Below are 144,179 nucleotides of genomic sequence, written 5' to 3'. Positions count from 1 at the left end.
GCAAGATGTGTGGTTGCCCAGAGGCCCAAGGACCCATTACTGTTCTGTTCAAAGAACATTAAAACCAACTTAGCATAAATATGTGAGCAGTGAGCCATCAATCATTTACCTCCCTGCACAGTTCCAACTGTCTCACACGTTCCAGGTTTGTGTTTGAATTATCGTCAACCTTTTTCTTATGGACTCCATCAGAGCTTGTGGCAGCACCAGTGCGGATGTAGGGTGCAGCAGTGATGAAACAGAAAACGGGGTGAAGACGTTTCTCATCGCTGAAGAGAGACGGACCAGCACGTGTCTGGGGATTGTCGGTTTTCCTGGCAGCCAACCAGAGATGAAGGCTTGGGATGGGGCAAGCTGGACAAAATGGGTCGTACTTCTGCCCCCCCCCCCCCCATATGCTGCCTCTCTCTGTGCTTGGACGTTGATGGACAACTGCCCAGATCTAAGTTGTTTCTAAGAATTGAGGGGGGGGTGTAAGAGTGCCTACTTTTTTCTGAAGAGCACCGAGAGCAATCATAAAACACGCACCTCTTGTCGAGCCGGGCACTGAAATGCATGAAACCCTGATCATTACTTGTATGAAATCATTGAGCTGTGTCACACTCCGGTTCGCAGACCTTTTTGTCAGCTCTCTCGCTCTCTCTCTCGCGCTACTTGAGAAGCCACCGGCACCTGTCAGCAGCTACTTAGTTCCTTTGGATGGGCAGCAGATTCATAACACACCTGCCTCCTCCTCAGTATTGCCCGCTTGACTCCCGAGATGAGAACTACGCGCAGGAGTCATTTGGCGGAAAACCAGAGAAAGGTACTGCGGTGGCAGAGATGTTCCATTGAGGTGGCTGGTAATTGATGCGTGGCTTCAGCCATGTTAGGGCTGTGTAGTGGTGAAGAGGGAAGCAATTTGTGACTCGGCTAGGGGCCCTCTCAGCAGCTTCAGTAAGCACTCCAATTTCCCTTTCATTCTGCCCAGGCCTTTGTCTGAGGATAAACGACAAGCTGTGAATTTCCACTGATCACATGGGCTCTCCGTTACTCACACACACTCAGGGATGGATGGGCGTCTTGGATGGGCTGGCATCTTTAAAAGAATGTTTTCAAGGCAGAGTGAATTTGAGCGGATTCCTTACTTCTGATGTGCGAGCGTCAGACAGTTAACACAGCCGAGGAAGAAAAGGGTCTGTTTGGATTTTTAGCAGAGAACTGATTGAGGGTCTGTTTGGGCCGACGGAAGAAGGGAGGAGAATTGTTTGGTTGCATTTTTTGGGCGATTTTCAGCTGCACAGTGAAGTGTTCCCATGTGTTCCTCTAAATAAATATTCATCTTTCTCAGTGTTCTGCGTCAACAGCTGATACACTTTCATCTATCTGCATTTGCAGTTTCAAAAAATAGATCAGTCTAGCCGGATTGACTTTGTAAGGATCAAGTTTGAAGTCGTTATTATGCATTCGAGGACTCAGACACATGCAACTATCTGTGGGAAGAAAATCTACGGATGACAAGTTTTAATGTGTAACTAGGGCTATGTTTTAGCACTTGCGGGCCCGAGCACCCGCACGTTGAAGCCTGTTGCGGTCGGTGGATAGAGCGATATATGACCAAGCATGCGTCTCTGCGTTGCATGCGTTTTGCGCACTGCGGCAAGGATAAACGCTTCACTTCCTGCGTCTGTCACGCGATTATGATCCTTGCCTGCTTATTGCTCATTACGGTCCACGCTCTGATGTAGCATGAGCAATTTTGTGTCAAGTGGACAATGTAAACACAATTTAATTTTCACACTGATCAGTAGGTGGCGCTATGACCCTGAACTAATATTAATTTATGGAGCTGTTAAGATCACGATTGTGACCATAGGTCAGTAGTTTGGAGCCGGTTAGATAATGCAGAGTGGATTAACAAAGTACTTTCTGTGTCATGGCGAATCAGTAGGTGGCGCCATGACACTGAGGAAATATTGACACATAGAGCTGTTCGGGCTTGTACTCTTATCATGTGACAGAAGGTTGGTAGTGATAGGACAATGCACAGTGGAGTTATGACAACATCCTGTCCTTTGGCGAAGGAAAATCCTTCGCCGCACATCTATGTTTACACGGTTTGAGGAAACGTCACAATTCTGACCTTGATCCAATGACTTGATTGAGCTCATTTGAGCTGTATATCGTAAAGCAGCCAGGAGCAGTTCATCAAAGTATAAAACATGTCACTTCCTGTAGCCACCAGGGGGTGCGGTGATTTCAAGTCAAAATTTCTGTGTCGATGTCATCAGGCCGGGACTCTTTTCTTACATGTCTAGTTTGGACTCGATTGGACAATGTAAGTCCGAGATACAGAACCTCGTGTTTTGATGGAGTTTAATCAAACTTTGACCCTATGCCCCGGTCACACGGTGTGACGAAAAATCAATCTCTAAATCAGTTTTTATCTCCATCTTGTTGTGATGACATTGATCTTAATTTGAAGTTAATCTGATGAAAGCCCTGAGACAAGTACAGCAAAGTAAAAATGTGGAATATGGCCAAAATGGCCACTAAATCCAAAATGGCAGGGTTCCTGTTTGGTATAGCATATCTATCCAAGAGACCTATTTGTTTGTTATGAAAAGACAAATGCCCCAATCTATAAAAATCGTTGATATTCATGTATGTAGGTAGTCAGGGAGGTCCTGAACACAGGCATATCAGTCTCTCTCTGAACTTATTGAGCAAAGTGTTTTGACAGTACTCTGAGGTATCCTGAAATGATCAATTCCGCAGTGAAAATGTTGGACTTCTCACCATTCGGTGCTCGGGCCCTAATGATGTGTTTGCTGTACAGGAAATAAACATTCTTCAATATCATTCAACAGACAGTTCTACGAAAATGCAGTTTTGTTTCTCACACACAGTCTGTGCACATAACGTGTGACAACATTCAAGTTGGAATAAGAATTCAGTCGCTTCATTTTTTTTATCTTCATTTAATATATCTTAAAATGCAGCCAAATAGAGCCCTAAATGAAATTGAAATGTCTGCTCGTGCTTTTAGCTGCTTATTTTGCAGCCAGGGACTCTCTCGGAGGTTAATGCAACAGGACCAGTTTGCCTTGAGGTGACAAATTAGTATAATAGGTTTGGTGGGGATGGTGGAGGAACACTTTAAAGTCTCCCTGCAGGAGTGCAGCTTTTCCACATATTGGTCCACATGTTGGAATCAAGCTCGGTGGGAAGTGACTGACTGAGGATTGTTTGACAAAAAAAAGAGAAACGTAAACAAATATTATATAATCATGACATATATATAATAATAAAACATTTGTTGTTACATACATATAAACGCATAAGCTAGTTCAACATTTTATATTTCATATTTAATGTTAATTTATACATATTTATTCTACACATGCAGAGAATTCAACCAGAGAGAGTTTCATGACCATCCAACATACAGGCTAATGTTTTAACTGGATGTGATGTCTCATCATAAGCACTTACTATTGATGAGTAGCCTTGTCGGTGTTCATATACTACATTCAATTTTCAGTTATTGCAGGGGAAATTAAACACGCCTGTCAGATTCTGTTTCCAATGAGCTCCATCATGTTATAACAAACAGGGTGGGACATTTTTCTTTCCCCTGCTCGGTGTTCTCTCTGTGTATCTCTCTCACACACACATACAAACAACCACAGTCCTACACACACAAACATGCAGTATATTCCAGTCTCTGCTGCTCCTGCCTTTACATAAATCATTCTTTGTCTTATGCGTGTCAAAAAGAGATTATTATATCAAAGTAATGATCGGAAATTGAATCACTGAAATATTCCAAAACATGACTAGAACTCAACTTTCTGCAATTTCTTGCATATGTAATCTTCGGCATAATCATATAGATATATTTTTGCTTCTGTGGTTATTTGGGCGCCTCCCAGGTGATGGTGGTTTTCGTGGTGATGCCGCTCTTGCCTGTGTCTCAGAAATCCGTCGGCTGATGTTGAGTTTAGTAAAGAAAGGGTCCCTGGAGCCCTGGGGGGGGAGTGTGACCGCTGGCAAAACACTCCGACGGAAATGATGTGAATTATTGTAGCACATCTGAAAATTCTCTTGACGTTAATTAAACATCCCTCTGCTGAAAGTAACTCCTGATTGTCCCATAAATTAATCCATAAACCCGTATGCAAATGAATCTCCCCATGCCTTCAGTTTCTTAGCTGTTACACAGCCTTTGCAGATGGTTGAGCGAGCCTGTCGCCCTCCTCTACATCATTCATTATGCATGAGACAGACCATATCAGGCGGTGATCAAAATTCCTATTTTTCTCTTTCTTCAAGGTCCATACTTCCTTCTATCATTCTCATTTATTCTCCAAAGGAACACACACACACACACGAGCCTTCTCCTTTGGACAGATTAAATATAGCATGTGTTTTTTGAATTTTCTATTTCGAGACATTATTAGTAATTTTGTCAGTGAGCTTGCCCTTTTCAAACTCTGTTATTGTGCCAGTCTTGTATTAAATTTGACATGCACTGACAGGATATGCATTCATGAAGGACCGCAAAGATAGAAAACAGACAAGTCTCTTTCTTTACTAGATTTATGGTTTCATTGCTATTTTCTTAGCAAGAAATCACATGTTGATGCCTACTTACTATTTGAAATTAATTGTTATAATAAGGAGTCATACATTACATGCACATACATAAAAAATAATGGATGTTACCGTAATTTTGTTTAAATGTGCCTGTGTACTCTCTTTAAACATTATCTTAATTGTTTTTGTCAAATGCTACATATTTTCACATATGCAACTAATAAGTTTAGAGTTTTTGTGCAGGTTTCAAATCAGCCTTGTGCCTTTTTTTTATTGAATTTTCATGAAATGATAATGTACCTTTTTGAGACAATAAATGATTACAAACTGGTGGTTAAATGGATAACTTATCTCAAGCAAGGCTGGTGTATCTGCAGTGCATGTTGACATCAGTTTTAATGAATGGAAACCAGTGCCTGACTGCAATGAAAGTAGAGCGTGAAGAAAAATGCCCTGAAGACTTGCCAACTGCAATGTGGAGTATAACTGTAGCTAAATGGACAAAACATGTTAAAACACTGGTACGGTCCTTTTAAAAAAAAATAGTATTTATGATGTGACTCAGTTAACGGAGACTCTGAGCGATAGTTTTTTGATTTTATTTTGTAAAAGTAAATATATGCCGGATTCACATGTGAAAAGAGATGCTTCAGTTTCAAATGATGTAACCGTCACTGCCCACATACTTCAACGCGTCCTTGGAATGTTTGTTTAGCGCCACATCCACGAGAGGGCAGCGCCGAGTCGAGGGTTTCTCACAACAACAAACGTGGCGTCAGTTCGGGAGCTCCTGATAATGTAATGGGATAATTGTTGAAATTTCTTCCTCATGTCCTATGGTCATCTCGGTCGAGCTATCCGCTACACTGCCCCCAAACAATTTCTGGTGGTAGTGCTCCCTTCAGTCTGTTTGTCTGTATACATATCCAACGCTGAGCCCAGCCCCCCCAGCTCTCGCCATGTCAAAATAGAGTTGATGTCCGATTTGCCCCCCCACTGTCTGATTGCGTATGCCCCTCATTTTATTATGGGTGTTCTAAATATGCATAGGCTGTTAAGAAGACATATACCTATTGTAACCACACAGCCCAAGAGCTGCTCCGGGACTCATAAAAGACCAAGCGGGAGGAGACGCTGAATAGCAATGGATGAGCAAGTACAGAAAAGGGACCTGTGAGCTTGCCTGTGTGTGTGTGTGTTAGTGTGTGTGTGTGTGGACTATTGTGATGTGAATAATAACTCTTTCTGTTCACCAGTGGCCCTGAGTGCTCGAGAAGTCGCCGCAAATCCTCATTTTTGCAGACAAAGCACAATGCCAAGGGGGAAGAAATGAGTTTTATTTTAAAGCTTTGTCTCATTCAACAGATTACATTCCTCTCCATCTTAGGTGCCTGCACACAGCCTGGTTATCTGGCCACACTGACAATATGTGGAGACTGTCCCCCAGTTTTTTACCGTCTGACTTATAACGCAGCGTTGTTACTGTGGCAGTTTACTCAGGGTTATTGTGTCCATATTGCCTGGTGGCTCTGTGGCCTCTATTCTATCCAGATAAACTTTGAAATAGCATTGCTATTTGCCTCCATGCAATATCTTATTTCCACAACACTAAATTTCTCCCTCATGTTCTCTTCCACAAGCCAGTGCTGCTTGGAGCTGGGGCTAATTGAGATTTTCTAGGTTGCTGTTTACAATTTCAAACATGGCAGCAGTTAAAATATATATTTATATGCATGCGCAGTCTTGTTTCCCTTGCAGTTAAAGAATCATTATGGAAGGAATACTGGAGTTCATGCATTTCCTGCAGGACCGAACAGCGTTTTTCTCCCGCTGTTCAGATTTTCCCTGTAGAGAATATCTCAGTCTGTTCTTTCTCTTTACATTTCAGTAATCTCCCTTAAATCAACTTAATGTTTGGGTCTTTTTTTACGCTAAGTTTGGTTTTAATTATTTTTTTTGATAATATGAAAAAGTGGGAGTAAGTGGAGACGCATTTAGGGTCGTTAGTTGCTTTAGGAATGAGAACTTTAGGAAAAAAAAAACTGAAAATAACAAATAGCTGTGAACAGCCTCAGCAGCAGCTCAATCACAGTGGGGGGTTGTCAGGCGTTCCTGAGACGCAACTGGAGCCGCCGCACACGAGTCAGCAATTTGACTGCCGCACAATTTACAGCTCTTCTTCTCTGCTGGCCGTCACTCTCTTCCTCTCCCCTCCCTCCTCCCCCTCTATTTCTCCATGCACATGTAGGAACACCTGCTAACCAATGCACACCGACACAAACACACACACACACACACACATACAGTATGTCATGTACACAAACTTCCCGAGCACACACTCACAATTCCCATTAGAAAATTGTTTACTTTAGGTTTTATTTTTTTGTCTGTCACCAGCCTCCATAATGGCATGACTCACATCCGTAGAGAAATAAATAAACCTTCATTTTTCCCCTGCACCCTTTTAAGACAAACCTTTGTAGCAGCAGAGCTTCGTCAGCTCCGGGGAGCCAATCTTCTTTGTTGTTGCCTTTCCATCCTGTGTTTACCTTTTAGGTATGTTCGCGATATGCTCACGACAGACTGAACGGACAGCAGCTGACTTCATAGGCTTCGAATAACTTTGACAGCTCTTGTGTGAAATCCAAATTGACTCAGTTGGCTCCTTTTTTATGTGCCCACAGGTCACGAGCTGTCATTTCCGTGTTCCGCGATCAGTCATGCAATCCTGGCCCGTGCGACACACTCCAACAGTTTGGGAGTGCGTTGAAATCCCAGCCGAGTGTCCTTTTCGGTTGCTTACTTTTCTACTAGCCAGCATAAATGAGAAGTGTGCGTTTGCGCTTTCTGAATCAGAATTTAGCAGTTGAAAGTGAGTGCATATGAGATGGGAGGCCATTAATCCTGCAGTCCGGTACGATGAGGGTTGCTACCTTTTCTCGCCGAGGCTTTTGGGCGAACGGTTTATTCATTGTCTGCTCTCCTGATGTGGTGTAAAGCGAAATGAATCGATACTTGCTGTGCTTCAAAGCGAATAGTTTTGGAATAATTGAATGAGTGCCCCTCAGACTGAGACAAATGACTCATCTATGAGTGATTGGACTTGTTGCCGCCTTGCCCTTCGATGCCTTACACTCACCCCTCCCGTCTCTCTTATGGCCTTCCTCCACGGCAAATTGAAATTCAAATGAGCCTCACGGGCGCGGCGACAAACAATATTTGTTCGCCAAATCGCGGCTCCGACTCTGCTTAAACAAGTCATAACAGTTAAGATGAGATAGAACACAAGTTTACCATCACACATCCGTACCGGCTGCCGGAGGTTCCTGTTGGAGCGCTGCAGGTTGATTTCTGCATCATTATAAGTCTTAGTCCCTGTTGACATCACAGATGACGCTGGCACAAATTGCTTCAGCGAGAGTCTGGTGGTGTACAACAGAGAGAGGAATGGATTCAGAGCCCAATTATAGATATAGATGTCTTTTTTTTTCTTGTAACAGTGTACCTTGAAAACTGGATAAGTGGTTATTGCTCGAATTCATGGCCAAGAGTGTTCCTTATAGTTCTCATTCTGCACCGACAGAACTCCTTTATTTCCATTCGATATCAGTGTCTGCTCTGGTTTTATTGCCAAACAGGAGCAGCAGTGTAAGAGGTATAATTTATTGTCAGGCGTGAAGAGCATTATTTCACCGTTATTTGTATTCACTCCAGTTACATCAAGTATCTCACCAAAGCAGAATTTCAAAGTTCTGTTTCATCTATTATTCATGACAACATTTAATTAAAAGTCGAGTGTGTGTGTAGTGGTATGACCTTGCGCTTGTTTTTCTAATTACTGTCGCCACACCTCTCCCTTTCTTTCTGACGTGGTGTACTTTCTGTCTTTTATTATTTGGGCGGCAAAACGGTTTGGAGGAATGACAAAGAGAAAACTAATTAAATGTTTTTATCAGTGATATGACCATGCCAACATTTTCTGTAAGAGATTGTGTTCTGTTGGCAAGTAGCTGTGCTAAATGTTTGGACTGACCCGAGGTGCGTAAGGGAAAGGGGGCAGCTGGGAAGGTAATTAGATGTCTCCTTCTCTGGACCCTGCTACATCTGGATATATGCATGTGTGCATACCAAGAAAGTCTACGTACAGAAAGTGGGACAACACCTATTTAAAGAGGCTGTGTTAATCAAAAGTGCAGTCTATAATTAGAGATCTGGGTTTGCGGTGGTGCACTCACACGGCTGCTGCCGGATGCTGTGGTGAATTGTTATGCGAGTGGTGGAGTGCAGCTCCCGGCGCTGTGACGAGAAGCACGGGGGAAGTTCAATTAAATAAATGATGGCAAAAGTAGGAAAAGCTTCACATTAACTTCAACCTTTTCGCTGTCCTTCTGGAACAAAATGTGTTTGTAGCTGCGGATTTAGAAGTTCAGAGGAAGAAACTCGCAGCCACCCCCCCCCCCCCCCCCCCCCACGTTGACGGCCTCATCCATATGCTGTCTGGAGTCCTGAGTTATGGAAACAGGATTAGGGTCGTACAGCAATATACATTTAAGATGGCAATCTTCCTTAATGATGAATGATGATGTCCAGAGATCAAAAAACAGATTTTTCTTTCTCATCGTGCTTCATGGGAATGTTCAAGTACCTCCTTCTTTTCAGTGACGTCTGCCCCAATAATGTCACCTCTTTCTAAATAAGTGTGGGAGACGGAGTGGTGATTAAACAGCGAGCTTCACTTCATGAAGTGGCAGCCGTTGGAAAGATCTCCACCATCACGAACAAAGATCAGAACGCAGGATGACCTAAATCTCTCACTCAACGTAGCAGCTCCCCTATTCACATCCACACATTTCACTTTTGCCCATGTGTGCTCGCGTCCCACGTGGACTTGACGCTTTCTCCCATGTACATAACGTGCACGTGTATAACTTTGATAGTCGTCCCGCCTCTCGTGATTTTCTTAACACGCACACACATGAACACGCAATCTCGAGCTCCCGCGTCGGTTCAAAATGATGTAAAACGAAACTTAATGTAAATTGTGTCTTAACGGCGGCAGCAATTTAATTATGCATCTCGTGTATAACACTGTTTCATGCATGGAAGTGCAGCTGCGAGACACATGTACAGAAAACATGTGGTGTGAGCTCCTCTGCACCGCCTCCTGCTGTAGAAGCTGTCAGCCGCTGTCAGGTGCTGCGTTTTTTTGTGCGATGGAAGATTGTGGAATGAGCGGGGGACCTGCTGTGGCTGTGTATGAGTGTTCTCCACACCGGCTGTCTCTATTTGCTCTCAGAATTGCAAGCCTCCCGTTAGACGCACGGCTCTTCTCCCCCCGCCGCTGACCCCCCCCCCCCCCCCCCCCCCCCCCCCCCTTCGAAGCGGTGACCCACGGAAGGGTTGCTGCATTCGGGAAAAGAGTAGCGAGCAAATAAGGCAGTCAGTCGGAGGGCTGGCCAAGCACGGGTGAGGTTTGATGTCATGAGTCACATAGAGAGGAGGAGATGACAAGAGAGAGCAGGGAGGACTGAAGACCGGGGTGAAAGAGAGGCAGAGGAGGAAAACCTGGGCGGCATGTTTACTTCCACGGGGTTGAAGTCTGGCAATAAAGCTCCAGAGATGCTCTCCGAAGTATGTGGCTGCCTCCCATCGTCCTCGCCTGCCTCCCTCTTTCTGCGTGTTCCCCCTCAGAAGAACCAGGAACGTACAGCTTTACATAATCGCCTGGTGTCCCACATTCCTCAGAGCAGCGCTATGAGTATGTGGGGGGAACAGTGGGCCAATAGGAAAAATAACAAAAGCCAAACTTTGACCTCTGTGAGTCTGTACAGCCTCTGTACTGTGCAGTGACTGCCGGCCTTGAGCTCCCCTCTGCTCTCCCCCTGACACCGGTGTGAGAAGCTGCATTCACATGTGAGCTAAAAAAAAAAGAAGTGTCAGACGGAGAGATGGACACAGAATGTGAAAGCCGGGATAAAGGGAAAAAGTTCAGAGAAACGTCCATGCAGATTTCCACCACTAGAGGCCGTGTTTGAATCAGTATAAATAAGCAGACGCACTGTATGACTGCCTTTTGATTGCGAGTGCACATCCCGCCTTTCTCCATTTCTAAACACCCTAATCATTTCATCAGCCGCTCTTCTTCCGCTCCGCTGCTCATCACAACCCCTTTATCCCCTCTCATCTCTGACTGTGCATTTCAAGGGCCGACGAATGTGCCGCTGCGACAGAGATCGTGTTTACACTCGCCTCAGCATCTGGATTTCTTTACCGCGACTTCACTTTCTGCCGCCCACGTGTATGAGCGTCTCGTCGGAGAAAGTCACACAAACTTTTTATCTGCCAGCCACAGAATTGGCATCAGCTAACTTAGTAGATTGTTGATTAAATCTTTCGCGAATCGTACCAGACGATTCGCGAAATCTTTTATATAACTGCTGCTGTCACAACTCAGATAATCATCTCATCTGAAGGACGAGGGCAAGGATCAACTCGGGGCGAAGGGTGTGACCTCCATGCGACCATGTGCCTCCATTAAGAATTCAAGTGAGGTTGGTCTAAAATAAGAACACATCGTGACTGTTTTGGTCGAGGCCTGCAGAGGATGCACACTTTAAATCTTTTATATTGTTCCAGGTCCACAGGCGGCCCTTAGTCTCCAGTCAATTTTAGATTGCGGCTTTTGTTTACTTTGTCCTTCCTACGCCCCCCCCCCCCCCCCCGATTCATCCCATACTTTCTTTCTCTGCACCAGAGGGTAGCTCCGTGTCTTTGTCGCTATACCCTCTGTTGCAGCCGGCGTGGTGTTTAATCCACTGGGTGGCCCGTTTGTGTGTGTGTGTGTGTGTGTGTGTTTGTGTGTGTGTGCTGCTCCCTATGGCAAGCCGATTGAGTATTTATTCCATATCCTTGATATCAAGTTTCAGTCCCCTCCACTAGTTTGGTCACTGTCAGCACTAGTTGGACATTTGGTCGCACTAGTTCGGTATTTTACTGAACTAGTTGAACAAAAAATCTTACTAGTCACTCTTTTTCAGCAACTAGTGGCACTTTTGTTCAACTAGTTAAACAGAAACCTTACTAGTAACACTGTATGCCGCACTAGTAGAGCCAAAGTCTCTACTAGTGGGCTTTTTGCTGCACTAGTGGCCCTTTGGACCGAACTAGTAATGCTGAAAGTGTTACTAGCTTACTAGTGAGCTGTAAAAGCTCTGACATGTAAGCTAGTCAAACATGGATTCAGCTTACTAGTAAACTAGTGGCCTCCAATTTTCTGCACTAGTAAACTAGTGGGAGCCCAAATGCACACTAGTAAACTAGTGCAGCCAAAAAAAACACTAGTTTACTAGTAAAAAGCCTATTTTGACCTTACTAGCAAACTAGTAAGGTGCAAAATGTGTACTAGTAAACTAGTAGGGTCAAAAAAAACACTAGTTTACTAGTAAACACCTATTTTGCACCTTACTAGCAAACTAGGAGGGTGCAAAATGTTTCCTAGTAAGCTAGTGGGCTTGAAATGGGCACAAGTTTACTAGTTGCAGTGTTTTGTGACCTTACTAGCAAACTAGTCAGGCTGAAAGGGCTTACTAGTAAGCTAGTGGCAGCCAAAATGCCCCTAGCTTACTAGTGGCACTTCTGGACACACATGCTAATGAGGGGATTCAATTTGAAGCTTCCTATTGGCTCTCCAGCAAGAGCTCCAGCCAGCAAAATATTAACCCTATAAAGCCTGGTGAGGTTTCACTGCGGTGAACTGCAGCTCCTTGCTTACTATCCAAACAGAATAAACACGTACATGTGTGTGTGCATCAGATTCATTATTGTTTTTGAACAACAATGAAACAAAGGTAAAAATATTTAATCTATTAGGTGACAGGGTTTTCAGTCCGTGAATCCAATAGTGTTCCCTCCTCTCGCTGGAAAGTGAAACATCCAAGCTTCCTCCTCTTGAGAGGAGCGATAGCGTCTCAATCCCGATATGAATTACTGGCATTTCAGCAGCAGCACAAACTGCACTGAAATGATCATCACTAAACACATTAAGTGTTAGGGTTGCCACCATTGAGGGTTGAAAAACCGGGAAGCGATATCCTGGTTTCACGGAGGAATAACACATGCAGGAGTGGAAGTTTTTCACTTTATTGGGCACGCTCCAGTCATTTCATAATAAAGCATATACTTCAGTATAAGGGTACATATTAACAGAAGCCTAAAAACAGGTCTACAATATAGCCCCCTCCTCCATTAATGTTTTGATATTTTCGAGAGTTGTATAATCTCAGGACTCGGGAGCCTCGGGAGTGGCCAGTAGTCCAACCCTGTCTCTTTGAAAACCCCACATCAGTAAAGTCCATTTCAATTTTATTCTGTTACAAAAAAAAAAAAAAATGATCTGAAGGTGAAGAAATTAATTAAATACATGAATATTCCATTGTAGGCCCACTGAGGGTATTATTATATTATATTATGAACAACTAATCTGACTAATGTTTGGAGGTCAGTGTATGTTGATCTGCTGCAGAATTTACTATCGCCAGTAGATGGCAGTGCTAAATGACCTGAGAAGCTTTTCTTTACTAATTTTCAATTGAAAACTTGCCATATACAAAAGAATAAGGCAATGACTAAATTAGTTATAACATACTGCATTCACTGTTCACAGGAATTACACATCTGTTAACATCCAGAATGTTTTTTCACATATCTAAGGATTCAACCATTTACTGTATCAAAACACATGAGCACACAACATGCTTCTATTTTTTACCTATGCTCCAGAAATATGGAATTCCAAACCTATGGCCACAGGAGATGCAAGCTCTGTCAGAATTTGAAAATGGCAAATGAAAGGTTATTGATCAGCTGTCACGCTTCCTAAGCAAGCTTTCTTATCTGTTACACATTTTGTTATTCTTATGTGTTTCTACGTTCCATTTCTATCTTTTACTTATGTGAGTTTTGTTAGTATACCTGTTCTTGCTATTTGCTGCCTCTTTCGTTTATTATGAATTGTATTGCTTGGTTTTATCTTGCACTATTTGCACCCGTTTTAATAAGTCTGTTTTTATTTTTAGTTCTTTATTGTAAAATACTTTGAGCTACTAATGAACCCTAATGAATTTACATTTAATCAAATGTAACATTTTAGGCATGGCTGCTAAAATAACTCTCACATGCCATAAAAGAATGTTGCTAAAAGGTTTAGATCATCACAATTCAGAGCGGGCACTTTAAGGCTTTGAAACACAGTTTGAACCCTGACCAATCAAAATCCTTGTCCCGCCTGCCTCATTTGCTTACAGTCCAGTAGTTTACTAGTGGACATTTGCGCCCCACTAGCTTACTAGTGGCTGCATTTGCACTTTACATGTTAACTAGTGAGGCATAATTGTCCACTAGTAAACTAGTTTGGGTCTGTTTGACCTTACTAGTTAACTAGTGCGGCTTGAAAAGAGTCACTAGTTAACTAGTAAGAGCCAAAATGTCCACTAGTCACACTAGTGAGGTTGTTTTTTACCTTACTAGTAAACTAGTGAGGCTCAAAATAGCTCACTAGCTTACTAGTGGAGCCTAAAAGTCCACTAGTAAGCTAGTTTGGGTCTCTTTGGCCGTACTAGTGAGCTAGTCACAGCCACATTATTTTACTAGTAAACTAGTAAGGTCCAAAAAGAGCCACTAGTAAACTAGTGGCCCTGATATTGCCATCACTAGCTTACTAGTGGAAGACATTTTGTCTCACTAGCTCAACTCTGTATAAAACATGTAAGGACTTTGACCGAGCATGTTGAACATTTTTCTTACATGTTGGCCATTTTCTTCAACTAGTTCAGCTTTGCTCAGAACTAGTGAACGACTGTGCGCAACTAGTAAGACATTTGATCGACATGTTGGGCTTTATTTCCAGCTAGTTGGCCTTTTGGGCACACTAGTTGACGTTATCATCTTACTAGTTCGACAAAACTGCTTTCTAGTCGACATGTGCATGCAACTAGTTAGCTAGTGAAATTCTGTATTGTCCTACATGTTATCTAGTGACCTTTTATCACATCACTAGTTAACTAGTTGCGTGCGCATGTCGACTAGGAAGCAGTTTTGTCGAACTAGTAAGATGATAACGTCAACTAGTGTGCCCAAAAGGCCAACTAGCTGGAAATAAAGCCCAACATGTCGATCAAATGTCTTACTAGTTGCGCACAGTCGTTCACTAGTTCTGAGCAAAGCTGAACTAGTTGAAGAAAATGGCCAACATGTAAGAAAAATGTTCAACATGCTCGGTCAAAGTCCTTACATGTTTTATACAGAGTTGAGCTAGTGAGACAAAATGTCTTCCACTAGTAAGCTAGTGATGGCAATATCAGGGCCACTAGTTTACTAGTGGCTCTTTTTGGACCTTACTAGTTTACTAGTAAAATAATGTGGCTGTGACTAGCTCACTAGTACGGCCAAAGAGACCCAAACTAGCTTACTAGTGGACTTTTAGGCTCCACTAGTAAGCTAGTGAGCTATTTTGAGCCTCACTAGTTTACTAGTAAGGTAAAAAACAACCTCACTAGTGTGACTAGTGGACATTTTGGCTCTTACTAGTTAACTAGTGACTCTTTTCAAGCCGCACTAGTTAACTAGTAAGGTCAAACAGACCCAAACTAGTTTACTAGTGGACAATTATGCCTCACTAGTTAACATGTAAAGTGCAAATGCAGCCACTAGTAAGCTAGTGGGGCGCAAATGTCCACTAGTAAACTACTGGACTGTAAGCAAATGAGGCAGGCGGGACAAGGATTTTGATTGGTCAGGGTTCAAACTGTGTTTCAAAGCCTTAAAGTGCCCGCTCTGAATTGTGATGATCTAAACCTTTTAGCAACATTCTTTTATGGCATGTGAGAGTTATTTTAGCAGCCATGCCTAAAATGTTACATTTGATTAAATGTAAATTCATTAGGGTTCATTAGTAGCTCAAAGTATTTTACAATAAAGAACTAAAAATAAAAACAGACTTATTAAAACGGGTGCAAATAGTGCAAGATAAAACCAAGCAATACAATTCATAATAAACGAAAGAGGCAGCAAATAGCAAGAACAGGTATACTAACAAAACTCACATAAGTAAAAGATAGAAATGGAACGTAGAAACACATAAGAATAACAAAATGTGTAACAGATAAGAAAGCTTGCTTAGGAAGCGTGACAGCTGATCAATAACCTTTCATTTGCCATTTTCAAATTCTGACAGAGCTTGCATCTCCTGTGGCCATAGGTTTGGAATTCCATATTTCTGGAGCATAGGTAAAAAATAGAAGCATGTTGTGTGCTCATGTGTTTTGATACAGTAAATGGTTGAATCCTTAGATATGTGAAAAAACATTCTGGATGTTAACAGATGTGTAATTCCTGTGAACAGTGAATGCAGTATGTTATAACTAATTTAGTCATTGCCTTATTCTTTTGTATATGGCAAGTTTTCAATTGAAAATTAGTAAAGAAAAGCTTCTCAGGTCATTTAGCACTGCCATCTACTGGCGATAGTAAATTCTGCAGCAGATCAACATACACTGACCTCCAAACATTAGTCAGATTAGTTGTTCATAATATAATATAATAATACCCTCAGTGGGCCTACAATGGAATATTCATGTATTTAATTAATTTCTTCACCTTCAGATCATTTTTTTTTTTTTTTGTAACAGAATAAAATTGAAATGGACTTTACTGATGTGGGGTTTTCAAAGAGACAGGGTTGGACTACTGGCCACTCCCGAGGCTCCCGAGTCCTGAGATTATACAACTCTCGAAAATATCAAAACATTAATGGAGGAGGGGGCTATATTGTAGACCTGTTTTTAGGCTTCTGTTAATATGTACCCTTATACTGAAGTATATGCTTTATTATGAAATGACTGGAGCGTGCCCAATAAAGTGAAAAACTTCCACTCCTGCATGTGTTATTCCTCCGTGAAACCAGGATATCGCTTCCCGGTTTTTCAACCCTCAATGGTGGCAACCCTAACACTTAATGTGTTTAGTGATGATCATTTCAGTGCAGTTTGTGCTGCTGCTGAAATGCCAGTAATTCATATCGGGATTGAGACGCTATCGCTCCTCTCAAGAGGAGGAAGCTTGGATGTTTCACTTTCCAGCGAGAGGAGGGAACACTATTGGATTCACGGACTGAAAACCCTGTCACCTAATAGATTAAATATTTTTACCTTTGTTTCATTGTTGTTCAAAAACAATAATGAATCTGATGCACACACACATGTACGTGTTTATTCTGTTTGGATAGTAAGCAAGGAGCTGCAGTTCACCGCAGTGAAACCTCACCAGGCTTTATAGGGTTAATATTTTGCTGGCTGGAGCTCTTGCTGGAGAGCCAATAGGAAGCTTCAAATTGAATCCCCTCATTAGCATGTGTGTCCAGAAGTGCCACTAGTAAGCTAGGGGCATTTTGGCTGCCACTAGCTTACTAGTAAGCCCTTTCAGCCTGACTAGTTTGCTAGTAAGGTCACAAAACACTGCAACTAGTAAACTTGTGCCCATTTCAAGCCCACTAGCTTACTAGGAAACATTTTGCACCCTCCTAGTTTGCTAGTAAGGTGCAAAATAGGTGTTTACTAGTAAACTAGTGTTTTTTTTGACCCTACTAGTTTACTAGTACACATTTTGCACCTTACTAGTTTGCTAGTAAGGTCAAAATAGGCTTTTTACTAGTAAACTAGTGTTTTTTTTGGCTGCACTAGTTTACTAGTGTGCATTTGGGCTCCCACTAGTTTACTAGTGCAGAAAATTGGAGGCCACTAGTTTACTAGTAAGCTGAATCCATGTTTGACTAGCTTACATGTCAGAGCTTTTACAGCTCACTAGTAAGCTAGTAACACTTTCAGCATTACTAGTTCGGTCCAAAGGGCCACTAGTGCAGCAAAAAGCCCACTAGTAGAGACTTTGGCTCTACTAGTGCGGCATACAGTGTTACTAGTAAGGTTTCTGTTTAACTAGTTGAACAAAAGTGCCACTAGTTGCTGAAAAAGAGTGACTAGTAAGATTTTTTGTTCAACTAGTTCAGTAAAATACCGAACTAGTGCGACCAAATGTCCAACTAGTGCTGACAGTGACCAAACTAGTGGAGGGGACTGAAACTTGATATCAAGGATATGGAATAAATACTCAATCGGCTTGCCATAGCTCCCCTCTCCTCTGAAAGTCAAGCACACACTGATATGAATAATTAAAGCGCTGGGGAGAGGCTGATTCCTCTCTTTTACACAGCCCGGCATCCGCCACAGTTGGGCTGTTTGTCTGAGGGCGAAAGCGTTACTGAATCTGTTTGTGAACGGCCTCTCTGATGTTCCCCCCCTCGTTTCCTCTGGAGATCAGTTGGGGCCTAATCAGTGGTCACAATAACGATGCGCGGAAATTACGAATTTTTTTTCTGGGCCGCCGCAGTAACCTCCAAAGTTCCCAGCGCTCTCTCACTTTGCTTGCACGCCATTCCTCTGCACCTCGCGCCCGTTCTCCTCCGATGAGATTGGGGAAAAGGGCAAGAGGAGCCCGACTGTGATATGAAATGTTCTGATTGCGGTGTGGACTCCTGTGTCCTTAAGGAAATTGAATTGACCGGCGGTTATGTCTCAACACAGTGAGCTCAGTGACCTCCTCCACCTCACTCTTATCAGCCGAGCCCCAGGCTCCGGCTGACCGTGTCGCGGGGCCAGCTCGTCCCCGCTCCTATCTGCCAGTGTGGGCAGCTATACGATGGGGAAGCGGAGCCATTCGAAATTTATGCCTCCGGGGACCGAGATGCTGTATTAGAAATAAGAGTTATCACCGTGGCAGAAAAATGCATCCTCTGGGGACGTGAGAAGAGCTGTTGGCTATTTTGTTCTTCCACTTTTCCTCACTTGTGTTCACTCAGTAAAACTTACAAATCCACTTCTCTGCCATTGGAAATTTCCATCCGTTTTCCATTCTCTTCTTATCCTCTCTCAATCCTGACTTCCGACCCCCGCTCATATTCTCACCTGCTCTTTCTTTCCGCTGCTCTCCTCTCGCTCCACTTTCTCCTGCTTTTGATGTCTGCTCCTCTTCACCTCTTCACCCATCTCTCTTCAGTAAACGCCGAGCACATAATTGCTCCCCGTGGCCTCGTGATTTCCTAGATGCTCGCTGGCTTGCTAATGTCCGCCCCTCTTCAGTCTTTGCCTAAGGTCACTTCAGATACAAATACAAGCAGCCAAGTAGAACAAACAGTCCAAACAGTTCCCACGCAGCGCCCAGGAGGAAACCTTCATTCTGCCTGCCCTCCGCTCCTCTGTGTTGATTTGACTGTTGCAAGGCGTCTGTTTTGTTATTGAGGGGAGCTGATGTGATGGCTGACCGTGTGTGGATGGAGGAGCTGTGCATTTGTCAGAAGAAACAACACAATATAACAGCAGCCTGCCATTTCTATTTTCCTTTGCTGTTATGCTGTCAGTGGGGCTTCTTTTCTTGTGAGTGTGTGTGGGTGTGTGTGTGTGTGTGTGTGTTTGTGTACTTCACACTGAGCTGCAGTCTGCCCCCCCTCGCCAGCGAGCCCGATGGTTTGACAGCGCCGCTCCTCAGAGACTGCAGCATTTTGGCTGCTGTGTGACATCACCTGTTGCTCTCACTGCAACAACTTGATCATGCCACCCCTGCAAGGAGCTGTGCATGCAGCAGCAGAGGGATGACACTGGGCCAGACGAGACAGAGATCCCACTCCCCCTGTGTCCCTGGGTTGCTCCGGTGATGGACGACCCTTGCGAGGGGCTGTGACTGCAGAGCGAGGCGGCCTGCCACAGGGCTGGACGGTGCCAGCGTCCCCTGTCCCCTCCATCTCCCGCTGTGATGAATGCAAAATTGATAAAGGCTCATTAATATGCCCCGATTGAGGGGGAAAGCCATCGACTACCTCAGCAGCTCCTGCTGCTTGCTCTGTGTAAATTAATTTAATAACTGGATCAGTAAAGCGCCGTGATCACAGCCCTCGCTCCAATTTGCATATTAATGTAGCATGGAGCCTGTAGTATGCAATGTTTATGGACGGGTGGGGCTGAAGCGACTGTTTGTAATTACCTTTACTTTGTGTTACTCTGGAGGTGACAGGGGGGGGGGGGAGCTTTTGCAAAAGCAGTGGAGGCGAAGAAAAGGGAGCATTTCCCTGGTGGGAAGTCCCTAATGCCTCTGCATATTTATTATAAAGGTACTTTGGGGTCCCTACACACACAAAAGACTGACGCTGGGATTTGTCTTCCTAATGTAAGTTGAGGAAAAAATAATCACACCAATATGAATCCACCCTCATGGATTTGTTTCTTCAGCGATTTCACTTTAGGGCTTTTATTCTTTGCTACATAAATGCCTGAACCCACTCTTGAATATATATGTTTTAAATGCATGTGGGAGGTATTGTGAAATCATCTGATGGACATGATGAATATTCATTTATCATTTAAAAAGGAATATTAATCCTATAGGCGTTAATTATAAAACAGCAGCTCTATGGGAGCAATACGCACTCATCTCTCAACCTGGAGCAAAATTCACCACACACTGTGGGCGGAGAGAGACCGTAACAGTAAGTGTGGGAAAGAGGTAGAGTATTTAAAGATGCCCTCAAAAGATACCTGCGCCCACAAAAATACACTGCAGAAATGTTCATTCATTTACATTTGACTCAAAATAAAAGTTACAAGATTCAAAAAGTTATCAAAATCTTGATCTATATTTTGAGTTCAGCACCACAAGTGGCTGCAGATGCATGAATACACATTCAGTGCTGCCGAATACATTTAAAAAGAACAGAAAACGTTATTTTTATTGGGGAAAATATGCACAAGACAAATTATGCATACACCCACACGATCAATAAGTCATTCCAGAGGTCCAGAATGTTTGTAGACTGTAATAAAAAAAAAACTCAAAAAATGCCCTCCCTCCAGAACTCCCCGCAGAAAACAGAAAAGTTTGTTTGCATTACATTTGTTGGGTCAGTCCATGTCATACCAGCTAACTTTGGCGTCGCTCCCTCACAGATATTAATAAAATTTGGCATGCTAATTGGTCACAAGAGAAACCCGTGCGAATGTAATTATATGTGTCTCGAAGATTAATACGCTTTCTTTGTGTAACACTGTTCGTAATAAAAAATGCAGCTCAATGTTTTTTACATACAGTCTCTTTTAAAATGGGTCTCAGAGAAATGGGTCTCATATCAGTCCCATATTCACACAATGTAATTTATGATGTTGCAGAGATGTTATGATTAAATCTGAATTGGTATCACGTCACAAACTCCTCACAGTGGTTAGTGATCAGCCACATGCTAAATACAAATTCTATTTTGAAGATTTAAATGTCATGTTTCCATATTCCTGTACATGCTGGCTGTGAAAATATTCAACATGTCTGCAGAGAAGTGACAATCAAAAGTTTTGGTTTAAAATAACATTAAAAAGAAAGTCGGTAAAAATCGGTAAGGCGATAACTAGCTTGTTAAAACTATCCTTTGCTGTATTTCTCAGTCCCCATAATTCTAAGCCTTAATTGTGGCCTTTGAAAAATCATTGTGCTGGTTTTCTTATGTGGCTCATTAAATGCACATTAACGCCTGACAATAATGCATATTGGATAGGTCATATAGTTTTATTCTTTGTGTGTAACCTTTGTGTTACTTGATCAGCAGGCCGCTCTCAGGTGCAGTCATCCGCGATCATGTGGTGCGGCAGGTGTGAATTAGCAGCTGCAGGTTGTGTTAACAGTTTGGATTGTGTCACAGTGTGTGGATGTGCTCACACTCTCCGGTGGAGCAGCTGTCATCTTTGTCTCCGGACGTGACGGTGTCTTCGTGAACATGATAAGCTGTGAAGGTTTCGATGCAAGATAAGAATATCCACATAACCAAAACTATGTGCGGCTCACCCTCACCGGATGAGTCTGTAATTTGAAGAAGAGGAGTCCCCCGAGATGGGCTCCATTGGTCTCGGTGCAATTAGCTCTCTCTTTTAGTCCCATGGCATCTCAGCTCTGTGAAACGGATCCCTCCGGCTGACAAATCCCGTGGTCCCCTGGTGTAGTTTAACAGAGTATCTTCTTCTTCTTGAAAACCTCCTCATTTGTCGCAGAATGGAGAGAGGACAGAGGAGGAGGGATGTATCTCTCTCTTCGGAGCTGCGCCTTCATCCCTTTTGATCTCAGAGAAGAGCTGCTTGACTGAATGAGATACAGGGGAAGAGGGTCTGTGATCTGACAGTCTACTCACCTCAACCTGGATTTCACTTTGTCTGTCACTACCCGTCTCCAGCTCAACTCATCTGTTCTCTGGTCTGAACCATATGAATACGCTTGTATTCCACTGCTGCTCAGGAGCCGCTCCGCATTTCGAGTTCTTGGAATATACATCAGAATCTCAATTATTGCCAAGTTTATACAAGATTCTGCTTTGGTGCATGCTCTGTGGTTCAAGGAGAAAAACAAGGACGTATATACACAATATATGAGATGGATCCAGTTTGGAAGTCACATACACACTGCCTGAAAACATTATTCTCATCAACATTTCCAACATGGTCTATGAAGTTTGAATATTAGCCGGCTCTATTACTACAGCTCTATTCCATCAATACTGCCTGGTACAAAAGCTGCTCTATCAGCGTTTATTTAAATCCATTGTGTTTGTTGCTTTGAAGTCATTGTCCCCGTCTCTGAAGCTCCCCAATTTTCAGCAGGTTAAGCTGAGCTTAACCTCTGGGATGGAAAAGAAGAAGAATATATATAAAATATGTAAGTGATTCATCTGTTTCTAATAGTTCCCAGTTACTTTGGGTCTGTGCTGGAGCCTTAATAAGCTATTTATTTTGTTCATTTGTGCTACTCTTGGAGCCAATGTCCTCAACTGTTTAAAATGATGTCCATTGTTACATCGGACGCAGAGAGTTTCAAATTGTTGCTGCATTCTACAATTCTTTTTAAAGGCAACAGAAGATTGCACCCAAATGTTAAGCGCAAAAAACTATTTTGACCTTTTTTCTGCCATTAAAGTACCAAATGTGGACGTTCGTCTCTGTAACACCACATGCAGATGTCTTTTTTTAAGGCGATTGACTTTCCCACTCCCAGGTGATGAGTTTGCCCGTCTGTCTCGTTTCCTGATGCAGTGAGTCATGTTAGATATCCCTGTATCATTTTGCTGTCTTGCCCATGATGCATCTTGATCAACACAAAGAAAAAAAATCACTGTTGCACTCTGTTATCAAGAAAATCAATAAGTACACACACGTTCACACACTCCAACACCTGGTGGTTCAATGTGTGTAATAATGTGCCCTAAAGGATGCAGAGCCAGAGTCAAGATAGCTAAAATAATTAAGAAGTAATTAGCCTGTTCACCCGGGTGTCATGTTTTCACCACTGCTGTTCAGAGCTGGAGTCGATTTAAAAACCCACTTCAACTTTGACCCGGGAGAAAATGCAGATTGTATCCATTCTCCTTAAAAAGCCAGATGTTAGTGGGTGATAGTTCATGTTTTGACCAGTGGTAAAGAGGCTTTAGACACTCGTGCCATCACGTGTACAAATTTAGCCCTATATCTTGACAGCTTGGAAAGATGCTACGTGTCGTATGGAGTTTTAAACCACTGGGGGCACTGTAGGCTCTGGTGATATAGACTCTGCATTTGTATTTTTTCACTCTGCCCCCCTTGCGGTCTCTGGAGAGTTCATTATAATCACTCCCCAATCTCTTCATGTGCTGACTGAGTGAGTTGGCCGCTCAGGGAGTGATAAAGTCAGAGCATTGATGCCAAATATCAACTCAACTCTAATTTAATTACCCATTGCATGTAAATTGCATTGTGTTATGATATAAAATAAAGTTATTTCACAAAATATCCTGACTAAAACCCTTTCTACAGCGAGCTAATCCCAATAATGTAGGCGCAGTGTCAGCAGGCTGTATGTGCACAAATAGAAATGCTTGTAAATGATGACGTGAGCGCTCACAACCGCTTGCTGATTGGCTCTCTTTCAGTTATGACATAGCCTTCGCTGAATCATCAGGCTCCTATCACATGACCCTTTTCACCAAGAAAACAGCCGACATTAGCCTTGTTGTCTTTGCTAACAACTGTTGTGCATTTAAAATCAATCATACAACTGCTTACATGTGTAGTAGATGAGCTATTTTTCCAGCAATCTGCCACATGGCCTGTATTCAGCCTGTCTACGCTCAGTGAATATGTGGGTCATGTGATATGAGTTTGCAGGTGTGTTAGTAAGGAAGAGGATTAAAACTGAGGCCGAGCCAGATAGAGAGATCGGACAGAGGTTGTTTTTGGTTTGAAAAGGCTTTTTTTAAAGCCTCAAGGGAGGGAGACTTTGTAGAAAGAGCAGCTGAGGATCTCAGGTCAACAGACTCAACAGGCAACACTTTAGATTTGCTGTGCACGGAATGTGGATCTTCTGAGCCTTCAGGTTTGTGTTGCCAGTAACCGACTGCAGACAGGAATCTGGATGCCAAGCTGGTCTCTAGTGTCAAAGTCCAGCGTTGTTTTCTTCTTCTGACCTTCACCCCAATCACCTCCTTGTGACTCTGGTGCAGTTTTATAAATATAGCGCATCATTCACTCAGGGAAACTGACCCAGAGCTTTAAACACTCTAAGTCTACAAAAAGTTGAGCTACCTGCCGGCACTGGGAAGTTCTGCTGAACATCCATCAAATGTTCAAATCACCACAACGGTGTCACAGAGATTTAGTGGGTGCCGGGAGCAAATGAACCGCTTGTGATGAGTCCTATTCAAATAGTTTGAACTTGGGGGCGGGTGGGGGGGTAAGGGGGTGTTGAACTGTCATAACAACCTCCAATGCAGAGCTGATTCTTGAGTGTGTGCCTTTAGTAGGAGCCTGATTGTCCCCATCATCAGCATCATATCTGGCTTGTAAAATCAGCTGAAGGGGCCCGATAACAGCTCATGTCTCACACCATCTGTTTCACTCGGTATATTCAGCTTGAAATACAGACTTTCAAGGGGACAGGGCCGCTGTTTAACTTTTACAAAAAATGACTTATAGTCCAATCTGTCTATCACAACCAGGTTTTTGCTGAGTCAAGCAGCTGCCGCTTTCACTTTTAGTGAGCAGGGGTGGAGCGATATTGAAAGCAAGAAACAAACATCCACAATCTCGTACGGGGATATGGAGACAACTGAATCGTGATACAGCTGAAGGTATTTTTTATTTCACAATCACCACTTCTCGGAATCCCTAACAATAATACAATATAAAGTTAGGAAAAGCTGTTCTGAATGCATGCTTCATGTGAATATTTTGGTCCTTTCAAGCCCGTGTTAAAATTTGGGCTAGTTTAATTAGCTGTCCCTGCAGGCACGTTCAAGTCAGCCATGTTTAGAGCATTTTTTCCCCCCCTAGCCTATAAAATATTATTTTTCTTACAAAAATAAATGAGATATGAACCAAACAGTGGCTCAGAAAAACCAGGTCTGAACCGAACCGTGGTTTTGGATGATCCCTTCTCTTCATTTGGAGTTGTTGGTCGATGCCCTGCATGTTTTCAGTTATTTCTTGCTGCATGGATGGACAACCGGGATTTTAGAACATTGAAAATCTTTTGTAAAGGAATGGGGGGGTTTATGCAAATAGTGCAATTAACCCTGAAGAAAGTGATCCTTGGCTGAAATGCAGAAAGAACAAGGACAGAGGACATATCATTAAGCAGCAAGGATGGAGGAAATGTGACTGTCAACTTGAGTATTGCTCGCCTTTTATTAATTTTTTCTTGGCAAGTGAATGCTTTTAAAACGATGTGAGTCACTTCAACAGGAAACAATAAATAGAGTTTGAGTAGAAAGGATCACAGCTGCAGCCTCTTTTAGAGGAATGACTCATTTATTTGTTGTAAAATGTCCAAAATGTCCATCAACGGCTGCTCATAATTTTTCATTTTGGTCTGTAACCCCTGAATACTTAATCTTCATGAAATCTTGTAAAGAGAGCACTTCCATATGATTTACTGCCAAATAAACATCAAATGATTTACTGGTCAATATTTAACACTCTCCCTTAACCACCACATTTGTCTCTCAACACATCTGCCGCTAATGACTTATGTTTTATATTCTGTACTAATTTGTTAAGTAGAACTAGCTTTTCCTCTTTAACCCGTTGCTGTGGGAACTGTTGGGCTTCTCTGAAATACAAAATGCCTTGAGATAATGGCTGGTGCAATACTGATACAATTGAATTGAATTTTTGTATAAAACTGCTGCTCATTAACTTTGAATGGTCGATGTCATGTGTTGCAGATTTGCATTATGGTTCCATTGAATCAGTTTGCTTGCTTCGCACGCGGCCCACGTTGACCGGAGCTCACAGTTTCATGCGGCAACGCTGGAACCAGATTATAGCCAATCAAATCAAGATAATGAGAGAGAGGAGGCAGCGGCAGCTGGTGAACCTTGCGTGTGTTCATCTGGTTGTGGATTATAATTCATGTGAATTTCTCTTTAAAATCACATTATCACACGTTGGCGTGAAAGCCGGCTGTGTTGTGTGTCCCAAGCTTGCAACTGAATTTATGATGGTCACACAGGCACCAAGCCTCGGGCACAACCACCTTCATGAATAAACACAACACAAACGTGTGAGTCCACTGTTAAACACACAAGTGCAACTATACAATCACCTTTTATTCTTCTTGTTTATTTTGATTGATAGTTAAGACTGATTGCTTTTAACTCAAAAAGTCGTTAAAACCTTTATACTTTTAAAGTTACTTATTTCAGTAAGCTTTTTTACTTCCAAGTTATTTACTACATATCCATCTTGCAGCACTGTTGTTCTTTTCCTCAGTATTGTTTTTCTAAAAGCCATTCCCAGTGATACACACTTATTGAACGTATTGGACTCTTACTTCTTATATCTGCTTGTGGCTACATAGGGATGGTTATATTTACTCTTCTGGCCCCGTAAGCACCTCAGAGCTAAACCAGCAGCTACATGGCGCGGTAATTACTGACAGAGAACAGGCGTCCAGGAGAAGCTGCAGCCCAATCTTTCATGCTAAATCTTTTACTGCCTCAGTGAGGTGTGCGATGTTAGGACATCAGGGTTATAAAACGGAATCACCCATGGTTTCAGGCCAGAATGGCTCTACTTTACTGTCCTTCACATTAGGGATGCGAGTGCTGAATCCATGAAAGCTCAAAACACAATTAAAGAGACAATTAATGAGAAGGGTTCTCTGAGGAGTTAAGTGGAGTAAAATTACCTCCTGTCTCGCTTGGCCTCCCCACGCCCCGGCCTCCTCAGACCGCGTGCGAGTTCAAACATGGATATGAAAACTGTTCGAGAGACATAAGGAAACCGAGTATGGGTTCTGTTTAATCTGATCTAGTGATGGTGGTCTGTTTGTTTATTGTGAATGTGGACGAGAGGAGGTGTTGTTCCAAGTGCGGCTGAGGGTACAACGAGTGAGGACGCCGGCGCCGGTCCCATGAAAGAAACTGTGAATTGCCAGACACATGAAACCAGCGTGGGACTATTTGTGAGGCTCTCTGTCAGGGGATGAAGATAGTCGCAACCAATATCGACTATATGAGCTGCAGGGACAGAAAGTAAATGCACTCGGCTTGTACCTTGCTATTTAATCAAAGAGGAGCATCTCAGGAGCAACTGCACAGACACACAGATGATTGTGTTTCCATTGAAATGGACCCTTCCTCCCACATGATTTAAGTGGGAGCTGGGCTTCTTCTTAATTCTGGAATTGAGGTTTCTGCCTCTGTTGCTGCCCGTGAACCTCCTGCCTGTGCACTCTATCAAACCGCTGCTTTCTCTGCCGTACCTGCATTCAATCAGTTCGAGTGCATGTGAGAATGCATGCTTATAGCCACTTTAAGTTAATCAAACCGCCCGTGCTGGTGTGCGGTCTATTGTTCCTGTCGGATATGTGCTCTGCATTAATGCAGGCTGCTCATAAGGACAGTTATTTTTTCTCTTTTCCAAGATTAATACATCCTCCTCGAATAAAGTCTGCGTTGGTTATTTATTATTCAGGCCAACTTTTATTTTAAAGTTAGTTCTTTTGTGTCCTGCAGAACTCTGTTCTGGCAAAGTCACTGCTGACCCCCGCACTCGTGCTGAATTAAGCAGAGGGTCTCTCAGGGTAAAGGAGATGCAGTTTCCTTTTATGTGCGACCATGCACGACGAATAGTTCAGCTCCAGAATTTTACTTTTGTCTTTTACATGGTGTAATACAGATCTATATTATATGGACATCAGATATTCACTGTTTATCAACTGTTCCCTGCATTTGTTGGTGAACTAAGCAATAAAGATTACTGATGTCTGCGCAACAAGACCTTGGCTATGCAAAGTCTAAATTATTAATTGCACTATTAAATGTACCTACTTCACTGTACTGACTGTGCAGTACTGTCTCCAGATGCCAAATTCATTATGATACTCTCCTTTGGCATCAAGGAGAAATAATTGTACCCTGACATATTTTAAGAATAATGAGATTGTTTATAATCCGAGTTGTCTTTCTGCACCATTTAGAGCTCTCATGTGATTATGTTTATGAATGATTCCCCTGGATTTTTTTCAAAAGCGTTTTCCTCAGCCACTGTCTGCCTGCAAACTTTGCAAATCTTGCATTTCTCATGAGTAAACTGGATTCACTCTCACTTCACCTCACAATGGAAATGTTTGTTTATTTTATTGTTCAAGGTCAGTGAAACCATCATGTGAAACTTGAAGCTTCACATTTTGATCCCGACTTTCCCCAATTGACTTTCTCCAGTTTAGTATTGAACATAAATCAGGTGCTCGATGACACAAAACCAATAACTAATCATTGCTATCTTGTATTTGCAACTTTTTTTCTTGCTCCACAGTTTTCATTCATCCTCTCAGTTGACACTGCTGACTCATTCTCCACAGCTCCTGTTTAGTTATTTAAAGGTTACTACACACATTTACCATTAATCTTGTGAAAATTGTCTCCATGCCCATCTCCAGCTATATGTTATATGCACAATTAGCACAAGAGATACTGCTGTAAACTAAACTCTATGACTGTTCCTTGAATATGTTGGATTTAATATCACATTTATTACCAATAGTATAAGAAGAACATGGATCAGAAACGCCACCTAGTGTCTCAAACCAACTTAGACCCTGCGTGGCCGATGCTTGCGTAGAATCAACCGATTGGGATGTCTCCACGTAATGAGATTTATATACATATATGAAAAAAGTGAACCCCCTCCAGTCAAATGTGAGGCGAGAATGTCTCGGGACCACCGCGCTCCTCAGACTCTTGTGCTTCAGCGTCCCGCTGTCTGCGCACCGGCCATCTGTTCTTTGAATCCACGGAAATATAGCTGTTGTATTTCAGTGAAACTCTAGATCTGTGATCAACAGACAAACTCGACATTTGTTGTGTTGCATAGTGTTACGGATAAACCGTCTCTATATGTAAATCTCTGCTTTCAGACCTTCACCGTTTTTTCATTCCCGTTTTCTTTTAACCCGGAAGAATTTCCCATGAGTAAAGACGACCTGCAAGTGCTGATGCTCCTCGTCATGTGTTGTGCACCTAGATGATCCGTCCTGACTCAGAGGCAGTGACACAATACTGAAGTGGGGCCAACCGTAATCATAATACCCCTGATCTTTATGGTTATTATGACAACAGTTACTGGCTCTTGGCTCTGAGCTTCAGTTAGCACAACACCTCCCTCACTCGTGCTTATGGAGCTAATGTTTGCCTCTCTGATGCTTCGGGCCATGCTTATACTGCTCAGCAGCAGACACTCACAGTAATTGATTTTTTGATGAAAAAAGTTGTCAACAAACTTTTTCTTTCGTGCTCTACGTTTTTTTTCCATTTCCCTCGCAGCAACATTAGAATTTATAATAAAAAATAATCAAAAGGGAAAAGGTGAAGAGACAATATTGCTTAAGAAAGATAAGTGGGAGAGTGGCAATAACTCGTTCTGTATTTCTTTTTTATTCTAACTAAAAGCATCAGGGTGTTAAGTTTAAATGGATGACACATTTTTCTGTACTTTATTTTTAGGTCTATATTTTTTGTTTCTACTGTGGATTTCGTTGGAGGTCTTTCGTGAGCAGAATTAGACGAGAGTGGGTCGATGTTCCTTCTGTATTTCTTAAAGGAGTGCATCTTTTTGGTCTGCTGACTTTTATTTTTCAGTTTGTTTGATGGCAGAGTTTTCATTATCTGTGTGCACTCAAAGTTTTCTCCTCTTCCCTCTCTTTAGGGGAAACGTTTTTTTGGGCTGTATAAAGAGTTAGGCCTGTTTCAACCGTTCATGCCTGACATTAAATAACTGTGTGTATAGTGTGTGTACCTTGCTAAAAGATGACGTGAAAAATGCTTCTTTTGTGTTTTCGTACGAGTTACCACCATGACTGGCCAATGGAGTCGCCTTTTTATTTTTTTATTTAGAAAGGAAGTGGGAGTGCTGATGTAAGGATGGCAAAATCACAGTCTCCCAATCAGTTGTTTATATTCATGTGAAACTGTAGATTAATGTCAGCCATTTTAACCATTAAAAGATCTCTTTATTAACCAGTTATATCAATACCTACAATTCCGTAGATGTATCTCTACAACATTTATTTTTCCCTTACACTGTATTTGGCTGAGACTGTAGGATGCTCTGTATTGCTATTGTGTATTGCAGTTGTGCTTTAAATGTCAGCCCCCACTGTGTATGAACTCATCAGGGTCCTATCTAGCACAGCTCCCTTATTGACGGAAAGGTCACCCCTGGATGAATAGGATCACCATGGTTCCACAGGAGAAGAAAAGAAACGTGGAACCATCTATTTTATTTCCTGTCTTCTTTGTCCACCGCAGCCTCTACAAAGAACCGATGCTTCCTTACAAGCCTTTCTTTTAAATTATATGAATAAAATTACATAACAGGGGGCTGATGGCTTTTTCCAGAGTGTCCCCTACAGACAGCAGAGAGTGCCAGTCAGGCTTTAGGATTATCTTCAGTAACAGATAGTTAAAAGAAAAGTTCCAATGAAAGGTCTGCAGCATGAGACTTTCATGTGTCCCAGCGCGTGCCTTGTGTTTGGAACATTTCTCCGTAGATAGCACCTGAGACGAGCTGTGCGACTAACAGGATTAAGGCAGATTGGAGCTTGACAAGCAACATAAGTGTGAAGGCTCGTTTCTCAGCTGCGATGTTAATGCCATTTTATTTTCCCTTTTTTCATCTCATCTCATTTAATCTCCTTCCCTGTTTGTGCCTCTCGACCGCTCGCACTCTTTACTTGATGTTTTCTTTCAGTTCACCTTGGAACAACACACATATGTAAATGTGTGGAAGCGTGCCTGTTTTATTACACAGGACCACAAGCTCCGCAGGCTCTTGTAGAGGGGGGGGAAATGTAAGAATAGTCTCCAGAGGTATGGATCAATGCAGCGAGATTGCCTTATGCTGTCACCTCAGTATTTTATGTCTCGGCTATAATAGCTACTCAATATCAGCAAGATATGATTCCAGGATTATATTTTTTTTGAATCTGTACTATTCAGCCTCCAAAAGGACTTTATGTTTTTTCGATTTTGTTAGTTAGTAAATTAATAAGCAGGATTACACGAAAACAACTGAACCAATTCCCAAGACGGAAGCCGTTAAATTATCCGAATACATGATCCAGGAAGTTTCAAGACTTTCTTTGCCGTGTTTTCCTCAGACTCAATTCATCTATGGTGCAAGCTGGCGTGCACATGCATGCACATGAAGGTTCCAGCAACAGATTCCATTTGACAGCTACACAGACCAAAGAGTTGGTCTTTGGTCTGTTGGTCTTTTTCAATGTATGGGCATAGAAATCCAATTCTATGCCCATACATTGAACCCCCCCCCCCTTCAACCCACACCAAGAGAAGTTCTCAAAGGGAGAGAGAGAAATCTATGCCTTCTGCGGGTAAGCACACAACTGCAGCTGAAACTGAGTTCTGGGTGTCTGCGTGGACGGTAGCAACTTTATGGATGATAGCAAATCACCCAGTTAGAGATCTGTTTTGTTATTATGAAAACTGTAAAAAAGTATCCTGCTTACATCTGAAACTATGGTGGGACTGATTCGAATATGGCGGCTGCTACAGTTTAGATTATGAATAGAAAGTCGGAAGTAAACACTTTCAAAGTGCCCTTCTAGTACATACTGAATATCAGCTTTAGTTTTATACCTCAGATTGGTTTGACTTAAGAAGCACCAGTCTTGGGAGTACACTCGTACACCTTCAAAATGCAGTGGAGTTTTTTTTTTAAATGAAAGTGACAATTGAATACAAAGCCATAAATGGTAAAGATTTACATTTATTTCTCATCACAAATAAAAAGAACCATGCTTACTCACCACAGAACCAAAACAAAAAGAGAAGCGCTCAGTCTTTGTATGTTTACGGACCTTGCTGTCGGAATGGTTTATGAGAATGTGAATAATAGCACTCAATAAAGATTGAAATTCTTTAAAAAAAATCCAATTCTATGCCCATACATTGAACCCCCCCCTTCAACCCACACCACCCGCTAGTACCCCACCTCCACCTGTGTCCCCCAGCCCTCCCGAACATTGATCACAGCATTATTTGAGTGGGTCAGTCTGAGGGTTCTCAGTCACCAGAAGTCTTAATAACCTGGAACAGTGTGACATTGTAGAGCACCTGGTGTCCGTTGTTCCAGGTGTACAGGACCCTCTCCCTGGGGTTGTAGTCCATCATGGAGATGTGGGAGTATTGATTGTGGAAGGGGATGTCCGTGTACTCGTAGCTCGACGTGTTGGTGTAGTAGGCAAAGTAGATCTTGGCACCAGCCAGATGGGAGTTGGTGACGTAGAGTGTACCGCAGATCATGAAGGACTCTCCAGCACTGCGCTTGGGAAAACCTGTGTCCCACGTCTGCAGCACTTCCAGACTCTGCGGCTCCAGGCGGCTGATGACAATGTTCCCAGCGTTGGGGATGGTGGTATAAACGGCCCACAGGCCATTTTCATCCGCCATGAGGTCGATGTCGGAGGAGCCACCCCAGGAGTAGGGAAAGGTGTTGTTATATCCGGCCCCACTCAGGCTGCGCTGCACCAGCACACTCCGAGAGCGGAAGTGGTACTTGATGATGATGTTGCTCTGGTACTTGTTGTAGTACAGCGAGCCGTTGTAAACCACGTGGCCAGTGCCGGCCCAGGGGTGAGGCAGCAGGTGCTGCACAAAGTTCTGGCCCTTCATGAAATCATTCATTGTGCGGTATTCCAGGACACGACGTCCCTTGAAGTAACCGTCCATGGACCAGACCTGTGAAAAGAGGAAAAGGTGAATCCGACTGGCGGGAAAAGGAAGAAACTGAAGAAGTTGATGTGAAGGTCTTAAGGTTATAATAGGATATTATTTTCTTGCTATATATGGCACAACTCTCTGCAAGAACTCTGCCATCATTGTAGCTGGTGGCATCGCCCTGAGCAAAGTAAGTGTGTATGTGGTGAATCTCTGTATGCCTCCATGCACTTGTGCATATTTGAATACTTGTGCTGAACTATTGATCTCTCTCGTGTGTGTGTGTGTGTGTGTGTGTTTGTGTGTGTGCGCATGTGTTTGTCAAGACGATGCCCGTACTTTGCAGTCAAGCACCGCCTGTGCTCCCTGCCCTTTCCAGTCCACATTTACAGAAAATCAATCCATTTAGCAGCTCTATCTTTTTCCTCAAGCACTCTCAGCGGATCTCTCCACTGACTTCGCCCCTCTCCGGCTGCATCTTCCGTCTTCTTCCCTCAATGGTTCTGTCGAAGCACAGTTCAGCTTTTAATTGATTCAATTACACTGCTGTTGGCTCAGGTATTTATTTTGTCCCTCATAGATCAACGAGAATTTTGCTGTGATATAGCCATTATTCTTCCGAAGCACTTCTTTCCCAATGTGTCTCTCTTCCCCTCCTCTCTTGCCTTCCTCTCAGGTGTAAAATAGCCGCTTTTTTTTAATAAAAGTGTGACCGGGGGGGTGTTTGGAAGGGTATGGGAGGAGTAGGGGGTGGTGAGGTAAACACTAGCTGAATTATGGAGAAGGGGAGATTATGGTGCATCAAGCATTGTTTCTCCCCTGCCTGCTAAATGAGTCCCGGGAGCTGGGCGGGAGGAGGGAGCTGAGCCAGGCTGAAGCTCATAGCACATTTCGACCATGTGTCTTGTTTTCTCCCCCTCTCCTTCTCTCGTCCTACTTGGCTCCTCAGCGACGAGGACGCGTCCCTAAATATGATTATCATGATTGTGGCGGGTGCTAATGTGGCATGTGTTGATGTATCTGGCTGTTAATACAAAAAGCGATTGATCTAAAGAGTCAAATGTGATCTGATAACGTCAAGTGATTAAAGATAAAGATCGGGACATTCAATCTCAGAAAATTGACCTTTTCTGCCAGCAATATCTATTAAGCCTGGTTAGATGATTCAGGGTGGAGATGAAAAAGGCCAGCCCTCATCCCTCCTCTTGAACTTCATCCGTTTCCATTCTCCCTTACAGATGGCTAATAATCCACTCTCCACCACTCCACCACTGCCCCCCCCCTCCATTCACCAGCCCCTACAGCACCCAACCCCCCCAGCCATCGTATCGCTCTCCCCCGTGTTCCATTCCATGTGCCTGTCCACACAAAACCACATGTCATCTCTAATCAGCTGAAGCCATTACTATATCATCTGGGTCCAGAGCATCTCAGCACACTCCTGGTAATTACCTGGGTGATTTAGAAAACTTTAGCCCACACAACTCATCCATCTCTGTACTGATGATGAAGTGATTAATCAGCTGGAGTTGCGGTGACAGAGGGAAAGGGATGCTATCTATCAGTGACTCAGCTTTGCTTCCCCATTTCTCTCTCTGCCTCTCCCCCTCGGTAGCTCACCAGAAGTCCTGCTCAGGCAAAACATTCAATCAGCCACTTAAGTATCATGGCAGCGTTGCTGCGAGGGATATATATTTTTTCATTCAGCCACTGACAGAGTTCAGCCTGCTCTCGGCAAGTGACTTTTATACCACTTTATTCATGGGTGTGTCGAACTTTGAAGCGGGTTGTAGGGAATGAAAGGTACAAGAGTTGAGGGAGTGTGGCGAAAGAAAAGGAGAGACTTACTCTGTTGTCTGAGCTGGGGATCATAGTGTCTGTCATCCAGAAGCCAAACCTTGACCCCGATGCTCGTACTGTGATGGGATTACTGACGCCAGTGAGTTTGCCACAGCCTGGAGGTCAACAAGGGGAAGAGGTCAAGTTTCATACAGTCTTACATATATACAAACTGCACCTTGTTTTTTGTGTTGTTGCTTAATCGGCTTTTTGATTTTCAGTAATCCTTTTTGTAATACATTTTGTATTGTGGTGTAAAAATGTATTGATCGGGAATGGGATGTTTGCTTGTCCTGTGGTGAGGCTGGTTGCAGGTTTAACCTGCAGTAAGTGAGCCATCACAAATGAAGACCGTCTGCAGGACTCAGTCCACAGATCCTCAATCTACACCACCGCTGCTGCACCAACAGCCGTTCACCTTGATATTCAAAGTTCGGTGAAGCTCGACTCAGAACCGCACACTGAATACTGGTCTGTATTAGTATCTAGTTGTTGTGAACGTGCTGTTGTCAGCAGCCTCACTTGTGTTAATGAGTCTCAGCCACCGCTGCCACAGGCGAGGGTTGGCACTTTATTCAAATTTTTGTTAATATTGAAAGTATCGCGGATCCATTTCACTTAACATCAGCAGTTACTGGATAGATTTTCACTAATGGAATCGTTAACTAATATATAATATTCATATTATACATGTGTATATCTTTATTCTTTATTTTCCTGTATTTATCTACTTGTAATGTAAAGCAAGTATAAAAAAGATCAAGGAATCGACTGAGTAGTATTTTCTTCTAATTATCATCATTATACCAATGGAAGACAATAACTTAACACTAATGACCCAAAGGCTCCGCTGTAGCTTTGTAGTCTTTTTTCTGCACACTCCTCAGTTTACATATGTGGGATTTTGTAAAATCATCACTTTAAGTTAACAAAATACATGTGAGCACGATCAATTATTCATTCAGTGTTTCGAGGCCAATGTTTCGAATGTATGCAGATAACGAGGCCCTCATAACAGTGGAAATGTTGACAATATGCAATAGTTTTGACCAGCGATGATACTAAATTGATCATTAACTCCTTTCTGCACTACTGTCCCTCTAATCTTTAAATTGCCACAGTGTTATTTGTTAATGAGTTTCAAATTAAGCATTTGACGCTCGTACACCCAACGACCCGCAACCACTTGCAAACATTTCATACCTAGTTTCTGCATGCACGAGTGGAGCCTGGTCTCCAGCAGCAGGACTCTATGGCGTAGCTCCTCATAATCGTAGGCCCCCATCTCTTCCTGGATGGCCATCAGCACCAGAGACAGATTTCTCACCTCCTCCCGAAGACGCAGGATCATCTTGGCGTCCGCCTTGTACTGTTCCAGCACTGGCAGCAAGGGGAGCAGCTGGGTGACCTTGTCCTTTAACTCCTTGAGATGTTTTCGTCACAGAGAAGCAAAGAGGGAACAAGATTAAACCCGTAGAGAATAAAGAGGACAAAAGGGATGAGGTCGACCATGCGACTCGGTACAGGGGGATTGTGTGCAGGGGAGCTGGCCTTTCATTCTTCAGGTGTTGCGTCTCGCTCATGGCTCATCTCTCACTCACAAACTCATATTGTTGCCTGATTGTTCATCTGCTCCACCCTGGATTTATCACAAGACTACGGCTAAACGGCACCCAGGTGTAATTGACTGGGTTAGGGTTAGGGGTTCCCTGATCTTTTGGGAAAACACACTGAGTCACTTCTTCTCGTCCTACATGCAAAGATAAGCTTATTGTCATTGTTCCAGAAAAACTAAATTACACACCCTCCTATGGCAAAGCAAACTACACAAATGATAAAGACAATTTAATGACGGATTGATATTTGCGATAAATATTCTAGTATTAAGTTTGTAAGATTTAGGTGAAAGGGATCTATTGGCAGAAATTGAATATAAATTAATCCTATATTTTTTCACTATTGCGAAATTATCTAAATTGTACGACTTGCTGTTAACTTTAGAATAGTGTCTTTATATTTACATAGGGGGTGGGTCCACTCTATGGTGGCCACCATGTTTTTACGGTAGCCTAGACTGGACAAACTAAACACTTTTTCAGTTCTTAGGACAACTGAAGGCTACCGCAGGTTCTCTTTCATGTTAAGAATCGGAGGTTGAGCTGTATTCAGCTGCAATATGCAACTTCACCGCTAGATTTCTCTAAATCTTACACACTGATCCTTTAATATCTGTTTAGTTTTTTAGGGACAGATTTGTGCTTTTAAATTTTCTGTATGAGCAGAGAAGGAAAAACACTTGGTAAACAGCAAAGCATTTACAAAGGGAATTCAATCATCTGTTACACCTCCTCACTGTGACTGCACCGTATATTAAACCTTTGTTATTTTGCTATCGATGAAAAATATAAATTAAGATAATAAATATTTATTAACAGATATAGATAGTTATTTGTATATTTTTTTGTGCCCAGCCCTAATAAAAATTTAAAACATGTTAATGTTATGCAATGCTCCAGGTGTATATATTTACTCCTTCTGTTTTGCAGTTATGTGGAACTGCAAGTACCTGCAGTATACAAGTATCACATACATGTAACTGGGGTTACATGTAAGTGCATGAAAAGTATATCTTGCATACTGGTGGTGAGACGTTAAGATTGAAAGCGGAATCGTTTAATGTAACCACTGTTCTAGAAAAAAAACTAAATGTTGTGTAATGTTTTTAGATTTAACATCTCTACTCTGTATTGTTACTGTACAGATCTAACTTCTACCCACTCGTGTCGTGAAAAGCTGTATTTACACATGTTGGGTGGTTCGATTTTTTATTAACAGTAAGGACCGGTGGCCCTGCTGCATATAAACTTAGTCTATGACTCATCATATGTTTAGAAGTGAAATGAACAATGTGTTCTCAGGTAGGAGTGCAGGGAGCAGCGGGAGAGCCAGGCTGCCTGCACCGAAGTTAGAGGGCTCCAGAGAGAAAAAAGGTGTATCAATAAAGTGTGGCCGCCACAGGAGGGGCTGTTTCCTCCTTGTTAAGGTTTATCGTAAATCTGGTGATGGAGCTGCTCTCAGCCCTGTGGCGCCACATCATAAATCTCATTTTCCCCTTTTCAAGCCGTGGAAATTCAGTCTCGTTAATCTCCCACGCTCTGCCATCGGCAACTCTGAGCTGCACGCATTCATCAGCCAACCTGCTCTGGTCAAATCCTCCTCCTCTTTTTTTTTTTTTTTATTGGATTGCGGATTTGCATTCAGACAAGTCCCGGGATGTAATGTTTACCTCTCTGCGCATTTTAGTCATCTCGGGCTTTACTGATGAATTGGCTAATTTCATAAACCTCTTCATTACCTCGGTTGGAATAGTGTTCATAAAGCACACTGTGAAAGCAAAACATGGCCATTCATGCTTGTCCCTGTGCTGGAGCGGCGTCTCAGCGGTAAAGCCCACTTCGCATTTATCAAAGCATCTTTTAATCAAACTATTTTATGGTCCATCTAATATCTGTTAGAGTGTGAGAAATATGGAGAAGGACTGGGCATGACAGCCTGCTGACAGGAAGACAAAAAGACCCACTGATAATGGCAGCTGAGTCCAAGCTTGTAGAGAGATAAGGTAGAGATAAATGGGAATATATGTGCCGGTAATCTAAGAGCAGACGCCAGAATGTTAAGTATATCGAGTTGGAGAGAGGAAAGGGTCTAAAGAGAGGCGTGCTATCAGGTCCAGGGGTTTAACAATTCAGGCGCATGTGAATTTGCTCAAATTTCCTCCGCACGACTCAGCGGCTCCGACATAGTTCTGGAATTGAATTTGTGTAGTGATGCCTATGCGACAGTCCATCAAGATACAACTTTTTATTGTCTGTTAGGAGTGAAAAGAGATTGCGGGAGAGTGCATCGGGCAGAGCTTGTGTGTCAGTGCCACATCTAATAGTACACGCATTCATACTTGATTGTGATACACACTCGTAGCAGGTGGAGGAGGGGATTACCTGAAAACCCTTTGGATTGAGACTGCGGGGATTGTCAGAAGCCACCTTCAGCTTCCCGTCCACCACCTTCATCAGACTCTCGGTGTTCCTCACGTACTGCAGGTCTCTGTATGTCCGCAGGTCCAGCACCTCCATTGACTGGCTGATGTTCTGAACCTGTCACATGGAAACGCACACAAATGCTCCTGTCAATAAAAAAAAGTTGTATACATGTAGCTCTACTTTGCTATAGAGCTGATTTGCTGATCATTAAGATACGGATATATTCCTTGTCTTTGACCGTAAACTGCATATTTGAGGGGTTTTAGATTGTTGGTTGGATTTGAAACCTGGCAAGAAAAATGTGCTATTTGCAGACAGTCCTGATGATACAGAAAAATCACCAGTATACAAATTGACTTTACAAATGGTGTTTGAGGCTCTGACATGTATATGCTACATGTGGGACATCTCTTGAACTTTCATTTTCTTCACTGAGGAGATTATGTTTTTGGCTGCTTTTTTAGTTTGTGAGCTGGTTATTACGCAAATGTTATTGACATATTCCTTGATTTCTAAGAGAATAATTTATGGAAAACCAGAATAACTTGATGCTGTTGAGTCTAACATTGCTTCAAACCTCATGAGAGGGTTTATGTTTGACATCAGTATTTACCCACGCAGGTCAGATGAACTGGAAACTTGTAAATGTCCACAGGAGTGAATGTCTTGGTCAGTCAGGAGGTTTGCCCTTCAGCAAACTGCAGCCGCATGACTTATATCCACTGCATGCTGGGCTGGCAGCTCCCCGGGGACAAGTGATATGGAAACTTAAATTTCCCCTGAAGGGATCCAATCCTTTGCAGTTCCTCATTCTTATATTCAAATTTAAAAAATCTTTCTGAATTTGCTTATATTCATGAGTCATAACATAATCCTGGCTAGAGACTCGAGTTCCACCGAACTTGTATTGAACTGTAAAGTAAAAGCTTGAGCTCCACAAGCAGTAGAAAAGAAAAAGATGGAGGATTGAGGCAATCAAACAAAATCACAGCTTGACTAACACAGTCTGCATAACAAAAATCCCAAAAGAGATGGCCATCAAAAGTGTCACTCAGAAGAAATGGCAAGTATAAAAATGGTTAAACTGAGTCATTTAAAACTCACTAGAGAAAATACATAATGTATACAAAACAGAATAAATAGGCGACGAGCAATGAGCAAATCAAAAAAGAAGAAACGAAAATCAAGTGTAACCCAGTTGAAAAGTGAGGATGTTGGGAAAGCAGCACAGCTGCCAGAATCTATCGGGACAATACATAAAAAAGAACAACACATTCATATATTATGCAATAAAAGTCAGCAGGTTCCTCTTTGGTGGTTAGTTGGATATAAATATCCTTTCTCCCACTGCTATCAGAATAAGGCTACAGTGTCACGATCGTGCCCACAAGTTAATAGATAGATGTAAGATGTATAGCAAACAGAATAAGTCATGTGGGGGAACAAGCGTGGTGGAATGTCGGTGTTTACACAATCTCAGTCCTCAGTTTTGCTCTGTGTTACTAAGTACTCAGCTTGCTCACTCTTTGACAGCCCACTCTGTTGCTGCATAACCAGCCTACTGTTTCATACACCCCCTCATCTCCTGCGCGATGCACCGAGCTGAACTGGCCAGAAATCCTCCCAACGTTGACAAATGTTACAGGGCTGGGGTGCATATACGTGTAGGAGGCCCACGTGTGTGTATGTACGTCCAATAGCCTACACGCACAAAAAGACGCCCCCACCCCCCCCCCCCCCAAACGCACACGCGCAGCTGAGACTCCCGAGCACCCGGAGGAATTCATTCAAAATCGCTCTCTAACAACAACACAAACAGTCCCAACTCACAAAGGTCACGGTCTGGCACAAAGTCTGTTTTGCACCAAATGCCTTGCGTTACACTCTTTGACAGCCCACTTGTTTGTTTTGGGCCAGCGTGTTTTTCTATATCGAACTCATTCTCCCACATGCCTTGTGAACTAACCAGGGACTATTTGGTCAGTAAATATTTTATTTTTGCCAATTAAAACTATTCTGACAGCCGTTCAGATGGAGTTACTGAGGAACATGTTGAGTAAAATGTTCCAACAGCTCAGAATCCCCGCAATTACCCGTGCGCCATCCGTGGAGGTTGTGGCGGCAGTGGGAGCCGCTCCGCCCTCCGAGCCGTGGTAACTGATCAACACACACAAACCCACACCGCACATTGCAGTCTTTCTTCTTCCCACACGAGATGCCCCACCTCCACCCTCACGCCACGCAGAATCCAATCCACCAGGTGTCCCGTGAAATGTTGCACCCTGTGCCAAACCCTTAAGTGTGTTTGTGTGTATGCACGGATGACTTTGCCGCCCCCCCCCCCCCCCCCCCCCCCCCCTTGTCTCACTTAATCTCAGTCAGTCAGACAGAGCGGTCAAAGGGGAGCAAGGTGTTCAAAAGTCTGCGCAGTGAGCATTCTCATCCCGCCGTCCTTCAGGGTCAACTTTAGCTTTGGATGGCATTTTGTCCGGCTTCGCAGAAAGCTTAATAGAGGCTTTTGCTCACCGCTTTGCATTCTTTGAACAGAGGGGGGGTTTTGACATTGTTAGCGTATCCTTGGCTTTCTGTGTCAGGGAGAGCCTTTGTGGATCTGGTCTGCGAAAAATAATTCCCTCACACGCTCTGGGTTCATATGAGGATATTTTAGCGAGCATGCTACTATTCTGTGCACATACACACTGACTCACACGTCGCCTTTTAACGGGTGGCTTTTATTTGTGTGCAACACAAACCGGGCTGACCCCAGGTGTCCTCATTAGGCTGAGCCGTGCACTGTATGAGACAGGGGAGCCTTTGGCGATGATAAGTGTTTTCTTACAAGCGATGTCTGTGTACATTGGTAAACGCAGGAACACAATCAGCCAGAATGATTAATTCAACAGTAAATCATATATTTGCATAGCTTAAAAAATCCAATGTTTGTTCAGGCTGGGCCAGAGATGTGATGATTTCATTCCATGGTGATTTCTGAACTTTGTTTTGTGTGTTGTATTCAATTGTAAGGGGTGACGGGTTGTACAGTGTAGCTGCACAAACTGTGCCCTCAAAAATTAAACGACATCTTCACCTCATAAATTGAACAGATATATCACAATTATTATATTTCTCTTTACAAAAATTAGCCATAATTGAACAGATGTTAAAGGTCCAGTGTGTACGATTTTGGTGAAATGTATCCATTAGCCGAAATTGAATTTTAAATGGTCCTTGTGTGAATTCATCTAAATTGTACCAATTGCTGTTATCCTTACCTTTGAATGGACCCTTTATATTTAAAAACTTTATATTTACAAAGTGAGGGGGTCCTCTCTACGGAGGACGCCATGTGTTCTACAGTGGCCCAAACTGGACAAACTCAACTCTTTTTGAGTTCTCATGACATCTGTTGGCTACCGCAGGTTCTCTTTCATGCATAGGAGGGGAGGCTGAGTTGAGGGGTATTCAGCTGCAATACGCAACTTCACCACTAGATATCACTAAATTCTTTACACTGAACCTTTAAAGGTGCTGTATTTACCTGATAATTTCAAAACCCACATGGGTAGACACATGGACATGGACATATCCATGTTTCAATCATGTGCTGTACAAGAACCTGTAATTACACTCACTTGTCATGTGCTATTTGAGCAGCACCAAAAATATTGCAGCACACAAACTGTCTCTGTCTCACCACATATATTACACTTTATTTCCTGTATTTTCTGATCCTTCATACTTAAACCATGCAGAATCAGGTGTTTTAGTTTTGTTTATAACGGTACATGAAGATATATAGTGAACACATGCATATACATTAATCCATATATCTATGTGAAGACAGTCCCTTGCTCTGAATAGCTTTTGTTAACTTTGTTTGTTTCCCCGAATATACCTTGCTGTTAGAATCTGCAGCTTGTAAAGTGTGAATGAGTGTGGGTTTTGTCGGCATGAACATGAGCTTGAAACAGCAGCAGGCAGAGAATCTCAGGGGAGAAGGCAAACTTCACTGAGAATGAACGCAATATGTGAATTCAGTGTGTTTCATTGAGCCATCTCCTCAGAAGACCACATCAATGTCAGCTCCCACTATCTCACCCACTAGGTTCCCCCTCCGCGCTCCCGGGCTTTTCGCTCTTTGGATTCACCCTTTTTCGTTCGCCCATTTTCTGGCTTTGAGTGTCCACATAAAAACAACAACAAGGAAAAAAAAACAACATTCTGCTGCAAATGAGCTGCTGACATTGGGAGAGCAGCTTGGCAGCCACTTAGAGAAAAGTATAATTTCTCAGTTTTTTAATCATCTCTTTTAGCAGAGACACTGACATTCCTGCAAATCACCAATTTATGCAGTAACAGATCAGGTGAGTCAACAAGCAGCAGCCTGCCGTCTCACCCCTGATCCCTGTGTGTTTGTAAACCAGACACTAGCAGGGAATTACATTTCCATACACAGTGCTGCACCATAGGTCAACAACTCTCATAGTACATGGAATTACTGTCTAGTTGCTGAGCCAGAGGGTTGTATGCATGTACATTTTTTCGTTTGACATTAAATACATTTTTTATATAAGATACAAGAATGTACAAAAAAAAAATGATGTAAGCTGCACAAGCCTGGGTATGTAACATCTTGTGCCACTATACACTGCATTTACTGTGTAACTATGAAAACAAAGCATTTGCTATCATCACTGAATTGTGAAGCGGTTAAGTTTCCTAATTTGTATCTATACATTTAGATTTATAAAAGAAACATAAGGCCATGGCTCAATGAATCCAATTTCATTGGTAAGTTTAGGACACTTCTCTTGTTAAAGGGATTGTTCACCGAAAAATGAAAACACTTTTGGAGTTTTAGGAGTAAACAGTGTTTAGCCAAGGCTACCTCTTCTTCATAGGTAAGGAAACAACAGAAGGAACATAACATGCCTCCACATACTGCTAGTGTGGTGTCAATCAAGTGTCTGTACACTGTGTTGTAAGTCTAAATGTCCTCTACCGGAAGTAGCGAAGCAAGCGGACGTAGCCACACGATGGTGTTTCCCCGAAGGTCCTTGAATGCACCTCGAAGTAAGATATCAGATGTAATTTAGACAGAAAACACAGTTTAAATGATCTCATTTTGAGTTGAATATGAATGTCGGGGCATTCAGCCACTTGGATGACACCACACGAGCAGTATGGAAGCATGTTATTTGTTTTCTGTTGTTTTAATGCGTCTGAAGTTTAGGTCGCCGGTTATTCCAACTGTATCGGACTCGCTGCAACACTGTTTACCCCTGAAAGTCCAGAAAGGTTTTGGGGAATCAAATACTTCACCCACCCCGTCCATCGGCACAGTGGCGAGAAGATAATGAGTGACTTTCTCCTTTTTGCCTTCATAATTATCTGCATGACTGTTGGCAGGAAGTGGATTCCCTTCAGCAGTCTGTACGTGACAGATCGTGCCGTACACCAGCTCAGTTTGTGTGGCAGTGTGTGTGGGTCACAGTCGTGTCTCTGAGTGAGTGCTTTATTGGCAGCTGTCACCTTCTCCATCAGCTGACGAAGCTGTCTGCTGCGTGGGTCCCGGTTACACATGTTCTGGGCCGGTGCGACCACGGTGCAGACACACTTCCCATCTGCGTCCTGTGCCGAGCTGTAGATCTGCCAGCCCTCCTCCGGGCTCGGGTACAGAGCCTGCACAAACACAGAGACATATTCATCTTAGACCACAAGAAGCGACCGTTTGCATCTGTCTTGGTGTTGATTATCTTTGCCGCTTCTTAGCAGGCTTCTCGAAATGCATGAGGGTAGACAAGACATTTTACTCTGCCAGCGTGTATCAACAGTAATCTGAAAAGTGTTCCGCCGCATATAAAGCATTTCGAAACTAATAAATGTATCTAATACTTGAAGTGTTGTAGAGAGTGTTTGGAGATAAAAAAGACTCTTTAATGCATTCCATATCGTGATTGGCTGTGCCCATTCTGTCACCATAAGTTAGCAGCACAGTCATAATTTCTCCGTGGCTTTTCTCTGTCACTCGCATCCCTGCCAAAAATGACTCCTCCCCAAAGGCAATTAATGGCAATTGATCCCCCCCGACTAGTAAAATCACTTGCAGTCTAATTTTAAAGGGAGAGCAAGAAAGAGAGAGATTGACAGAAGATAGTGCTTGTAGCAGTTGGACTCAGGATGACGTACATGAGGGATAAAAGAGTCAGATAGAAAATAGAAGATAGAGAAAGAGAAGCAGAGATGGGTGCAGGTCTAGATAAGACAAAAATGTTAGTTGAAAACGACAACCACAACTCTACCATATGGGAGGAAAATGGGGATATCAAAGACAAGAGGAAGAGGGGGAGGGGGGGGGATCAGGCCAGGTTGTGTGAGAGCAGAGCATCTAATAAGTTAGGACATCGAGAGGAAATGGAGCTGTTTGAAATCGATAAAGCAGCCGGTTACCAGCGGAGGAGGGGCGAGGCTGAAAGGATGGATGTCTCTCTCTGACTAATCCAATCAAAAGTAGTGCTGCGCGTACACACACACACACACTCACACACACACACACTCACACACACACACACATGCACATTTTGTTCCTAGGCCGAGCCTGGTCATCAGTTCATTCACACTGCATCTACACAGGCCCGGCATATAAAGCAAAATGTAATGAGAGACCTAGCAGCCATTTTAGTGATGAAATTAAAGGCCCATCCATGTAAGTGGATGGAAAAGGCTGGAAATAAGATCTTGTGGCTAAAGGCTCAGTGCCGCCCTCCCGACTTTCCTCCGAGTGGCGTTGTGCTGGGCTCTCGTCTCCTTGGGTCGGGGGGGATCAGATTAAAATGTCTTGGGGGACAGGGGGACTGTGTGATTGGAGTGTAAAGTAGCAACCGCCCTGCGAGCCAATGTGCTCACTGTCACATCTTGTCACTCTTGCCAATCCCTTGGCACGCCTCCCCCTCTCCCACTTTCTTTCTCTCTCTCTTTTCCCTCTCCTGTACTCGCTGGTTGTACATTTTTCTCCCCCACACTCAGAGAGAGAGAGAGAGTGAATTTGAAATCAGTTGAGATGAATTGTGGCACATTATAGGTACATGGGCACCTTAAATATGCTGTAATATCAACCCTGGATTTATACACCCTTTTTATTTAATATGTTGAATTATATTCATAGTATATCGAGTAGACTCATACATTTTTTTAATTAATACATCTAAATTTAATTAAAGTAAGTAATATTCTATTCATATTATCCATTCACACATACATGAATAATATTTCAGTATGACTGAATGAGTAATGTGCACATGAATGACTCGCAGTGGACTCTATTGGCACTCTGGCTGAATTATAATTCCATTATTGTTAATATTCGTGAGTGAGTGTGCTGCCAGTCCTTGTTGTGACCTGGAAACCCCCCCCCCCCCGTCAGTCAGCACCTTTCCTGTCATTAGTCATCCTTCTGTGATGAAATCCAGTATCAGTCGGCTGTTAGTCGGAGTGATGACAGAGGTCTGCAGATGCCAGACTTGGAGTGAAGATGAGACCAAAGATAGAGCCTCCCTAGCAGGGTGTCCTCAAATTTATTTCAGCCACATCTGACTGTCTATTTCATTTCTGCCATTGCCGGTGGGGCGGGCGAGATTATTTTCCCTCTGTCTGCTTCTCCGCCCGCGTCTCACTCACCGTCAGGAGTTATTTATTGTGGCACGCGTTGTGAGTGTCTGAGTGCTCGTCCTGCGTTAAAGCTGTTACTGTGAGGATGCCTGTACATATCTGCTGATGCACATGCAAAAACAGCACATATATCTACAACATGAATACTCGCACATGCACTATTTACACAAATTCCCACAGAGTTTAATAATGCATGGATTTGGACGTGCAGCTATACCACCACTACTACTACATCCGGACCCTGGAGGGTTTGGAAATCCTCGAGGCTGAACGCATGATTACTGCAGATCTTCGGAGCAAACGGCTGCTCAACAATTGGTGGATGTGTGTAAGGCCGCGGATTGAGAGGCCTCAGCAGGGCACGCCTGCTTCTCATTACGTTGGATGTCCTGCAGCGTTAACAGGTGGAGGTTAGTTTTCCTCGAACTGCACAATCCACTTAAGTTACTCACTCTTACGGTATATGCAGCCTCCTGCCTTCTATAAAGATGACCTCACATCCATACATGTGGGGGGGATGTCTACCTACGCACCAGATATTCACTTTCTTTAAGGAAGACTCCTGCAAATGGATGCCGAAGAGGGCATCAATTTTTCATGCAGCTATCAGCTTGAAAGGGAGCCACAGTCGGTGCCACACTGACTTTTTTTCATGATGTACTACATAGTGGGCAGTAATAAGCTGTAAGCAATATCGGAGGCATGTCAGCTTCATTATCATAATACTTTTCTCAAACATGTTTAAACCCTCTCTCTGCTCCTCGTCTGCTTTACCCCAAGCCGGAGAGTTTTTTCGCAGCAACACGTCTTCTCTTCATTAATGTTTCATAAATGCTGAGCTGAAATTAAGAGCATATTTGAAACGGCTCCAACTTCATTACCACCCACCTATCCATTCTGCGCTTACTTCCCCCATTCTCATCACAGTGGCTGTTTAGAGAGCAGGAGGGAGGCTGTGATTCTTAAATGCAAATGTGCTTTGTCCCTATATATGGTTTGTGGCAGAGCGAGCTGCGGAGACATCTATATATCAGGGCTCATAAGCCACTGATCTCCCGGGGTGCGAGTGGTAAACTTGCATATGTTTTGGAGCGCTGACTTGTTTATGCAACTATGATTAAGTCCTCGCTCTGTAGTGAAGAGTGGGTCATTGACATTGGCTCATTTAACATGGTGTTCAAACCGCGCAGCCTTTTCACACATCTCATTAGCTTGTGTAAAAACAACTCACTAAATCAATCAGTCGGTCAAACTTCATTTGCATTGCAGCTTTCGTGCAGGTTAGTTAAAAGAGCTTCACAAACGACGGGAAACAGGACAAAACAAATAAAAACGCTGATGATAACATACAGTTTTTGAAAGCAAAAAAAAAAACATAAATAGGGTCAAATTAAATAGATCAAATTAATAGAGGAAACAAAGTCTACTCTAGGCCTGTTGGACCCCTTACAGGGATGACAACAATCATGGTGCTATCAGCAGCTAGCTGGGAGCACATCAGGTCTTGGGGATAATCCTTTCCTCCCAGAAATAAACACTTTCTTTGGAATCTGAAGAGAGGAGGTGTTAAACTCACGGTCGCCGAAATTCCTCCATTACACATGAGGGATGATGTAGAATATGTAAGTGCCTGATTTGAAGCTGTCATGGCTGTCGTGCAAAAGCCCATTAAGGAAGAAGACAGCGGCAATGAAAACAACAGGAAACCGCAGAGGGCAATGAATCAATCGGGCTTGCTCTCTTAAGTGAAAATTACTCGTAGGGATTTTTCTGGCTCACCCCCCATTCGCGCAACCTCCGGGTCCCCACTGTTCCCATGGCATCACATCAGACAGCCTGTTCCATGTGGTGCCCCCACATCCTGCTGTTGCTGTGCCCCCCCCTCCCCCCCCTCCATACGAACCCTGATTAAAAGTCACGGATACACTGATGAGGAAGAGTTGTGGTTTGAGAAAGGCTGACGGTGTTAGGAGAGTGCTGGCTCTAATTTCCTCTAGCTTAGATGAAATGTTGCCCAGTTATTATGCTGAATGACAACTTCAGTTAGATCCCTGCTGAGAGAGGAGAAGAAGAGATTGGATGAGAGGGTGTGGTCAGTGGGAAGCTATAAAGTAGAAACCAAATCCTGTTCCTACCGATCACCCAAATACAGTGTCAGCATCCGACAATCACGAGGGAAGTGTCTGCAACTTTGCATAGTTTAAGGTCGACCATTATGAAAACTAGAATATCTCAACCATAAAACATATATATTCACTATCCTGATTTATATTTGGATCTGCGCCAGATTGCACACACTCAAGAATAACTAAGGATTCAAAAAACATATACATTTTTTTTATCTTGTGCACACAAGATATTTATTTGATCACAATGGATATTTACCAAAAACATGCAAACAAATATATATCCTTGGTGGTTATTAACCAACCCAACAACTAGTGCCATCACCATAACGATTACCTGTGGTGCAAAGACCGCAGATATCGTATGCTATTAACGATTAACAAAGTTCAGAGGGATTATCCAATTAGGCCTTTTATGCTGCTGGTATCACTGTGGAGAGTCGCAGGATGGACTTCCTCTGGCGTTTCATTAGGCCGACCTCGGGGCGGGCTGCTGTGGAGCCAGAGCTAAATGAGATCATAAATCTACAACTCCTTACTTTGCGAGCCTGACGGGAAGTATATTATAACTTTCATAAGCAGCGGGAGGAAGTGGCGAGCGGGCAGAGGCAGGCCGCTAGTCCCGGGATATGAGCTATCCGACCGCTGCCGCTGTGGACTGAGTGCACCGTCACATGAGCTGCAGCACTTCAGAGGGACAGGAGGGCCGAGATAAATACGTACATAGAAAAAGAAGAAGAGAAGGCATAGAGATGAGAGCCATGATTACAATGTAGGAGGTAATATATCTCTTTCTTCCATTCTCGTCCTGCAGTGCCAATGTTGTTTATCCAAGTTCTACAGCTTCACTTTCTCTTTCCAAGTAGAAACATCTGTTCCTGCAAAACTCACGGCTCTGTTCTATCTGCACGGCCAAACGATCGCATCTCATTTTTCAAATTTAGTTGGTTTTACACACACACACACACACACACACACACACACACACACACACACACACACACACACACACACACACACACACAACCATGCAAATACACACCCCCACCCTCGAAAAAGAGCAATCAGTCGATCCTCGGTGCACAGGCCATCTGCTGGCCTTTAAAATAAAACTCAATGAAGACTCCAAGTGAAGTCCCTGGTCCCTCCTTCGCCCAAGGAAAACCGATTACCACAGTCAGCACAGCATGGTTGCCAGTCAATAATATGACTCATAAACTCATCATGCCCCTCTCCCTGCTGCCTCCCTTTCCTTCCCTGCTGCCTCTCGCTCGCTCCCACTCCATCACTCCCGTGACTGCCACCCCTCCTGTGTGGTGTCCTGCTCGCTTTCAATCTGCGGCTCTCTCTCGTTCCAATGCGGCTCGCACTTGAATGACAGTGGGAGACGGCAGATGTGTCAAGTGCTCTTTGAAGTGGTGGTGGTGGTGGTGGTGGGGGACTCTCGGGAGAAATAAGACACTTGTCACTGCCCAGAACTTACAAGTGAGCAGCCACCATGTTGTATATTTTTCCGGAGCAGGCTGCCAGTGCCATGCCAGGTGTCTTGTTGGTAAAAAAAGAAGAAGAAGCATTTTCTGTTGTATACGGGTGCAACATAGCTCTGTCACGTCTGGCGCTGAGCAGAAGAGCGAGGCGAGAGTGGCGGCGCGAAGACAACATTGCATAAACTGTTAGAACACAGTCGCTGCCTAGTTGGAGGAAAATATGGATTGCAGAACACGTGTGAGTTGTGATATCATCAAACTGGCAAATGAACCATGTCAAAATCCTGATTGCCTGTCCAGCTATGGGGTCTGAGATCAATAGCGCTCGGTACACAGGCCGTCGCATAATCAGATAATGTATCGAAACAATTTAAAACGATATTAAGAGAAGGGTCTGAGCTCCAATAAATTGTGTTGTTGGGCTGCTTGATAAACACTAAAACAAAGTGCTCAAATGAGAATCAGCAGCAGTGTGTAATCTTTAATCTACAGCCAATAATTGATCGCTACAATCTGCTTCATCCGACGGTACAGTGGTTCAAGTTTACAGTTCCACATCCAAACAGACAGAGACTGAATGAGAACAATCATCCATGGCTCTTTTGTCTGCAAACATTTGTTGTTCCTCACTGCCTTGTGATGGTGAGAATATTGTCTTCACTCCTCTGCTGCACAGGTTTCTTATTTTTAGATATCAAAAGAGAGTCAACACACACACAGTATTGTCTCCATGACTTCAGAGGACACTACATGGACTTAAATTCATTCCCTGGAGACTCAAACTCTAACTCTAACTTATTCTTGCTCAATTCTTACTTTAACCTTCAAGTACGCATTCACAAATAGACTGGAGAGAAAGATGGATGACATGACAGCTCCAAAAAAGTGAAGCCAAATCATCTTGACCGCCAAGCCTGCTCCATGTTAGAAGATGGGACATAAAATCCAAACAAATCTATATACACCTCAAATAGTTTAAAAATACATCGAAGATGGTGTCTGTTATTTTAGCTCATCACACTAACGTATGTTCTTTCGAAATAAACTTTTCAGTTCCAGTAAATTTACTTATTTGACGAGCAAAAATGCATGGGGAGAAATACATATCATGATTGACAGCTGAGACTGCCTCGTGATTGGTCGAGTGCACGCATCAGCAGAACCTCGGCTCTACTCCATGATCACTACATACAGACTCTGGCAAATAAGGTCAAAATCGCAAGATGGCGGCACCGGTGTCCAGTGGAGGAAGTGGAGATGTGTTGTCCATCTTTATTTACAGCCTCTGGTATTCACCTTTTTAGAATTGGTTTTTAGGGACTTGCTTTTTGTTTGCAGATTTAGGTCCCTAAAACAAGGAAATGCCTCCACACACACACACATACACACACACACACACACACACACACACTCACACTCTGTAAAGTCTATGTTTAGATTTATGATTAATGATGATGACTCTGTGTCCAGACTGATAGAATCAGACACTGGGAAGGGTTCTGCTCTTAAGTGGTTTATGTCTTCTTATGACGTGAACATAATTTCTATCTCAGCGGACTTTCTACTGTTAGAGGACAGCAAGGCCCAGTTTTTTTGTTGAATATCTTACCGATGGGAATGTTTACGTGTTTTTTCACATCCATATCTGTTTGTTTTTCTCAGTGTTGCAGGCTGGCCATGCTGCCCGGATATACTTTAGTAGATTACAAATATTTAACAATGGATGGCTGAGAATTTCCTCCAACAACATCACATCAAAACGACATATAAGATTGTTTCTTTTGCTTCAGGGAGATCTCCTAGACCCGCCTATCCCCCTGTTGCACAGAACCCATACCCAACTCAGTGATGTGTGTTGACTATGTTGTTGACAATTATTCAGCTGGATTATTATTGAGCCATAGTCACAAAAAACTCTTCATTCTTTTGTTGTTTTCCCCATAAATCTTAACAATCCCTGCTCATTACCTCCACCGAGGAGGCAATACTTTCATTGCAGTTTATCTGTCTTTCGTCCATGAATTTTTTTGTAATGGGTTGGGATATGAGCCAAAGAAAGAAGCTATTATATTATGGAGCTGATAAACGAGCGGATCCAGGCATCATTTTGCCTTTCTTTAACATGGTGAGATAGAGCCTTGGCCTTGGCGGAGGTAGGCACTTTCCAAGCAGCCTTCTAGGTTTACAAGGAATTGTAAAGTATGTTTAGTTGTATATTTCTGAATTTTTAAAAGCTTATGTTGCTTCTCAGCCCCAGGGACGGGATTGTAACTGTCCCAGCATCTAGATTAAAGACTGCAGGGGACAAAGTTGCACTTCAAGTCCAAACCATCAAGGTTCTCCTGAAAGTGCTGCAGAATATATCAGTGCATCCATACGTATATATCTCCCTGACAGAAAAGTATAACTGACTGCAAAATGAGTTTCACATGTAGCTTTATTAGAGCACGCTCACACCTACGCAAACGCAGCCTTATGTCGTGGGTGGAATGTTTTAATCGCTCGCTTGCACAGATTGGAAATGAACAGGAGGCGAAGGTTCACCACTGCTCCATTTGTGTACGTGTGGCCGTGCCCTTATGTGTATCATTACCCCGCCTTTTGCCTAAAATTTGGGATTGGCTCCACCCCCCCTGCTATAACCCATACAGGATAAGCGGCATAGATAATGGGTTGATGGATGCTCTGTGAGTGTGTGTGTGTACATCTTGGCCCCACTGTAAAGCAACACCAGTTCCATGTTCATGTTAGAGTTCCAGGGCCTCTTCTGCTCATTAAGGAACATGGTTTTGCACTAACCAGATGTGTACAGGCATCCAGGCAGTGCTGTGCTCAGTGCTATTGCAGTAAAGGCCCATAAAAACTCAGTCAGCTGTGTTCTCGGATCAGCTGGTACAGAGACACTGGCACAGAAAGCAACTGAAGCAGACTTTGAAAAACGCTCTGAGCTGGGAGAATATGGGACGCAGTGTGTATGGGTGCCAAAGCGCGGGGGGGGGGGCAGCAATGGCCACTGGCACACTCCCACCAGAGTGTCACAAGACCCCAGCTAGATCGTCTTTGATTAGAGCTCTAAACATTGTGTGAGTCACGGCTGCTTCTGAGATCATCACAGGCAAATGTCTCATTAATAGTGGTGGGACTTTGAGGCAAGGTTTTACATTAAAGTTTCATTCGCTGGCATTGTTTATGAGGAGAGATAAGTCCTGTCTCAAAGCGAAAGACATTTCCCATCACCACAGAGTGTTTTACTGGAATAATTCCTGCCACCTTCAAAACTGGCTCATCAGTTTTGATGAAACTTTGATGAGATGAACCTCAACAGCAGCCTTTTCCCTCCACTGCTGCTGAATGAAGGTTGCCTCAACCAAAATATCCTCTCATGACTATGTATAATGTTTTACTGCGTGCACTCTTTTGAAATGCAAATGATAAAGCCTCGACTCATGAGTTTTGATGAGAATGAACAGAATGAAAAGAAACCTGGCAGCAATTCTGTACTCCCCTTGACCCAGGCTAAGCAGGTAGGCTATAGAGAATAAATGGGTGGCTTATCCAGGTCATACCCTCTAGAGGAAGATGGGTGTTGAGTGGGATTATCGAGTTGAGTGGTGTAGATAATTCAAAAATGCTTCAAACTCTGACACTGTTACAGAGATTCCAGTGTGATTTAACACTGAACTTGTGCTTAGAATTACCTGTGGCATATTTACAAGTTGTAAGTGTATAATATATATATATATATAAAAAAAAAGACTAACCATTTTTTATTTTTACCAAATTGCTTTTAACTTGGTGCTTGACATTTTCATAATTGTAACACGGAGCTAGAACACATCTCTCTCCAAAGGGAACAGTCCAACCTGGAATCTCGCTGCAACATTTAGGAGACGTAAAGTGGTGGATTGATGTTTGAACGAACCATAAGAAATAATCAAAGTCTCCTTCAAACAGATGGACCTCCGCCCCTGAGACAAGAACGACTTAACATGCACAGAGTGCATAAACATACAAACACACACATGCACACACATACACATGAGCACACATCCAGATGGTCGCCGAGCTCTTGGGACATTCAATTTCATTTAATCATTTCAGCAGACCAGGACATTTGCCTAATGGCCAAGGTGCCATAAAAACACACTCAGGACGGAGGCAAAGACAATCATTAACCACTCATGAACCTGCAAATGGCAAATTCATTTGGCATCTGATATCTTACTGTCTCTCATTAGCACAGAAAGGCGGACAGACAGATGTCACACTGAACTTTCATATGTGTGTGTGTGTGTGTGTGTGTATGTAGTAATTAAACAGGACCAAAACTGTTTTTAATTACAAATCACAATCGCTGCCAATATCTACGCTGTCCCTGTGTGGTCGCCCTGTGCAGTAGGAGACCGGTGGGTTTTATCCGACAACGGAGAAATAACACAAACTCAAAACTCCAACATTGTCTCAACCTCCCCGTCTTCCTCGTCACCACTGGATCCTCCCCACCCTGGAGGTGACTGACGGATGGGATCAGCCTGAACATCACTCAGAACCGCTCTCTGCTTTCACCCTGGCAAAAACATATGATTTACCGCGGCAGTCCACGCTGCGTCCTCCGCCTCTCACCGCCACACGCAGTCTCTAGCCTCTAGACTTAATGTGACTCTCACACCAACATGTGCAGCGTTCATACTTGGTTGAGACGTTGCTCTCACATGCATGTCTACCCCCATCATCTCTCTCTCATTAATACAACATATGCCTTGAGACGAACTCTCGTCGTCCCCCTCCCATCTGTGCGCCCTCTCTGAAGCCCCTCCGCTGGTTGTGTCATTAACTATACACACGCACGCTAACTCACGTGTCAGGATATTCCTATTTCTACACTTTCTCCCTCTGTCTTCTGCTCTCGTCTGTCACGTCCTCTTCTCGTTCCATACAGTCACAATGAAAGCATGCACAAACAAATACAGTGCACACGCTTGCAAATAGAAAAAGCAGAGGAAGTCATACGCACGCTGACAATCCTCTCCGAAGTGCCACCTCTGGAGACGGTGGTCCCGTTGAGTCCCACCAGAGAGGGCAGAGTCTGAGACATCCAGTTGGTCACCATGGCCATGGTGCTGAGCACCGCCCCAATCTTTAGCATAGGGACGGTCATGTTCGCTTCCTGTGGGGCCCGATGAAAACGGCCCTACAGCCAGCCCTGCCCTGCCCTGCCCTGCCCTGGACCTCGGCTCCACTCAACCCCACTCTGCTCCAGACAGCCGGGGCAGAGAAGCAGCCAGTCAGCCCCTGCCTCAGTCCAAGAGGAAGCAGAGCTCCCAGAGCTGGTAGAGCACAGTTATCAGACTCGCACACCACCAGCTCTGTCAGAGGGACAGCCAGGGACCGGTTCGAGGAGAGCAGCTCACATCCAACAGCATCACGCTGGAATCTTCCCTCTCGGTTTGACTGCCTCTGCCTCATCCCCTCCCGCTCCCTCACTCTTTCCATCTCTCTCACTTCCTCACTCTCCCCTTATCTCTCTCTCGCTCTCTCTCTCTCTCTCTCTCTCTCTCTCTCTCTCTCTCTCTCCCTCTCTCTCTCTCTCTCTCTCTCTCTCCCCCCTCTCTTCCTCAAGATGCAGAGCTGCGCATTGGCTGCCTCTTTGTCTCATCCCCTCCCAATCAGCCTCTGCTCGGTTCTTGCCAGCCCTGTTTTGCATGTGTCCGTTCTTCTCCATTCTTTCCCCTCTCTTTCTCTGACATTTTGCTTTTTTTTTTACGACTCACTTATCGGTGTATGAGTGCACACACACACACACACACACGGGCACCTCCTATAGGTGTGGAGATCAGAGGGTGCTTATTTCAGACGGCTGATCTGTGCTCTGTGCTCTGTGACATGTGGGTGCCCGGAGCATCCTTCTTTGCAGACTGTCCTGCAGCCTCGTCACAGTGTCTGCACTGGATGGATGGAGGGGTTGAGGATACGGAGGAGTGGGTTGATGGATTAACGGTTGGCCGGGGGCTCATGATGAAAGACATGGGCAGGTGGTTCGGGAAGGTATTACTGTGGGACAGAGCCAGGTGCTACTGTTCACACTGAAATTCGACCTCATGGCTAACCCTACATCAGCCAGTTGCATGCACTTGAACAGTTTTTTTAACCAACTCTACTTTGCCCGTGACTTTGCAATATCACCATATTCAGTTGTCTTCTTGAAACTCCTCATGGAACATAATTCTTATGCTATAAATTGGAAATTGGCTTTATGTAAATGGTTTGGATTTGCTGGGTGCTATGGTATGCTCTCCTTAGAGAAGGGGATCACATGTTGTTGTGTTTTTCCAGTGGTATAGGTTTACCCTAGTTGTTCTGCTATAGTCTAAAAGGTTGTGGCATTAGGCACAATCACATCCGTTAAGCCAGTGTCAGATAGTCTGCTCCCTTTTTTTCTGTCCCTTCCCTTCAGGGGACTCCGCCTGAAGCCAGACTTAAGACGTGTTCTGAAGTTAAGATCGGCACTTTAGATCTGCGCCACACGTTTTTGTCTCCGTAGTCATAGCAGCCTGAATTTGCCGCTCACCTCTACAGCGATGGGTCAGACAGAATGAGAAATAAAAGGTTATTGGACTATAGGGGGGTGGTGTCTGAGATTTCTCCTTGATGCTTGAAGCTTAAAGCTTAAAGCGTCCCCTCGCAACAATTCCCCACCAAGATACAGGGCCACAGGCGGAGTCATTTTATGCCCTAAACCGCCATGCATAATGATGATAGAACGGCCTGCGTAGACAAAACGTCCAGGCCATCGCCCTTTTCTTGCTGGCTTGCTGGTCTGCTGACTTATTCATTTTGTCAGCCATGGATGGGCTCCCCTCCCCTCCAGTCACGCTGGGTGAGTGATATGGGTTCCTCCGTGTGGAGTATACTGTGAAGGGATATGGGGAGAGACAGCTTCTTGAGCCCCATCCAAAAAATGTCAGCCCTCCTCAGCTCGCCTGTTGCCGCTCACATTCTTCCCTCCTCTATTTGTGGGGCAACACTGTCTCCATGTGGTCACCAGTGGAACTGCACCAACTGGCGTACACCAAGCCCAAGTCTGTCACTGCCATAAAATTTAGTTGACACTCTATAGGGTTGCAGCAAACTAGATATATAAATAACATTTTACATGCGGGATATGGGCAACACACATGTGCTTTTTATTGAGTTATTCCAGGGACCTACCAAAATCAATGCCAGGTTCATATATCATCTTTAATGACATTGTGATTCAGTATTTATCTAAATAGCTTTGTAATATTTTACAGCTTAACAAGAATAGCTTGTATAATAAATCAGGTTGATGTGCATGTAAATATTTCAGTCCATTAGGGATGCCAGGAACTTGAGCCAAGCAGCATTGGGTGATATTACTTAATTTATATTAATAAAATTATGTTCATATATCTAAATGTGGTATTGATGTTTTAGGCGTTTTTCTTTTGCTCAGAGACATCATGTGGGTGAAGACAGTTATTATCAGTAATATGTCAAACTGCATCCTTCCTGGACTGCACTGGGATGCAATTGCTGTGCTACTCACATGGTGGCAGCAAAGGTTTAAACATGGACATCCTTGTATCGATTTAAATTCTATCTCCCATATCAGGTCTGTAACAAATTCAGGGATTTATCATCTTAAAAAGATAAAGCATGGATACAAGGACTTAGGCAGATGCAGCTCGTTCAGGATTCAGCTGCTAGATATCCTATGAGGACAAAGCTGGACATATTTCACCAGTCCTCAGATCTCTATCTTGGCTGCCATGTAGAGAAGAATTTATTTAAAAAATATTGTTAATTGTCAGTAAATAACTTATTTTGGTTGAGGGGCTGAGTACATCTCTGATCTGCTTCCACACAGTGAAAATCTCTCAACTCTTAAGTCATCAGAGTCCTGTCTGCTAAGTGTTTCTTGGATTTGACATAATATGCTTCACATTATCAAATTAACTGTCACATGATCTCAATGTGTCTCAACTCTCAACTGTCCTATACACAAGCTAAATAAGTTAAGTTCCTCCGCCTTTACTAATGAGTTTGTTTATTATAATACATATATATATATATATTTTGATTTACTATGTTGTTATTTTTTATCTATTTCTATGTAAAGCTCAATGAATTGCCTCTGTGTAAAACAAAATCATTCAAAAGGCTGTTTATTGATGCTCCACGATACTGTGACTAAATAGCAGCTGGAGGAGGCCGGATATTCCACAGAAAGTAAAACAACAAATCCATCATTATCGCACATTTAGGAACTTTAACTTCAAAGTATGTGTTTTGTAATGAATTATGAAATAGTGGGGCAACACATAAAATGCTGACAGTCAACACACCCACGCAATAGTCGAAATTTGAAATTTTGTGAAACTTCTATCATCAACTACATGCCTCATCTATGAACCTAACTTCTTTAAGTAATTGTTACCCTATGGATTATACAACTATAGGACCAGTCTAAATATATAAGTGTCCTCTAATGTGTCCTCACCCAAAACTCAATATATATATATGTGTATATATATATTTCTCTTTTTGAATAATCACAGATACAATTTATGTAATCTTGAAAGAACAAGTTTTTAGTTCTTGTATGCAAAATAGTTATTTTATGATTTTAAGCCTCCTTGTTACTATCATTAAATAGATTTGTATTAGATTGATATTATAATCATCAATAGAACATTTGACATGAGTAGAATTTTAGGTTCTACAGCCTATTCCAACTGGCTTGATTTCCAACAATATCTAGTTTGTAGTAATCCATATTCAAGTGTATTTGACCAAATAAGATATAAGATAATTCCATTTCACTTAATATTACTAAAGGGACTCCACATATAGCTTTTAAAGTTTGACTTCAGATTAAATTTGTTTCCATAGAGGACTGACATGATTTCATTCATTTTTGCCAACAGCAAAATACTGTGTGCATGCTGTACCTGCTGCATGTGCATTAACTGAAGCCCCAGAGGTTCATCTTACATCACATCTTCCCTCGAAGTGTTTTAACCTTTGTACCATTATCTTCCCTTTAAGCACATCTTTAAATCATTACCAATAACTTTGCATTTGCTTTAGATGAAAAGCGTTGAGTGCTCCTTAACTATTCCAGAATTACGATTCTTCTCACGCAGTGCAGGTCAGGTGGCATCTTTTGAAAAGTGATGGACCAAATAGAGGATGGGAATAATGAGTGTGATGAGGACAATCTGCCATTCCTCAAAGAATTCCAGGCCCTGCCAATCAGCTGTCTAATCACAGAGTCTGTTGGCAGAACAAGCTTTCATTAAATATTAGCAAGAGAGGAAGTCAGCCATTTAACCTGTATTAATTTAATCCTTTTTGATTCATTTTCAAAGCCCTTCCTCATAATTTCCACTCTAATAATTGGCTAGCTTCATTATCACCGGTTCTTCGTCACCCTCTTTTGTTTCTCCTCCTCCTCCTCCTCCGAGAATTTTATTCAGCATTTTAAGTCAGCTCGCCTGCCCCCCCGTTCCCTGTTGTCTCTCTCATAGCCTCGTTCACTCAGAATAAAAGCTCAGAACTCAAGATCTTAGTTGGCTTGTTGCATGCTTGCACTTAGATCTGCACCACACATACTGCAGATACAACGCTCCCCATAGACATGTCAAAAATGGCCTTGTGCTTTATCCTAAACAGTAAAAAAACAAAAATCTATTCTGCTCCTCGCCTATGGGTGTGATCTGCAAAGGGCATTTTTAATCAGTTCCCGTGGTGCAAATGGCCACCAACTGCAGAACTGGCAGCATTCAAGCACACCCATGGATGGCAGTAGAGCGCCACACAGCCCCAAGGCCATAGGGACAAGCTTGAAGTGAGATAACGATACAGGGGGAGCAGAGATGCACAAAGCACAGGAGCCGCGTCCTCGCTGAGCACAAATACACAACCAGCTGCAAATTCACAGCTGAAACACAGGGCCAGATTACACCTCAGCTAATTACCCAGACCTCCTTCATAATGATGCAGAGCTGTTATGACTGAGACAGCGAGGCCTCACACACGCACACACAGACACACACACACACAAACACACAAACACCCAGATCCCCCGCCTGAGCTCTGGAAGACGGCGGAGTCATCTGGCTCTAAGAATACTGGCTATTTTTCTGAGTCATAATTCATTAATTAGATGATGGACATGGAGGCCCACTGCCTTCTAAATATATCAAGATCAAAATCAGCTTAAACAAAGCGTGACCTCATTACCATAGCAACTATTTAAATGGCATAAATAGGCTGTACCCCCGGGTTCAGGCAGGCAGACACAGTGGTGTGCTTTCAACATGGAGTGTCTAATCTATTAACGGCTCCTGTGGGCCTTTTGATTAAGGAAACTCATCTGGGCTTTTGCATTTTATAGTAGTGGCTGAGACCACAGGAGGACTATAGCTTACACACACACACATCGACCCCTGCTTCCATAAAATACTGCGAATACATCCGAGTTGAATATGTTCAATAATTCAAGCAGTGAGCATCCACCGCAAGGGAAGTAACACCTCAGTCCCGCTCTGACCAAAGAGACAATTGACAGTAGACGAGTCGTGGCTTGACGTGATGTAAAGTATATGGTTAGCATGACCACCTTATATGGGAGTACTTCCTGCTGAAGACAATAAAAGAACTCCTACTCGGCTTTAAGATAAATGAGTGTTGATGTGTGCGCCTGCAAAGCTCACGTGTTAAATCTGTCCACTTCTGCGTTGGTGCATTTAAATATACGTACATTGATTTGTTTGTGTGTGTCAGGGCTTCTCCATGTTTGTGTCCACATGCATGAGCAACGCTTTCTCTCCACTGGGCTGTGAAATATCTACAATCCCCGCTAATGGTGGCTGCCACAGCGTTGTGCGAGTGAGCCGTTACATGCACGTAACACGCAGCACTGGTCACAATGGCACATAGCGGAAGCATAGGACCAAACCCGTGTCCCTACCCGAGGCTCATTAAGTATTGCCACTTAACTGCAGTAATGGTCGTGAACAGGTGAGAATCTGTCTCTCTGGGGGGGAAATGCACGAGAAGGAAAATCGATACAGTAAGTGCCCGCTCGGCTGTATTGACCATCACACACCTACAACACCCTGTGGTGAGTCCATCCGTTGTACAGCACAGACTAGCCTGTAGAGCCCATCTTATCAAGGAATGACAAGGAAGACAAGGAAACACATTCATAATATATCAGGAGGCAAAAGACAACAGGCCTTCTAATCTTCACCCTCTACCAGTACATCGCAGGTATTGTTTTATCTTGGACAGATATCCTTTATCTGCTTAAATCATGATTTTGATGTATATTAATCAATATTTCTATATCCTGGAACTTTTGCACCAGATGGACATTTTCCACTTTGATGTGCCTCCATATACCTCTTCAGTCAGAGAGGATAAATAGTAAAGATATATGCATTTCAATTTATTCCTCGACTCAGTAAACACGGCATCGGGGACATCCTGGTGCAGTGTGCGTCTTCTCAGAAGCCTTGTGAATAATGCTGGAACATGAATTCACATTTTCTTCATTGAGGTATTAATTGCCCCTGATTGCTCCCTTGATTTCAATCTCAGCAGCCCACGAGAGGCTATTGTAGGCTATTTTGTATGAATGAACCATATGTAGTTGAATATGAGATTGCTCAATCAGGGATAAGCAGGGAATCCAATTATGCTTGAGGCCCCTGAAAAGAAAAAAAGCCTTGATCAATGCAATAGACAAGAACTTCATGCGGCAATCAGCTGCCATGCATTTTGCAGCACAGTGTGACTCCATCCACTCTTCTGTACCTTCTCCTGCCAACAGCACCAGCTGAATACAACTCAGCACTTCCTCTGGTAAATGTGCCCAGCTGAATTGCCCGCACGGCCGACGTGCACTCTCACACGCACATGCACACAGATGCACATTCACGCACACCCTTGCTATGATCATCTCCTGGCTCCACCACCCGTTTTCCAGTGTCCCACGAATCCCACTCTCTCCTGGATCCAGCGGCAGAAAGCCAAAGCCACATCCTGACCTTTTCTCTCTCCCAGCTAATCAAACATTCTCGCTGTTGTGCAGGGAAAGCTATTCCTGTAAATGGAGTAATTACTGACAGCAAATTGGGAGCCTTCAGCCCGGCAGATAGGTAGCTGGGGCTCAAAGAAAAGCCAGCTAATTGAGACTGCCCCCCATGGCCACCTGCCTCTTCAAAACGCCCTTCACTGAACTTGCGGTGCTGCCCTTGTCATCACCCAGAATAACGTTTTTTTTTTAATTCTTGTTCATCCAGATGATAACTTGTCTTTTGAGTGCTAGAAAACCTAATTTCCTCTGCTCAGTTTTAGACAGTGTAGCTGATAAAGCACATCTGACATGCTAACAGTTCTGAATCTCTATCGGGCTCTATATAAAAGGCGGAGGTGCTGCTGGGAGTATTTTCCAATTTATTTCTGCACTGCCGGGGTTGAGTGCCATTCCGTTGTCGTATTACTACACTGGCAAAGTGCTTTGTTTCATTAATGATGTATTCATTTATACCTGCACAAGAGCGGAGAGCTGATCTGAGATGCCATGCACCCCGTATTTTGTCAAATAGCTAAAGAGACAGGCAGCTTTGTTTTTTCAATCTGTCTCCGTCTGAGTCATTCTTCACACATGTCACCCAGTCACACAGAGCAAAGGTATCCCCATGATTGGCTGATCACTGTGCTTGCTTACGCGAAATGGAAAGTAAGCCAAGAATAACACAAGAGATAGACAAAAAGGTTATAAAAGAGACTGTGATGTGTCGGAGAGGCAGCGCAAGAGAGGGTGTGAAAAACCCAAAAAAAGAGAGGGAGAGAAAGGGATGGTTGTTGCATTTGAAACTCCCCGAGGTGATGAATTTACATCTTGTCTATTTTTTGCCACGTCTGCAACAGCGAAAGTAACAGGACCAGAGAGGAGTGGTGACATCCTGCCAATTATAGTCGGGTTGAATGGGAGTCTGCCGCAGCCAATTGTGGAGAAAAAAAAGGTCGTAATTTTCTGTGCTCGACATGGTCAGGAGCAAACAATGACCAGAACCCATCAGCTATGTACCGAGCATTAACATTGAAGGGACAGAACCAGCCTGCAGTCGTGGGTCCGGCTTCTTTGTCCGAGCTCAAGCTGAAGCCTTCATTTGTATCCTCTGTCTTCAGGTCATTAATGTTCAGATAAGCTGTAACATTTAATTAGGGAGACATTATTAGTACAACAGAGGCACAGCGTGCAGCGGAGAGAAATCCCCAAACAGCCCCCAACTGAAAATTACATTTACCGCCACATGGAGTTCTGAGCGAAAAAGGGTAGAGAGAAACTTTTAGATAAATAAATTAGCTCATCACCGTGCACTTTTATGGAGTTTTTCCTTGCTGGTGGAAAGAGTATTAAGGATTATTAGTATAAATACACAGTCCTGTGTTCTTCCCCCAAGACCCTGCTCGTGATTCCAGCCATACATTCTGCAAAGTCTCCACCGCATTGTCACAACGAGGAGCCATTGATCCGTTCAGTGATTACACAAACAAACAGACGGGACAATATCAACAAACTGGAGAAAATGAGTCCGCGGAGCAGGGATGAGAGGCCCTGCACGTTGAATATCATGACGGGCTAATATTCTGCGGAGTTTGCAGAGGGTGAGATGAGAAGTTTTGTGAGTGGGAAGGTGTTGGTGGGAGGAAGGTGGAGAGGCCCTTACGGTAAAGAGACGCAGGTGCTTCACCACAGGGGCCTGCATTGGATTATAACACTGGAACTCTCCGCAACAGATGCCACGTACAAGACAATGAAGTGGATTCATTGACGTGTCCTAAGTAAGAATCTCAATTCTCAACATGTGAATTGCACGTCACGCAGGATGTGCTTGCTTTGGGATGTGCGATCTAATGTGTATTATAACCGACGTGTCTTTGTCTGCAGGATTCCAGGCGATGCAGGATGTTGTGTGGCGTGTTATCCACTGAGCACGACGCAGATGGGTGCTTAATGATGATATTTGCGAGCGCAGCCTGGGAGATATGATATCAGAAAGGCCATCCCTTGCATTAATATTCCGTGCAGCACAAGGAGGGGATGCAAGAAGATTTTTCCCCTTCAGGAGATGCTTCCTTTCCTTTTGCTAATCGTTAACACAAATATTTCCATTTGCCGTCTTTAAGACATGTCAGTCGGCTACTCCACTGCTCGCTCCAAATGAGACCCAACCTCTAAGGATGGCAGATTATAATGACAGAAACAGCCTTTAATAATGAACATGGGAGACTTATTTATGTGTATTTCTTCAGCCCACAGATTAAATCACTAATTTGAATTTTAATGACACTCATCCACCCACCCAGCTCTGCACAACAATTAAAGCAGAGGATTATGTATGAGGAGGACGCGACACTATAGTCTCCTGCAGTCCATAATGATGGGACATTTTCCTCATTGATGTTCTCTGTTTGGTGACACTTTCCTGGATCAACAGACTTGTTTCATAGTATGAAAGCCGTCTGCAAAGTAACTAATAATATGCACGGGTACATATCTGTTCCAGCGTGAGCCGAGCCTCCCGTTAATAGTCTTGTTCAGGGCTGTTTGGATTAGTTCAGCGCAGATTTAAGCGTGCCAGCTGCAGATATCGATCCAGAACATACCAAGTACAAAAATGTGCCTGACAAGTGAGAAGCGCTCTCCTCTGTAGATCGCGGCATGGGCTGGCCGCATGTTGCTTCTCTCACTGAGAGGAGTAAAAGATGAGAGCCCGGCCTGAGAGGGCCAGCAGCCCGAGGCACCGAGGCTTAAAGAGAGAGACCTCTGCTGAATACCTATTCATCATATCACCATTAGTGTGGCTGAAGCACTCAACTGCGCTGCTCAAAAATACAACGAGGATTATGGAATTAGATCCCGCAGAATAGTCTGACATGATAGCAGTATCACTCCCGCCTGATACACAGCAGAGCCGAGTCTTCAACCTCCAGCCTTACGAAGTAGATGCAGAAATAAATACTGCTGCCTCTTGCACACAAACACAATGGTGGATAAACAAGTGCAGACTCTAATCATCATGAGAGCCATTTTTTTTATCAGAGCATGACGCCCCCCCCCCCCTCCCGTAGAGATGCCACTCTACATCATTTTCCTCTCTCATCTTGTCTGTCAACACTTCATCCTTTCTTCTCACCGCTTCCTGTCTCTCTCTCTCTCTCTCTCTCTCTCTCTCTCTCTCTCTCTCTCTCTCTCTTCTCTCGCCTGAGCGAAAGTGTGCACGTGCCATTGTGTTTCTTCTTGGCCGTGGCTGTATTGATTAAGCGATGTGGAGCTAATTAAAAACAATCTGCAAGGAGTGTGTGCCAGTGAGGGGGTATAAAATCACGGCGACGGAGCGATAGACCTAGAATTATGATTCTCCTTTTGGTCGGGATGGGAGAGATAATAACCCTGCAGCCACAGTCTGAAGGCACACGCACACTCTCTCTCTCTGTCTATTTCTCCCTCTATCCCCGCTCTCAATTTCCAATTTTCATTTCCAGCGACTCTACTGTCTTATCCTCTCTCCCTTTCTCACTCACTCGCCCAGCCACGCTGCCTGGCTCAGCTACTCCACTGGGCACCGATTCAAACTCAGTCCACATCCTCTCACTTTGTACTCTGACACTGCCCACCAACCCTGATCACCACAGCGTCTTCGGCTCGCATCTGTCGACAAGTGTGTGCGTGCATGTGTGTGATACCGAATGCATGTCGTCTATTCACAGTGCAGGCTGGTGTTTATTTGTAAGGGTTTCTCTTTGTAACGCACCTAATGCTACACAGCAGAGTATAGAAAAAGGGATTGGAGGTGCAAAATAAATCTTTCTCTAATGGACTCAAGAAATCCATATTGTTTTTTTACACACACTGCCTTTGTGTGTCTGAGGTTGCAGATTATTGAAACCAGCCGATTTAGAGAATTTTCGTAAACTGAGAATTCAGGGCAAACTCAAGGCCACTTTTTCATAAGCCATTTTCTGTGTAGCTACTCCATGAATAAATCAAAATGGGCAATGGATTAATGATTCTGCTGGTAAAACAGGACTCACTTTAAGAGAAGTTCCTTTCTGGTAATATGCTTGTCGAAATCAGAGTTGTCCGATCTATGAAATATGAATGCATAAGTCGGCCTGTTACATCATTTCCCTCCAATTTTGTGTAATCCATCAAAGCCAGATCCAATTTATTTCATTAAATGTCATCAACGATACAGATATCATCCCATTCCCCTTTTTCTTTTATATGATACTGCGTTCCTAATTAGACGCCAGTCCCAAGCTGTGGCTCCTGCTTCCAGAAGTGGTTTCACATCCAGTGTCTGTCAGTCATGAGTCTGTGTGTGTTTTGTACACTTGGAGAAATCCCGAGGGTTTAGAATTAGGCAGCGTAATGTAATGTAAGTTGCTGTTTCCTTCCACTGGAGCATCTTGTTATCTCCCCTCCCTCAACATGCAGTTTCTCTATCAAAAGACCTCTCTACCTTTGCTTACCGTGGGGCTGCAGAGGGCAGCTCTCCCCGCCTGCTTGATATGCAGCAGTGTCTGGTGGCTGCTGGGCTCCAACGCCTCCCTGACTGGAGCCTTTAAGCCTTGGCGCAGTCTGAGAGAGCCTCCCTCATCAATGGCCCTACTGAGCGGCTGTGACAGTGCCACGCGGAAAACACATCGATTAAATGGCTCGTCTTGCTACACCCGCTTCTGCCGCACGGCAGAGCTCTCATCCCTCATTCCCCCCAAAATGAAAGCCCCGCGATTGAGTTAGCTTTCAGCACGGGAGGCAGTGCTGTCACACTCGCACACGGCGCAGAGGAGAGGAGCCTTTGGAATAAAGGTAGCAAGGATCATGTGAAATGGAAGGAGAGGCAGACAAAGTAGGAGAGAAAAGACGATAAAAGAGAACGAGAGTTGGTACAAGAGACAGAGGTATAATACATCCTCAGGAGCTCAACCGAGATTTACTTTGTCACTTTTTTATCACCGCTCATTCAATGTCAATATCTGCTACAAACTCCATGACTTGGACGTGAGCAACGTGTAAGAGCTGTCGAAGAGAAAACTGAGCTGAGCAAAAGCCTCAGATAAAGAATTTGACATGAAAAGATCAAATCCATATTTTTAAAAAGCAGGATTTCCCACAGTGTGCGTGTGGTGTGTTGTCCAGCCATGTGAACGAGCAGACGGAGGGAGAATTAATGTTTGGTGTTTGAGAATGCATAACGCCCTCTCATACGGGACGTCTTTCGACAAAGGCGAAGGGATGTGAAGAGCGCCGTTCAAATAGCAGCTTGCCCAATCTGCTCAGTCTTATGAAAGCTTTTGTATCAGAGCGGGAAGACGAGCTCTAGGCGCAGCAGCCATATTTATATTCCAATCTTCTACACAGAAACCCACATTGCCAGGCTCATAAAAGATTCATCGAGCAGGGGAAAGCAAGGTCGTACAGAAAACTGGTCAGGAGGTGCCTACTGCAATGCAAAAAAAAAAAAGGGCAGATGGATGCAAAAAAAAAAAATCATTGTGAGAGTCCCGGGGTGGCAGTTACTAAGGTAACATGTGTCGATGCCCCGTTGATGGTGGCAGCGTGACCAGCATTGACCAGATGATCAAGCATGTCCGCAAGCATTTGTCACTCATACTATACTATTCTATAGGGCGGATGTAACCGCCTTCACTGTGTTCGGGGATATCGATTCCATGTGTTGCTTTGGCTCTTCGTCTGTTGTGGATCCCATCCTTGACATGTTTGTGAACCAGAGAGTAAAAGGGGAGAGACGAAGACAAAGGCAATGTGTGTGTGTGAGAGACAGACTGCGTGTGCTTGTGTGTGTGTGCCTGTTCTGGGTGTTGTCAGAGAAATGTCACTCTTGCTTAGAGTCACAGACATAAACCTCTGGGAGTCCTGCACCCTCCAGCACAGTCACATAGAAGGAAAGAGAGAAAGTGGGGGAGAGAATGCGATATAGGGATGATTTTCATCCCACCAGTCAAGCTGATCCTTCCGTACGCTGTTGACAGCAAGCGTACAAATACCTTCCTATAGGTTATATGAGTACATAAGATACTTTGAGAAATTATCTGCGCCTCACTCAGTCATTGTGAAACTGTCTGGAAGAGAGGACGGGTTCGTTACAGGCTCTAAAGTGAACACGTTTGAATGTTGTCTTTGAACCTGCATGTATATAGAAATAACCAGTACCTCAGTGTACAGCTGGCTAATGGTAAGCTGCCAGGATAACAGTGTGTGCATAAATGAGAAAGCTCTAATAACTGCATTTAGTGCTTAGTCCCCTGGGACCTTCAAGACCTGTGATTACAAGCTGACCCCAGAGTCGGCCAGCTCAGTCCATGGGATTTGCTAATGGTAATTTTAGGACGGCAGGCCGCTGGGTTTTCAACAAGACAGAAAACGGCAACAGAGGTCATTTATAGTGCATACAACCCTGGAGCATCGTGGCCAGTCTGTGGCTCTGCATGAGTAAGTGGTCATTTAAAAATATGAACTAAATACCAAGGTTACTAGACTTGATGTGACTTAAAGGAGCCCAGAGTGTCTACTGTCCTGATATCTATGAGGTCAAAATCACTAAAAGCTCAGATTTTTCAAAAACCAAATGTGTCATGACAGCTAATGAGGTTCAACTAAGATTTCAGAGCTTAAAAAGAAATTACAACACATGCACAGGGTCTTGTTTGTCTGTTAGTCAATGGTGGAGTAGGAAGCACTGTAATATTTCAATGAGAGAAATGGCTAGTGTGAAAATCTGTGTGTGGCACAGAATTTGAATAATATGTTTTATATGTATATATATATATATATATATATATATATATATATATTCGCCGTAGGATGTTAAGACCACAGTTTGGGGCATTGTTTGATTCGGGTGAAAAGGTCATGTGTGTTTGCGCAAGTACACGTTCTGAAAAGGGCATTTCAGCCGGAGAGGTAAGGCCATGCCATCACACCCTCTCTACCTCAGGGGGCCAATCTTGAAAAGGACACAGCGTTAGACGGAGAGTCAGGCCGCTGACCTCACACGTTTGCCTACCCGCCATTCCATCTGTTAACCAATTACCACGCAGAATGATGCCTGCCTCTGTGCCTCATCCGCGGCACCGCAGCAGTAAAATCTGTCACCTGCTTCACCCCGGGCCGCGTCGCGAAAATGCTCACCGCCATCACCCGGCGCTAATATCACCCCTGTGTGAGTCACAAGCAGACCACAAACTGACCTAGAAACAGGTACATCATCAGAAAAACAGACCTTTCACGACACATCCCCCCCATCCATCCATCCATCCATTAAACATGCGCACCGCCCCTTTATTTATCTACTTCACATAAACACTATGCAGGTTGTATTTACTTGGTTTAAACCATCACAACTACACTTGTTTAACATTTAAACACGTCAACCTCTATCCCGGAAACCAGTTCTTAGCCTAAAAAACAACCTGATGTCCCCACAGTGTCACTGTGTAGAGGTTATTTGTCGCCCCCCCCCCCCCTTCACACAAACACACACACACACACACGCACACACCTCTGATGATGAAGCAGCGGTCTACATAAAAGCACATCAAACATTAAGATAGGGCAGTGAGCAGCGGAAGCCACAAAGGCTCAATAGCTCTCTGTGCCTCGGCTCCCTGTTTTTCAAGCAGTATCTCTTTTATGCAACAGATCTCTTTACAGTGTTAAGACTCTGACACGCACAATGTGGTATCATTATCGTGCACTGATTCCAGCTCTGCCCTAATCAGTCATGACAAGAGCGCACTACCATTCCGTCTCTTCAAGCAGCGCTGAATCAAACATAATGCATCCTCATTATCTGCTGCTGATTGTGAAGCAGCACCTTTGTGTATTAATGGGGAGTGCATGAAGGTGGATGCAGATGTGGTGGCTAATCTAACCTCGGCCGCTGACTCACTCACCCACGTCGTGCTAGAAGTGTTTGCCACTGAGTGACAGGCTACACATAAATTAGGTTACGTGAGTGTCCTTACTCAACAGAGCGACAGGCTACACATAAATTAGGTTACGTGAGTGTCCTTACTCAACAGAGCAAGAAACACATGGAAAGGACATTATATATTGCTTGTTTATTAGATAATTCTGGCTAGCGGTATAGATGTTATCGACTTGTGGGCAAATGTGGACTTTATTAATAAAGAAAATGAAAGAGACGTGAACCGCATCCAGAATATGGAATGTCCTTTGGATGTTGTATCTGCATGTTGCAGCTTCCAATCACGTGAGCTTGCGTTAAATGCGGCGTTCGTAAGTCAGACCAGCACTCGACCTGTCACAGTGTAGCAAGGTGATTTTTACAGCTAAGTGTTTTTGCCGTTGCCTCTCACTGGCAGGTTTACACCCCGGTTCCCTCCGCTTTCCATTTGTTTAATTCTCCAGGTGGAGGTTAGGTTGCTACTTGGCAGAGCACACTCCGTCCAGCCCACTTCCCAGTGTCCTCTATCCAGGGGGACCAAGAGACATCCCATCGCTGCTTCCGCTTTGATTGTCGACCAACAGCACAGTCTCAGTCCTCAATATTTACAAAAGCTTTAACAGGTCGGCTCACATTTTCAGGAGTTTATTTTTCTTACAAGGTTTGACGAGATTAGATGTTTTAGTTTGGTTGTTGTGTAAAAGGTTTTTGGCAAGGAGACAATGACTGAAATTAACAAAAAAAAGCTCAATCACATTCATGGGTGGCTATTATTGTGATCGTGCTGCTTTGCTCTCGTTGGACTGGCCCCCGGGAAGTCGATTTATTTTTGTAACTGGACATTAGCCAATCCATTGTCCTCTCTGACTGATCGAACTGAGGTCCGTCCTTGTTAGATTCACACGTGGAGACATTGAAGATAGCATTAGCTTCAGCTCAGTACTTTACATCACATTGATATTTCAGCTTGGGTTCATTCTTGTCAATAAAACCGTCTCAATTAAGAGACAATTGGGTTAATGTGCCATAATTTCTGCTGCTGCACCAATTTGCATTCTTAACAATCAATACTGAGCTATTAATATTAATCATACTTATGGAAGGATGGTGAGTTTTAGAGATAAGTCACTCCAATCCATATTATATCAAAAAACTATAATTTCTAGACTGATGACGGTCAACATGCAATAATTTGTCAATAATAGTCTACAGTTGCAGGATTCTTGATATTTTTTATATCTAAAATACATTTTAAACATTTAAGACCATACCTGAACATTATTAAGAAGAAAATTGGTTATTTTTAGCTGTACAATATGGTATGTGTAATAAATGCATTACCTATGAATGCACACAGACATGTGCACTTGTGGGAGGGCTTCCTGTCATGCATGGTTTGAAGTGCACATCATAGCAAGACATTGGTGCCAAGGTCAAGCAGGTGCCCGTCCTTATCAGTTGCACTGAGGACCCCTGAGCTTTACTAAAGAAAATTATAGGTATTACAGTACAAAAACACTGCAAAATATGGCAGTACAAGGGGCAGGACATACAGCGGGATGTCCACTAACAAGAAGGTCAGCGGTTCAATCCCTGGGTGTCCTTGTGCAAGATACTGAACCCCAAGTTCTCCCTGACAACTGTGCTGCCAGTGAACAAATGGTGCAATAGTAAAAGCTCTGTGTAAAGAAGTGTTGTGTATGACTGTGTCTGAATGGGTTAAAAGTACTGCGTTAGCGCAACGTAAATAAACTACTTATTTCCCCCAAAATGATGTTTTAAACTGCCATGTGTTAAATATGTGCCATACTTTACAGTTCACGTCTTTTACTCCAATATATCAACCCCAACTGGGTAAGTTTCTAGTGCCATCATCACACCAATCTAGGGTGAGGAAACACAACTTAACAAGGTCTTAAACGGCAGTCTAGTCAAGCTGATTGTTTGTCGAAATCCCTGGTGAGCAACGGGATCAAGTAAATTACTGAAAAATCTCGCCAACTGCTTACACAGGGTTCTGTCTCCCTCTTTGAGAAAGACAAGCAATTAGGTTTTCTCCCACACAGCACTCGGGGATAAGACAGAAAAACACCAAAGCGTTCCTTTCCATCACGCTCATCCATCCAAATGTTGGGAGTTTTCAAGGCAAGACATCCTAAACCCATAACGGCAGGCCCCAGGAACCCACTCGCTCAGGAGGTACAAAAACTAAGCCTGCATCTTCCAAGTACCTACAAAATTAGTTATACACGACAACAGCCCATTGACTAACAACTATTTAGCCTGTTATGGGAAAGCCCCACAGAATATATTTGTTAGCGATGGAAACACAAAATTGGCTGTGGATGTGATTCCACAGCACTAAGTCAACATTTGGATTTCACATATTTGTCAAGCCTTAATTTATTCAGGAAGATAAAAATCCCGGAAAATAAGTTAGACTGTTTGACATGCTAAAAATCAAATGTCAAATTTGATTGGATCTGAAGTTGTTTTAAATCTAATGGTGCCAAACATTTAATAGATGTTGTCGTTTTTGAGTCACAGCCATTTCTGAATTTGTACCTTGTTTTGCCGTTTGGTCATTACTTGGGGTACTTTTATTTTATCTACTTTTCACAAAAATATTATTGGAAATACTAAAAGAAAACGATCTATCAAAAACTTGTCGCCTCATACTATCCATCTAAAATCGTAATCCTCATACACCACTTTAACTGCTTCAAAATAAATGCACTGTGGATATTGAGCGTATACACAAAATGGAACTTGAAGACTCTTACATCACCTCTGAGTCGGGCTCCTGCTCCTTTTTTATTTTATATCGGTTCAACATTTGAGCAGGAATATTAGTGGAACACACTTTGTGATCAGCAAAATCATTTTATATACAAAGAAAATGTGACTGATGCTGTTCAAAGTTGCTTTATTTGAGTTAAATGGATATTTCAGTTGCAGAATATTTTCTTCTGTGTTCAAGTACTCAGAATATCTGATCTGATCACACTGTAATTCACATAAATTCCATCCATCACATTAGATATAAGTCCTTCTCTACACACAGTGGATAGAACTTCTGAGATAATTTGGGTTATGCGGCATTCATTTCTGCTGTTGCACTGAATTTTCATTCTGAACAATCAATACTGAGCTATTAATATTAATCAGACTAATGAAAAGATGGTGAGTTCACAGACATCTCACTCCAGTCTATATTATACCAACATACTATAATTTCAAACTCCATACTGATGAGAACCAACATGCAATCATTTGTAAAATAATGATAATAATGGTCTACAGCTGCAGGATTCTTTTTTTTATATATATATCTAAAATACAAATGTACAAATTACCATTTAAAACAATACCTGAACAGTATTTAGAAGAAAATTGGTTGTTTTTACGGTACAATATGGGTGTGTAATAAATGCATTATTTATACATGCACACAGACACGTGCACTTGTGCGAGTGTATCATGCATGGTTTGAAGTGCACATCATAGCAAGACATCTGTGCCAAGGTCAAGCAGGTGCCCATCTGTATCAGTTGCACTGAGGACCCCTGAGCTTTAAAGGTACTTTACAACCACATGCAGCGAAGGCACACGTGCATCTGTCTCATTAAAGCCTTCTAAATATTTCATAAGGGCCTGTGCTGAGACTGTGACTAAAAATATGTGAATATCTCCACTCCGGTGATTTGGTGAGGGAGCGTTATCCTCATTGCGGTAGATGCGCAAGAAGTCATCAATTCTTTATGTTCCCAGTGCAATCTAAAGGTGACGGATGGCGCCATATTTTCTTTCATCAGTCTAAATATTTGATGTGAACACTTACAACAAATTGTCCCTCAAGGCCAACTACAGTATGAACCCTCTGAAAGACTTAAGATATGATAGGGACTCATCAGCTGGGCTGCGTTTTCACCAACACTTTCTCAAGCGTTGAAGAGCTTTGACATTTATTCCTCACATCTTCTCTGTTTGCAGGAGCGACATGTTGGTCTTATTTCCAGTTGGTTGGATTTGTTGATGAACATCAGAAATATGTGACCAAATTACTAAAAGGAGGATAAAGAGGCCCGTCACCTTGTCATTATGGTTCCATTTTGTGGCACTCATGTTGCAGTAGGGTTGTGTTCAACGTGACTGTTGAAAGAGAGCCCTGGAACTACCCGCCAGCTTGTTTGATACCACTCAGAAGTAAATCGACTGGTTTTCCTCTCGGGCCATCTGTGCAGTACGGGTTTCACTGTAAACCGGACACACAGGTGCATGATACAGCCTGTTCACCAGCACTTCTCCTGTAGACTAAAACCATTCTGCAGCTCCAACGTCTTTTAAAGGTCAACTGCAGTGTCCACTCACCCTGTGGACATGATAGATAAAACATAATGTAACACTGCAACATATGCCCTTTAAAAGAGTTACACAACACAAACTATTCTTCAGGCTGAAAAATCTCCAGCAATGGCCCCCCACGCTATATATATACAATCATACTAAGTGTGAAAAGTCCCATAACACAAAGCAAGAATTATCTTATCTATCACTTTTTCATACACCCTGGTATTTTTCATTTACAACATTGTCCATGCATAGACTCCTGGTGAGAATTACAGCTCGGCTCCCATGAAAAGAACATGGTCTGCCCTGAAAGCCTTCTTTGAAATATTTAAGGGGAGGGTCTCTGACACATACATCGTCCATTGTTCTTACAGGCTACAGACGTTGATTTTCTGTACATAATCAATTTAGTCTTTCATAAATAAACCGATATATGAGTGCCATTGTGGGTTTTTCTCTCATTAAAATGCCATTTTCGAACATATGTCTGCCCTGATTAACACAAAGCTGTGACTAATCCTGCAGTGGCCATCCTGTGGCGGTGTTGCCCTCAAATCACACGCATTTTAACGTTCAAAGTCAAAGTCAATTCTGCCTTATATGCATGGAACATATCTGGGATTGAAATACCTTTTCTCTCTGATCCACTGTGTAAACATACACGTGGACAAAGAGCTCTCAACATATAATTGTGTACAATTGTAGTGCAAAGTGGATAAGTGCGAGGAACACTCAACATATAGCCACACATTCAACATCTAAGTAGCACAAGATAAAAAGTACACAACATATTAAGTACTCGAGGGACGTATTAAGTACACAACATAGTAAGTGGTGAAAAGGATACGATATGAACTGCTGTGCATGATTGTAGTGCAAACCGGATTAGAGCAAAAATAGATTGAGTAGTGCAAATACTCAAGGAGATGTTCGTTTATGGAAAGTAACATATCACCTCTCGAAACTTCTCTTCACTGAGTTGTATTTAAATAGTACATTGGTACATCAGAAAACACTTTTTCGATTTTTGAATGGTATGCAGTCCGCAGTATACCCTGCAATAGACCGCACTTACTGTGCATGTATTTGCCATGTTGTTGGAGTGCCACTGGAGAACAGGGCCCGTTTTTAATTTAAACACTGCTTTAACTATTGTTCCCTATAGTGTGAGTGCTGTGTCTGTGATCTTTGTGGAGGCCTCTTCCAAGTGGTGACTCGGTCTGTGGCGTCAAAAATTGGTCCCGGCATGGAACCAAAGGTGCGAGGGGGCGCTGTACAGCATGCACACAAACACACACACACACACACACACACACACACACACACACACTCCTAAACAACTGGCACATTGTGGTCACTCTTTCTATCAGGGGACCTTGCACTTTCTAAAGCGGTCAGGGGCTCACGCTCAACTGACCAGCTGAGCACCTGCAAGTTCAACCATGCTCCTGCCTCGACTCAAAGCCTTTCTGGGTCAAATCATTTTAACGTCCACCACTTCAATTCGCCACTGTCACATCATCGTGGATTCTCTCGAGTGTCACGCACATCTATCCGTCACGACACCCACACCCACACACACATGCACACACAGACATTCAGACACACACTGAGACACGTCATTTCTCCAGGATCTATGTGTTGACGCCGGTCTGGTTACACTGCTAATTGCGCACGGTTTCTTATTCACTGCTACAAATCACACGCAAGCTGAGTGCTGCGAACCGAGCTGTCAGTGTCACCGTCCTTTCAGCTTGATCAGCGCAGTCAGTCATGAGGCCAGCGTTTCCCCGGACCTCTGTGTCAGTGATGCAGAGGTATATCGGCGGGGAGGTCGGGGAGCATCCAACACACCGAAGCCCCCGGAAATATGTTTCTCTGCCAAGATAACATTCTTGGTCCTGCCCCCCCCCCCCCCCCCCCCCTTCAAGACAATAGCCAGAATTTATTCCATTCTTTACACAATGCACTGCAACACTATTTATGTCTTTTTAAAATATGCGTAAAACAGCAAGTCAACCGAGTTCCGGTGGATTTTTTGCTTATAGAACTTTCGCTCTACATTCTGCCTCTGCCTGTCATCGGGTTACATGGGAGACACCTCAGGGCAGCGGCAGTTTGCCTATTTCATGCTGCGCGCTGCCTCCGGTCCTCGCACTGGCTGGATGTCATATTTCCTCCCTCCTTCTTTTTACAAACTGTTTCAGGCGAGTGTCAGTGAATTGTCTGAATCGTGCGAGGATCCGGATTCAGGCGAGCGTGGCGCCGCTTTGAGAACTTTTGAAACCGTGCGCATTCACACAGATGCGTCGGAAGCGGAGTCCCTTACCTCGCAGGGCACGGCGGCCAACATCACGAGTAGGAACATGGCACTGAAGAGATGCATCCTGGCCGGAATGATAGCGTCCCGCGGCCGACACCGGTTCCCCGCGGCTCTCTCTCGCTCTATCCCTCTCTCTCTCACACTCCCCACGTCCTCGTCCCTCACTGGGGCGGTTTCTTCAGACACACCGGGATCCCGTCAACGCTGTGTCGGTTGCGCGCCACCAACCTCATCCCCGGGACGCACGGCAGAACCTCTGTGAATCGGAGACGCGACCGCGTACACAGACTCTCTCTAGTGGGTTTGTTTGTATATAGCCCAAACCCCAAAACGCTCCAATCCAACAACCGGTGTTGCGAAAACTCCTCGGATGCTGGTTCTCCGCCCCACCCCCCCTTCCCCTCTCCTCTCCGACCGACAAAAAAGAAAATAACTGCGACTGAAGCGGAGGAGAGAGGCGCAGAGGTTGGAAGGTGACTGCTGTGCTGTCAGGTCGCGGACGCTAGGAGCAGCACTGCTGTGCTCGCGAATAGAGCCCAGGCAAAGAAGTGCCACTCGGTGATGCAGCCGAGCTTGGCCGTGCGTGCGGGCGTGCGTGTGCATGTGAGGGTGAACGCAGGAGAGAGAGAGAGAGAGAGGGGGAGGTGGCTGGTGGGGTGCACTCTTGCCCCACAGACAGACAGATGGATGCATGTAGGATATGGTTTGCAGGGCTTCAGGCTCCACACAATATTTCCCCTGCACCTCCAGAAAGAGTTGACATTTGGCACAGATAGTGTCTTCCTGTGAATAACTCTGTCACTGTAAATGATCGAGACATATTAATACCATCAATTCAGCCCTGACGCATATCCAATTAGAAGACGCCAAAACAGAGAGAATCTCTGGGGTTCGGGGCGATGATAACGATTATTCTCGCACCGCTTGCAATGGAGATAATGAAAGTCGTGAGCTAACATATATCATTAACTGGTGGTTTATCATTCTAAAAATTAGAACCTCACCAGGTGAGGTTTCGAACAGCCTCTCTAAGTTTAGGGACAGCATGTTTGGGATGTTTGTGGGTCTGTGATTCCCCTGCTTTCTGACAGGCTGTGTCTATAGCGGCTGGCAATTCTGAATTAGTTATAACAAACATAACAGCCTCTGCAGCCCACTCTACCTCCAGCTTGGCTTAAAACAAACTTTTTTTCAAAGGCAAGTGCTCAACATTCAACCTGTGGGGAAGGAAGCCGTTCATTGACTGACCAAGAAAGCTGAAGCTATAAGAACAGAACATGAAAAGAACACTGTTACTGGGAAAAGTGTGTTCAGCCCTCCCACTCCACAAAATCACATGAAGCACCACATATAGACAACAGGAAGAGCTACTGACATGAGCACATCCTCTTTGTGTATTTCCTGAATGCTGGTGTCCAATGCACTTTTTTGTGTTTGTCTTCAAAAGTAGCATTACATATAAAGTTGTGTTTGTAAAAATTAAATTCTTCATTTAATTTGTCTATATAGAGTCAGAGCGGCATAGTCACTCAGAGCTTTTCTGCTATAAACTCTGAAACTGTAAAAATCCCCTGCAGTGATTTAGCCACGGCAAATAAAAAACTGGCTTCGCGTCTCAGTCCATAGAACCCTGAAGCTATTCCCCTGTTTATTCAAGGCTAAGTGAAGCTTGAGTCAGTAAACGATGAACCCCGAACAGGAGGATCAGTTATTGTTGTTGTGAACGTGCTGTTGTCGTGATTGACGGTCTTTTACGTTGATGAGTCCCTGCCACCAGTGCTTTAGAGCAGTGCTTGCCTGTTTGTCAAAGTTAATTACTGATGGACATAGTGTATGACAAAATCACACCAAATTCTACACCCAGCTTCCTCAACAATACCCTTGCCAAATGTGAAGGTGAACGTTTCTCAAAATATGCGAGCCACATGCACAGACAGATTGACAGAGATGATTTGAATTATCCAATTAGATATAGTAGATGTATACCATGAAACTTCTTTTCATAAAGCAGAATGAAAGTGTATCTTTATAGGATATGAAGGCAGTATGGATGAAAGTGACAAATAACTTATGCTCAGGATAACCCTCATACAGAGTTGTGGGGCGCCTGTTAATTATACACAGTTTATTTTTATTGGCACTGCATGAATAATAACCTATTCATAGTTTTCATTGTGCAAAGCCCTGATTGTTAAACTTTAAATTTCTTTATTACCCTTTTTTTCTTGAAGGTCACCTATTACTAATGTTTAGTGGTTATTCTTAAAACCTAAACCCTGTCGTTCCACTCTGACATGGCCTTTTCTTTTTTTTTACACGCATACAACAGTGCGATTAGTTTATAATGCATTCAGAAAGGACTTCACATCCCACTGTGTGATGGCTTGTGTCTCTCAGCCCCTGCCTCTGCATGGTTGAGCTGAGGCCTGACATTCTCCACCCTGCTGCTGCCCTCAGTGGCATGGTGCACACCCCTCTATTTTCCCTGCAGGAAAAACCAAGAGGAGGTGAGATTACTAGCCGAAGGGGAGACAGGTCGTGTGTGGGGGGGTGGGGGGGGGGGGGGGGGGGGGGTCTGCATAAAAGGCTGAAGAAACGAAGAATGCAGGAATTATTCCTGCCCCCCTGTGCTGTTGTTTTCACCACAGTTTATATTTTACTGTACAATCCTGGATTGGGCCTCCGCTCAGATTCCTACAGTAGAGCATGACGCTGAGAATAATAGAGAAGCCCAGGGCTGCCAGGGTGAGTAAAAATGATGGTGAGTCATTGCGTTGGGTCAGAGAGCTACTGTGTTTAATGGTCATGCTGAGGAGATACACTCTACTAACAGACTCCTCCCTTCTCATGGTCGCTCTCCGCCGTCTCCATCCCTTGTTTCTGAGGTGGGTGCAAACAAAGCGTGACCCATTTGTCCAAGATGCAGCAATTTCCCTTTTTGTCCCCAAGTCAGGCCAAGAAGGCCAAGAGAAAGGAGGAAATAGACCTCCAGGGCAACTGTGTGTTGTCCGAGGCTGGCAGGCATTATCTCGCTCTCTCCCTGTCACCTCACATGTGACTGCACTGAGGCAGATGTGGCACTGAAATCACCAGTTTTTACATGTTTGTGGCTTAGGCCATTTTCTGCCTCTGAGAGGTCAACTCCTCTGTCTTGGTCACTCCTCATCTTCTCATTCTTACTGCCTATATGTTAGAGATTGACATTTGTAGCCTATGTTTGACTGTATTTCATGCTTTAGGACTTAATCTGTCTTTCTCTGTTATTCAGTGTGAATGTCTCTGTGTGTATGTGTGTGTGAGAGAGTTGCTAATATTTGAAGTGATTCAACATTTGAAGTGGCCTGAGGACTAAATTTAACAACCACCAGCACTGCCTCATTGTGTGTGTTTGTCTCTGACTGCCTACAGGCACACTCTGCTTTTCAAAAAATAAGGTTCTTAAGTGTTAAAATATAGTTTTGATGTGCCACCGTTGCCAAGCCTGTCATTAAATTGATTTCTAGGAGTTAATTTGATGAAGTGTTGCTATATCTTTCGACTTAAAATGCTCTAAGTTTGTTGCATTTGATTCAAATTAATTTTCTATTTGGTCTCCTTGAACTAAGGGGTGGTTCAGGAATCATCTGAGCTCTACTAACTATAAGGTATATCAAAGAGGGGATGTTTAAAGTCTAACCTAAATGTAAATGTTGTCCACTCTTGAAGGAACAAAGGAAAAACTTGTACTTTTGAGACCTTATGTACCTAGTTTTCATAATTTTGCCTGGAGAATTAGCGAGTCAAAGGACTGTGTTGGTCAAAAATAACTTCGGGGATCTTTACAGTAGAGCTGGAGGCAAGGTAATGCCCTCCAAATCAACTACATGATCAGATAGTGTTTGTCGGAGGTGTTCAGGCTCAAGTACAATATCATCAGTTTTGTCTGGATTTAGAAGTCGCCAAGCCCCTGTTACTGTAATATATTGCTGAAGTTTGACTACCTGTCTTCTAGCTTTATAGATAAGTACAGATGAGTGTCATCTGCATAGCAATTGACATATATTTGTGATTTCAGATAACAGTGGCAAAAATTCAAATATAGAGGGTGAAAAGTATCAGTCCCTAGCACTGTTCCCTGTTTTTCTGTCCTCTGATGAAGCCTAAATCTTGACAGAAAATCTTCAAACATACCCTTCCAAAGCAAATACTGACATAATTGGTTTGCAACAGCTTTTTCGAGGGTTTTATAAATGAAGGGGAGGTTGGGTATAGCTTTATAATTGGCTAAAACATCTGGGTCAAGAGTAGGCTTTTTAAGTAGAGGTCTAATTACTGCACCCTTACAATCCTGTGGTTCGTAGCCTGTTAATAATGGTAGATTGATTAGATCTTGCATGGGAGAGTTGGTTGTGGTTTAGCTGAAGAAATAATAGAATAAGCTTAGAGAGATCTATGGGAAAGAGGCAGTCTAAATATAAATCAGGAGCTGTTGTTGATTTCCAGGCTACTAGATCTAATACTGTGCCAGGTGTGGGAGGAGGTGATGACTTTTTTCTCTGATGGCTATAATTTAATTTGGAAAGAAGATGATGAACTCATTACCACTGTGTTGCTATTAGAAAAAGAAACCTGGCATTACATAGAGCTGTTTATATGTTACTAGACTATTTTCCCAGGCTACTGAATTGGTGAAGTCTGCTTTAAAGCAGTTTGTGAATTGTTATCGTGGAGCTGACCTCCTCTCATTCACCTCCTTGAGTGTTGAGTGTTGTGCACAGCAAGGTTACAGCGCTATCAACAAGATCATCATCTTGTGTGGGAGTAAAGTTGAGATAGAAGTTCTCCACTTGGTCGACACATGGCAGTGGAGTAAATAACTAAATAATTATTGGGTTAAATTTGGTTACAGCCTTATCAGCTACACACTGACTATAATGGACATTTCCCCCATCTATGTGAACTCAATCATCATTTAAAAACGGTCCTACAGAAGACGATTTTCAATTTCTAGACCATATGTCAGAATAAGTTTGTGATTAGAACCGTGAGTGGGTTCATTTACATGTGGAGAGAAGCCAAATAATCGGTGATTGGATGTAGTTTCTATGGGGTTTTGAGTGGATGACAGCTGTGGTGTCAAACTGCAACTCTGCCTGCCTAATTAACCATCTCCAATTAAAGGACACGGTAAGGTCATGGTTTACACTTTTCTTTTTCTTTAAAAACTCTTGTTTGGTTTATTTTCTGCCTAGCTTCTTGAGATTAGGGGTCATCTTGTCATTCAGTGTTTGGATATACACACTTGCATCCATAGTGCTATAAATGTACTCTCACACATCCACGTTTCATGGTCGACACTTTGCATTCACTCTAGTGCTACTGGCCACTCCTGGGCCAAACATGCTTGCCCCCATCTGATTCAAACATGGTTCCATCCGAATGAGATGCCAATATTTTCAAGTTCTCTGGCAAAGTGCAATCTTTCCGTTTTGTGCAGTTTCATGAGCTTCTATTTAGTTGTGAAACTCTGCATTCAACTCAACCCAGGCCAAAAGTGAAGCTAGTATGTTCACAGGTTATTCGATAACGGTGTTTATTAGCAACAACAGTAAGCTGACTTTTTCTTCAGTGGACACAGGTGTAGTAACATTTGTTGCATTGGGATTTTATTTTGGGGCTTGAATGTAAGGTGATTTGAGTTTTCAATCATTTAATGCACAGAGCTGGAGCCATTTTTGCTTTATTGGAAGGCACAGAGAATTTTAAACACTGAGAATGAACTCATGGTGCAGACTTGGAACAAGAGGAGCTTAGTGTTTTGTTCTTGTCCATACTGAATATTAAACAGGTACGTAGCGAGTGGGAGACTAGATCATAGATCATCACACAGACATACCACAGACAGTCTAATTGGATTTTGTGAAGCAGGAGTACATGAGTTGCTCTATCCATCTTATCCATCTAGCAAACATTGGAGTCTGTCCTATAACAGAGCTTGTGGCTGTTATTGATCTTCATAATGTTCCTCCCGCTGCCGATGCTGGACTGAAAGACCATATGCTTCCTAAAATTACCCAGAATGCTGAAGCTACATTAGGGAATCCAGGGTAATGTTAAGCCGGTGGAGCTCTCAGGCATTTGGTCTGAATTTGATACTCGCCGATTAATAGACACATTGATAATCTCTCCCACACAAACATACTTTTTCCAAAAACATCAACATGTCAACGAGCGCACAGATGGAGAGGTGTTAACCCTCACACTACTGCAAACATCACACAGAAATCCCAGCCAACACACGAAGCATCATTATGCAAATATTATGTCAACATGCCTCTTGTATTTGACAGCCGTAATTCCTAATGAATGTCTAATCAACATGTGCCTATAAAAACAGACACCTGATTCAGCAATCGCAAAAGGGCAATCTTTGAACAGTTTGACTTCCACAGCTCGCTCTCACCCTTTGACTGAGTTAATTTCACTCATTGCACAGACAACACATTTTGAAAAGTGCTGAATTCCTGGATTTCAGATAAACGCTTGCTCAACCGAGTCAATGGAGATCTCTCACGATATTCTTTTTTTGCAATTAAAATGTTTTTTAAATTTTTTCCTGTCAGATCAGGGTTAAGGTATAACCTTCCATATATAAAGAAACATTCATTTCAGTTGAAGATCTTGAATAAAACTAACCAAGTTGGTGGCGATGAAGCTCAAGCAACCATTGGGTCAGAAGGTGAAGAGCGCCCAGTTGCCATAGCAATGTTTCTCTGAGTCCTCGGAGGGAAATGTGTGAATCCCTCACTTGCTGCCTGAAGATGGAGTTAATCGTGGCTTCTCACACCCTCTCTTGCTGTCTTACTTTACTATACCTGCGTGTAACCAAGGCAACAAGGGCAAGGACAACTCAGGTTCAGTCGGGGGTTTCGGAGAACAAGCCCTGCCACGTTTTATCTCCGTGCCCCGCCATAATTCAGCAAACATCATCAATCATCATCGAGATGAACCGCACGGCAGTCTGCTCATGTTGCTGAATCAAAACAAAATGTTGGCGACTCGCTGCCCTCCACAGACTCACGCAGCTACGTGAAGAAATGAGGGGAGACACAGATTGGCAGATATACAGCGATGGTCTGCCAAGAGGGCCGTCTTTAAAGTGAAGCCACCTAGCACAGACACACACACACAATCACATCTGCCCATTGCTTTATCTTGAACCGCCCCAATTCCCCCCTTCATTGCACTCTCCACTGCCGTCAACGTTCTGCTTCTCCCACAACGAGCAGCGCCGAGATGCACGCTGAGTTGTCCTCTGTCGCCTGTTTGTGTTTAATTGGATGATGCATAATGTGGGAGGAAAGAAACACGACAGAACCAAAGTCCATGTCGCCTGTGGCAATAGAAACCAGCAGCTATTTGCTGTTGACATTTTTCTCCACTGTTTCCTTTTATGTGCTCCATTGAAACCTCGACGGCTTCGGGTATTTTCATGCACTCCGGGCTCGTTTCGTCCAGTGCCTCCCGTCTATGGCGTAAAGTTCTTGAGCATCATAAGATTTCACTCTCCGCTGACACATTCTCGAGGGCGAGTGTGTGCATACGTGCTTGAGTACACATGTTTTAGTGTAGTGTGCTCTCCGAAGTGCTAGAAGTAGAGCTTTGATGTTCTGTACGTCTCTCTTAAAAGAGCACAAGCAGGATGTCTCCATTAGGGACACGGCTATAGATGGTGTTTAATTCCATTGTATATAACCTGCAGCCCCCAGCATGCATCTTCACGTCTGATACTATGGAGCAGGACCTCTAGGGATAATAATAATGCCATTGCAATCCAGGAAATATGCAAGTAAAATGCCTCGTACAAAACCTCCATCTGAGCTCTAATGTCCCTCTGCCCAATACCATAGAGGGCATGGAGATTGGTAATAATAAGCTTCTCTGTGTGGTGAGAGCCTTGTGCCTATTCTTAAAGTATCTGCACCTATCACAAGCCTTATAGTATAACCCTCACATAGCACCGCTTCATTTTATCTCCCAGCAGCCATTTGGACCAACACTTCACAGCATACCTTCTCAGGTTGATATCGCCCAGCATGTGTGCTCATTCCTCCTGCCTCCCCATGTTTTTATGGCACCAGTTATTATAAAAAGATGAGACCGAACGAGGGAGAGAGGGAGAGAGGCAGAGATAAAGAGCGAGACACTAGTCGGATAAAAAGAATGCTTTTACATAATTAAGCAGATAGAAGTGATTACAGCAGCTTATCCACAGAGCACGAACTGCTCACATTCAGCCTCATTATGAAGTTAAAGACTCCAAACTGTCGCTGATGGCTTAATTACAGTTCCACAGTGGAACAAATGCTTTAGAGCCATTACTGCGATTCACAAACCATTTTTTCCTGGAAACACAAGCAGTCATCAGAAGACTTGATCCATCCCCTCTTCACCCAGTTCCTCCACATTTCTCTCACCTCCTTGCCTTTCTACTCTGCTGCTGATGATCAAACAATGCTTTTCCCATTTGCCTCTTGCTAGTTCAGTGGCCAGTAATGGAGAGAAGAAGTTTAAGGAGAGACTCACTTTTTCTATCCTGTCTTAAACTTGACTCTAAATCCTCATCAGGCATCTTCCAGTCCACTGTACTCTTAGTTATGTGGTTGGAGGCTGGAGTTGTCCCCCCCCCCCCCCCCCCCCAGCTTCCACAGCATTCTGCCGAGGCAGGCCAGAAGGCTGCAGAGTGTGCACTCAGCATTTCACAGGAGTTAGTGTCTCAGACCAAGCACAGGAGCTTTTATTCTTCAGTCTGCTTCTGTGGACTGCTTTAAACCTGGAACTGGACACAGGAGAAAAGGCCCCATGCAGATTTGATGAATTAAAGTAATGCAGTGAAACAGTGCAGGAGGACGTCAAGCAGCAGAGGGACACTGGAAGGATCGCACTAGATAGAGACAGAGCATCTTCTCAATTCTCACACTTATCTTTCCCTTGCACATTTATTTTAATCCGTACACACATAGACGTCCTGAGACACATGCATTTCATATCACTCTTATATACAGTACACACATACAGACACAAAACACTCACACACACTCCTTCCCCTGAAGGCCTTCATTAGATAAAAGGAAAACAGCTCTTTCCAGAGCTACAGTGCAATTATTCAGTGTAGTCAAGCATGTCTGTGTGTGACAAAGCAAATTGCTTTTTTTCAGTTTGCTGTTCCTGATACAGATAGGGCTTTCAAAATCTGAGGGGAAGCCTCGCGCCACTGCTCCCAATGCTGCAAGAGATACCAGCAGTTATTTACCCCTCTGTGTGAGCTCGTGTTTACAGATGACTGTACGCATGCCTGTGCGCTGTGTATTTGTTTGCAGATAGCAGCGTTTTGCTGTACATAGTGGTATGTGACAATCCATCATTTCCTTGTTCCTTATTGCATTTTAGGAAGATCTCCGTCTTGAATGATAGCGGTCTAATGTGATGCGCTGTGTTATGGTCTGTGCAGAAGAACTTGATGCCCTGTGTACTGCTTAGATAATTATACAGTGCTGAGTGAAAACAGACCGGCGCCTGCTTGCATTTTTTGCACACTTGAGGAGGCACCGTGGACCAGGCTTCTAACAATTGTGTTGATGATTCAAAGTTTTACACTTGGTTTCCTACAACAACTATAGACATTAAAAAGCTCAAATTGAAAACCATACTAATCCAGTGGACGTATTTAAGGTTGAGACTGAGGATCCTTGTGGCTGAATTAATAGCTGAGGTCATTTGTATAAAACTGGCCACCTTCCCGGGGTCTGGCAGATGATTCTCCTTCCCTTCATCTTAGGGTGAATGAGGGAGCTGTTCATGGCCACTGCCTCCTTATCTGTCTTCTCCCTTCTCCCTCCAGTAGGGTCCCAATCAATATCCAGGCACTTGGAGCGAGAGAGGGAGACAGAGGACAAGTCATCTGGAGGGAGGCACAGGGAAAGGGAGCGCAAGGACGGAGCAGAGCGCGGAGATTTATTTGTGCTGCCTGTCGGTTTGCGGCCACACACGGGAGACAAATGCTTGTGGGAAGCATCGGCGAATCTCCTCTGTGATTTTGGAGCGCTTCAATTGATTTTGTAATGATTTTCATCTCTGTGCAATATTGACCGGCTGTATATTAGTCAGAGCTAATCTGAGTTTATGATGACACTTACAGCTTATTGGAATTGGAAAACAGTGCAATAAATGGTTGGCAGTTATTGGTAAGCTTCATTTTTTATTTTGTTTTTCGAAAACTATGCTGTTGTACAGGAAATAACTTATGGCCCATATAATGTCTGGTGCTGAGAGTGGATTACGTCTGGGCGAGGGAGGGAGGAGCAGGATTTAACCCCTTATGGCCTCAGAAGGAATTATTGATTGTCATCTGCTGTCCCACCACCAAGGGACCCACGGAGGGCATGAAGCAACACGACCAGGAATCGAGCTGCTTGTCATTCCGTTGCCATGGAGGCGTGTTGTTGTCATGCCGACAAGCTAGCCAATATGTAATGTGAGGGGAAAAAAAAACGTGGGGTTAAGACGAGAGGCTCAGGCCACGGAGAGCCTCACAACTTTGCACTGGAGTGGTGGGTCGGCAGCTCCTTTGAAAATCAGTCACCTCTCAGGCTCTGAGTGCTCGGGGCTCAGACACAGAGGGGCTGGGAGATGCATTAGTATTAACACAGTTGGCTCTGGATGAAAGACCCCGAGAAAAAAAGTGGGAAACGCTGTAAAGGAGGAGGTCGACACTTTTATAAGGAAACGTGAGAGAAAGAGATTTGACATGACACTGGATGTAGAAGAGAGGGATTTCATGCTCTGGTTCCACTGGGCTGTGTCTGTTCACTACGAGCAGAGAACCCTGCACGGGCACTTTGGAAATACTTGCGATTTATGCCCATCCCTGGTGTCCATATGTGCCCGGAATATCTGATCAACTCCACTGATGTAGCTCGTGAAAGTGATAGGAGGAAGAGAAAGAGGGGATGACAAAAAGAGACGAGGCACGTAGAGCATTAGAAAAGCGAGGGAGGGGATGAAGGGAAGAACAAAGCAGGAGACGGAGAGAGAAAACAGTGGGATAGCTGGTTATGTTCACAGACTGACAATTGAGTGAGAGATGTTAAGAAAAGGAGACTAACAAATGGAGAGAGGGAGAGAGTGAATGAAGGACAGATAAAGTAGGAGTGAGGCTGTGCTGCGTTCGGCCCCGTGGAAGCCACTGACCACTCTAATTATCCTCGATTTTCTTCAAACATGGCTGAGGCATTGTGAGTCGCTCCCCTGGGACGTAACCCGTGCCTCATTTTCTCTGAGATTCAATTCCACTCCACCCTCCTCTGTCTTTTACATATAAAACACTTTCTTCAATTATTTCGCCGACATTCATATCTGTATTATTTGACGCCTTTGCCTATTCTGAGTGACTGCTCATTTCGCCCCACTCCAGTGTGACTAGAATCAATCCCAGGATCACTCCAAGATAGGCAGAGAGAGTGATTGTGTGTTTGCGTGCGTGCGTTTGTGCGCCCTGTGTGTATAGTTGTTTGTTGAGTATGATTGAAGACAAGACACCGAGTGAGATTGGAGAAAAAGTCAGACCAGCGGCGGGAGGGTAATATATTATTGTGTGCAAATTAGTGCGTATGCGAGTGTGTGTACGCGAGTGTGTGTGTGCGTGTGCATGCAAAAGTAAGGCCAAGTAAGTAAGTATCCTAGACTGTGTGTTCAATGTAATGAAGGTGTTCCCAGCTCATCTTTGCCCTTCTCTCTCCCCTGCGTAGGACAGGATGGTTTATTTGAGATCAAATGAGGCTACAATTACACGGTGGATGCATTTTCTCTCTTGATCGATTACAAGCAAAAGGAGCGTTCCATCAGGTGCTTTTTAACTAGCGCTGCTGCCGCGTGCGTTGCCGGATCTAAAGCTCGCCGCCTCATTGTTCCTTTGCTTTGAAATGCGCTAGAAATTTTTTGTTGGCTTAAAGAATAGTGACAGGGTGCTTTTCAAACGATGGCTCTCCGACGTTTAGCGTTTAAGTGGAATACGAATTAGCAGTCGTTGTGCGTTTCCGTCTCTCTTCCACAAAAGGTAAATACTGGCGGCTCAAAAAAGTCTTGAGAAGTCTTCAGATGATGATCTGTATATTTTGAATAGGAAATATCTCAGGTGAGATGGAGATGATACTATTATGTATAATGAGCCAATCCCAGCTGACATTGGACAGGTCACCCATGTAGTGCGAGGCCGACACGTAGAGACAAACCACTCACACTCACACAGGCGTATTTTTTATATATATATTGAGATACATATACTTTATTTTCTATTTTAAATTTTGATATTCTATTTTGTTCTATTTTATACTACTTCTATTTAATTTTTTGGTTGTAATTACTTGAGCAATGCTAGAAGAGAGCCTGTGACTCAAGCATTTCACTGCTACTTTCGACTGCTAAATGTTATTGTTGTGCATTTGATAATAAAAATCTTGAATCTTGAATCTTGAAACAGTTTCATGGTCTTTAAGTAACCTTACTACTACCTTACTGCTGTGTGTGGTTCTGGTCCCAACGCAGACATGGGGAGGACATGCAAACTCCACACGGAAAGGCCGACACGTATGAGCCGAGAGCTCTTTGTCTTGAGGCGACCTTGCTAACCACTGCACCGCTATGCTGTCTGTTATTGAGCAGCAACACAAGTAAAATCTATGTGGATATTTAATCGTGATGATCTTTACATGAATTCATAAAAGTCATTTCAGCAGGAAAGTTGTGAGTAATATGACTGAAGCACCTCTATCAGGGTCAGTAATGCATTTGTAATCTGTGTAATTAAGGCTGTAAGCATTCCACGATCACAATGAACAATATGATAGCAAACATACTGTCTGGGTAAGGGTTGAATATTGTCAGACAGCGAATTAACACATCAAGGCAACGGCCAATATTTTGAGGCTTCAGGTGTAAACAGCAGATATCCGGACTAAGACTAGTTTCTTTTATCGCACAAGTCAAATTCTTGTCCACAAAAAACACAAACAGGGATATGTTTATACAGCTGTTTTAGGTTAAGATGACATGATCTCTATGAACAGATACCTGCAAAGTAATACAGATCATTTCAAAAGCTGACAGTCGATGCATTCGGTCAATGGATTCCGCCTCTTGCCTGTTAACCTGCGGGCAACCAAAGCCTGCTCAAACATGACCGGTCACACCAGGATCAGAAACTAGAAGGCGTCAGGCCCCCAATTCTTGTCACTCGCCCACAGATTTGTCACATTCATATGTATAATGTAGAATTTATAGAGATTAGTGTTAAACTGACTTAAGTTCACAAGCTTCCTTAGCCAGATAACCCGTATTATCTTGGAGGCTGTTACCTGTCAGAAACACAATGTCAACATATCTATGACCCGCAACTTATCCGTTCTTTCCTGCTTTCCTGACTCAGCCCCTCCAGCTAGTTTGCTCCTCGTACTGTCTGCTGACTGATTTAAATCATTATTCTAAATAAACTGCCTATTAGACCTAACTGCAGCGTTTATTGTAAGTGTTCTAGGCCAGTGTTTGGCCTTCTGTGAGTTGTCGTAGACATCTAAATAAAAGAGGGCAACTTGGGCGTCCCATTAAAATGCTCTAAGTCACAACATGTTAGATACAGTAACAAATATATGGGCTTATTCACTTGCTGACTCCCAGTTTTCACTTGACATTGTTTACTTTGCACCTTTAAACAAAATATTGTTTGGGTTATATAAATGAGATGTTTGTCAGAGGTGTCAGCAGCCCCAGTAACACTTCATATCACTACTTTTATTCAGTGTTAATATAATACAACGGTCTTGGCTGGCGAGTTAAAAATGGAACCCACACACTGAAACAACATATTTCACACCCCATATTTCTATTGTCACGCATCAAGCATCAGCTTAGTTAGTTCAAACATAAGCCCTATATAACACAACGTTGTGCAATGGATGAGTTGAGTAAACTACCGACTTCAATACAAGCAGCAACCTTGTCAGATTTAAGCTTTTCTTATAACTGTGTCTGTGGGAGGTCTGAAATATTTCAGTATTCTTGCAAGGTAGAGGTCTCAGGGATTGTTTGATTGTCGGCGTGCATTTTCAGTACGAGAAAAACAAGAGAGTAAACAATGTGTGTAAATGTTTTCATGCGTTTTCCTCTCTGTCATTCAGAAACCAAGATTTTGTGAAATCCACAGATAGATTTTTACCTGAAACAGCAGTGACACCATTTTGTGCAACAAATTTTGAGACACAACAGTGATTCTTCCTTTTTCACTTTTATCTCTATTTTTATTCACCACCAACTGAGCCACATAAATATACCTGGTCGAAAAAGACAATGAAGACATGTCCCACAACAATTTATTTTTTTTCTGGAGTAAAAAATGTATCAACAGAGCAAATACGGTCTTTTTCAGTGGCTGTCATGGTCATTGACATCTCCTTGTCACACCAGGCTGTTTACTCCAGCCCTGTCAACACTGGGACCATATTTCCAAACTGGTTTTTATGAAACATCATCATGATTTTATTGTCAAGCTGTGCAACCACCACCGGATTGCTGACTTTCGGTAACTATTTCTGCACACAATTTATTTAGAAAAACAAAGTGACAACCGGAAGAATAATGAAACGCACACATGTACTGGGTCACCTTGTGTTCACAGTTTCTTTCAAACTCGTCAAAAAGGAAAGCGAGGCACGCTGTAAAGGTGTCAGAAATGTCTTTGACACCGTGGATTGAAAGCAGTTAAAAAGTGAATATCACTTCCTCTGTGCATGCTGCCTTAGCCTTAGTCTATTGTACCTTTTGCTCTTTGGGCCTCATTCAGAATTTACATCTGGCAGGTGTTTCCACATTCACAGAGGGTCTCGCCCCAGTCGGAGCCCTGTGAGCACATTGGTAATGGGCACAGTCACACTGCGCTCATGCTGTCAGGGGAAAGACAGGATTGGCCTCCGCTCCACAGCAGGCACAGGGGAGCCAGATGAAGGGGATATGAATTCTGTCTGTCGCCGGGCGCTCATGTGTTTGTGGGCACATCTGCACGGGCTTCTGCACATGGGCACGCACCTTTTTACCGCTCGTGTGTGTTTGTGTGCAAGTGTGTGCTCGCATAGGGGAAGGGCTGCTGTTTCCCGTCTGCCGGCTGATAGACAGTCTCTTGGTTAATGAGCAGCTGTCGGCCATCACTATTCATGAGCCCTGTCACTCACCTTTTCTCTCGAAGCACCGGCACCTGAAGCCCTGAAAGCCCTGGTCCCTCATTAGTTCTGCAGCAGCGTAGGCGCACACACGCACACATTTACACCAGCACGCGAGTCTCTCTAACACGACTGTAATACCGGTACACGTATGTAAAGATGTAACAAAACACAGAGTGCGCAGAGCACCACTGCTGGCATCTTCAGTAGCATTCACAGTGTAGCCTTGTGGTTTAAGCAGAGTAGGGTTCGGATTCTCAGACAGTGAAGCAGTCTGTCAGCCAGTGCGTCGCTGCGTTTTCATCTGATCCTGAAACAGGCATGCAGATGCGACTTGACTAGAAATAGCTGTTTGATGAATCCTGGACGAAGAGGAGAGAGAACTGGGGGAGTTTAACTAAAGACCTCTGTTTCTGCTGCACAGTGTGGGACAGTCAAAGGAAATGAAACAATAGCTCGGAGACTTCTCTTAATAAGTGTGGTTTAATGTTAACATATCGGTCAGTTTTTTCTACAATAAGCCAGACAAACAGGTCAGGGCTTATCGGTTAGAAAGACTGGCACTTCTATCTTTTAATGCCAGAAGACACTATTCCAAAACTTGCTATATTTATCTGAGATATTGAATTTGAGAAAAGGCCTGGGAAGAGAGTTACCATCCTTCTTGAACTCAGGCCGTTGATTTTTCATTCCAACAGGAACCACTTACATTACAGAAATATTTATTGTTCATTATATAAGAGCCGATTATTATTATTAGTAATACAACATTATTATCCCGTTAAACTCTCTTGACCGTGCAACATTAATTCTTTCTGTGTACTTCAATGACTTATGTGCCGTCCAATTCACTGTATACCTTTCACACTGCATATATTCTGCTCACGCTGTATATATCAGTAGTATATATACTAAGTAAGTATTGAATATTTACCTATTATTGCTTTCCTGATGCCTATTTTTGATGCTCTCTGCTGCTGTAAACTTGACAAATTTCTCTGCTGGCTAATGAAGGATTTTCTTATTTCATCTCATTTTAAATATAAGAAAATATGCAAGTTTTTTGTGACAAGCTGCATGTGCTTGTGTGAGTGCATATACGAATTGAGGACATAAGGCTTTTCAGCTCCAGTGTGTGTTCGTATAAGGACAAGGGAAAACTAGGTTGAAAGAGCAAACCTGTTAGTGGGAGAGACAGACACCGAAAATCAAGTGCCTGCGAAAATAATCCCCGACCGCTAATTCAGAATATTGCCTCATGTCTCAGGTTGATTCTGAATTATTAAAGAGCAGTTGAGTCAGGCCTGATTGTTCTCATTTCCGTGGAGCACACAAAAGCATAATTCAAACTTTGCCGGTTGCCAGTCGATAAGTGGAGAGAAAGGAATGCACTTTACCCCCCTTCAGCAATTGCAGTTATTAGACTTCATCCTTTCTGTGAGTCGAGATTTAATGGCATTCACAATTATGTACAAGTGTCTGAAAATGCGTTGCGGTTTATAACCGCTACATGGGTTTCAGTCCCCTCGCGCCTTCAAAAAGTTGTTTTGCCTATGACTCACTTTAAACTGAATGAAGCTCCGTGCCAACTTTTCCCCGGTCGGCCACACAGCCCGCTCTGCTTCCTCACTTCACCTCGGCCGTGCAAGATTTATGAAAAGTGTCCAGGTGCCCATGAAATGCTGCCACATCTGATTCTCTGTGATAGAATAACAACCGTGTCAGTGCCGCTACAGGGACTGATACAGGACAGGGTGCATTGATCATTGGGAGGGGAGGGGTGGGAGAGTGAAATATGCAAGTGAAGGGTGCTGACAGAGGGAGAGGTGGAGAGCAGATGAGGATTTCTTTGCATTCAGGACACAGACGAGAGCAGCCAGACTCATCGAGGTGAGTGGAAACGATTAGTTTCCCTTGCTTTTCCACTGAGGTCTGAGCCCGTGTACTCCCACAGCTGAATCACTCGGTCTGTCTCTCGCTTGCTCTTTGCCTCGCTGCCTTGTCTGATTTATGGGAAAAAAATCATCTCTATTGAGCGATGGGGTCATGCAGTTACCACTATCTCCCTCTCACTCACTCACTCACTCCCTCACTCACTATCCCTAACACACGTCGCTTTCCTGATCTGGGCTAGGTTTGATCATTAACACTGTCTGCCTAGGATTTATGCGCATGTATGAATAGGCCTGAGTAATTCATACAATACAGGAGTGCCTCGTGAATGACTATCGCTCTCGTCCTCCCTCTTCTTGCCCACTCATTTTCCTTATCCCTCTCTTTCTCCTCATCTCCCTCCGCCCACGAGACACCGCTGATTACTTTGGCTGTGGGGAGCTCGCAGACAACCCAGGCCTCCCTGTGCGGAGAACTAAGTTAAGTGAAGATGGAATAGGCTGTAGCGGTTGTGGACGCTGAGAGCTGCAGTCCACGACAAATTGCCAGACGTGCCTTTGTGCGTCCGTGCGTGTGTGTGTGTGTGTGTGTGTTGGAGGCGGCAGGGGTGTACTCAATCTGTGTGTTTGAATCTGGGTTCTCTGTCTGCTAGATAATCATCTGACACTCTCTCAGACATACAGGGTCGTGGGCATCCAAACCATCAACACGCTCGCCTGTCCACTCGCCCTGGGATTTCTATTGCAGACCCTCGACTTTGAGTAATTTTTCCAAACTGCTTTACTAATGTTAGCTTTGTCGATAAGCGCTTTTGATAGAGGAGGCATCTGCGGAAATGATTCCCTCCACCCTTCCCGAGATAAAGGGGCCGGCGATGGGACCTGGCAGGAGAGGCGCTTGCATGCACACTAATTTGAGTATTGCCGCTCAGCCGCAAATGCCCATGAATCCTCATACCCACAATAACACACACACACACACACACAGGCCAATGCACCACGGAGCATGTTCAGCACAAGCTAGAGATGATCCAAATTATTCCCCATCGCTTGTACAGTACGAGATGCTGAACCGAGAGCAACATTAACACTCGTGCACACATCAGTGGTGTGGAAAATCATTTCTGCTGTTATCTACTGTGACACAACATCCGGATTTGGGTGGATGTGCTGAGACCAAGGGACTGTCCCCGTTCAGCCGGAAATGTTGATATTCCAGCAGAATCTCTCTCATTAATCTGAACGTCTGTTTAATTTGTTTCATTTCTCTCTGTGACTTTGTGACTCTGCGTTCAGCTCTGTTAGAATCAGCGTCACCGGAGAGGAGCTGAGGGAGGGAGGAGAGAGTTTGAGAGACAGACTAGACTGTCCAACAAATAACAAAGAAAAATCTCTTACATTTTCAACTCCGTGATAATGAGAAGGAGATGTGAGAGGAGAGAGAGAGAAAGAGAGAGAGAGAGGAAGTCAAAGAGAGAAAGGACAAGATGGAGAATATCTTGTTTCCGACATGAGGCTGAGACTCCTGCTGCCTCATGGGTATTTACTCCTGGGCCTAAACGTGGCTCATCAGTGGGAAACTATAGATCTGCAGCGCTGCTCAAATCCTTGGAATAGCCAAGGGCTTAGCTCAGGAGTACACACCCCACATTTTCAGATCTGTACGGTGAAGCTTACAAGGTGACGGGTGATATTTGCAGCAGGTTCAGTGTGTCACTTTCAAAGACAGGGGAGTACAGAGAATGTTATCAGAGTTTCCACAGCATGAAATTCAAAAGTCACAAGCATCTGTTGAAATATAATAATTCATTTTTAAATGCTGCTGTAAATCTGAAGTCAGTGTTAAGCAATCCTTGTCTGTGCTCTTAATTTTAACAAGGCCTCAACCTCTTCCATATAATTCATTGGTTTTTACAATCATCATAAAATCATAATCATAAAATTATGACAGAGACTCTTGTCTAATCTTCTTGCAACGAGCACTTCATGTAGGCCAAGTTATTATTGGCATGGGCAATATGATTCAAAGAGACAGGTGACATCCTTCATGTTTGCTGCAGTCAAATAGAAAGGATGGCACAACAATATATCAAGTCATTTCAGTTAATTTATTTTTAGATTCCCGAATCCTTTCTTTCCCCTACACTTTTCAGCGTTATTGCACAGTTGCATTAGTAGCGTGATTTACAGCTTTCCTCTTGTGACACTGCCATTCTCTGGCATTTCCCAGAGCTGAGCTCCAGGATCAGCTGGATGAAGAGCTCTGCTCATCGCTTTGCTCGGGCTGGTTAATCTCTGCACTGTGGAGAGACTTTGTATCAGCACTTTCCAAATGATTGTCGTGTTTGACAACTCAATTCGGAGGCTTGTGCGCTGCGAAAGAGAAGTGCGGTGTAGCTTTTATGATCTGTGAGAAATTTATTCTCTTTGCGCTGCACTTGTTCCAGAGAAAGTGTGGCCGAGTCAATTCCTGTCTCAATCAAAATGAGATTTTATTCGCTGACCAGTACAGTGCTCGGCCAGAACAGAGCTCCTATAGCTCCAGTTAGTCATGGTCTGTGTGTGTTAGTACAGCATTAAGTTTTTCAGCTCTGAACAGAGATAATAGTTGTACATATCACTACATAGATGCTGTCTAACAAGGGTGCAGCTCTCAGCAGAAGAAAAACAAGACTTTGGAGACACAATGTCACAGCGATGCTGAACACCGGAGGATGGAACGAAGCAAGGAAAAGGCCTTGTGGAAATACCACGTTGACAATCACACTACTCCTCTGCTTTATCATTATTCTGAGGTAGTGGCAGCAGATGACCTTTCCTGGTCAAGAGCTTAGTGTGGTTAAAATGCAATTGAGTGGAAGGGAACAGAGGAGGGAAAAAATACCGTGGTAACCTTTATTCGTCCATTGACGCTAACCTTGAACAATGGGCCCCAAAGGGGATGAGTGCCTTGTACTTCAACGTGTTCCAGAGAATAGGCTTTAGTGTGTGTGTGTGTGTCTGTGTGCGTTTGTCTGTGTGTGTGTGTGTGTGTGTGTGTGTTTGTGCGTGTATGACTGCACGAATGGAGCAAAAAGCAATTGTGCAACAGAAATAACTACAGACAGAGAGGAAGATAACGACGAAATTGTGTAAACGCAAAGTCAGACACTGGTTAAAAATAGCATATTTAACATACGGTTAAACAGCACAGCTTTTTTTGCGACCGCCACCAAACAGAACACATCTCCCCAGCGGCTTCTTCCTCTTTCCTCTTCTTCTCGTTGTCGCCCAATCCATCCTGCCATCCTTCCTTTCCCTCTGTCTCCTCCCCACCTTCCCTCCCGAGGACTGGAACAGAGCTAATTGAAATAAATGAACTGCGGAGCAAATCAGAGTGGATAACATCGGCTGCGTGGGGATCCTGATTGCAGGCTTGTTGAGCGAATGTTGCAGAGCTAGTTGTTAATGAAGAGCCTTGTTTGCCTATAACACTCTGGGCACTGCAGACACCCACAGGCCATCGGGGATATTGTTCTAACCCACCGTGAAGGGTCTGGAGAGGGAGAAGAAAACGGGATGGTCCTTTTATTTTCCTTTTTTCTTTTTTATTCGCACATTAATTTTTAACACATACATTTGTTTTCCATTCAGGCAGCAGGTTATTGCTCATAAAGTCCTCAGAATAACTGTACAGTATATAAAATTAGAACAATAAACACTATACACAGGAGAGGGTGCGCAGGATGGGCCAGAAAGAGAGGAGTTAATTACTGGAAAGTTTTAAATGGTATGAAGCTAATTCAGCAGCGGGAGTGGGTTGAGAAATGACATTAGCTGGATACATGGTCTACTGTTTGAGTCGGAGGAGGTAAGCAGAGCATTAAGAGATTTTAATTGTGGAGGGGAAATCCACTTTAAAGTAGAATTCACATAGATGTATAATTTCTGTAATATTTCACAGCTCTAATTTGAAAAAGACGTCTAATTCGCCAATGTCGGATAAGTGTTAGCAAATTCAGTTTACGAGTGGATTCTCCCTTTATTCCCTCTTAACTGCATGCAATATCCTCTTTTCACTGGCCCTGACAAATTGGTTCTATCAGCCAGAAGATGTGCAAAAAAAACAACAACCCCAGAGTAGACCAGTGTCCAGCTTCTCGTGGTGTTTCGTGCTGCTGAAAGAGCAATAACCTGTTTCCCCTTCTAGTCCTATAATCTTGCCGCAGAGACAGACAAACACAGTGACACAAAAAAACATCTTCTTTAGCACCAGTGAGGACCAAATCATGTCAAATGAACGTTTGCCGCTCGAATGTCAACATGTTAACAACCAGAGACACACAAAAAAACGCTGAGCAGGGCAGATAAAGTGATGAGGCGTGAGATGTCACCTTGTATTTAAGGTCTGCAGTGAAGACGTGAGAGCGGTATCATCAGATTGCTTCTTGCCCTGAAATATCACCAACCTGGAGGTATGTCATAGCAAGTACATACCAGTGGATGGGGCATTGATGTGACATATACAGTACTGTAGTGTTTTGGAACATGGAGGGCTCCAAAAGCTTAATATCAAACTGATGGAGGGAAGCAGTCCAATAAAGGAAACAACCTTATCCATTCAAGTAAGTGTCGGGTTCAGTAACTAGCTACACATGTTGAATACTAATCAAGGTAATTCTCTGAGAAAACTGCAGTTGAAGGGTAAAAAGGACAATTTATCATTCCTGCACACAGGAAATTAATTACGGTGCTTGTGTCGAATTAATATGCCAGGCCAGTGCACAACTGCCCTGCGATTGTAATTATGGTGAATCTGCACATGCAAATGAATCTGACAACGTCTCGGATTTATTCAGCCTGCGTCTTTGTAAAACATTAGGTAGCAACTATAGTTCATCCATGATCTGAAAAGTCCCACTTAGCGGACTCGTAACACAGCTTGACAGCCTGTTCCTGTCTGTGAGCAGATCTGTCCTGTTTTTATAAGTGGTCATTGTGAAGTGGCGCAATCCTCGTTCCTTGAGGATCAATTGGAGCACACTCAAACAGTGAAATAAACAAAAACTAAAATAAAATATAAAATATTTTTAACTGGAATATTTCCCTTTGGTAAATGTGCTTTGTGCCCACTGTTGCTTGTCCTCTTCCTCGCCATTCTTCTGATTGTTGTACAGCCACAAAAGCTATTTCAGCGGCTGTTGAAGAATCTTAAATAGTGTACCACAATCCCACCACGTACATGAACATGATGTAATAAATATTGTTCGGGCGGCGGTAAAAGTCCAGTTCCTTTCACTGAAAACTTGCTGTTCAGGTCTTTTTGTTTGTTTGTCAGTGGCGAGGTGTTAACCATTGAAGCATACTCGTCCAACTTGGAATCCAAACTTCTGGTTGCTGCGGCCAAAATCGACCGGAGCCACATCCATGATAGGGAGCAGCTCTGCCGAGGGGGAGTCGATCTCTAGCACTGTCCTCTCCTGACCTTTGCGGGACTGAAAAAGAAAAGTGAAAGTGGGCTGAAACCTTCTGGATTTGCCTGATTTAATTCAAGAAACCAGCACTGCGCACTCTAGCATTAATTTCACTAACGAAAACCATACGACCTTTATTCACATGACTAAGATGGGATGGAACTGAGACACTAACTGTGACATGCGAAGAACAAGAATACAATTTCATTCAAAAATAACAACGACACAAGAATCTCTCGGAAATAAATAGGTTCAGTGACGAAAAATAGAGCTGCAGATTAACAATATGATTAAACCTAATGTTGACTCTATATATCAAGACTGAGAATAAGACTACAACTGTTGTGCCTTATTTCTCATGAAGATGTGTTCTTCAGAGGCAGGATTGCAGTTGGACGAGGGGTCTGTTTATTTCAGCATCTGCACCAGTATTTATGTTCCTCCATCTGAGGCTTGTTGCCAGTGCTGATGTGGGCACGTGCATGTGTTCCCGGAAGTCTTTTCCCAGAGTGCATGTGAAGTGCGTCTCATTCTCACATTGTATGTGTGCGTGTTTGCTTCCTGAAGCTCCAATCTCTCCAGCATGTTCTTATGTGTTCTTAGGTATGTTGTTTCGGGTGTGTAACGATACAAGTGGGAGTTGGTTGTCAACAGACTGCAGCCAAGTTCGGTCAAAGCAAGTTAAGGAACATTGCTCATTCAGAGGTCGAGTTGACCCCAATACAACTAAAATTGACACCACTATACTCTCACTTTTGCCTAAATCCCCATTAAAGGTATTTAACGTCTGCCACTTATTGAATCAAGCAAGAGTTAATGAGAGCAACACAGCTGATAAACTGATCCCATATGTCCCGATAGTCCCTGTCCCACCACTGACCTGGCATCCGTCATGCACAGCGGTGATGAAGGGACTTTTGGCTTGTGTCAGCTCCTCATCGTTGCTGCCTCTGAAGCGGAGGGCGTGCTGGTGGGAGCGGGACGTGCTGTCGAACCATCCCGCCGAGTTCTGGCACGTGTAGGTGAAGCTCTGCTTGGCCGTGGCACTCAGTAGTTTCAGGAAGGTCAGCTGAACTACATGCACAGGGTTCCCATCCCTGTCGTTGTAGGAGAACTGGATGACACCAATACACAGATGTTAGAGTGCTGCACAGACCAAGGGGATGCATATGTACTACAGCCACATATTCATTACAGCAATAGCCAAATCTCAATCGAATGATTACTATGAAGGCACAGAGCCTCAGAAACATAAGGGTGTCTAATTGCATTTAAGTTGGCCCTGAAGTGCAGACAGCAACAACTAAGAAAACATAATGGTGAATACATAAGAAAACAAAATGGCAAATAACTAAGAAAACACAACTGCACAAAAGAAAACACAACAGCACATAAATAGGAAAACACAACAGCAAAGAAATAAGAAAACACAATGAATTCACAAATTACAAAACACTTCAGATCACAAAAAATGTGAGTGCATCCATCCAATCAGCAACAACCCTTGTCCATAGATGATACTTACATTCTCTATTACAAATGAATGCTTTTGTGTTTTGTGATCTATATTTGTGTTTTGTGAGTTATTTTTCATTATTTATTTTGATTTTTATCGTGTTTTTGGTTTGTGCATTGCTGTGGTGTTTTGTTACTGGCCATTGTGTTGCTTTATTCATGAGTTATATTTTTAGTTTATTTTGATATATTTTTGTGTGGTTGCTGTTGTGATGTGTGCTTCAGGGCCACTATAGTATTTCCATTACAGTTATAATTATAAATCTCCCCAGCTTGTGTTAATGAGGGAATTCTTGTATGCAGGAAAGAAGACAAGTTCAGCAACTTCTCTATAGAATCAGAAAGTGAGAATAATAAAGGAGGGAAAACAACACAGCTTATCCCAGCACTCTGTGTGAGAAATCCAGTGTGTTCCAATTGTGCTGGCAGCTCTGTGATTATGTGAGTGGGTTATGAGACCTCTGATCAGGTGCACATGAAAAGCCAGCGCTGGAAGCGTGCTGCACTGAATACAGATCAATGAGACAGAGCTGCCTATGACTCTGTGCAAATCTGACTCCTGAAACCTACTCATGACAATATCAGATCAACATTGTAATTGCACATAGACTAATGAATGATTGCCAATTATGTAGGGAGGTCATTTACTATTTCAAACAAGCACAGACGTCTACACATTCTTTGCATATGCATAAATATCACTCGAGCCCAAATTGGACGAGTGGTTTAGCTAAAAATAGAGCCTGGCATTTGGAGCTTGATAAATTAATAGCAGGAGGTAAGGTTGGATGTTTTTGTGTGCATTTGTTTTATACCTGCTTTCCTCTCCTGTACTGGCTGTACCAGCTTCCGGGCGTCTCTTTGTTCCACGCCGCTAATTTAACCTAGACACACAGAGGGGGAGCGGGAGGATGTTAAAAAAAAGAATTTAGGCTCAAGGGATATAGGCAGTTGTTTGCACGCTGATGTAATATGATGAGGTCGGCTTTGTGGAGGCTGACAGTAACACATTGGAGGCTTACCATCTCTGTCCTCTTGTCAGGGTAAAGACATGTCTCTCCGTCAGCTGTGAAGTTGCAGTAGACCTTGATGGAGTCGCGGTGACAGCCCTGGTTAGGATCTATCCAGTATTCACCTACGAAGTGCACAAAAAAAGACATCAGTCAAGGTCTGGATATTATTTTAAAAAGACAACAATTAGACGATGATGTAGAAATAACAAGCAGATCTTTGACTTAAACAGGGTGTCTCCTAAGCTAGATTTCCTTGGATACAACTTTTTAAGATGATGACAATTTGTTGGTGAGCTAGGCCTCAAGCAATACTCACCATCTTTGTAGTGAGGCTGAACCATTATGAGCTCTTTGCAGGTTCGTGCAGGGCTCTCAAAAGTTCCCAGAGGCCTTCTCATCAACTCCACATCGTTTTTCATAGAAGACAGGGTAGCAAAGACTTCTTCCATTCCCTCTGCGTCCTCTAGAGGCTGATCCCCCTGAAGGAACTCCTCCATGTCCAGATCCACATCCTCCTGCCTGGACGGGGCTGCCCCTCCTGCACGATCGGAGTGCCTCCGTTTTTTCCGCTTGCCCTCCCTGATAGGCAGGGGCTGAATCATTGTCGCGGGGGGTCCCTGGAAGTAGCATAGAGAGGTGAGTAAGAGGTGAATGAGAAAGACAGAAAGGGAATAAAGTTGGCACTGATGAGGCCATGATGTGGATCATTGGATGTACTCACCGGGGAACCTGGTGGGCCAGCAGGGCCTGTATCCCCTCTGGGACCAACGATACCCTGAAGAATAAAAGAGGACAAAACTTTGTGTCAATCACGTCTCACCTGGAGCCTCTCTCACACCACTTTGCTAAACCCTGGCTTTATCCAGGCAGATATGTCTGCTGCTTTATAGGATTATCCAGCTTTGTGCATCAGCACTCTGTGGTCAAAGCCTTGGCTCACAAGACACACTATAGTGGTTTTCATAACATCACACACCCCAGAACCAAATCCTATTAAAAGGGCCCATTGGAAAAAGGCAGAAGTGGCTGTACAGCAGGCTTTTAGTTCCAAAGACATGCGGTAAACAAAGTAGAGAATTAGGATTATGAAGCATGGCACATTTAAGCCAACACACACACTTTACCCCTATTCCCCAACATATGCTCCCAGCAACTGCAAACCAAATCTGAGGCCAGAGTACAGGAATTATAATGTAGAATTAAGATGTATTAATGCACTTACCGTGTCTCCCTTTGATCCTTTCTCACCTAAAGCACCCTAATAGTGAAAGAGAGAAGTAAGCAAACATTGAAATATAAATACAATCTATTTGAACTTTAAAAATGATCTGATTACTCAAATAAGCACAGCCAAGTAAAGATGTGGTCAGAAGTTGAACTCTGCTAACATTGAACTAAAGACATGACTGTTTGTTGTCTGGATGGAATAGATGCTTTACTCCTTGTTGATGGAATCCTCAGCGGAAATGTCTTTTTAATGAGTTTGCTCATTTGCTTTAACGGAGAGACAATATCTAAAACCATTGACTGCCATTGTTACGGTCTTCACTTCACAAATGTGGCGACAGGTACAAAATGTTACATGGTTCAACTATTCCAATTTCCCATTTATTTTTGATTCTCGATTTGTAGTTTAGACACGAGTTCAGCACAACACAACAATAATCGTACGTATGTAAGCAGTATTTATCGAAAAAGTGAAGATAAATAAATATATTCATACAAGGTGTTCGTATATTGTTCTGCACATGTTTTTGAATTGAAAACTCAAAGCATCTATGGTAGCTGGAAACATAATCAATCATACAAACGGATCATAGAAAAAACCTTTTGTTACATCTATCACTTACTGATAGTCCGGGTGGACCTGGTGGGCCAGTGGGACCAGGTTGGCCGGACCCTCCCTACATATAAAGACAAATCAATATTTTTACTGAACTGAGTTTCCTTTGTACATTAATGTATCATATACATCATGTTGCTGCCCTAAAGTATGTACCCCGTCTCCTTTAGGTCCATGTGCACCCTCTGTCCCTGGCAGGCCTCTGTCTCCCTTCTCACCAAACTCTCCCGGGGGGCCAATTAGACCAATCAGCCCACCATGACCCTGCAGACAGAGATGTGGTTCATCAGCATGGTTTCCCACGGTTTATAACCGTACACTGTGTTTTTTATATTATGGATGGACTAAACACTCACTTTATCTCCCTTCGTTCCAGGGTCTCCTCTTAATCCTAGAAGTCCAGGTGGCCCCTGTTGATAATACCAGATTTATTAGTTGGCCACATCAATGCTGTAAACTCTTGTCAATGATATTTGGTTTGTTTGTGTTAATTTATAAAAATACTAAAATTTAAAATGTTAATTCATTATCATTATTTTCATGTCCCAACCCTTCTCTTATTTGATGGGCTCCATTATCAGGCAAATATAAGGATCTTACTAATGGTCCTGGTGGTCCAGTTTGTCCTGGTGGCCCATTTAACCCTTGTTCACCCTGGAAAAACAAAGGAATTAATGATAACAGTATGTACACAAATCATATAAACATAAACACAAATTATGTCATGTTGACTGTTGTCAGTGTGAACTAACCCCAGGACCTGGGATGCCTCGAAGACCTTCTGGACCAGACCTTCCTGGATGGCCTTGGGGTCCCACAGGGCCTGTCTTACCTACTGGACCTGTGGTTCCTGTTGTCCCCTGCAGAGAAATGGGAGAGTGACAGACAAGGAGACATTAGAGCAAATTAAATTAGAACAGATTTGTTGAAAGGCAACATTTAAACCCACAGAGAACTAGTCCTTACCATGGCTCCCTTCATGCCTTGCTTCCCTTCTTTTCCTGCAGCCCCTATATGACCCTGAAGTAAAGAAAGACAATATTGCTAAGATGATTACAAATTATTAACTCAAACAAAACTACAAGGAAACACACATATAGCTACATACATATACATGCATACAAAGATATACAATACACTAAGCTCACCCTCCGACCAGGAGGTCCCGAGGGACCTGGCTCTCCAGAGGCTCCAGGGGGTCCCTATAGATAAACAAAGATAATTACATTTTCATCTAATCACAAAACACTGATAAGAAAGCCCAACCACAGTAACGAAGACACAGAGTTTCACAAAGACTTAAGGTAAGCGCACAAGAGATGCTATCGTAGACAATGTAGGCAGTGAATAAAAGAGAAATACTGCTTACTGCTTTGCCAGGATCTCCATTGTCTCCCTTAGGCCCTGGTCCACCATCTACCCCCTGATGGAAGAAATGTCAAGAGGTAGAAGTTATCAAAAATGAATCAAAATGTTTTTTGGATAAAAATAACCATAATGATAAATCTCACATTGACGCCAGGTTCTCCGGTTGGTCCCGAATCTCCAGGAAATCCAATAGGGCCCTAAGGGAAAAAAAACAGTTATGAACGATCATACGTGTGACATTAACAGAATGACTGATCCAACAATCAGAGCAAGAAAATGTCAATGAACCAGAGAGACAGACTCACAAGGACGCCTTTGGATCCGTCCTCGCCTGGTACTCCTCTGGGTCCCGGAGGCCCAGATGCACCGGGAGGGCCAAAGTCACCCTTCTCCCCCACATCGCCTCTAGCACCCTGGGACAACAGAAAAATGAGTTTACGATCAGTGAAAGGGCAGAGAGAGAAAGCAAAGAAAGGATGACGTTGAGCGACCCAGGAAGTAGGGAGGGAGTTTGTGACTCACAGCAGTGCCAGGCTGTCCAGCTGAACCCGGGTTTCCAGCCTCACCGTCCTCACCCTAGTAGAGAGAGGACAATTAGCAAAAAAAACACACCAAACACACCCACAGACTCGCAAACTCACATACACAAACTACTACCATCTCACTTAATGTGCACAGGCACACGCACTGTAGGGGATAATATTGATGCTGACCTTCTCTCCAACAAGTCCAGGCTGACCAACTCCACCAGGCGTTCCGTGTGGACCCTGGGGCAGGAGGAGAGAGAACAGATTGAATCAAAATCCTATAAAACAGGGACGAGTTTGAAATATTCATATTGATTCTTGAAAATCAGGTTCTTGGTGCAGTATTTATTTATTTATCCATTGGGTCTGGTTTGTCAGCAGTTCTGCCGAGCCAATGCTGAAACTGGAACATAATTATCACAACACAGGGAAAAATACTGAGTGTCAGATTTGCTGTGTGGATAGTATCCGAGTCACACAAGAGGGTGGATGCTGTTTCCCTTCTCTCTCCCTCAGTTGGTTTGGGTTTTCTGTGCATGTTAGCGTGCACACGTGCATGGCAGCATGTTGTGCTTTGTGTTTTGAGACAAACCCGTAAAAGCAACTCTCGGAGCAGGAGAGCTGAGCACAGCCGTGCACTGCCGCTGAGCTCCTGCTGTCAGCTTCTTTCCTCACACGCCAACCCAACTCCATTTTTACTCTTTTCCACTATTCCTTTATCAGTCACTTAATGGATCCCACCATCTCTGCACCGATGTATTACCACACTTCCTATGATGAAGCACTACCGCGGCTCACACGGCTTTCTGCAACACTGCTGAATAATTGACCGGTATGAGAGGCTGTGGAGAGATGGCCATTACTTGAGGTAAATATAACTGCATCTCAGAGATGATAGTCTAATACATCTTAATGATTCATAGAGTAGTAAATATAACTCCCTCCCAGGGATTATAGCCTAATACTGTTTAATAATTCAAGTTTTCAAAGGTCTGTGGCAGGACGTGTTCAAACAAAGAGACAGTATATGTAGATATGAAGGGGCTGGAAACAAGTTACTGTTCAATTTGAACTTCAGACAATACCTTGTCTCCTTGATTCCAGAGATGATTCACTGTCATATTTTCTTTATGCCTCGCAGAATATCACAAATACAATATTCAGGCAGTGTGTGTCATTTCAAAATTCTCTTTTTTAACGTCAGATTCATAAAAACTTTTTGAGACACAAAGAGTAAACTAAAATAAATAATGACTTGGCCTTAATGGTACCTTTAAAAAAACAAAAAAACATCTAGAACGAAGAATAAGAAGCCTGACTTTTGCGCCTGATGGAAATTCTAGCTGCATGTCCAGAGGTTATTCTCCAGCCTTAATGAGACTGTTCCCATTCAGTTTGTTACTGACGTCTTGTCCATATCTAAATACAAATATGTGGTTATAAACAAATAACATAAAAAAGTAAATTAAAGTTTACCTCTCCACCATTGGGTCCCTGAGGGCCTCGTGGGCCATGCTGGCCTGGGGGTCCCTGTGGAAAGAGAAATGAAATGTTTTTTTTAATAGATGTCTGTGAAACAACAAAGCTGTTTACAGACACGAACTCCAGAGAATGTTCTCACAACTCGGTCCAGAGGTTTCCTTTCATACATGAACAGCACAGTAGGGGATTCTCATCTCAGGCGCATTCATAATAATGCGGATATCTCCGGGGTGTTCAGGTGAGGGGTGGTGCAGCATGTGAAGGAAATATGTAGCGTCTAAATTCTGCTCACGTGTTGTTTACAGCACATCGACTCCGACATTGGCTCTTGTCACTAAAAACTCTTGAGCACTTCATCAGTGTCTTCTTCTACGTGTGTGGCAACATCTCGTGCTGTTTTGTCACATCAGCGGATTTTGGACATTCTTCTGAGTTTTTACTTGGAGAATGTCTGGAGATTCTAGGGAGTTCAGTGCATATCTGAAAGCAGATTAACAATATCCTTTATTGTTAAAATACACAAAGAGATACAAACTGAATTTAAATCAGAGGTTGGCTTGTGCTTCTGAAATTAAATGGGAGTTAGGAGTCAGCCTATGGTGGATTGCTTATGCAGTGGCCCCAGTCTCTATGATCATTATCACTGTGACATGATGAAGACGTCCAGACAGGTCATTACCCTCGATATGACACAGGCGCTGATTCTTTCACATTTTCACCACCTACTCCCTCTCCCTTATTCTCGCTTATTAATAAGAAACCTCCAGCCTGTGATGTGCGAGACCATATTCTCTCAACCACAGTGTCGGCATGTGATTTGACTCTTCTGTGCCGCTCAAGAGAGCGCCGAGCAATTAATCCTAACTGTGCTCGGCTTCAATTTCAGTTGAGTAGATGTTGAGCTGTGCTCTGAATCCTTCTGAAGTCTTGCGGGGAGCCCTGTGCTGTAAAAACACTGAGACAGAAAAGACAGACGATCTGCCCAGAGAGGGACTGTGTGCGTGAAAATACTCGAGCATTAGAGGGGAGAATTCTGTGATCCGCAGCGCTCACACATGTACGAAACTTATCCACTGAGTTCTGCATCTTTCCTCTCTCTCTGTCACTCTCTCTCTCTCTCTCTCTCTGTCTCTCTCTCTCTCTCTCTCCCTCCCTCCTTCTCTCTCTCTCCCCTTCCCTCCTTTGTTTTGGTTCCATTTTGATGCGTTCCCTCCCTAATCTGGCTGTGGAGAAGAAGGGGCTATAGAGAATCTTGTTGAGCGTGTGTTCATGGTTGACAGCGTGGTGAGATGACTGTCACAAAGGAAGATGCTCATTAGACAGCCAAGGCAGAGGCTAATCTGATTAGCAGCTGTCACAGCGTCTTCTTGCTCACAATCAGCGCCCCGCCTCTTCCTTCCACTCGGCTGCTCCACTGCATCATCTCTGTCGCTGTCTCTCTCTTTCTCTCTCTTCTTCCATTCTGTTTTAAATCTTGTTCCCCCTTTATAGACAGGACCTTCTCTTTCTTGCACATGAGGCCGGAGTCTATTTTGTCATTGACACATGAGTTGAGATTGTTGATGGTTGAAAGGCTCGTTTTTTACTTAAGGCTGTATTTTTTCATCCCTAGCACAGTGACACACTATTCATAATGAGCAATAGTGATATGTTTGATGAGTTTGCATCAAGTGAACTGCTAAGGACAGCTAGTTAGAAGGGCTAATGGGGATGTTCACTTCCTTGAAGCAGGCTTCGCCCAGATGTTAACAGTGTCATTGTGTCATATTCATATGAATATACTGTTGTCAATACCATTTATTGCGTAGGTCACATCTATGATCAAGTTAGAGTCTCTGACAAACCTCAGCCCAATCTGAACGTCTTTGGACTTTGCGAGGAAGCCGTCGTACCCTGAGAAAACCCCCCACAGACACGGGGAGAACATGTAAACTGCACGCAGCCCATTACTGCTGCGAGGCAACAGTGCGAGCCACCACGGTAACCCTTTATATGAAATATAATATTATCAACTCCATACAATTGAGCTGTTCCATTTCCTGGGCCTTGATATTCTGCACGCCGGCTCAGTACCATGACTTACGAGGATATTTATCTGGGTCAGAGCCATCATTAACCGTATTTGTTGAATCTCAGCATTTTCCTGATATGACAAGAAAAATGTTCTGCTTTTAAAGAAAAATGTCTATTCTTAGCCAATCTTAAAGTCCCCTCGGCTCCTAAACAGCTGAGAGTGTGAGTGTTGTCAAGGCTGCTGCAATGGCAATATACTGCTCTTAACTCTGGAATGTCTTTATCTAAATGAATTGATTCTCGTGTGTATTAGATGCATTGTGTTCAAGATCAAAAGGATGGAAGGCTTTACTCTGAAGATCGGTGCGACTTATCAAGGACCAGAGCAAACTGAGCCCCACTCACGAGGGTGGTAAACGTTAACGATTATCGGCAGAGGAAAAGGGTTTGTTCATGAAACAGAAACATAGCAGCAGAATCAGCACAGATGGCGCTAACAATGAGCTGTTGTGGCTTGTCTGTGTACCAGCTATAGTTCATCGGCTGCTGCTACCTTGGACCTGTACAATACTGTAATTACAGTGGCGTCGATCTGGGAACTGTGGGGAAAACCGGGTAGGACGAATCCAGGAAGACTCTCAGGAACATAATATTTTCTCTTCTTTGCTTTTAATTACAGCCATTTGCTTCTATAATGGACTGTTCGAGTAATTCAATTCCCTCGTCTTGAGAAATAACAATTAAGCATGAAATTATTCTATTACAGTATGTGTCTCTAATATGAAGGCACTATGAGATGTATTCTCTAATACAGTGGAATCCAGTAATTATGCCATTATGTATAACATCATATGTAATTGCAGAATAATAGGATTATGTGTAATGTACTCCCATTTATATTAACATATGCGCTGATTTTTTTATTGGGGTATTGCCATTATATTGGGGCCAGGGCCATTTTGTACAGTAAGTAATCCGTTTGACCTTGCCTGCGTTATTCTGCATCTATTGCCTATTTAATCTGTGCATCGCCTCCTTTGTCAAAATCAACTTCCAACTAATGACATTTAACATACACTAACACGTGGGATACCACACCCAAACCAGACTGGCCTCCAGTAGAGCCCATACCTCTGCAGAGGAAACTCATATATACCAGTCCTCTACACAATAATAGAAGAAGAATCAAATAATAATGAAATAATTCAAATCAGGATCCAATAATTAATTTCGGGGAAATTAGTGAAAACGCCATTTCAAAGAAAGTGAAAAGAAATCCCTGCATCCGCCCCCTGATCCAGATCTGCACCAAAAGGAGTTCATGCCCCATCGGTTCAAATAATTAGCTAACGCAGGAACAAACAAACGAATGCAGATGAAAACATAACCTCCTTGGCCGAGGTAATATAAGACGAGCGCTGAAAAAACATATGCCACTAGTACAAAAGGTCTTGTCTAATTATCTCTGCACATTTGGTGACCTCACACCAGAAGCCTGTGTATTCACAAACATAGAACTATGCCTCGGGAGTTTCCTACCCATAAACATAACAGTATTTGCAACATATTCCAAATCTTTCTACAGAATAATCAGTTGTTTTTCTACTGACTAATTCATACATGTTTGATCCTGATCAAGATCTTTGAATTTTAGGAAGAAATGTAGAAAAAGTAGAGGAAGGAGAGAACCACATTCAGAGAAAAGCTGAGACAAGTGATAATAAAGGAAAGTGCAAGATGTTAGAAAAGTGTTGTTGAGAACAGACTTGACTCTGACACTGCACATCAGCAGTGGATTTGAGTCGAGTGTTGAATGTGCTTTGCGTTTCTCACCATCGAGCCAACGTGTCCGTTCTCTCCCTTCTCCCCTGGTAGTCCTGGCATTCCCTACAATTGCAGATATGTTGAGCAAGCAGTATCAGGCATGGCATAGAAATAAATTGAAACCTAAGAATAAAGATACAGCCAGTCTGGGAGTAGATAGTAATGTCTACCTGTAGTCCAGAAGGACCAGATGCCCCCTTAAAGCCTCTTTGTCCTTCATCTCCTTTCGCTCCGTTCATTCCCTGCTGCCCACGAGGACCTGGCTCACCATCTGCGCCCTGAGACATTCACAGACGGGTCAACACTCCACATACCAAGCTGACCTTTCATATGAAGAAATATCTTGACGTGATGCATTCTGAGTAATCACAACATACGGTTGGTCCTGACTGGCCGACAGGTCCTTGAATTCCAAGAGGACCTGGGGGTCCCTGGAAAAGCACAGTAACAGTTAAATACACAGAGACATGATTAAAACCATCTGCTAATTCCACCAGAGGCTGCACTGTCCAAACAAAATTAATTACAAGTTATCCCGAACCGATTATCAGCCTCCTGGCGATGCAAAGTAACGATGTGATGTTAGAACAAAACGTTCATACTCACAGATTCTCCTTTGTCTCCTTTGCTGCCCTTCTGGCCTGGTCCTCCTGTTTCTCCCTATGGAGAAAAAAAGCATGCACACGTAAAGAAAGAGTCCATAACAAGCATTTTACAGCAGCACTCCAGGCTATGCGTGTTGTCCAATGTAAACACCTTGTCTCCATCCTCTCCTGGAGGTCCAGCAGGTCCTGCAGCTCCTGGCAGCCCTAGAGGTCCAACTTCCCCATCATGCCCAGCCGGGCCCACAGGCCCCTTATCTCCCTAGGGAACAGATGGGAAAACAGAACACATTTAGCAAATGCTCAAATATTTATTATTCACATGTAACAGCATGACACATTGATTAATTGACACACCAGAGAAGAAAATCACATCCAAGAAAGCAGGCTTGTTCATATTCATATTTTCTCCCTCCTTCTCTCTCTCTGTTTCTTTTACCTCTCTACTGCTCCTTGTCTCATAATGAAATGTTCCAGAAGCGAGAGCACGTTGTTTATACCCAATGGTGGCAGGTGCAGGTAGAGGACAAGTTAGTGGACATGTCGCCTGAGAAGGAAATTTGCAATGTTTCAAATCTTACCGGCTCGCCTTTCTCTCCCATCGGCCCAGCAGGACCCACGCCACCGGACCGCCCCGGCTGCCCGATAGCGCCAGCCGACCCAGCGGGGCCCCTCTCTCCAGTAGCACCCTGAAAATAAGAGGAGGCAGACGGGTTAGGTGGCAATGTGACATGATTCACTTTTTGATTTAACGCCGTGGTCACGATCGCTGTTCACCATGGAAACAGCCTCCTGCTTCTTATGCCCTAGAATTCTACATCACATAAGCTGTGGAGAGACCGAGGGATGTGATGGGAAGCAATTTCATAAAATCAGGCTTACAGTCGATCCAGCAATACCAGGTAGACCCTCTCCTCCCTTCAGACCTGCAGGTCCCTGTGGAGACAGAGGCATAAACAGCCTTAACAATCAGGTGACAACCACATTCATTGTCCCATTCAAGATAAATGATAAGTGACTTAAGGTAGATCACAAATAATGTAGGAAGCACACATTTTGGAACATGACAGCATCATCGCTGAGCCCATCATTTAAATATAATAGATACAATCAAGTCAAAATACTATAATATAGGGAATGAATGTGAGGATTTTATGAGATGTATGGACTCTCGTGTTACCATGGCACCAGGTGTTCCTCTGCTCCCTCTGAAGCCTTGGAGCCCAGCAGGGCCACTTTTCCCGAAGGCTCCTGACGGTCCTGGGTCTCCCTGGAAACCACACATACACACTCATTTGATTAGATATAAGGCAAGTAGCCAGCAGACAGCAGGCCCCTTATGCAGTCATTAATCACATGAAACCAGCAAGTCACACCAAAAAAGGAACATTTATCTTTTATGAGCCATAATACACTCACCACTGCAAGGTTTCCTCTGTTATTTATTAGCAAATTAGAGGATAGGATGAGACCCAGGAGATAAGATATTCAGACAGTGCTGAGAGTCCTTGGGCTTTATCTAGTATAACAGTAATAAGGTGATGCTGATAAGTGATTATGATCCTGACATGACGTAAACCGCTCACCTTGGTACCCTCCTTTCCGGCAGCTCCCGGCAAACCATGCTCACCGGGCGGTCCTGGTGAACCTGGATGGCCCCTGTCTCCAGTTGGCCCCGTCTCACCAGATTTGCCCTGACGACAAAAGAGCGCAACAGCCCTCACATCGCGATTCATTAAAGACGTGCTCTCTGAAATGAAAAACTTCACAATCGGCCTGTTTATCGTCGGCTGATCCTCCTACCTGTGGTCCAACAACACCGGGGGGGCCAGGGGGGCCATTCTTGCCTTGGAAACCCTAAAGAACAAGACAAGGAAAAGTGACTCAGTCAAGTGTTGAAATAGAGACAGGATGCAGTATCTGACGACAGGTAGGGTTGTTTACTTGATTTAGTATCGACCGCTCTGACTTGAACCGAGGCGATTCAATGCTGAAGTCATAACTTTTGACTTGTTTACTGTGTCAACACATTCAGTAGATCATGTTTACTGTAGGTTAAAGCGGTGGTGTCCACCTGAATGAGGAAAATGTCATAGACTAAAGATGTGTCTTTATTGGGAGTAAAGGTGACTCACTGGTTCGCCTCTCTGGCCTGGATGACCTGGTATACCATCCTTTCCTGGTGGACCCTGTAATAGCGTGAGCATTAATATAGGTGAGCATAAAATGTGGAGTGAGGTAAAAATTTGTCCTCACAAATTTAGAGGACAAATTTAGCCTGTGATTTATTTTAAATCACAGGCTAAACACTACACGGTGCATGTTAGCCCACTCACATTAGGGCCTTTAGTTCCTGGTTCGCCATTTCTTCCCTGTGGTCCTTGGGGCCCCTGGAAAATAATAACACAGAAAGCTCTGACCCAAACCCCAGATTGTATTTTCTGGTGCTTGCCCTAAACTGATTTATGAGACTGTGAGACCAAGATTGCTTTTCAGGCTTGACATCTATATGGTCTTATGTAGACACTGTGTGCACGCCATAATCGGAGAGTCATGATGTTACCTGTTCTCCGGGGGATCCTGAAGGACCATCTTGCCCGGAAGAACCCTACCAGGTGGACAAGACAAATAAAAACAGTTACTGTACGAACAACAGGAGCCACTCAAACATTTTTAGCTCTCTGTCCGACAACGACTCTTCAGCTTCCCCAAGATGGTCTTTCAGGGTGAGCGTGTAAACTGAAGCATCCCCTGCCAAACAGAAGCTTCTCACGGCACCAGATGGCCTGTCATCTAGAAGGGAACAACAACCGGCTCTGGTACGCGGGCGGCGCATTCATTAATACTTTATGAGAAAGCCAGGTGTGTGTCTGTGTTTGTGCAACCGTATGTGAATATGTCTTTGTTTATGTCAGGATATGTGTGTGTGTGTGTGTGTGTGTGCATGTGTGCATGTGTATGTCAGCTTCAGCTCACCTTTTCTCCAGGCTTTCCAGTGGGTCCCTTTGCTCCTCTTCCCCCTCGGGCTCCCTGTCGGAAAACAAACAACCCTCTGATTAGCACATGCGTAGCTCGTCTGTCGGTGGAGGATAAATGATGTGAAAACAGTGATGCAACAGCGTGCCTCAGTCCCATGAGTCGTGGTGCAGCGATGGCGACTGATCAGAGCAAATACAGTTGTACAGTGACTGCACTTTTTGTATACTTACATTAGGACCCCTTTGGCCCCCAGACCCTGGTTGACCAGCTGGACCCTGCGTTATAGAGGTTAACGGTTATTTAGTCAACATACACTGCAGAAGTGAGAATATGATGTGGATTCAAATGTCAGTATAGTCCTCACCCTTCGTCCTTTCTCTCCCAGGACCCCCACCATACCAGGGAAGCCAAGTGATCCCTGAAGACACACGTAGAGGTTAATCGGCCTCAGCCTTCCATTCATCACACATCACCCCCAACGTCTCATTAACGCATAATTAACCACTGTATCAAATTAAAGTAAATCTAATCCGCGAGTCCAACACAGCCTTAAATACACCATTCATCAACATGTAATGAAATGGTGTCACTAATGAACTATTAATAAAATAGCCCTTTTTTTTAATAAGCCATTTATCATCCCTTATTTTTAATCAGACAGGAAACCGTCCAGTCAAAGACACACATCTTGCCGTTGAAAGCTCTGATAAAAGGAACCAGAGGACACATTAACTGATCATAACAGCCCATCAACACTAAATCACCTTAGGACCTTGTCTTCCCGGGTATCCTGGCAATCCAGGCACACCAAGTTTACCCTGCAAAGAGCAGCAGGAAAAGAGGGGGAGGAAGAAATAATCAAGAGAAATAGTAAATGTTTATGACACACTGCTGAGTATGCATAACCAATACAGCAGGATATCACCAAATGTATGCTTATAGTAATGACAGAAAGATTAAATGCTTCCACATGCGCTCTGCTTCAGAGGTAGTTTTGCCCCTGAACCAGAGTCGTCTGTAACCAGATATAATGAATGTTGAGTGTTTTTCAGTTAATAATAAGTGAATTAACCTTTTCTACCTAATATTATAATGGCTATAGCAGGATGATACAGGTATATATTAGATAGTATATTACATGCAGCCTATTTGATCCCATTGGCTTCCTCATTCGTGTCCTCATTTGGTCTGGCAGTGTAAATTTAATTAAAAATCACCTTTTCGCCAGCGATCCCCAGAGCCCCTGCTTCTCCCAAGACTCCGGCTTGGCCCTTCGGCCCCTCTGGTCCGTCCTCTCCGCGAGCACCCAGAGCGCCATTATCGCCCTAAAGTGAAGAATGAGCGTAGCAGAGAAATTAATGTTTTATTTCCACTCTGATGGAGAATAACTAAAATGATTTGAGTCTGCTCTCACCCTGTCTCCCTTGAGCCCCATGTCACCCTTGAACCCAGGGAAGCCATCTTCACCCTGTGACGCATCAAGGAGGGATGGTGTCGTATTAACATTCTTTAGGGATACGTAGCACCACTACTTTGTATTTCATCAGGTCTTAATTAACAAACCACCAGTTTGATGAGCAGTAGAACCAAGATTTTTACTCACCTTCTCTCCTTTGCCACCTTTAAGACCCCTAACTCCATCTGCTCCCTGTGAAAACGCAGGGAAAAATAAATAATTTAGCAACAATCCATTATCCCTGACAAGCCTACCCACCAAGAAAAGACTCAGGACATCACGTAGAAAAATCACTGGTTGCCTGTATTTCTAGAAATAACCCAGCCTAAAACACTAAAATGATTCATAAGTGTTTATTGATTTTCTCTTGACCTGACATTGCTCTGTTATTGAGCAGTTATTGACCTTACTTCCTCGTCACACTAATGACTGCCGTCAAGGTCAGGCTTTCTCTGAAGGATGTCGAGCCCCCCCCCCAAAAAAAACACTAAGCAGAATGCCATTTCAAAACTCCACTTGTATTCCTCAATGTCAAAAAGCCCACTTAAGTCTGAATGCTTCACTCGTGTGAGCGTTGCTCGGCTCGGTCTGACCATCAAATGTTCCCTAGCAAGCCCCTTGAGAAGCGGTGCCTTCCCTCCACCTGTCGCCCCTCAGTCATACACTCGAGCATCGTGTCCGTCACAGGTAGACGCACAGACACGTGGAAAGACGGAACTCTCTCAATGGGCTTTACACCTGGGATCACGATGCGTTTATGTCTCACCTTGACTCCGCGGGTCCCCGGGTACCCGACAGGTCCGTGAGCGCCTGTTAAACCCTGTATGAAAGAATGGCAGAACAGCAGGATTTTACAGCTTTAGCAACCAGCAGTGAACATATTGCATTTCTCTGTGCGCATATGAATGAGCAATGCACTCAGTGACTTGGCCCTATCATTTTCTGTCAGAAAAAGAGAAAAAACTGTGATTATAATAAAGAGGGTGAGCCCTGTTGTAGCTTAATGTGAGTGAGTGCACAGTTACAGTCTCTTATAAGAATAACAGCATGTTACTGTTGTTTTCATATATATTGTTATGACACTAATGTAGACCAGCCTCAGATAGTTAGTTACTCACTTGGATTCCTTTCTCTCCCGCGGGGCCCTCTCTTCCTGGGTGACCCTGAAGCAGGAAAACATGAATCAAATTTGATGCTGCAAATAAATCATTGCAGTATCACTCCTTGACTGAGATTTGTGAATGCACCGGAACGATGAAAGGAAACAGGAAACCCCAGTGGCATTGAGAGCGAATAAATATAAAAAATGAAATAAAGATATCATCGCGCATCAGTGCTCCCCTAGTGGCAAACAGCAGAAAGCGACAGGTGGCACATTTTATCCTCCTTCGAGTTGTATATATGTGCTTAAAAACATGTGTGTACATAAACAGTTATCGGGTCGTGCATACAGTATTTTGCTTATACAGTTATATGAGTACATAAGTTTGAACCATTTTCTCAAAAAAGCTTCAATGAATGAGGAAGTACCTGTATCAAAATGCACTGCATCAATTAAGTGCAGACAATAACATTCTCTATTTATAAGTACATAGATACTACATGCACTTTAATGTATTTTCCTGCTATTATATGCATTCTTGTAGTGTTTGTGTGTCTGTGTTTACTTACAGGAGGGCCATCAATGCCTGACAGTCCCTGCATGCCTTGTTTCCCCTGGGGACCCTGCACAGGACAGAAGGATGCATGAATACCGTGATGAAGCCTCAGAGTCGACAGAACAACTCAGTTCCTCTCTATGAGACCAAATTCCCCACTTTGCTGCACCACCACCAAGCATTGTATTTCTGAGTAAGTCCACTTTTAATTTCTCTGATCAGTGCAGCCCCGTGAAGTGCACCGGTCATCGCCGTCCCCGGTGTCTCTTATGCCTGAGTGTGTTTCTTGCGTATTGATTTCCTGTCTAGCCTTGTCTCGTCTGAACAGGAGCCAGAAGTGGCTGGTTTGTACTGTCCTGCTCACACAGCCTCCCTCGGCTTTGTGATGACAGAGGTCAGGGGGTCACAGCTCTAATTCTGAAATTAAGTGAGGGACACAGCTACCTACCTTCTCCCCTGGCAATCCGATGGGACCCTGAGGACCAGTCAAGCCCTGGACCAAAACAAAGCATCAATCAGGTTAAGTGTCACAAGACTAGGAGAAGGTCTGAGAGCTGAGGTGAGAAGAGATGTGTGGACGTAGGAGACATGTGCGATATGTGTGGACTCCCTTGTGTCAGCTGGTGTTTGGCATTAGATGGTTGACATGCTGGGAAAGTGAAAATATGATTCAATCTTATTTAGATGACTGTAATATCTCTGACAAAATGTTTTAATTATATTTAGTTACTACACGATAAAAATCCTTGTTTTGAAACCTTTTCAAGTCCTCATTATAAAAGTCTTGTATGAGAGAGACCGGATGTGTTTATGCAAACTGAATGTGTGCAAGTGGTTGTGCATTATATACAACAATATATATATATATATATACTGCTGTGAGTGTGTGTCTGGGAGAGGGAGCTCACAGATTAGCTGTAGGTCTGCTAAAATGCTGCTTTGACTGATAAGTGTAAATACTGTCATAGGGTTTTTGACTCAGCACTACCTGAACTCCTGGATTTCCCTGCTGACCTGGGGACCCTAGATCTCCAGGTGGACCCTGAGAAGAAGAAACACTTAGTCACAGTCATGATTTTGGCCTCAGGTTGATCATCACATGACTGTTTGACAGGGTAATTACAAAGCCCGACTAAGCTGATGTTTCTGTGGCTGAGGTTCCTTTCAAAAAAGGTGAGATAATGTGTGGATGAAGGTAACAGGACTCACCAGGTTGCCCTTTGAGCCTTGTACTCCATCAGTTCCACGAATACCCTAAAAAAAAATGGCACACATACAAGATGTCAGAAAATACCGGAGGAAAAAACAAAAAGTTTGATGAAGAGAAGAGGCAGTTCAGCAGCCTCCTTGTTTATCCTCAGTGCTGTATTAATGGTTGCATGCACCAGAGCACCCTTCATAGAGTTGAAGGGACTGAAGAGCTCTGATCTTGTTATCAAGGCGATGTTGACTTACTGGTTGGCCAGGTGGGCCAGGTGGCCCCCTTGGCCCAACAAGACCCCGAGGACCCTGGAGACAAAACACAGCAAATAGTCAGCAGCCAACCTGCATTCATGATGAGACGGGGTGAGTGTGGAATACTAAATCATAAATCATATAAAAGGGACGCAGAGAGAGAGCGAGAGAGAAAAACAGTGAGAGACAGAATGTGTGTGTGCGTGTGTTTGTGTGTGTACTCATCTGGTTTTGTATGTGCTAGCTACAGGGAGTGTGCTAGTTTGTGCTTGTGCGAGCGTGTATGTGTGCTCTGTTTTTGTCAGCCTCCCTCTTTGTAGGCTGGCCAAGCCACCTGTTCCAAAGCCACATCTGCGATCTCCTGGGAAGTGATTGATATGGAAATATAATCATTCAGGCCAGGATTTTATCTCTTCCCTCTCCGAATCCATCTCTTCCCTCTTCCCTCTCTTATCTCGTTCGCCACCGACCAAATTTCTGTCTTGAGTCGGTCTTGTGCTGTCTCGCTTTTCCCATCGCTCCCTTTCTCGCATCGATGGAGCCAACTCGTCTCCTTTCCTGTGTCTTTGTTGTTTAACGCGGCTTCCCTAACATGTCTGATGGAGCCCTGCTGAGCCAAAACCTCACCCACCAATAGAAAGAGACTGATAACTGCATAATTAACCAGTGTCCTCCATAAAGACACATTGAAAAACCAGCTTTTTCTGAACTGTGCTGTTGAGATCTAGGTTTTCTCTAAATTATCCAAACTGCAAGTCTGCAAGTAAAATCTCTGTGACAGATTGCACATATACCTGGATGCTGTGCCATTTGTATAGAGTGAGCACTGGCAGTTTTGCATTAATGAGGTTGCGTCAAAGTTTTTCACTGTGGCTAAATGTGGATTTTGTATTTTGAGAAGTTCGTCTGTGTAGAGGTGCGTTAATATGTTTGTGTATATTCTTCTGCATGTGGTAACTTACAGATTCGCCCGGTTGCCCTCCTGGCCCCACAGGTCCATCGGATCCCTAAAGTAACAAAGAAGGAAACGGATTCAACACATACATCTCATGCATGTCTCTGAATAAACCCCAGGGAGGATACATTTATGTCCCCACCAGACATAATCCGCGAAAATAGCTCATTAAAGAAATTCACTGCCTGACAGATAAGGCTCAACTATCTTCGAGCAAAGACTAATAGACTCGCTCTCTTAAACTTCACCCGCCCGCATGTGTAGATAGATAACATCTTGACAGAGCTGCTATCTTTCATATTTTCAATTTGATGTCATGGATGCACCGCCTGGCTTTCATGTCTTTGCGAATGCAAACCTTGATACTGAATTAACCCGGGCCAGCATAGCAGAGTTAAAAATTCAGGAGTTTATGACTCGATTTCGGCAAAAAACCTGCTTTGATCTGTGCCGCTAAATTGCTTGCAGAATTGATTTTTTGATGTGGAAAGGATTTCCCTCTTAACCTTGTGAGGAGGACAAAGCAGTGTTTCGTCGTTTGTGGGGACCTTGTTGTTGCGAGTAAATATGAGAAGCGTCTGTGCACTCACCTTTTCTCCAGACTCCCCGGCAGGCCCATGAGGACCCGGCTTTCCTCTGTCGCCCTACAAGATAAAAGCATTAGCCACAGGCCTCAAGATATTTAGGTCTTTTCTGTTTATTGCAGTGCAACATCAAGCAGATGCTTTGTCGTGTGCACTGTCATCACAGAAATCACAACGATCATCACAATCATAATATGCAAATAAACATCTGCTATATGATGTGTAAGGTATTCATGCATGCCGCATTAGCGTGTTAGTGTCTGAATGACTATATAAATACAGTGACATGTCAAATTACCAAATCTAACTTACCCTGTGTCCCTTGTTTCCTTCGATACCTGGCAGGCCGTCAAAGCCCCTGTCACCCTGAGAAGTAATAGAGAAGCATTAAACCCTGAAACCCACACACGCATACGGTAATGTGTAAACATTAGCAGAATTGTACTGAAAGTCTCCCCTGGCAGAGCCTCCCATCTGCTGTGAGTGTGTGTCTGGGAGAGGGAGCTCACAGATTAGCTGTAGGTCTGCTAAAATGCTGCTTTGACTGATAAAGACTGCGCTGTTCTGTCAGCGCAGCATCAGGGGAGTCTGATTTATTTACTAAGCTCTTCCTGCAGCTGTTAGGCATTGAGTTGCTTCATTGTCAATACATATAATAAGCTGTGGGCTGCCGGATACCTCAAGGCTTACACATGCAAGTGCAGATAGTTTATCGGACAAGACCTTGCTGCCGACATACGTGTGATATTCAAAACTAGCATCGGTTAAATAGTTTGACAACTGACACAAATATCAAACAACTCTAGGGTCCAAATGTGAAATAAGGATGTCAATACTTTCCTGGAACAAATTCTGTGAGTTCTTGTTGCAGCTAGTTTGGATGAGGCAAGATTTGGAAACCTGAATCTGGCTGAATGAACGTGGTCGGCCTGTCAGAGTGGCCAGCAAAGTTATTGAGGTGAAGTTCAGTCTCTAACCTCTATGTCTCCGTCACAACTTGGGGAAGCTCCAAGCGAGTCCTTTATCCTTCATTTCCTACACAGGACTAAAAAATTCAAAATCTCCCATGTCTGTACAGCAGCTAACATGATTAATTTGCACAAATTGTGCTACTAGCATTCTTTTTCTTGCACTTGACCTTGGCTGATCTCCCTCATGGTACGTGTTTTTCTTGTCCCTGTCATCTGTCATACATTTGTTTTTAATATTGTATTCATGACGGCTTGTATGAGTTTCTTAACGCCCTGCTGCAAACCAATTTCCCTCAGATGGGATGGTAAAGTCGATTATATTCATTTCTACAAGGCAGTGCAGTGAGAAGTCACAAAGCTCACCTTAGAGCCTGTTTCACCTGGAGCCCCGCGACCTCCATCCACTCCTGCACGGCCCTAAGAGATGCAAAATCCAGGTAAAAATAGGTTCTGCTTCTCAGTACATCGGGGCACAGCCTCGTTTAACACAACATGCAGATACAGAGGTTTTCCAGCTTGGACACCTGCAGTGCTCAAGATATCTCTCACCCTTTTTCCAGGCTTCCCTTTAATTCCAGGAGGGCCTGGAAAGCCACGTGCTCCCTGTGTAAGGAAGCGAGAGAGCCAGACAAATCGAGAAAAAAAAGGTGTAAAAAGGAAAGCCAGAGGACAGAAGGAAATCAATAGTGTAACAAACAGAGTGGTATGACTGAAGCTTGAAGTGAGGTGGAAATAACGTGTGGTCTTACAGAAGGGCCACTGTCTCCGAAGTCTCCTTTGGGCCCAGACGACCCTGGAAGACCCTACAGAAACAACAAAGCCATTAAAGCATAACATGATGCACACTTCACTCACATTTAGCACCAAAAAAGAAAAAAAATACAGATGATCTAGGAAATCCTTGAAAAATCTGTTCATTTATTCAACCCTACAGTGATTTTTCTTTTTCTTTTCCATGAATGAGGGCAGATTCTATGAGACACTGAGCATGCATAATGATGAGGCTGGACTGGGGTGAAAGTAGAGCATGTGCCTGGTCAGCCAGAATGGGAAGCTGAGGTCAAAGGTCGCAGGGGTCCCTGAGGAATGAAGCAAATTTGGTCAAGGACGGAGGAAAGCCTTACCTGTGGGCCTGATCGCCCTGCAAGACCCATTGCACCTGGAGGTCCCTTCAGTGACAGCTGAAGAAAAAAACTGATTGTTTTAACACCGCACAAGGTTTTCTGGGGGCTTTTAATATGCAACGAAATGGCAAAGTCACTCATGATATAACACAGCAAGATGACAACAAGGTACAGACTTGTGTAACGTGTACCTGGGCCTGTTGCATGATAGCCTGTGCTTGAGCCTCCTGGGGAGACACCACTGGTCCCTTCTGAGAATCACCTCCATACTGGAACTGGAGGCAATGAAAAGGAAGAGTCAGTTCCCATTGCAGGATCTCCCATTTGTAATGAAGTTCAATCACACAGCCCCCCCTTGTGGCCATGCCACTACACCACACTAGGAAAAGGTGTGTCGTGGGTGTGTTTGTACAGTGCATGAGCATGAGCATGCATGAGTGGGCTTTAAGGTCTCACTGGTAGCATCAGCAGGGTCCCTGGAGGACCTGGGATCCCATCAACCCCAGCAAGACCAGGACGTCCAGGGGGACCCTGAAAAGAGAGGACAGGGATAAGCATTGGCAAACAGATCTACTCACCTTTCCTGCAGCAGTGGAAATACATGAAGAATTGAGTGTTAATGCAAACAATTCCTACAGATCTGTGCACAGCCAGTGTTGGAGCCGACTGTGCAACGACACCCTCTGATACATTATAGGACTGCGATACGCTGCAAATAGTAGTAATATATATATTACTAATAGAGTGAAGAGGAAAGACTGATTTACAAAGGAGAACAGACTGGTTGGAGAGGGATTCATCTTACAGCAAGATAATGACCCAAAATTGAAAAGAATAAGGTGGAAGCTTCAAACAATAGAAGATCAACACAGTCTCCAGATTCTCTAAATGACAAGGACATTTCCACTGAGGGAGATAAACTTTGTTTCAATAATAATTGATGTTACAATTTACATTAAATTCTCCTTTATTAATTTCTGCTATATTCCTTATTCGCTGCATCTTATTTAAAAAAAAATATCTCTGGGAATAACACATGTTTGTTATGTGGACTGAATGCGTGGAAAGCATGAATATGATGAACTAGCATGGGGATCTGCAAACATAATCTCTGTAGTGTCCTCATTGGAGTGGGTTCCATTTTGATGACTCACACAAGCATCCCACACACACACACACACCAAATAAAAAAATTAGGTCAAACATGTCAGAGTCACTATGTGTCCCTGATGTCCAGCAGGTTCAGGTCAGTGAACCAGGGCAAAATGTTCACACTGACACAGCTCTGTCCCTCACACAGCTCTGTCCCTGACACAGCTCTGTCCCTCACACAGCTCTGTCCCTGACATGGCTCTGTCCCTCACACAGCTCTGTCCCTGACACAACTCTGTCCCTAACACGGCTCTGTCCCTCACACGGCTCTGTCCCTCACACAGCTCTGTCCCTCACACGGCTCCATCCCTCACACGGCTCTGTCCCTCCCCCGGCTCTGTCCCTAACACGGCTCTGTCCCTCACACGGCTCTGTCTCTCACACGGCTCTTTCCCTTACACGGCTCTGTCCCTCACACAGCTCTGAATGTTCACTTTCAATGAGACCATATCTTAAGCCAAACGCACCAATTCGCCAGGATCTCCTCTTGGTCCTGGAGGTCCTGTTGGTCCAGCTGGGCCGGCCAGCCCCTGTGAAGGACACATTCAAACAAACATTAGCTTAGTTTTCAATTAACTGACTATATTCTTGTTATTCTAACCTGCAAATGCTTTATGATAATCCTCTTTAATTTGCTTAACTGTATTGGATCCACTACACCTAGTTGCCACTTCATGTGGGGTTAATAGTATTGAAGTAAACCCCAAAACAAAATTATCATGAAATGATTTCAAGTGTAATTTTGCAATGCAAGACATTGTAGTACATTATTTTAGGGTTCCTTCAATGAAAACACCACAGTTGCATGTTTTTTGCATTTTGCACCACATGTCACATTCTGCCACATCCTTAGCAACTACAGAGAAAATAGTCCCAGTTTCTCGTCCCTACTGTTCTCAGGTAGTGAATAGACTTACCTCTAGCCCTGGTAGACCTGGTGGTCCCTCCACTAGCATACCCTAAAAACAAGCACAAGAGAATGAAACGTACATTAGGAGGGTGTTGACCTGTTCTCGTGCTCATAACTAATGCCTCAAGACTATTCATTAAGAGCCTCCAGCAGCTCACCGGTTCAATGATAGCTGGCTCTCCCTTCTGGCCTTTCTCCGCTCTGCGGCCAGCCTGAGGTGGAGAAACAGATAAATAGATGTGGAGCGTTCAAGAAATCAATTGACACGGGCAATTGAAGATGTGACCACGTACTTCATACATGAGATTGCTACAAGATTTACCTCTCCGTCCCACGTCTCTGCCCTTTCCCGCTCTGCAAAGTCAAAACCATCCTCGTATATTTCATACTCCTCATACTCTGTGGCGTTCTTGTCATTTTCATATTCGAGAATCTGTGAGGGAATGAAAACTCCTTCAGTTGCAGGTGTAACCAACACGGAAATAAGTGTTGCTGAGGTGAAGACACGTCTTGTATTTGCATAACTTACCTCATAATCTGTAATGTTTGGGCCCCCTGTTACCGTGGAAACTGAGAGATCATCATACAGATGATCATTCTCATCCTCTTCCACCCTTGGCCTCTTCACTGGTTTGCTGTCCTGTGAACCAGCACACAGGCTTGAATTAGTTACGCAACGGCATAAAGGAAAAGGCACATTTTGGAACCTTTGATACAAATGTTAGAAAAACTGGTTGATTTTATAGCAATGGGCTGATTATCCAGAACACAGGTTGGCTGGTGTGCGGTTAATCGCATTGCTGGAGTGTGATTAGTTGATGGAAGTCACTGGATTAACGTGGATACATGGCATAGACGGCAAGAGCCACAGATACAACAAATAATAAACACGAGGGAGAAGTACAGGAACATTCTTGGCTTGTGATTCTGCAAAGTCCAAAATGTATCTTTTTTTAAATATGTGTATCACAACAATTCCAAAAGGTCTCTGTGCTCAATTATCAGCCTGATGGAACTGTAAACCAAAAACCCTGCCTCCATGTCCACATACGTACAGTCTGTACCATGCATACCAGGTTTTTCGGAAAACTAGAATGCATGTATTAGTTCACTTTCTACAGAAACACAAACTCAGCCAGAAGGCATCAGCTAAAAATCATCATAATTTCTCATTTAGGATGCATTCTCTGTGTTTTCTGCTGGGGAGGTAACGGAGGTGATGATTAGCATGGTGCTGGTTAGTGTTGGTGCTGGAAAGTGACTGAAGTGGGAGGAAGTGCTCACTACTGTTAGGATGTATTAGGGGAGTGTTGATTAGAACTGCAGAGCCGGAGGGGCGAGTTGGGGGGGTGTCTACAGGCAAACAGTTCTACCTCCTCAGTAACCACTGATTCAGGCAATGCACTGGGCACCACGTTGGGGGCCTCGTTTGTGAAGTCCGGTTCGTGTGTTGGCATCTCCGCGAGGTTCTCGTCGAAGACGTCGGCGGGAATGGAAGTTTCTTGGGTGCTTTTACTTTCCGGCACCTCAGTGGGCTGAAACGGTTCCTGAGATAGATACTCAGGCAGAGTTGTGGACACTTGGAGGAAGCCGTCCTCGAGACCCTCCTCCTGGTGTTTCTTCTTTCTGGATCCCTTCTTGCCCTTGCCCTTGCCCTTGCCTTTGCGTTTTTCTTTCGAGCCCTTGTCTCTCTTCTTTTTGTTCTTTTTGCCTTTCCTGTTCTTTTTGGAGACCTCCTTTGGTTCATCCGGCTCGGCACTTGGCATCAAGGCATCAGACCCAAGTCGGGACTTCTTTTATGAAAAAGGGAGGGGGGGGGGGTGGCGCAACATGAGGGCAAAGGTGGAGGGTGGAGGAAACAAATAAACACTGTTGTGAATGAAAATACAAATAAGGAAACAGCCTGACACAGGAATGTAAAGGGTTGCAAACAAATCCTCGGATACCTACTGGGAATCCCACCAGTAAAAGGCTAAAGCAAACATGAAATGAGAAGGAACAAACAAATGTTGGGGGTTAAGCAGAAGACTTGTTTGTTTGTGTGGTCAGGGGTCACACTGACTATGATACTACTGAGATGCTAATTCTTGCAAATACTTGTTCCGGCAAGTGAGCAAATATGGTTGAGTCAGCCTCCAGAGTGATGCCTATTGCATGTCAGTGATATGAATGGGCCCCTGACACTAAAGGCCCAATCTGTGAGGGGCACCAATGCTGTGATTTCGATCCACTTGTAAACAAGGTCGGCGTGTGAGGGAGAATGATGGGAAGTAGGTCAGTGGGCTGACAGATGTTGACATGTTCTGGATTCGGAGCTCATAGCTCAGCTGTAGTTCTGTAGAAGCCAGCTGGATAACGGTCGAAATGGCCTGACCCCATAATGGACCCCGCCTGGAGCATTATCAATGTTACACACACACACACACGCTCACACAAGTGTCCACACATACCGTACGAGTGTGTGCATGTGGAATACATGAGAAAATACATGCAATCGGTATTCTCTGTGTATTTTTCAAACAGCCCATGGCCACACACACACACACAAACACACACACACACACACACACACACACACACACACACGTCTCACTTCCTTTACATCTCTATCTTTCACACACCATCAAATAATTGTACAGTAATTCATATCAGTGATTGATTTCAATTTACCTGCACACCCTCTGAGGAGGGGAAGAATCACTATATCATGTTTGAGTTTTAGTCACTTGGCTGTGTATGTGTGTGTGTTTGTGTGTGTGTGTCTGTGTGGGTGTGTGTGTGTGTGTTCCACTGCCGGCTTCATTTGAAAGAATACATTCGTACTCTTACTCGTACTCTTCTTGGGTGGGCCTGATGGCTGCTCGTAAATGCTGTGATCGACAGTCTCTGGGATACACAGCTCTATTGATATGTCTGCTTGTGCTTCTTGCTCTGGATGCCTGTTAGGGATCGGCTTCTGTTATCCCAGTTTTGACCAGAGTGTAAGAAATGGATGTTCCTCTCATGGCTCAAAACTTATTGTAAGAGAGAATTAATTAATAACAATATCCAGGCATTTCTGCACAAGTAATTATTGGCAGTTAATAGAGATGATGTACAGATATGCTTCACCTGTGATAAGAACAGCACACAATGTTTTCTGGTTGGGTTTATCCAGCAGGCATTGCCTCCTGTTGGTGGCACTACTAACCTCCTGCAGGTCGAGGGCTTGGATGTTGTGTGGCAAAGCAGAGTCACAGTCTGGTATGTAGTTTACACAGTAGTCTGCAGCAGCCTGGGCGTCCTCGTCAATCAGCAGTTGTTGAATAACTCCCTGAAATAAAGCAGAGAGCAGACGGAGAGGCAGACAAGTGTCATGTCATTAAGTCAGACGTGCAGCAGAAGCAGAATGATCCCATTGGAGCAGTGACAGAAACATTCGGTTGCTGCTACTGCATAATGAAGCCAGGGGAGGCAAGAAGATGAACGTGCATCAATACATAACAAGACCACAGACACTATGACAACCACAGAACTGGCTGCACACCTCGACAAAAGGCAAGATGATCCCCTACAGTGGCATCCTCAAACTGCCACTGCTGCTACCACTGCTATTGTTTCTGTGTTCCATAACTCAAAGAGGGGCCTGACTGCGTACACAAAACAGTCAAATAGCTCTTTCCCACCTCCTTGTCAGGACCTTTCACTTCCCATCCTGCCCTGCAGGCGTAGCCAGTGTGTATATACAAACACACACAGAGCAGGCGCTGCTGGACCCTGCAGCTCTTGGCCCCCAGCCTCTGTTGGTTTTAGTGGCCTCAACGTCCCTCTTGTCTTCTGTTCACATTATATTATTACATAATGCTCGGTAGAGCTGAAAGGAATATAGCTGATAAATTTACAATTGATGTATTCGAAAGATAATATGCTACAAAGCTTTACAAATGTTTTCTTGTTGTTGTATCTCTATGAAAATAAAAATGATAGCTAGTTTACCACAATAATCGTGTCCAAAAACAACTTTTTATGAGCATTTTCCTACTTGTATTGATATTTTATAGGTTTAATGTTGAATACAAAATGTGAAATATGTCAAAGACATTAATTGATTGGGAGAACAACTGTGAGCTGCAGCGCTAATTCTCTCCGAGACACGAGTCAGGAGGTAATTCAATATCATCAAAATGCCGTCAGCCCCATGGCACCGTGTTTGACAAGGCTTAGATTCCATTAGCGATACAAATCTATGTAACTGACGGGCCACTGCAAACATATTGCCGGGTTATATGTTGTCCAGGGACAGCTGGGCAGCGGTTTGTGATAAATTAAGTCAGATTAATAGCTTAATGTTGTGGTAATTATAGTCCCATTGTAATCTCTTTAATTAGAATTTAGCAGCAAGAGGTGAAATAAATCATAACATATCGCTTCTCCATTACCCGCCGCCAGATTTATATCTTCTGCTACAGCTCAATCATGTCAACCCAAAGTCTGGATCACAGTACGCAGAACTGTAAACCTATAGAAACAGAATACTCCTTTTTCCTACATCAAACACGAAAGCAGTCATTATCAAATTATCTTTTCTTTTTTTTCTTCCTGTTGTGGTACAAAGCCAGAGTCAAGCAAGGGAAACGATTGCACTCTAAGGTGAGGGAGAACAGGGAGTTAATCCAATCTAATCCAATCTCAATTCAAGATCAAAAGCAACACTTGCACGGAGAAGATTTCCTGTTTTTCTTGCCTGGCAGGGGCTCTCTGTGGAGTAAAGTGTTGCCCAAAAACCAATGTGTGCTTTGCCACTCTCCATTTAGGACGGGGCACAGACATCTGAGGAGGACAAGAGGATCCTGCATTAGGTCACACGCAGCTCACACACAGCGACCTCTGTATTTTCATACTGAAGCGTAGATTGCGTTCGCTCGTGTAAGAAAATCAGAACAGCCCCTAAATCCTGAGGTGCCTGTACGAAGCCGACAAACTAATAATAGTCTCATCTATCTAATAAGTCTGACTGATCATGTCGTCTACGTCCTCAGACAACAGGAATCAGTGTTTTCCCAGTAAATAGCTCAAATGCTAGATTCTGTATCGGCGGTTACTATATCAAACTCCATAGACTTATCTGGACTTTGGATGCCCCACACAAACATGGATGTGTACTTTCCTCTGAACCACAATGTGTTTCACAAATGTTTCTGACCGCGAGTAGCCAGAACTTTAGCAATACCACAAGCCAAAGAAGTTGATCCGATCTAAACAGGCAAGTTTCGGTCAGGCAACAACAACAAGTATCTCCAAATGTCTCAGACCCAAGACAAACTAAAACTGGATCAAGCCACACAGACGGGGACACGTTTGATGTGATGCTCTCCCAGTTAGCCAAATGAGGGTTTCTCCTGCGATTCTGAGGTCGTCTGTCATGTCTTGTGTGAGTCACACATTCATGTGGGGGAAGGAGCAGCTGGAAATTTCCAGCAAACAAACTTTCCTGTACTGTACTTGAATGGCCCATTAACGCTCCCCATTTACCTAAAGTGCAACAGATTCTCACAACCGAAAACATACGAACGCCACCAGATATAAATCATTACCTGGACTAAACATGACTTAAACAGACCAGAACGGATTTGATGTGTTTCTATGCTTTGTGTGATAAAGCCATGGGGTTGCAAAGCGTTACAATAAAGCAGCTCTTTTATGATACGCTTTACAAGTCATGGTTTCAACATGCCCCCAAAAGTGAGCCAAAAAGCATTTCTTATTTCCAGCACTAATCGAGACAGAATATCCTAACAAACAAACGCGGGGCTGGATCGTATCGAAGCCGTCTGTGTGTCGGAGGCACATGCGCGGGGCACTCGGCAGCCAAGAAGGAGCGCAACAATACTTGTGGACAGTTTGATGTTTGCTTTACTGCGAATGCAAGCAGATTGTTTTGTTTGAACACTAAACTCCTGTAGCCATCTGTAGGCAATCTGGAAGCAATAAAGACATTAGTGGCTTGACCACAGTCCCTGTGCTCCCACGCCGAGCTCCCACGTTGGGAGAACTGGGCCGGAACACTAGCCTCCTCCCCAAGAACCAGGGCCTGGGAACAGGGGCCCAGAGGTCAGCCTAATGTCTCTCTCGTCCCCTGGTACCAACCTCACCCGATGCATACCAGACTGATGCTGATACATACTCGATGCTATGAATAGATACATGAAGACATTAAAATTCATCACATGTATCAAACAGAAATCTAAAACAGAAGAATTAATTTGTGTCATTTGACATGATATGTTAGGTCTCTATTCTAGTTTCATTTGAAGGCAAACTTTTCCACATTAAGTGCACGGACTAAAGGATGGAACTGATAAACAGAGAGTCTCAAGGGTCTTACTCATCACACTAAACACTGTATCATCATTATCATCATCATAACTCTCCACATACAATGATGTTTAAGGGCATGGGAGTGTGTTTGGAGTTTGGCCAAAGAACAAATGTTCTCCATTGCTTCTGAAGAGGGGAATTTATAGATCCCACAAGGAGACACGTTTCTTAACTAAAGTGGGATATAAAGGAATCCGAAAAACTGAATTGTCTGTCAGGGTCCGACACACAACATGGGAGTGGCAAGTTGGGGTTAAGTTATGGCACAGGGAGGGTAAAATGAATGTGTGGGCTGGGTAGGGGTTACTTATTCACAAAATAGGTAGTAGGTGTTCACCTGTCAGAGCAAAGGACATCTGGTTTCCACAGGGGAAAGTGGAAAGGGCTGTGGTTTCTGTCTGCGCCGATAGGGCGTGACAAAAACCCTCCCTCTGCACTTTGTTCAACTTTAACTACAGTATGTTCCCTTCTTTCAGGCTGTGGAATATTCTTGGGACATTGAGGGGAAAGGGTGCAGGCGAGGTTTCATTTCTCTGAACATGCCTTTACACCTTTTATACCTGGATCTATATTCCATTCTCTTTCTTGCCTCAGTGCTGATCAGGCACAGAGCCCGAGCACATAGCAGTGGAAGGGGCTCGAGCGGATTCAGAGTGGAGCCTCATTGGGAATGACAATGGAGCAGGGGTTGCATATTGTCATGGGAAGCCCGGAGAATAACTTTTGACTACAAAGGGTATGCACTGAAAAAAAAGAGAAACGAGGCATTGGCATCACTCCCAGAGTTTGGATGAAATCTTAGTCTCCTGTGTTTTCGCTGCATATTGATATGTGTGTCTACACAGACACCCAGGCTTTAAAGGAATCCAATGATAAAAGTGTTTCGGGTAGAAAGCAATTTGGAATGAGCAAAACTAGAATTGTATCTGTCCCCTGCAACTGCTATTGATTTGAAAAAGCTCAATGTTTGCCACAACAAGAGGCAAGAATTCCTCCTGCAGGAGCTTTGACCATCACGAGACGAGACAGGACCAAACGTGTGTGTTAACCCCCAATTGCACAGATGGACGTTCTGACTTGTATCGACACATCTGCAGCCAACTGATCAAAAAATGTCAAAGAGAAAGTGTAATTTCTCCGCTTTGCCTTGTCAATGAAAGGTGACAAGGCCGAGCGTGTCTGGTCGTGAACAACAAGCCCCCTCCCCCCCACGGCCTGTCCAACACCTATTTTCCTCTGCACCGCTTAATTCCTGCGGCATATTGATTGACAGAAGACCCCCGGTCACCTCATGGCCTCCTGAACTGTGCTTTAAATGTTTCACTAAGTAGCTTTAAAGATAGGGGAGGGAAATTCCACAGCGTCAAATACATTGCACAAAATACATCCCCCCACTTGATTGACAATTTAACGCATAAAGGGAACTTGAATTTCCTGTGTATTTTTAAGCACATTTCTCCAAAATGAGGCCTCATAACCTGTGTTTGGTGCATTTTAGATTTGATGGGAATTCGAATCAAAGTGGATAAGAACACGCCTTAACAAGTGGTGCTGCATGGAGAGGTTTTCTAATCTGTCTGATCAAAATACTCATCACTTTATTCAACTGGCTCTGGAAATGTTTAAGTCAGCAGCAGCATAGATAAGATCCCCTTAATTTGGTAAAAGGACAAGTCTGTATAAAGACTGAAAAATAATAAGAGGAGGAGGAAAAGTCACACAAATTGAAACCAGGTCAGTAAAACGTCCCCCTATAAAGATCCCGGTCAGGGCTTTGGTCGACTGTTTGCATCTGATGTGGTTAGCTTTGGTTTCATGTTGTAATTTACAGAGACTTTTTTAAGACATACATACGTCCTGTCGTCATCACCAACATGAGCTGCATCTACCTACACTTGAGATTGGAGACCGGGGAGCAGTTTGGTTAATGTAATCACTTCAAAATCACATTTTTGAATTAAGTGCCTCGAGAAAATTGTAGTTTTCGTTTTGAACGGAAAATTGAATCAACTGATTACTACCAGCAGGAAAAAAAAAACATCACAGTACATCAACGAAAGCGAAGACTACAGGCAATCCAGCAAGCCCCTTCCTCTTCTTTTTGTTCCAATGTTTAATGCTGCCTTGAACTTCTGCATCAGTCCAAGAGTCCGAACCATCAAGAAAAGGGTTTTTCACAAAGAAAACCACGATTCATTTGATCCGCACCGAGACGATCTCTTCTGGTGGGTCTACGCTTTGGCCCTTTGGTATGGAACATCGTCCAAAGCACCTTGGTCTGGTTCGGACTATACTGGAAACTCAGAAGGTCTGAACCAAACAAGGCAAGTGTGAAAGAACCCTCAAATGAGTCCGCATTACCCCAGGGAAAGTCTGCCATGGTTTCACATACATACGAGATCCACACTTTTACATAATACTCTCCTTTAGATCCATTTGCTTTACTCAACACAGACATGCACAAAAAACAAACGTTGATTAGATCCAGCCACATATGACCACAGAACATGATAATGATGTTATTCTAATCAACAGTCCAACTGGACCTGCTGAAATTGAAATGAAACACAGTGAAGAATATCTGATAGCAGGCACCTGATTCTGCGTTTTCAGGAGCTCCTGCACTTTGATGATGTCATACCTCGAATACGCCTTCGTCCAGCAGCCGTGTTCCGAATACAGTGACGCCCTCTGTGCTGACGACAGCATTGTCCCCTCGCAGAAGATCCAGGGTCTCCACCTTCTGGCAGTCCAAGTAGAGGGTCACAGACTTGCCCTGCACACTGTAGGCTATCCTGTGCCATCTGAGCGGGAAAGACAGAGCAGGGACGTGCAGTTAAGAAAACATAGTTATGTCTGAATATAAGTCTGCATCAGGGAGTCGTTTCGATCTCTGGTATCCTCCTGTCCACATGCTGAAATGTCCTTGGGCAAAATACAGACCCCCAAATTACCCCTGAAGGTTTGTATAATCAGTGTGTGTGTGTGTGTGTGTGTGTGTGTTAATGGGATGAGACTTGACACGTTAGACATGTTATATCAGTTACCATTTACCAGCAGAGTCAGTAATGCAAAGAAAGAGCTGTTTCATGCTCCTTTGCAAGTGAGCAAATCAGGCTTGGTTTTTAGTCCCAGACTGTGAAGGACTGATTTCCATAACTCCCCTGATCAGGTCAAATCACTGCAGCAACCACTTCAAAACCATCTTACTCCCTTCAAGGTCACTAAAGTTCAAGCACACGCTGTGAGCCGTATGAAGCCGACTGCAGACGGTAGGCCTGCCTTAATATTTCAAGACACGGGAAAGTTATAAAGACACAGAGCAGCAGAATCTGTGTTGTCAAAATCAGCCGAAGGGTCAGATGCTGGATTAATACTGGGTTGAATTTAGACAGAGGCCCTCAAACTATACCCACTTTCCATCGGCGAGGTTGATCTTCTTGAAGATGGGGTACAACTCCGGTGGGGGCTGCCCACGTTGGTCCTCGTAAAGGAAGACAGGCGAACGGCCCACCTCGAGCCCCAGCTGCTGCACCCCCTGGTCATCGTATACCGAGAGCAGGAAGAACTGGGAACCCTTTGTAGCTCGCACCGTGGCCATCAAGGAGAAGGCCTCAGGGAATTGGGAATCTGGAAGAAAAGTGGAGGCATTGTTAAGTCAGACAAGAGAGAGCGCAGCAGGGGGGGCAGCCATTTTTGTGTTGTATGCAGTCTAGCAGGGAAAGAAAATGTCTACTACCAGGGAAGAGCTGTTTGGTGGGAGCGCTGAGCTGGATCTTTCTTTCTATCTTGTAAGCCAGGTCCGTCTCCTCCATGCCCCTCCTGCTGGTGCACAGACCGGCCTCCAGCGACACCCCCTCCATGTTCTCTGACAGCTCCAGCACTCTCAGAACATCAATGGGATCAGCTGGGAATGGGAAAAAAAAGCAAAGAGGAAAGAATTAACCATCTGCACGTGGATAGAGAGCAGATCAGAGAACTGTGGCGTTTCTTTCTTTTTTTTCTCACAGGATAACCTTTATCGAATAAGATCATTTCCTGTTTTCTGTTTGTTCATTTTTCCCACGTTGTATGTAAAACTGTTGATAGCATGGAGATTGTGGCAGATGGCCACGGCACACTTTTAGTCATCTCAGACTCGCAGTTAAATTCTGCCAGTGTGACAGCTCTTGTTTGTCTGGCTCAGTTAAGTGCTGGTTGTTACCGGGCTGAAGAGCAGGGTTTAGCGCGGCTCAAAGCGTGCTCTTAAAGCGAGGGAGGCTTCCTGCTTCCTCGGGGTCGGAAGAGACAAGCTCCTCTGAGATGTGGCGGCGGCAGGTGGCCAGACTTCTGTGGGTGTTATTAGAGGACAGTGGTGTAGGGGCCCAACCCATAATCCTGCAGCGACACACCTGACAGCTGACACCTGCACACTGCTCACCCTGCGCTAGGGATCGGCAGCATGTCTGCATTGCATTTATCACAGTTTCATTACTTCACGGGCAAAAATATGCACATTTGCGCTGCATAAACGAGTCCAACTAATTTGTAGGGAACTTTCAAAACTGAGGGTTTTGTCGTTGTATTTGTTCCCCATGCAGCTCACTCTGTTTCAGCTTTTTTCTAAAAGTGCATGTAAGTATCTGCATACAAGACAAAACTTATTGCTGTAGTGCTGTCAGGATACCAAAATTGTGTTTTTATTGAAGAGATACATTGTCATTGTCAATTTATGCCCATTTGCAATGAGCACAGCAATTGTTATGTTAGATGTGACGTTTCTTCCAGTGGTGGGTCTCTCTCATTACCCCGGGTTTTATTAGCAGTCTGCTGGTCATGTTATTAGATGTTCTGGTGATAAAGCACTGCCAGGAGCATTGGGCAAGATCGGGGCTTTGTGTGCAGCCAGTCTCCCAGCAGCTGCTACAGAGACCCTGTTTGGAGCAACTCAGCACTTAGCATTCCAGGCATCTGAAATGAGGATCCTAAACACAAATTACTGTAGCTCTCGCCGCTCATATAGAGCTCGCCTTTTATTCTCCTCGTTAATTAAACATGTGGAGGCAGTTTACCGTCGCCCGCATGTTGACGGCAAACACCATGTAGCATTTTATGGCATTATTCACTTGCATGGCAGAGGCAGTTTGTTCCGAGAGCTTGGCCTCTCAGTAACCGAGCATGTCAATGGGGCTGTAAATAGGTTAATCTGTGAATTACAGTCAGGCTCCAACATTGGAAAACATTAGGTGCAGATCTAAAGGTATTTAAGACCTCAGGGCTTGAATTTTGAATTTATACAGAGCCATAAACAAACAGCGTCAGTTGAATAATTGCAGAGGCTGCGGGCTTCCAACAACTAAAACCTCCGACTGTGCACAAATGGCACCAATAAAAGTTCACCCACACACACGTTAATTTAAGATAACTATAATAATAACTTTCAAATCTGCCATCATGACAGTGAACTGAAAACTACATAGGAAGGATAAGAAATCTTGATTGAGTTTAACAGTCCACTGACCCACACTTAGGATAAGAATAAAGACACTTGTTTTCGATTATAGTAGGGCTGTACCAGATAAAAAAAATGGCTCTTGTTGTGCACTTTGTTCTACTATTTATTTCATTGGGCTGCAAAATAATCTTTTTCAACATCTGGTTGGCCCTTTTCCACATGGCACAGCTGCGGGCGGGAGATGTGCAAGCAGGTAACAGGAACAAACACGGAGGAGAGGGAACGTGACACAGGAGAAGGGATCCGACCGGCCTAGACAAAACAAGTAGTTCATACTTAGAGGAGGGGCTGCTTCTGTCTCACGGTCCTGGTTTAAGTCTGACAAAGACAAAGCTGTACTTCGTTATGCTCACTGTTATAACATTGCACAGGCCTGTTTGTTTTTGTGTCGGCACGAAAGATCAAAAATGATTCATGCTCAATGTAACATGGCTAATGACCCAGTTTCACAAGTGTATTATTTTCAAGAGTCTCTTTTTGTTCCTTGGGGCTAATGAATGAAAATAATTTGACAGTGCTGGTGCAGTTGGTCAATAATGGGGAGTGGGTTTCAAAACACATCTTCATGACATTTACTGAACTTGAGAGCTGCATACTTGAATGCCCCAATCAGGCTCCCGCTTCAAAAGCAGAATAAACAAAGACACGTCGGGCCTGTCTTTTGAGAGTTGACTTTGCATTTCACATCATGTCTGGGTCCTAATCCTTAAATTTTGTATTTAATTGAATTGGTTGGAGCGTCTCGGTCTTTATCTGATCCCATGTGAGCTCCTTGTGGCTTTGTTGTGGCCTCGTTTCGATTCCCAACTGATATCACTCAAACTCAATTTCCTTTTGGTTAGAAAAAGTTCAATCCCAAAGCTCTCTCTCTCTCCCTCTCCCCATCGATCTACTGTATCTACCTTGTTCTTGCTCTATCCCTCGCTCATTCTCATGAACAATGGAAGGCAGGTCACAGCACAGTTATGTTTGGAACCGTCTGAATAATTTTTCTAAATTAAAGCAACATCAGCCTAAGGATTCTTGGGTTTCTGTCAACCCATCCAGAGCAGCACTGGACAAAATTGCCCTTAAAAAAAAGAACAAAATTAACAGTTCAACTTCATTGTTTAATTTCAACTAATCCAGAGTTAAACATAAAATCAATTTCTGCCTGGTCCACCTCTTTTTTCAAAGATAATTGTGAACATAGTACAGCTTTGTCCTCGCAGGAGACTTCGACCTCTGACACTTTCAAGACAACTGAAATCAGAGTCAAAATCGGCAACAATGGCCCCAGGGAGAAATCTGAGACAAGCAGCAGAAGATTCTCCCCAAAAAAAGAAACAGCTTTCACAATAATCTGTCAGTTAAACGTGCAGGGAAAGAACAGGAATCCCACACCCATGTGTGTAGAATAAACTGTTGAGGGATATGTTTGGCAAGTTGATTCACAGAAATGTGGGAAAACCCTGTATTGGACCTAAAAAAGGTTTGCAACCCTAATAGCTTCTGCAGAATAACAAACTACTAGGAAACAAGAATGACCCAAATAAAATGCAAACAACTTTTCGTGGAATATCCCCTTTAGGACAAAACACCCCCGTTTCCAGCGTCAAGAGGACAACCCCGGGCTAGTGGCAGGTTGCCTTGTGCAGTTCGGATCAATGCAGCATTCAATAAAAGAAAGTTATCTATTCCCTGCTTTGGATTAATTTATCTCACCTTGAGTTGTGCCAGTTCTTCTAGTTTCTTTACCTAACCTGCAGCCCTGACTGTTTGAGCAGGCTTTGCTTGCATTTCATTAGGCTCTGTGGTGTCCTCACCTCACCTCTAAATGATGTTACAGCTGAGGAAACTTTGGAAAGACAAGATGGGTTCGGGAAGTAATAGAAAAATGGTCGAAATAGCATCGTACAATCTCCAAGAACTGATTTCCCCGATCTTTCGCCAAAATGTCAGAGTGGAGCAATTTTACAGATATTCAGCAATTTTTGGAGGAAAGTTGTAGCTAATTCAAACTGAATAGCATTTGATCACTGTGCAGATACATAATAACACACAAAACACATGCACATTCTCAATGGATGACATTTCTTGAATGTTCTTTCTCTTGTTCCTGTGCTCTTCCCTGTGAGACAGCCACATCTGCCCGGCAACAATGTTGTAGTGTCCACAGTTTCCCTGACAATGGAGAGCAGAGCTCACCGCCGCACAGATCTCGCTCTGTGCCCTGGAAATGCCACCACACAGTCTGCATCTGTGGCTGTTCCCCGGCTGTGTGACACTTGACACAGTCTCTCCGTGCCCTGCGGTTATACAGCTCAGCACCACTTCAGTCATACATGCTCATAATGTGTTTCCACACCAAATGTCTGTGAAGACATTGTGTATGACTCACACCACCTACACTCCCAGCTCAGCCTGAAAGTACCCCTAGCACGCACACACACACACACACTGACACGCACACACACACAATACTACACTGTCTAAAACTATTGAGCCTGGGAACAGGGGAATTTTAACAAAAAGTGAGGCCAAAATGAATCTGGGCAATGAGAATTTCCCATGATATCTTAGACAACGCCTGAGATGAGTGTAAGAAAAGTAAAATTTCTGTTTGGACATATGCAGAATGTCCAAATTAGAAATGTATGCATTTTTTTGCTGTTAAAACTGTTGTTTTGTGAAATTTCTTTCTTCAGGCAAGATTTAATTAGTGACGAGCCGGAGAACAGATGGTGAATAATTATTAAAGATGGAAATGAAAAATCGGCGACAGATCCAGCGGAAGTGATCGAATGAATCCCGACACTTTTTCTCCCAGGCTCCTCGAAGAATAGCCTTAATCTAATTAGCAGTGGGTGTGACCTTTAGTCTGGGTCACCGCTGTGTGTGGGATGGAAACACTATGAGGCGAGGAGAGATAATACACCCTCTGAAGGGATGAGGGTTTGCCAACTCGGTTTATATGTAGCCCCATTATATAACCTGCAGGGGGGGGGGGGGGGGGCGCAACTTTGAACTTGAGCCCTTGTCACTATTTCTCTCTCTATTATCACTTGTTAACAAAGGTTATTAAAGCAAACAAGTAAACAAATAAACAAAAACAAGAAAAACCTAGATCCATTGCATCATTTAGACTGAGGTATTTGTGGGGCTGGGAGAATGCGAACTAGGAGGCAGCGATGTTTATCTCCCTGACTGTGCCTTGTGGTGAAGTCTGCTTCCACTCAGAGGAGCAAGTCAAGTCAGCGGCTGTGCAGATGATGGCTGGGAATGTTTCATAACCTATTCTGAGTGGTTGTCTGGGTAAAGTCATCAATATTGTTGGGACACAGTGAGGATGAAAGCAATCCAAAGCTCCCCCAGATAAGTGTTGTAACCGTTGAGCATGTAGCCTGCAATGCAAAATGATTCATATTCATATGGTCGTGCTCTCAGGCCTGTTTGGCACCAGAAGATCCAAGACAACCAACGACGATATAGACAAAATGATTTGGGGGAAAAGGGCAGTACAGTTTCAATACTGAACTGCACAGAGAGGGCGGAGGAGGGGGTTGGGCCTGATCTGACCCCCAACAGGAAATATTCAAGACGCAAACAACAGAGCGGAAACCATCCTGTACGAGCATTCACAGCACTGTCATTGGATCTGAACAAGTGACGTGGTGGAACAGAGCACAACACGTGTTGGCCATGTTTTCCCTCTTCTTATTACTACAACATGCATGCTCTATAAATAAGATTGAGAATATCATACAGACACACCGAGCAGTTGACAAAATGTGCAAACACTTGGCGACAGGGGAGAGAGGAAAAAATAAATCCCCCATTCGGGTGGAATGCGGCTACACGATTCCTTCCAATTCACACCAGCACCACATTCTTCAATTCTTCTGTGCTCATGTTTGTTCACAGCAGGCATGACGGACAGGCCAAAAAGCTGCTCGGCCCATGGAGAAAACACCTGGCCCTCAAGGCCTCTATACTGGGCAGGCGCTACACACACAAACACACACATTTTCTCCTTCTATACTTACGAGGACGAGCAGGAACCCTGCTTCCTAACCGTAATCTTCACATGCATGCCTCACAGTGGCCATTAACCTTGCCTGACCCAATTTTTCCTAATCACTAAACTCCCCTTGAAGAGATGGAGGAGGTTGCGCAATGTCCCGGACGCTGGGGGATACTGTCTCATCCCTTCGTCCTTCTTAAGGATACCAGCTCCACTTACACATGTGACACGCCACCACAGCATACACAAACACAGGTGCAAGGATGCAGTTTTCGTAAGCACATGCACGTTTCCCCCCCTCAGGCATGCAGGATTACACAAATAGAACAATGCCAGCGTCCACATGACCGATCCCATTCACGTTTCAACCCCAAGCCACCACTTACTCTCTGAGATAGCATAACTCTAAAGCAGCTATTACGGAATATTAACACAAGAGCTGCCCAAAATCAAACCCCACATATCACATGCGAAGCAAAGTTATACACGCAGGGAGATATCCGTGGGCTTTGTCCTCTCTCGTTCAGTGAAGTAGAAATATGAGCCGGTCACGAAGGGCCAGCCAAAATTGCTTTGCTATAGGAACGCAGGATAATGTGACCTCCACTGAGGTGTGAATGAGATGGACGAGTGTGATAAAACTTAAGTGAAGCTCATAAACTGGGATAAAGAGGCATATGACATATAGGAGGACACTACAAAGAAGCCAGCCCCTCTGATATGGGCTCATTGCCATTCTACAGGGGGCATCTCCAGCTCGTCCCTCAGAAGGCTGCTTGGAGCATCCAGCGATCAGAAGCGCCGAGCCATAGAAGCCCGAGGGCAAGGGAGTGAGCCAGTTTCTGGTTGCCAGATGTGTGCTGAATACTATAGATTGCTGTTCAGGCCCCGTGAAGTGTTTAAGCATAATTTTTACATATTAAAGACTTTGGGGAATTCCAAACAGTTTGCCTTGTCAAAACGTCTGACAAGCGGTTTGATGTGACACTTGCAGCATCAGCAGCCGGGGACAGACTCGAGGCACGTCTGATGTTTAACGTTTTCCATCAGAAAGACACAAGACTCACAGAACAGAGGAAGCCTCTGGAGGCTGTAACGGGCATTAAACTCCCGTCTATTTCCCCTGCTCAATTCAGCTGCCTTTTTCTTTTGCCACTAATTTGTTGCAGGATCAAAAGCAAGCAAGGCGTGCCGTCCTCCTTGGGGAGTCTGGTGCAGGATTGGCAAGGAAGCTGGATCAAACGGGACGCAGTCAGGGGGCTGTATGCACGATTTCTCCTCTGTCATAGAACCAGTGAAGGATTAAGGCACAAGCAGGAGGAGGGAGATGCTCTCAATGAAGAGATAGGGCATTTAATGTAAAAACAAACACTCCTTATTCCCCGACTTTGAATTGAACAGAAGAAAAGCAAAGAAAGAAAAAGAAAAGCGAACACAAATGTGTTGAGGCAAAAGAACAGAGGATTCTAAATGAATCTTACTGTGGACGTGTGCAAGAATGTCTCACTTCCTGTCAGCAAACATGACTACAAAGTGTTCTCACATCTCTCTCAAACACACACAGAAAGCATATGGGAAAACATTCTTTCACTGTAATACACACACACACACACACACACACACACACACAAAAATAGTCAGACTCAGAGGCCCAAACACATTATCAGCCACATACAGATGTCTGCCATATCAACACCACCACATGTCCCATGCAATTTTAAATCATCCCAGCCCCTCACTTCATAGGCCGTCATTAGAGAGCACTGGACACCACAGCCGCCGTCTGCGACACTTGAATATATGTGTCTCACTTCCTCCAGCCTGATGGTTTTCAACAGCTCCCGCCAGTCGTGAAGTGGGTGCACGTGGGTGTAGTTGCGAATGAAAATGGGACATCTTAACCACTTCTGGTGATCGCAGGGTAAAGCGGCAAGACACGCTCCATCAGGGAGAATCTAAACTGCCACACCTGCGGGGAAATAGTCTGCTGCCATTGGGAGACACTCAGGACATGGCCACAGGGCATTGAGGCCTGAGTGGGCGACAGATAGCATGTGATGCCAAATGACATATGCAAGCGGAGTATCGAGGGAACGGTTGAACTTTCAGAATGAGCCTGGAAGAGCAGCGAATGTGGACACATGCAGGATACTGTGACTGATAGTTGAGGACAGATATTTGAAAAATGTGTCACTTCTGTCCCAAACGCACACTAACAATGGGTCACATAAGTTGCAACAGCCTAACGTACGAACCGGAGCCTGCAACAAAGCATGTGAAATATTTCAGTGGGCCAGAATAATCATAACTAAGCACCTTCACTCGAGGCCTGTGTGTGCAGAGGGCACATTAAACAGATCCATGACAGGAATTTTAATCTACTCAGTTCCCTCAGTGTTTGGCCGCTTCGCCTCTTTCTCAAGCCAACGCTAAACCTCTTCACAGTAAACCGACGCCGGTCACAAGCAAACTCGAAACATGACATCATACATCTTCTTAGGTGGCCGTGAGTCTCCCTGCACACCTGACCCCTGCACCGAGACGTCCACGTCCAACCACTGCACCTGTTTCAGTCCAATTCAAATAATCATTATGCATGCATGTTTGAGGAAATGTGCTGATACATGAGTGCAAACCTTTGGCACTTTTTGGACAACTTCGGGCTCAGTTTGAGCCCGAGGTGGCAGGTTTCAGCCGCAGCCTGAAGCGACTCTCTGGGGCCAGTTCAGGCTACAGCAGCATCCCCTCCACATCCATATTGAGAGCCCTCCACACAAAAACACACACACACACACACTCAAGTACGCACGGACGCACGCACACACACACACACAGGTACCAACCACGATCCAAAGTGAAGCATGAAAGACAGAGTATTGATTTTTTTAGTTCTAATAACTTCATATGCTCGGTGGCCAAGTGATTCGGAGCGTCTGAACAAACTTTATAAACCTCAGGGAAAGAGTGTTACAGAATTCACTGCAGGGACTTAATGTAACATGATTAAAGTTATTTCACTACAGTTTTCATCGAGATACTTTACCGGCTTGTGTCGTGGTGACATGGAGCAGGATGAAAACAAATAGCGATATTCTCCTGCGCGACCTGGTCCTTATTAAATGTTCCATCCTTGCACGCGCAGACCCCCCCTCCTCTGCTCTGCCTCCGCAAACACAAAGTTCTTCCCTGCACAAGTTCTATCTGCGGGAACTATACGCTGCCATATGCGCAGAGGGAAAAATGGAGTGAAACCAGTCTGTAGTTCCACTCGCTTGGTTGTTGGAGAAGTTTTTTGTTGTTGTGGTGGCTCCTCTCAGTATCGCTCTGTCCCCTCTCATTCAATTTCTCCCTCTCACCATCACTCCCTCCCTCTGCTCTCCACCTCCTCCGCCTCTCCCCTCCCATATGACGGCGTCCCGGGACGCATGGATGAGCGCGCAGAAGTCTCCCTCATAAATCAACTTTTATTACGCGCGTTAATTTGTTAGGTCTCCCTGCGTGGGCATGGTCAT

At 43.8% G+C, this 144,179-nt stretch overlaps 2 protein-coding genes across 3 annotated transcripts; both read right to left on the bottom strand.

The window, feature by feature from the left end:
- Positions 1-31,985: 31,985 nt before the first annotated feature.
- olfm2a (olfactomedin 2a) lies at positions 31,986-77,315 on the bottom strand. Of its 2 annotated transcripts, none has more exons than XM_062407206.1 (6): positions 76,799-77,315; positions 44,335-44,484; positions 38,761-38,916; positions 35,966-36,185; positions 34,772-34,878; positions 31,986-32,944 (listed from the first exon to the last, which is right to left on the bottom strand). In XM_062407206.1, exons 1-6 carry the CDS (start codon positions 76,853-76,855, stop codon positions 32,270-32,272), a joined length of 1,365 nt encoding a protein of 454 aa, XP_062263190.1. In that variant the 5' UTR covers positions 76,856-77,315; the 3' UTR covers positions 31,986-32,269. The 2 variants fall into 2 exon arrangements, with proteins under 2 accessions (XP_062263190.1, XP_062263189.1); XM_062407205.1 differs by lacking the exon at positions 76,799-77,315 and adding an exon at positions 55,098-55,511.
- Positions 77,316-98,741: 21,426 nt separating this feature from the next.
- On the bottom strand, positions 98,742-143,944 carry col5a3a (collagen, type V, alpha 3a). The gene is made up of 67 exons (XM_062408880.1): positions 143,711-143,944; positions 134,910-135,077; positions 134,587-134,800; positions 133,812-133,974; positions 128,004-128,126; positions 126,187-126,606; positions 125,343-125,453; positions 125,136-125,246; positions 124,972-125,025; positions 124,821-124,862; positions 124,371-124,433; positions 123,208-123,282; positions 122,943-123,026; positions 122,752-122,808; positions 122,377-122,430; positions 122,177-122,230; positions 121,991-122,044; positions 120,969-121,022; positions 120,663-120,716; positions 120,080-120,124; positions 119,118-119,171; positions 118,872-118,916; positions 118,651-118,704; positions 118,111-118,155; positions 117,676-117,729; positions 117,123-117,167; positions 116,771-116,824; positions 116,152-116,196; positions 115,963-116,016; positions 115,766-115,873; positions 115,313-115,366; positions 114,913-114,966; positions 114,779-114,823; positions 114,546-114,599; positions 114,133-114,177; positions 113,906-113,959; positions 113,705-113,758; positions 113,373-113,426; positions 113,156-113,263; positions 112,750-112,839; positions 112,452-112,505; positions 112,151-112,258; positions 111,724-111,831; positions 111,574-111,627; positions 111,345-111,398; positions 111,138-111,245; positions 110,977-111,030; positions 107,125-107,178; positions 105,835-105,888; positions 105,644-105,697; positions 105,427-105,534; positions 105,265-105,318; positions 105,123-105,176; positions 104,902-104,955; positions 104,720-104,773; positions 104,506-104,613; positions 104,354-104,407; positions 104,110-104,163; positions 103,910-104,017; positions 103,761-103,814; positions 103,133-103,168; positions 102,632-102,685; positions 102,227-102,527; positions 101,920-102,032; positions 101,713-101,781; positions 100,263-100,496; positions 98,742-99,403 (listed from the first exon to the last, which is right to left on the bottom strand). Exons 1-67 carry the CDS (start codon positions 143,793-143,795, stop codon positions 99,257-99,259), a joined length of 5,613 nt encoding a protein of 1,870 aa, XP_062264864.1. The 5' UTR covers positions 143,796-143,944; the 3' UTR covers positions 98,742-99,256.
- Between the last annotated feature and the right edge of the window lie 235 nt (positions 143,945-144,179).

The sequence above is a fragment of the Platichthys flesus genome, chromosome 16, assembly GCF_949316205.1.
Source record: "Platichthys flesus chromosome 16, fPlaFle2.1, whole genome shotgun sequence".
NCBI classification, from domain to species: domain Eukaryota; kingdom Metazoa; phylum Chordata; class Actinopteri; order Pleuronectiformes; family Pleuronectidae; genus Platichthys; species Platichthys flesus.
This window is presented reverse-complemented; position numbering and strand designations above follow the sequence as displayed.

What these genes read in the sequence shown, in the direction of transcription:
- olfm2a (XM_062407205.1), bottom strand. Translation starts at nt 55,241, where the DNA reads ATGACCGTCCCTATGCTAAAGATTGGGGCGGTGCTCAGCACCATGGCC. An exon ending in CTTCGGAGAGGATTGTCAGC is followed by an intron (nt 44,485 to 55,097) that starts GTGCGTATGACT and finishes GTGTTTGTGCAG; the next exon opens with GCTCTGTACCCGAGCCCGGA. An exon ending in TCCCCAGCTCAGACAACAGA is followed by an intron (nt 32,945 to 34,771) that starts GTAAGTCTCTCC and finishes CTCTTTTCACAG; the next exon opens with GTCTGGTCCATGGACGGTTA.
- col5a3a (XM_062408880.1), bottom strand. Translation starts at nt 143,795, where the DNA reads ATGGAACATTTAATAAGGACCAGGTCGCGCAGGAGAATATCGCTATTT. An exon ending in CCGGGGAGTCTGGAGAAAAG is followed by an intron (nt 120,125 to 120,662) that starts GTGAGTGCACAG and finishes TTGTTACTTTAG; the next exon opens with GGATCCGATGGACCTGTGGG. An exon ending in CTGGCCCACCAGGTTCCCCG is followed by an intron (nt 102,528 to 102,631) that starts GTGAGTACATCC and finishes TGCTACTTCCAG; the next exon opens with GGACCCCCCGCGACAATGAT.